This window comes from Canis lupus, chromosome 4 (assembly GCF_048164855.1).
Source record: "Canis lupus baileyi chromosome 4, mCanLup2.hap1, whole genome shotgun sequence".
Taxonomy (NCBI): Eukaryota; Metazoa; Chordata; class Mammalia; order Carnivora; family Canidae; genus Canis; species Canis lupus.
In genome coordinates this window covers 49,708,914-49,832,536 of record NC_132841.1, presented here as the reverse complement: position 1 = coordinate 49,832,536, position 123,623 = coordinate 49,708,914, and the positions used below count along the sequence as shown (strand labels likewise).

General features: G+C 35.9%; 1 protein-coding gene across 1 annotated transcript; it reads left to right on the top strand.

The window, feature by feature from the left end:
* The first annotated feature begins 43,067 nt into the window (after window positions 1-43,067).
* GABRA1 (gamma-aminobutyric acid type A receptor subunit alpha1) lies at window positions 43,068-101,747 on the top strand. The gene is made up of 10 exons (XM_072824257.1): window positions 43,068-43,521; window positions 45,836-45,924; window positions 49,255-49,367; window positions 63,813-63,880; window positions 70,815-71,035; window positions 73,380-73,462; window positions 80,699-80,842; window positions 89,581-89,733; window positions 93,041-93,243; window positions 98,881-101,747. Exons 2-10 carry the CDS (start codon window positions 45,851-45,853, stop codon window positions 99,190-99,192), a joined length of 1,371 nt encoding a protein of 456 aa, XP_072680358.1. The 5' UTR covers window positions 43,068-43,521; window positions 45,836-45,850; the 3' UTR covers window positions 99,193-101,747.
* Window positions 101,748-123,623: the final 21,876 nt, after the last annotated feature.

Here is a 123,623-nt window from a genome sequence, read left to right as displayed (position 1 = left end):
TTCAAGCAGGAACACTATCTTTGGAGCAATGTCAGGAAAAAACATACAGAATCACATGTGTTTTCTGTGGATCGGTTCTATTTTATATAGGTTAATGCAGACACATTATTTTACACTCTATAGACAGAGGGAGAGGAAAGTTGAGGCAAAAAAACTTCTTAGTCCTTGATCTGATTTATAAGCCTTTGTATTGAAGGTCTGCTCTATGGGCATAATCCCAGCTATGATTATGATTAGAAAGTACCTGTTTTCTGTTCCTGCAATATTCTGATATAAAATATAGGAATAGACACATGACTTATTTATTTTATATTTGGCCATGTGTGAGAACTTTAAGAGAAAGACTTTTTCCTTTTTTTTTAATTTGTTTTTATTGAAGTTCAATTTGCCAACATATAGTATAACACCCAGTGCTCATCCATCAAGTACCCTCCTCGGTGCCCATCACCCAGTTACTCCAACCCCCCAGTCCACCTCACCTTCCTCAAACCTTTATTCATTTCCCAGAGTTAGGAGTCTCTCATGGTTTGTCTCCCTCTCTAATTTCCCCCACTCAGTTCTCCTCCTTTGCCTTATAATGCCTTTTACTATTTCTTATATTCCTCATAAGAGTGAAACCATGTGATGATTGTCCTTCTCCGACTGACTTACTTCACTCAGTATAATACCCTCCAGTTCCATCCACGTCTAAGCAAATGGTGGGTATTCATCCTTTCTGAAGATTTTTTATTTGTAAATAATTCTTAAAATTATTTTTTAAGTCACTCATTTTTCATAAGGCACCTTAGCATCTTCAACACATGGGCATTGTGTGTTGTAACTTTGCCCCTGCTGTTCCTTCTGTCTGGAACATTTCTTCAAAGCACCACAGGACTTTCTCCCTCACTTACTTCAAGATGTTGCTCAGCTATCATCTGCTCAGTGAATCTTCTATGGTCCCTCTACTTAAAATGTCACCTTCATATCCATATTTCCTATACTCCTTTTTTGCTTTATTTTTCTCTTTAACTCTTAATACCTTTTAACCAAGTATAGAATTTTTATATTGTTTATGTGATCTCTTTCCACTAGGATGAAAGTGCTTTGGGCTACTTTTTTACTTTTACTAACCAGCACCTAGGACACTGTCTTACACATAATAGGAATATATACAGGGATGCCTGGGTGGCTCAGTGGTTGAGTGTCTGCCTTCAGCTCAAGGCATGATCCTGTGATCCAGATCAAGTCCTGCATCAGGCTCCCAGCAGAAAGCCTACTTCTCCCCCTGCCTATGTCTCTACCTCTCTCTATGCGTGTCTCTCATGAATAAATAAATACATAAAATTTTTAAAAAGGAATATATACAAATATGTTGAGTGAATGCTGTTAATGCAGAAAATTTTTCATGGATGAATTTAACTACATGCTTAGATTTAGTAAACTGCACATAAACAGAGACTCTAATAAAAGTGACAATGAGGATTTTTGTCTAAATACTTATATTATAATTACATATTTAGACAATGATTTAAAAATTAAATAGGCTGCATGAATTTTAAAATGAATAATTTATCATTGATTTGGGCATCAGTTCCTGAAATCTTTTAAAATTTCAGTTTTGCAAGTTATATTTTGGCTCTCAAAATATTTTCCCAATAACAAAAGAGGATTTTTCTTCTTTACATTTTAAAAAGATCCAAAAGAAAATATCAGAGTTTTACTTAGTTTCATTCACTAACTCAAAACACCTGAAACCGAAAAGAGAAAAACAAATTACATCCTGAAAAAAGTAACAACATTGTAGTTTCAGATTTCATGACTTTTTTTTTTCCTTTAGCCCCTTCCCTCCTACCTGTGTTTATACACCTGTATTCACTGGCAGAGAATCTAGCTTCATAGGATCTGTTTTCAAAGAGACACTAGCAATCAAACCTGATCGATGAGTTTGTTTTCCACGTTAAACCTAACTAGGAATTAATTGCTCAATAAAGGGTAACACATTTAATTCATCCTTCATTTATTCATTCAGTATGTACAAAACACCGAACTAGGCTTTATGTTTCACAAGAAGAATAAAACATGGTCTCAGTCCTCAAGCAACCTACAATCTATGGGAGATAACAATTTGACAATCCCGGTAGTGTGTGGTGATACCCTGACACTTGGGAGCTGGGTGGTGCTTCACATTATTGTCCTCTCTACTAGGACCCTATCACTGTGAGGTGCACAAGTGGTCATAAGTATCCATAAGTCTTGGCCATCATGGAAACAACTTATCACATAAGGGGACTATGTGTGCCTTTACACAGGGGTGATCCATGGGCTGTGCTAGCGAATTCTGACCCAAGGACTGCAGAGTGGGAAGGTGGGTGGCAAAAACTGCAAGTGATGGGAATTTTTTTTTCCAAAGTCGGGTAGATTATTTGGTTTAAGCAAAGTACTTGGACATGAAAGGTAGAAGAGATTTTATAGATCACTTCTATTTCTGTATCTTTGTTTTAATGATCAGGAAACAGGTTCGGAGAAAAGAAGGGGATGTGACCAAACTTACAGAGCTAGCTAAATGTAATGCAGAATTCTGACCTCATTTATTAACTGTTTCTTACTGTCAAATATTATTTTCATCCTAGAATCTTTTTTTACTTTTAAATGACACATCTTTCTATCAATCTCTTGATAATTAAAGTAGTCTTGGAATTGCTGTGTGATAAAATACGGAAAACTTAGATAAGATTGTATGTTAAAAATCTGCTTCAGGAAAGAAGACCGTTTAAACAATCTACAAGCAGTTTTCCTTAACTAAATGAATTTAAACTTATGATTCTGTATTTTCTTAGTTTCTTCTTATGCTTTAAAAAATGTGACCATCGGGGGGGAGGAGCAAGATGGCGGAAGAGTAGGGTCTCCAAATCACCTGTCTCCACCAAACTACCTAGAAAACCTTCAAATTATCCTGAAAATCTATGAATTCGGCCTGAGATTTAAAGAGAGACCAGCTGGAATGCTACAGTGAGAAGAGTTCGCGCTTCTATCAAGGTAGGAAGACGGGGAAAAAGAAATAAAGAAACAAAGGCCTCCAAGGGGGAGGGGCCCGCGAGGAGCCGGGCTGAGGCCGGGGCGAGTGTCCCCAGGACAGGAGAGCCCCGTCCCGGAGGAGCAGGAGCTGCACCGACCTTCCCGGGCGGAAAGGGGCTCGCGGGGAGGTGGAGCAGGACCCAGGAGGGCGGGGATGCCCTCGGGCTCCCCGGGACAGTAACAGCAACTGCGCGCCCAGGAGAGTGCGCCGAGCTCCCTAAGGGCTGCAGCGCGCACGGCGGGACCCGGCGGGACCCGGAGCAGCTGGGGGGGCTCGGGGGCGGCTCCGCGGAGGGGGCTGCGCGGCCCCGGGAGCAGCTCGGAGGGGCTCGGGCGGGCTCGGGCAGAGGAAGAGGCTCCGTGCGGAGGGAGCTGCGCGGTTCCAGGAGCAGCTCGGAGGGGCTCGGGCGGCAGCTCCGCGGAGGGGGCTGCGCGGCCCGGGAGCGCGAATCCACCAGCGCAGGCTCCGGAGCACAGGGCGCCGGGACACAGCCCAGGATCCCGCCTCCCCCGGGACAGGCAGAGGCCGGGAGGGCCCAGGACAGCAAGGACGCTCCTGCCCCAGCTGAGCAGATCAGCGGCCCCGCCCCGGAGCCTCCAGGCCCTGCAGACGGAGAGCTCCGGAGTTCCTGCGGGGGCTGAATCCAGGTTTCCAGAGCTGCCCCGCCACTGGGGCTGTTCCTCCTGCGGCCTCACGGGGTAAACAACCCCCACCGAGCCCTGCACCAGGCAGGGGCACAGCAGCTCCCCCAACTGCTAACACCTGAAAACCAGCACAACAGGCCCCTCCCCCAGAAGACCAGCTGGACGGACAACTTCCAGAGGAAGCCAAGGGACTTAAAGTACACAGAATCAGAAGATACTGCCCCGTGGTTCTTTTTTTGTTTGTTTGTTTTTGTTTTGCTTTTTGATTTGTTTCCTTCCCCCACCCCCTTTTTTTTCTCCTTTCTTTTTCTTTCTCTTTTTCTTTTTTTTTTTCTTTTTCTTCCCCTTTTTTTTTCTCTTTCTCTTTTCTTTCCTTCTTTCTCTCCTCTCTTTTTCTCTTTTTCCCAATACAACTTGCTTTTGGCCACTCTGCACTGAGCAAAATGACTAGAAGGAAAACCTCACCTCAAAAGAAAGAATCAGAAACAGTCCTCTCTCCCACAGAGTTACAAAATCTGGATTACAATTCAATGTCAGAAAGCCAATTCAGAAGCACTATTATACAGCTACTGGTGGCTCTAGAAAAAAGTATAAAGGACTCAAGAGACTTCATGACTGCAGAATTTAGAGCTAATCAGGCAGAAATTAAAAATCAATTGAATGAGATGCAATCCAAACTAGAAGTCCTAACGACGAGGGTTAACGACGTGGAAGAACGAGTGAGTGACCTAGAAGACAAGTTGATAGCAAAGAGGGAAACTGAGGAAAAAAGAGACAAACAATTAAAAGACCATGAAGATAGATTAAGGGAAATAAACGACAGCCTGAGGAAGAAAAACCTACGTTTAATTGGGGTTCCCGAGGGCGCCGAAAGGGACAGAGGGCCAGAATATGTATTTGAACAAATTCTAGCTGAAAACTTTCCTAATCTGGGAAGGGAAACAGGCATTCAGATCCAGGAAATAGAGAGATCCCCCCCCAAAATCAATAAAAACCGTTCAACACCTCGACATTTAATTGTGAAGCTTGCAAATTCCAAAGATAAGGAGAAGATCCTTAAAGCAGCAAGAGACAAGAAATCCCTGACTTTTATGGGGAGGAGTATTAGGGTAACAGCAGACCTCTCCACAGAGACCTGGCAGGCCAGAAAGGGCTGGCAGGATATATTCAGGGTCCTAAATGAGAAGAACATGCAACCAAGAATACTTTATCCAGCAAGGCTCTCATTCAAAATGGAAGGAGAGATAAAGAGCTTCCAAGACAGGCAGCAACTAAAAGAATATGTGACCTCCAAACCAGCTCTGCAAGAAATTTTAAGGGGGCCTCTTAAAATTCCCCTTTAAGAAGAAGTTCAGTGGAACAGTCCACAAAAACAAAGACTGAATAGATATCATGATGACACTAAACTCATATCTCTCAATAGTAACTCTGAATGTGAACGGGCTTAATGACCCCATCAAAAGGCGCAGGGTTTCAGACTGGATAAAAAAGCAGGACCCATCTCTTTGCTGTCTACAAGAGACTCATTTTAGACAGAAGGACACCTACAGCCTGAAAATAAAAGGTTGGAGAACCATTTACCATTCGAATGGTCCTCAAAAGAAAGCAGGGGTAGCCATCCTTATATCAGATAAACTAAAATTTACCCCAAAGACTGTAGTGAGAGATGAAGAGGGACACTATATCATACTTAAAGGATCTATTCAACAAGAGGACTTAACAATCCTCAATATATATGCTCCGAATGTGGGAGCTGCCAAATATATAAATCAATTATTAACCAAAGTGAAGAAATACTTAGATAATAATACACTTATACTTGGTGACTTCAATCTAGCTCTTTCTATACTCGATAGGTCTTCTAAGCAAAACATCTCCAAAGAAACGAGAGCTTTAAATGATACACTGGACCAGATGGATTTCACAGATATCTACAGAACTTTACATCCAAACTCAACTGAATACACATTCTTCTCAAGCGCACATGGAACTTTCTCCAGAATAGACCACATATTGGGTCACAAATCGGGTCTGAACCGATACCAAAAGATTGGGATTGTCCCCTGCATATTCTCGGACCATAATGCCTTGAAATTAGAACTAAATCACAACAAGAAGTTTGGAAGGACCTCAAACACATGGAGGTTAAGGACCATCCTGCTAAAAGATAAAAGGGTCAACCAGGAAATTAAGGAAGAATTAAAAAGATTCATGGAAACTAATGAGAATGAAGATACAACCGTTCAAAATCTTTGGGATGCAGCAAAAGCAGTCCTAAGGGGGAAATACATCGCAATACAAGCATCCATTCAAAAACTGGAAAGAACTCAAATACAAAAGCTAACCTTACACATAAAGGAGCTAGAGAAAAAACAGCAAATAGATCCTACACCCAAGAGAAGAAGGGAGTTAATAAAGATTCGAGCAGAACTTAACGAAATCGAGACCAGAAGAACTGTGGAACAGATCAACAGAACCAGGAGTTGGTTCTTTGAAAGAATTAATAAGATAGATAAACCATTAGCCAGCCTTATTAAAAAGAAGAGAGAGAAGACTCAAATTAATAAAATCATGAATGAGAAAGGAGAGATCACTACCAACACCAAGGAAATACAAACGATTTTAAAAACATATTATGAACAGCTATACGCCAATAAATTAGGCAATCTAGAAGAAATGGACGCATTCCTGGAAAGCCACAAACTACCAAAACTGGAACAGGAAGAAATAGAAAACCTGAACAGGCCAATAACCAGGGAGGAAATTGAAGCAGTCATCAAAAACCTCCCAAGACACAAGAGTCCAGGGCCAGATGGCTTCCCAGGGGAATTTTATCAAACGTTTAAAGAAGAAATCATACCTATTCTCCTAAAGCTGTTTGGAAAGATAGAAAGAGATGGAGTACTTCCAAATTCATTCTATGAAGCCAGCATCACCTTAATTCCAAAGCCAGACAAAGACCCCGCCAAAAAGGAGAATTACAGACCAATATCCCTGATGAACATGGATGCAAAAATTCTCAACAAGATACTGGCCAATAGGATCCAACAGTACATTAAGAAAATTATTCACCATGACCAAGTAGGATTTATCCCTGGGACACAAGGCTGGTTTGACACTCGTAAAGCAATCAATGTGATTGATCATATCAGCAAGAGAAAAACCAAGAACCATATGATCCTCTCATTGGATGCAGAGAAAGCATTTGACAAAATACAGCATCCATTCCTGATTAAAACTCTTCAGAGTGTAGGGATAGAGGGAACATTCCTCGACATCTTAAAAGCCATCTATGAAAAGCCCACAGCAAATATCATTCTCAATGGGGAAGCACTGGGAGCCTTTCCCCTAAGATCAGGAACAAGACAGGGATGTCCACTCTCACCACTGCTATTCAACATAGTACTGGAAGTCCTAGCCTCAGCAATCAGACAACAAAAAGACATTAAAGGCATTCAAATTGGCAAAGAAGAAGTCAAACTCTCTCTCTTCGCCGATGACATGATACTCTACATAGAAAACCCAAAAGTCTCCACCCCAAGATTGCTAGAACTCATACAGCAATTCGGTAGCGTGGCAGGATACAAAATCAATGCCCAGAAGTCAGTGGCATTTCTATACACTAACAATGAGACTGAAGAAAGAGAAATTAAGGAGTCAATCCCATTTACAATTGCACCCAAAAGCATAAGATACCTAGGAATAAACCTCACCAAAGATGTAAAGGATCTATACCCTCAAAACTATAGAACACTTCTGAAAGAAATTGAGGAAGACACAAAGAGATGGAAAAATATTCCATGCTCATGGATTGGCAGAATTAATATTGTGAAAATGTCAATGTTACCCAGGGCAATATACACGTTTAATGCAATCCCTATCAAAATACCATGGACTTTCTTCAGAGAGTTAGAACAAATTATTTTAAGATTTGTGTGGAATCAGAAAAGACCCCGAATAGCCAGGGGAATTTTAAAAAAGAAAACCATATCTGGGGGCATCACAATGCCAGATTTCAGGTTGTACTACAAAGCTGTGGTCATCAAGACAGTGTGGTACTGGCACAAAAACAGACACATAGATCAGTGGAACAGAATAGAGAATCCAGAAGTGGACCCTGAACTTTATGGGCAACTAATATTCGATAAAGGAGGAAAGACTATCCATTGGAAGAAAGACAGTCTCTTCAATAAATGGTGCTGGGAAAATTGGACATCCACATGCAGAAGAATGAAACTAGACCACGCTCTTTCACCATACACAAAGATAAACTCAAAATGGATGAAAGATCTAAATGTGAGACAAGATTCCATCAAAATCCTAGAGAAGAACACAGGCAACACCCTTTTTGAACTCGGCCATAGTAACTTCTTGCAAGATACATCCACAAAGGCAAAAGAAACAAAAGCAAAAATGAACTATTGGGACTTCATCAAGATAAGAAGCTTTTGCACAGCAAAGGATACAGTCAACAAAACTCAAAGACAACCTACAGAATGGGAGAAGATATTTGCAAATGACATATCAGATAAAGGGCTAGTTTCCAAGATCTATAAAGAACTTATTAAACTCAACACCAAAGAAACAAACAATCCAATCATGAAATGGGCAAAAGACATGAACAGAAATCTCACAGAGGAAGACATAGACATGGCCAACATGCATATGAGAAAATGCTCTGCATCACTTGCCATCAGGGAAATACAAATCAAAACTACAATGAGATACCACCTCACACCAGTGAGAATGGGGAAAATTAACAAGGCAGGAAACAACAAATGTTGGAGAGGATGCGGAGAAAAGGGAACCCTCCTACACTGTTGGTGGGAATGTGAACTGGTGCAGCCACTCTGGAAAACTGTGTGGAGGTTCCTCAAACAGTTAAAAATAGACCTGCCCTACGACCCAGCAATTGCACTGTTGGGGATTTACCCCAAAGATACAAATGCAATGAAACGCCGGGACACCTGCACCCCGATGTTTCTAGCAGCAATGGCCACTATAGCCAAACTGTGGAAGGAGCCTCGGTGTCCAACGAAAGATGAATGGATAAAGAAGATGTGGTTTATGTATACAATGGAATATTACTCAGCTATTAGAAATGACAAATACCCACCATTTGCTTCAACGTGGATGGAACTGGAGGGTATTATGCTGAGTGAAGTAAGTCAGTTGGAGAAGGACAAACATTATATGTTCTCATTCATTTGGGGAATATAAATAATAGTGAAAGGGAAAATAAGGGAAGGGAGAAGAAATGTGTGGGAAATATCAGAAAGGGAGACAGAACGTAAAGACTGCTAACTCTGGGAAACGAACTAGGGGTGGTAGAAGGGGAGGAGGGCGGGGGGTGGGAGTGAATGGGTGACGGGCACTGGGTGTTATTCTGTATGTTAGTAAATTGAACACCAATAAAAAAAAAAAACAAAAACAAAACAAAAAAAAAATAAATCTGTATTTCTAATCCAAAAAAAAAAAAAAATAAAAAAAAAAAATAAAAATAAAAAATAAAAAATAAAAAATGTGACCATCGCAGAAATAGCATATCTGAGCAATACTGAAGGGGACTAATTTATTTAGAGATTGTGAGAAACTATTTCCAACGAAATTAGGAATTTCTTTAAATCCTTTAAGTCTTCTGTGATAAGAATAAAGCTGAGAAAGTTTCCTCAGGAGGGCATAAGTTAGAATGTATACCTCCTTGATTTGGGTCCCATTTCTGATTTTATCCTCACTTTCCTCTCTGCATAGTAGCTTCATTAGGAAAAAAAACATGTCATTTAAGTATGATTTACTTAAAACTGGAAAAATAATCATAAAATTAAACATCATTTAAATCACCTTTTCAATTCAAAAGTCCACATTCAACAGCCTGCAGATAAATAGCCTTTGAATCTTGAATTTACATTTACCCATGTTACCAGGAGCTGAGAGTATTCATATTTTATAGGCACATGTATTTTAGAGTAAAACTTCATCAGCTCAATGTAAATAATATCCATTGATAATGCCAGCTTTTCTTCCTAGTCATCAAGAAAATGTTAAACCTGACTCATTAATCATTCAACAAATATTGTTGACCACATACACTGAAGAGAAGGTGCAGAGTGTGAGGCAGGACATATAGGGGGTGCTTTACTATATGCACCTGGCATTCTTCCTTCATTTTCATCAATTTCTCTCTAAATCCAGTTTCAGCTTGCTCTTTAAGTAATCAGTCTACATACTGCAAAATTACTTTTTCTGTCTCTCATTATTCCACATGAGTATACAATGTGAAGTATAGTACTTCAGGCCTGGAAACCATGTGGATAATGGCTCTTCTTTAGACATTATCACTGACTCCAGACAAGAAAATTCCCATTTCTGATCTCAGAAGCACATAGCATGTATTTCTATAGATGGAGGGAACAATCAGATTTCTGTTTGACTTATTTATTTTCACCAAGTCTAAGCAATGTCATATTATGTCACTACTTTGTATGTGCCTGTGTGTCTGTGTGTCTGTGTCTGTGTATCTTGCCTTATTCACAATGTAATAAGCATACAAAAAAGGACAATGTTCCATACTTAATAATGTGCATCTTCCTTGGCAAGCAGTTAAAACTTACCTGTTAAACTGAATTGAAAATGCCATTTGAAAAATATTAAAGGGCAGGGCTTACTAATCAAATCAATTTACATACCTGAAAAAAGTTATCAATCTGGAATATAAATGATAGTAACTAAATTTTTAAAAGATTCTAGTTCTGGTGAAAGCATGCTTGAAATCCAGAAGCATTATAAAAAGATTAAGTAAATAAAATCTTTTGTTAAATTGCTGCCTGCCTCACATGTAAATCCATCTCATTTAAGGGACATTGAATTAACTGTAGTGCCAGATTAACACACTGTTTATTACCTTGAATATGGATTTCCAAAAGTGTTCATTATTTTATGACATTAATGAAGAGGAAAACTATTAATTTCTATGTGTCATATTTATTTTTCTATTAAATACAAAGTTGAGAGAATGAGAAATAAAATATTAATGGCAGACATACTTGAACAGTAAGATTATCATTTTAATTTTTCCATGTTTCAATTACTTAAATTTTCACTATGTTAGGTTTAGTATGTGTTGCATCCATTTAGAAAAACAACCATAATTTTAAAATAGGCAAAACAACAATGAAACTTAAACAAGTGATTTCTGAAAACACTCCTTGGTAGATTTTTTTATTTCCCTCTATGTAATTTAGAACCAGATAGAAAGTTCCTGAGGATGCCTTGTAAAAAAAAAAAAAAAAAAAAAAAATTAAAAAAAGGCACAAAATAATTAAATAATTAAAAACTTACAATTTAATGAAACATTAATTAAAGATGACAAATTTAGTGACTTATTTGTACACTAAAATGTGCCAGCAACCCATTATGCCTTTGAGGCTTATGGGACCCTTAAGTATCACATGAAGTCTTCACATCTTAATCTAGGGGTTTGATGTCTTCACATCTTAACCTAGGGAAGATAGGAAAGGTGAGCAGTGATTCAGCAGATGGCACTCCTGTCCTTAGGTATAGATTAAAACAAAACCTAGGGATCCCTGGGTGGCGCAGCGGTTTGGCGCCTGCCTTTGGCCCAGGGCGCGATCCTGGAGACCCGGGATCGAGTCCCACATCGGGCTCTCGGTGCATGGAGCCTGCTTCTCCCTCTGCCTATGTCTCTGCCTCTCTCTCTTTCTCTCTCTGTGACTATCATAAATAAATAAAAAAAAAAAAAAAAAAAATTTAAAAAAAAAAAAAAAATAAAATAAAACAAAACCTAAAGATGTTTGTTTAACACTTCAGTATAGAAATAGTACTTAGAAAACTAAAAAAATTTATTAATCATAATAGTAGCATGGACCAATGCAATCCCAATGAAAATCTCAGTAAGTTATTTTGTAGATCTCGACAAACTTATTCTAAAGTTCATGAAAAGAGGCAAAAGACCTAGAATAGCCAACACAATATTAAAGAACAAAGTTGGAGAACTGACATTCCCCAACCTCATGACTTAACTATAAATCAGCAGTAATCAAGACAGCATAATATTGGCAAAAGAATAGATCAATAAAACAGAATATAGAACCCAGAAACAGATCTACATAAATATAGTTAACCGATCTTTGACAAAGGAACAAGCAAAACAGTGGAGAAAAGTTAATCTTTTCAAAAAATGGTGCTGAGATAACTTGGAACCTACATGAAAAAAAAAAAAAAGAACACAGACACGAACCTTACACTCTTTATGAAAATTACCTCAAAGTTGATAACAGATCTAATTTTTTTTGAAGATTTTACTTATTTATTCATAGAGACAGAGAGGCAGAGGGAGAAGCAGGCTCCATGCAGGGAACCTGATGTGGGACTCAATCCCACGTCCTCAGGATCACACCCCAGGCTGCAGGCGGCGCCAAACCGCTACGCCACCGGGGCTGCCGGATAACAGATAGAATTTGAAAGCACAAAAGTATAAAACTCCTAGAAGATAACATAGAAGAAAACATAGATGGCCTTGGGTATGGCAGTGACTTTTTAGATATCACACCAAAGGCATGATATATGAAAAAATAGTAAGTTGGACTTTATTAAAATTAAAATTTTCAGCTCTGCAAAAGACACTGTAAAGAGTGGGAATATAAAATGGCACAGCCACTTTGGAAGACAGTTTGATGGTAGGTTGCAAAACTAAATCTCTTATCATAGGATCCAGCAATCATGCTCCTGGGTACTTACCCAGAAGAGGTGAAAACTTACATCCACATAAAATTCTGCACATGAATGTTTACAGCAGCTTCATTCATAATTACCAAAACTTGGAAGCAACCAAGATGTCTCATAGCAAGTAAATGGATGAATAAACTTGGCGCATCCAGACAATGGAACATTATTCAGTGCTAAAGAGATATGAGCTATCAGCCATTAAAAGACTCGGAGGAAATTTAAATGCATACTATTAAGAGGGAAAAAAAGACCCATCTGAAAATGCTACATATGAACTTTGATTGATAATGATGTGTCAATGTAGGTTCAACAATTGTAACAAATGTACCACTCTGGTGGAGAATGTTGAAAATAGGGGAAGATTGTGCCTATGTGGGAGTAGGGGATATTTGAGAAATCTCTGTACCTTCCTCTCAAATCTGCTGTGAACCAAAAAAATAAAGTTCTTTTTAAGAAAACTACTATAATGCTAGCATGTGCACCAAGTGTTTCTAGGAAGAGTGGGATGGAATGGGTGAAGAAGCTCACGTGATCCTTAATAAGTAAATGGTATGGTTAAACTATATAAATATAAAAACTATAAAAATATAAAAACCTGGAGTGTAAGAATGTTCCTTACCACTTTCAAGAACAACCTTCCACTGACCTTTATGCAAAGACAACAATTATCATAATTGGAGAAACTTACAGTCGACTGTGGTTTAAAAAATTTTAAAGATGTTGACATATTCAGAGTGACGCTTATTCTTCTTTCTCTAAAATATTCTCAAATGCCCATTAAAGAAGGATCATGTGAAGAGACACTAGAAGGTACAACATGAGGGCAAACATTTTTCTCTTTTTAAATGTTTTTTGTGTAGTGACATGGGATGAAATACTGACAATACTTTTCAAGGCATTAATCCTATGATACTATGATACTAGTTTCAACAAGTGGTTGGAAGCTATAGGAAGACCCTAAGGGAGAAAATCAGAATTCAGACTATTTCTAAAATACATACTTTGTATTGTTATGTCACAGTGATATACTTATGAAAGCTAAAAATATATGTACATATAAATTGCAGAGAGTTTTGTATTATTTGGTCAGCATTATGCAAAATTTGAAGTTTTCTCACTCATGTGGTACCACGCTAATACACATAATTTGCCAATAGATAATGTTTTTAAAGCAATCCAATAACTCTGAACTTTCAAAGTAAGAAAGGTAAGAGACATTCACTTTCTGCACCTTAATGCAACATACATTTACAAATGCTAGTGAAATAATTTCAGGAACAAGACTTGAGAGCTATATTTAAATTATGACAAAAACATTAGGTAACATCATTTAAATTTTTAGTCATCCAAATGTTTTGACTACACAACACTTAAAAGAAGGAAGATAAAGATTATTGTTGAATAATAAGAAAAATACTACATGACATCCTTCTTATTCAAGGGAAGAATTAATAGCCTAACCAGCACCTACAAAGCTCATGGTAGTCCTCCAGATCTCAGACACTTTGTCTGAGATCCTTCTTTACTGAAGAGAACCATATTTCCAACATTCAGAAATTAGCCACATGAATTCTGCAAAGAATTAGTATAAGGTTTGTGGAGCATGCTATCAAATACATGAAAGTCATCATAGCACAGTGATCAGGAGCACATAATCAAGTTCCCTCATTTAAAAGCCTCTTCCAGGAAAAGACAAAAAAAATGAGTGGGAAATATCAGAAAGGGAGACAGAACCTGAAAGACTCCTAACTCTGGGAAACAAACAAGGGGTGGTAGAAAGGGAGGTGGGCAGGGGGGTGGGGGTAACTGGGTGATGGGCACTGAGGTGGGCACTTGATGGGATGAGCACTGGGTGTTATGCTATATGTTGGCAAATTGAACTCCAATAAAAAAAATAAAAATAAATTTTAAAAAAGCCTCTTCCACATCATAGCTATGTGAACTTGGGCAGGTTGATTGTTCTGTGACTTAGCTATTAAGTTCCCTTAGCTATTAAGTGGAAATATATTACATAGTACCATTGTCCATAAATACCATAGTAAGTGGTACTTTTCTCTTTGTGTTGACATGAGAATTAATTAATAATTATAAAGTTTCTGGAACATTGCCTATACATAGTAATTGTTACATTGAACATGTTAAATAAAATATGTTTGAGAATGCTTATACAGTAGCTCTCTAGAGTTATAACATACAAGTCTATTAAAACTTGACAGCACAACAGCTGTGTTATAATGAACAGTCACAAAATCTCAATAGCTTATAATGACAAGCATTAATATTTCACTCATCATATGTAGACTAGTTTCAAATATTCTTTTTCAAATATTCTTATACTCATGTGATGTGACTTTGGACAAGTTACTTATCTGTACCTCAGATTCCTCATCTGTACAGTGGTATTAGTAATCATGTGAATACATCAGGAAGTGGTTATGAAGAATATATGTTAGCACATGTAACATACTTAAGCAGGCTGTAACATTATAGGCACATGTTAACTTTATGATTGAAAGTCTATTATAGGTAAGAAAATTATACCTCAAAAAGATGAGGTGTTTTAAACAAAAATCACATAACTAGCAAATGATGGATCACAGACTCATACTAAAATTAATTAGAATTAAATCTGTCCTTTTTTTTTTTTACTTTATATTACTGGGAAATTCTTGTTGTTAGAAATACCTATCAATATCCTATTAGAAATATTATCAAGAATTTGGAAAGAAAGAACTTTTTTCTGAGAGGAAGCATATAAGTTTGCAAGAAATAACAGTGTTGGCCAACATCAGTGTAATTTTGTCTTTTTCTTAGTCCTCACTAATCCCAGGGAATACAAGGAGGGAAACTAACATTTATTGGTACTGATCAGGTTTCACACACTATGCTGCATATCTTACACTTCACTTAATTCCTAGAACAGCAACCTTGTAAAATGGTCTCATTATCTATAAATTTTAATCCTGAAGCACTCCAGTATTGTTTCTGGATTGGTGCTTGCTGACAGTCTGTCTAATTTAACTATATAACATTTGTCACTTTGTTAAAATCTTCCTAAGAAAGACTTTATTGGTCAAGTTGTAGAAAAAAGACACTGCTTGAGTCATATCATGTATCATTGTCTGCTCTGTCTGCAGTCTGTCTGTCTGTCCATCATCAGTGGAAGCTTAAAAAATGCAGAGGTATTATCTGTCTTGGTCGCTGCTTAATCTGCACCGTCTAGAACAGGGCCTGCATGAACAAATGAATGAATTTGTGAATGCAAAATTGAATGAATGAAGCTAGGAGATTGTTAAGGAATTTATCCAAACAGTTACAGCTCGTAAATTGTACAACTGGAATCTTAACTATGGATTTGGTTCCAAGCCCTGTGGACATCCAATTGTGCCAATTGTTTCCATCCTGTTTCCAACATTTAATGTCACCATGGCCATGAAAAGCAACATTATGTAATATCAGTTTGAAGCATATGGATTTGCCTTTCAGAGTCAAGTGGCTTTTAATCTCTAAAATGAAGCATAGAACAGTCACTAGAAGGGAGGACATCTTGTGCAAAAGAATCAGTAAATTCAAACCCCCATATTTTAGGGAAGAGCACGGTTTAGTCTACAGACTGAAAAACAGCCAGCATGGTCGGAAATTTGTGAATGACAAGGAGAGTGTTTGAGAAGTAGGCAAGATATAGATACTGCATGGTGCTATAGGTTATGTAAAGGAATTCACATTTTATTCCAAGTACAGTAGGAATCTACTGAAAGTTTTATACTAGAGGAGTAAGATGAACTGATTCGAGTTTTTAAATAGTTACTCTAGCTATTGTGCGAATGAACTAGGAATAGACAAAATATACATGCATGCACATATACTTTCACACCCCACATGCTGCCTTTGGATTTATAGGATGGGGAAAAAGGATTTTACACAGCACTAGGCACATAGTGCCACTGAAGTTAATGATTACATCCCAAGTCTCTCAACACCAAATATATCTCTGTTTTCCTGTCCAGCTGCTTGCCCTCTGAAGCAGCATGAGCAGCCTCACATGGAATGGGATCCTACCATTCAGATGGCAACTCTAATATGAATGGAATATTGAACTAGATATAATTTCATATGCAAAATATTCAGTGTGTAACAATGACATATAATTTCTATTGTTAATATGTATTTTATTCCTGTATATTATAAAATTGTTAAGTGTGATTTTCTTTAATTTTTTTTCTGGGACCATGTGATTCTTCCATCTAATGTTCTTTATTAGCTCCCCCATTTTCTTTTATTTTACATGATAAAATACAGGCATTTAAAGTTCTTCATGATCTGGCCCCTATATTCCTCTCCATTCTCAGATTTACAAGCAATCCTGATCAACCATTTTACAGGTATACGTATTCTGTGCTGAGGCAGTAGCAAATATATTCATCAGATTCTATTATTTGTCCTATACTTCTATGTCTTTGGTACTTTCAGTTTTTGGTCTAATAAACTTCTATTTATTTTTAAAACCTTGGTTTGTTCTCTTCCCCAGAAAGCTATCCCTGGTACTTCCTTAATTAGAGAGTCACACTTTTTTCTAAATTTTCTTGACCCCTTATTTATGAATATATTAATGAATTTCTTGACTAGATTTTTACTATTACCAAAATGAGTTTCCAGTTGAGGGATTACTTTTCATTTGTTTTATGCTTCATGTGTATAGTAGCATTGGGTTTGAGATAGTTCAGCCATTAAACAAATATGTTCTAGGTTGAAATCTACTTTTCATATATGCAGATGTTCTGAATAACTACTATTAACGTAGAAATAAAGTAAATTCACAATATGCAATAAGGAAACCAGGATAATTCTTATTAATCATTTGTCAAACTCCAGTGGCAAAAAGTATTGCCACTTAACCAAAGGGAAATAAAACATAGATCCTTAGTGAGATTGCAAACATTCTTAAGAATTTTAATAATTTTTGTGGTTTTGGAAGTCTATACTTAGATACAGAACAAAACAAAGAATAAATTAAAATCAATAGAAGTTTTATTGTCTAAAAAAATTGAATTTGGAAGAAATGTGTCAATATATTATAGTAATCACCTTCTTTATGGTTTTGATTTAAGCACTTTAAAAATAATGTTTCCACTGAGGGCCTCCACCACAATTTATAGGGGTTTTTGGTCTTTACTCTTTTATTCAGAATGCTGCTGACCTTTGAAGTGGAGAGATGGAAGGAAAGAAATACAGTATTTATTATTTGAGGAGGCAGCGTACTACTAGACTGCTTTCAACCCTGACAAACAAGATCATACTTGCAAAGGTCCTTGAAAAAATTAAAAAAAAAAAGCAATCTCTATTCATAACACTGGTAACAATAATGGAAATGACATACCTTCTAGATTCAAGATCCCAGAAATTAGTACATTTGTTAAAAAGTATAGGCTTCAGTGGATATATTTATTATTCTGTTGAATATTATAATTTTCTGCTCACATTTCCTCACCTCCTTCCACAAGGCCACTGGAATATCTAAAAATAGCATAAATGACAGACCTCCATGGTTATATGAATTCCTGGAGTCTGGATTGTTTTTCTTGTTCCCTCTGTAAATCTTGCACCCAAAATAATGGGGCAAACAATGCAGAATCCCAATATTTGTTAGACTAATAAATGATATATTCATACCCACCTTAATTTTAATGGAAATAATTCCATTTTTCCTAATAGTTATGTATGCTTCAATATTAGTATGTATGTATCTACTAGATCTTCCAGTTGTTAAATTTTGCCAAATTTGTTTTGTCTCTCAATTGATCTCTCTCTGTATATGAATTTGTAGCCATTATCTTTTATCTCTTTCTGAAGTTTCAAGAGTAAGATGTGGACATAGTGTCCCCTCACTCCAAATGATACAATGTTTCTGTTCTCCAAACAAGCATACTTTCTTGAATAACAATCATATAACCTTCCAAATCAGGAATTTAAAATTAGTACAATAAGACCATTTAAGCCCAAATTGCCATTCAGATTTTGTCAGTTGCCCCAACAGTAACAACTTTCCCATTCTGGTTCTGATTCTGGTTCCTATCCAGGACACCATGTGACTTTTAATTGTTAGGTCTTTTCTGATTCTTCCATCCTGATTCAGTCCCTCAGTGTTTTGCTGTCTTTTTTGTCTTTGACAAGTTTAAAGGGAGCAGGCCTTCCATTCTATATAGCATGACCTTCAACCTGGGTCCATGTGTTAATTTTCCTTCCTGACTAAGCTCATGCACTTTTGGCAAGAATTCCTGCCAAATGTTGCACCCTTCTAGGTGCATGACCTCATGAGACACTTGTGAAACAATCTTTTCTCTGGTGACTTTAACTGAAACAGTGGGTAATATTGGCCTTTGCCAGTTTTTCTACTTTACAGTCACCATTTCCCCAGTTTAACTTACTAGAGTAATGTAGGGAAATATTTCAAAATAATTCCTAAGTCCATTCCTCATCAAACCACCACCAAATACCTTTTGTATCTATTGACAGCATCTACTTTATTAACCATGGTCTCTGATAGTTGGCAAATGGCAATTCTCTATTTCCATTATTCCTTCAAAATTTTTTGGCATTCTGTTGTAAGGAACAATTGTATCTCTACATATATTTTTGTATATAACTCTAATAGAATATACATTTATATAAATAAAATCCATCTATAATAGAATATGTAATAGAACCCATAATTCTACTCATTTATTCACTCACTTATTATCAGTATAATATCATGGATTCTTAACTTATTCAATGGATTGCAACCCATTGTTATTGCTACTTATTTTGATACCAAAATCATCCCATTCAAACTGGCTCCTATGTGCTTTAGAGATGTCTTCAACATTCATTGAGCATTACCTTAATTTCAGGCACAATACGATATACAAAGCTCATCTCCTATTCTCCCTGTCCTAGTCCTAGGAAAAGTTAATACTTTAAGAAGCCCTGGTTCCTTTTAGTGAGGTCAGCATTTAGAAAACCATTATCTTAGAACTCACTGTACTTATTGTTACAAGAGTATATATGCCTTATTAGTGGGCAGAGCTGGAAGTATATGTATGTGAATACAACTACAACTACAACTACTGTACATATAATGGCGTATATATGTTACAAAATCATAAGTCTATACCAAAATCTTTAATTTTAGTACAACATCTCATGTTTCTTTCCATCATTTTACCTTTCTTTGATAATTAATACCTTCTCTTGCATCCAGAGGCTTCTTTCTCAATATGTTTACTTATTTGCTCAACGTAACTGAACTGTAGCCATGCCAGCCATCTTTTCTGTCATCTCATTACTCCCATTATTGGTTATCACATTTTCTAGTCTGCTCAGCATCCCTGACCATCCATTTGCCATATGTTCTCCTCTACAAAGGGAAGAGGAAGGAAAGAAAAACTGGTAAAGAATTTTTAACAACATCTCTGTCCACTGATAGGTACTTCACAAAAGATTCATTAAAGAAATCCTATACTGCACCCACATGAAAAGAGAAAGGAAAAGAAGGAAGAAACAACTCTTTCTGGTTGCTCCATGGGTTACATATTTAAAATTGAGTTATCTAAATGATTCTAGGGGCTCCTGGGTAGCTCAGTCAGTCAAGCATCTGACTCTTGGTTTTGGCTCAGTCATGATCTTGGGACTGTTGGACAGAGTGCCATGTTGGGCTCCATGCTCAGTGCATACTCTGCTTAAGATCCTCTCCCTCTGACGTTCCCCCAACTCATACTGTTTCTCTCTCTCTAAAATAAATAAATACATCTTTAAAAAAAAAAGAAATGATTCTATACTTGTGCCTGAAATATTTCTTTGCAGTTCTACACACCACCCCCAAATTATGTTAAAGGTGTTTATTATAGAATTTAAGACATCTGCCATTTATAAACCCTGGTGTTATAATAAAAATGTTGTATTGTGGTACTAATTATATCAACTGTTCTAGATTTGTATCTAGAGAATATGCATGTAAAATTGTATGATTTTTTAAAATTCAGTAAAAACAACTATATTTTCTAAAAAGCATGGTCCTTATATGAGAGCATATATGTAGGTAGCGCATATTTACTGTCACCATTTAACAAAAAAGGACACTTAGGCTAAAGGATCAAATAGTTTCCTATAATCTCAGAAGCATCCAGTTCTTCAAATTTCACCATATCACGCCACTGACTTTACGAGAATATGAAGCATATACCTAGAGAATATTTTGCTCTTCTCTTCCAAAAATATACAGTTTTGTGACAATATCTCAGTGGATGATTTTAGCCATAAATAGTAGAATATCCCATTAAAAGGAGATTAATTATGGGGATATATATTACCTCACATAATAGGAATTTTAGTGTCAATCACTGTGAATGGTCTGAAATATTACTTTACCTATGAGCTAAAATAATTAGCCTGTAACAGTTGCATGAGTGCGCATGAACACAAAACTCTGGGTCAGAAACAAAGGCTTTATTACTCACAACAGTAACAACAGCCAGAGTATCAATTTTTGCTGATTCCGTGAGTCCCATTTCCACATGGAAATTAAAAGAGCCAGGAAATCCCTGCCTATAAAGTTGGTTGCATTACCGGAGAAGAACTCTAAAGTTAATCTTTTTTTAATAGGCTTGCCTACTCTTTGTCTTGAAGGTAAACATTAACTTTATCATACCAAAAAGTAAACAAACTGGCTCTATTACTGGAGCAGACACTATCTCTATCTTACAAGCCTCTTCATTATACAAACATCCTTGAAAGTGTAGTCACAAGCAAAGGCAGTCAGTACCGCTGCTTGCAAGATGTGCTGAAATGCCAGAGACCCATGGAAAATTGGCTCTCAGTGCTTAGCTGAAGGTTGATTCCAGAAATGGTTTTGCAAGTCAGAAATATCATCATGGACCCAGGTGCTCAGTACATTAGTCCTCTGTTACCTTTGGTGAGTTGGAAATGTTTTACTTCTGATTATGAGATGTTTATAGCAGTTTTGTGTTATCATCTTGACATATGGCCGTAGCTAGTGAAAAAGATATTTCCAATCTTTCATCATTTCATTTGTTTGCTTTTTTGTAAAGCCACATTGATAGATTTACCTGTCTATCCCTTTGGTCAGGATTGGGTCACAAATTCATACCTAATCAATCACAACCAAGGGGTTTGAGACCTATCATAATTATTGTCCTCTTCTTTTTTTTCTGAACCACGTGAGAGTGAATATCCAAACAAATGGAGGTTCTGTAGCAAAGAAGGCAGTTGGGGCAACCAATGACACTACCAGGCTTCTAGATTCCAGGGACATTTCTGTTTCTCTGCTCTATAAATTTTAAGCTTCTCTTTTGCAGCACAGAGGTGGAAAATGGTCTTTCTCTTTCACATACAATAATGGAATATGAACAATTACAAAGTGTTTACATTTTGAGAAAACCTTAACTGTGAAGCTAAGTGAGACACGTGGCTTCATCCTATTATCTGACAGTTTGTCCTCTTACTCAACTTAAAAAAAGTTGTAATTTGGAGGTTTCCCTCCTTTTTACCCTGATGTTTAGAGACAATGAATTATCACCATTACTATCCCTTTCAGGAACCTTTCTCAAGCTTCCATTCTAAAGTGTTTCTTCCTATTTATAACTTGAAAAAAATTTAAGTGGGACTACTCTTAAAAATCAAACTTCCTTACATTCCCTTGAGAGCTCATCATTATTTTCTTCATCAGGAAGTCATCTCTTGAATTATCAGAGAGTCAATTAGCATGATTTTGAGAGCAATTTATATTTGAATAGCCTTTAAATGTGTATTTTATGGAAGGAAAGTGAAAAATATCTATTTGATTAATTTAATTACTAAAGGTAAAACTCCAAAAAAATAGAATACTTTTCCTCCACTTGATGGTTCTTCTTTTTCCCTAGTCTAAACTTTTATATCGAAGAGCTCTCAAACATGCATCCTGCTGTGGTGTGATGGGATCTTATGAAACTGGGTTAGTAAGTTATTTCCAGAAACCTAAGGAAGTTTCTTTAATCTTTTAACTGGTGGAGCCTCAACTGAATATAATAAAGACCTTTTTTATTATTTAAAATAAGGTGTTCTGTTTCCCTTCCTTAAGAGAATTACATAAAGTATTCTCCCTAGTTTTGAAAATCTGATTTGAATTATGTCTACATTTAGTTTCTAAACAAGGGACCTTTCAGTCTGTGATCTCTGACACTGGCTCAGATGCTGTTACTTTAGGTGTTTTTTGTTAGATTTTCAAAAATTAGGATTGTACCTTCTAACAAAAATTCAGGAAGTTGATGTGTCCTAAATCACACACACATTTATCTACTTTGTGGAAGGGAGAAAACCTGTGTCCTAGCCCAAGGCTTTCCCCATAGAATAAATTGCCTGGGAGCATACCACACAGTAATAATTTAGAAGTAGGTTTCAAAAAGCTCCAGATAGCCCCTATTACTACTATGTGACATTGCAAAAGTCACTTTAGTGCTCTGGAATGTTTGTTTCCTTATTGTGATGTTCAAGCATTGGATTAAATGCTCTTTAAGAATAATCATACTATAAACTGTTCTCAGGATCTGTGAGATTTCATGATTCTTACTAATTTTATAGGGCTGTAGTCAGGATGTTTTCTAGACATGAGGACATGCCTATAATTCTTGAAAAGATTTGCTCTGTAAGCACTTTAAAGTTTCACTACCATGATTTTTATTCAATGTTTTCCTCTCCATTTGTGAAAAACAAAGACTGAGCCACATGACTCTCTTCCTAATTCTCAAACTATACTGCCTTTTCATTTCATTGAATATATTGCTTTTACAGAAATAAAAAAGTTGAATTTAATTTGAGTAAAGGATGAAGTACTATGTGTAACAATGTCCTTTCCTTCAAATTTGTACTCAAGGACATCAGCAAAACTTTCAGTAGAACAATTAATAAAGCAAAAGTAGTGTATACCATTAGCTACTCCTACTTTTCTTTGGGAACTAGGTGAAGTCCAAATAAAAATTAACAAAAATATGCTTTTATACTTTTCTATAAGTAGGCTGCTTTCATGTAATGTATTTCTAGTTTATCTAATCATTGCTTTCTAAGTAAAATATTTATTAAGCATACTGGATATGCAACACAGTCACACAATTCCCCCCGCCCCTCAATCTGGATACTCAGCCTCTGACATTATCTGATGGGGTAGTGATGCTTTCTGTCAAAAATCCTTTTAAGTTTCTTGGATACATTCTTTTCATGAGATGATTGATTTCGGGATCCCTGGGTGGCGCAGCGGTTTGGCGCCTGCCTTTGGCCCAGGGCGCGATCCGGGAGACCCTGGGTCGAATCCCACGTCGGGCTCCCGGTGCATGGAGCCTGTTTCTCCCTCTGCCTGTGTCTCTGCCTCTCTCTCTCTCTCTCTGTGTGACTATCATAAAATAAATAAATAAATAAATAAATAAATAAATAAATAAATAAATAAATAAAAGATGATTGATTTCATGTGTTTGAAAGAAAAAAAAATTCCTAAAGGAATGAAATCAGAATCAGGAGTCTTTGTAAAGGAATATATATGGTGGGCAAAAGCAGCATGGAAGAACTTGAGTTCTAATTCTTCACACACTGACCAGTTCCTCCCTGAAATCTGGATAGCAGCATGGAAGTGATAAGAGTTGTGGATGAGATAGAAATGACAGCAAAGCCACAATAAAGAAGGTAACCAACCTCCAACATAGATTACAAAAGACGGTAATCTATGAATCTCATTCAGAAATATTTTACAGCTCTTCCACAAAGGACAAAGTAAATACTCTATACTTTAGACGTGGGATTGTTCAAAAGCTCAGAGTCTCTTCAGGATTTGGTGTGGTAGAGGTTGTTTACAAGAAATCATGAAGTTGGATATGCAGTGTTGTAATTTTTGTTCTGTTGGGTTTTTTAAAAAAGATTTTATTTATTTATTTATTTGAAAGAGAGAGCATAAGCAGGGGGACTAGGGAAGGGAGAAGCAGACTCCCTGCTGAGCAGGGAGCCCAATGTGGGGCTTAATCCCAGGACTCTGGCATCATGACCTGAACCAGAGATCGATGCTTAATTAACTGAGCCACCCAGGCATCCTCGTTGTAGTTGTTTTCATTTTAGGGATGCTAAAGAATCCTAAAGGTGTTATTGTCTCCCATAGAAATGACTCTGAAATCAGAACTATGCAGGTTTTTATTGATGGTGCAGTCATTGGCTCTTACTATTGTTACTAAGAGTGAAAATGATACTGGCTTTAGTCACAATGCTCCAAGCAAGTGTAGTGCTGAACAGCACAGTGGACAATTTCTCAGATCTTCTCAGAGCCAGAAATGGTGGGCCCTGGGAAAATGGAAACCTCCTTGACTACAGATATGAAGAGATGAGCGGACTGTGTTTTCTTACCCTGGGATAGTGAGATATCTGCAAAGTGGCAAAGAAATCAAAACCATATTCAGCATGGAGCTGAGTGTTAGTGGAAGAATCAGAGTAGATCAAAGACATATCTGCACTTTTGTGCTCTTTAAATAAAAGTTGTTCCTGGGGCACCTGGATGGCTCAGTTAGTTAAGTGTCCAGCTCTTCTTTTTTTTTTTTTTTTTTTCATTTTAATTTATTTTTTTGACAGAGAGAGAGAGAGTGAGAGAATGCAAGTAGGGGGAGCAGGGAACCCGATGTGGGATTTAATCCCAGGACCCTGGGATCATGACCTAAACCCAGAGCAGCTGCTTAACCAACTAAGCCACCCAGGCACCCCAAGTGCCCAACTCTTGACTTCAGCTCAGGTCATGATCTCGGGGTTGTGAGATCAAGCCTTGCATCAGGCTCCGCACTGGGTATGGAAAGAGAATCTTTCTCCCTCTCTCTGCCCCTCCTTCCCATGTGCTCTCTCTGTCTCTCTCAAAAAAAGTTATTCTTTTAATAAATTGGAAAATGGGACTTTTAAAAAAATTTAATTCATGGAATCCATTTTTTTAGACATAAGCTTTCTATTGGTGAGGAGTCAGGATTTCTTTATGAGATAAAGGAGTGATATGACTGTTGGTAGTTTTGTGGAATAGCATTGTTCCATGAATAAATACTAGTAGCCTTTTGCTAGTCAATCAGAAAGTTACTACTATGGTGGTTGATGTCCTCTTGAGTAGACTCCAATTTGGCTTTCTTATATCTGGTTTCATGCCCCACCTTGGCCACTTTCCAGTCAGCCTCCCTTATCCATTCTTCACAGTAAGGCCAGAGTGGACACTCAAGAACACAAAACTGATTTTGTTTCTCCTTGTCTAAAATTGCTTAATAGTGCCACATTGCCTGGGGTATAATGCTTAAGTGCCGTAGTAAAAAGCCTTGCATAGTTTGGCTTTTGCCTGCCTCTCCAAATATGTAATTCTGCCATAGAACCATGTAGCCACCCAAAAGACCAATGTACTTCTGTTTCTCAGTTGTTATCAAAGATGCTGAAGTTCTCGGGACATACTGAGGTCTCTTTTTATTTATCACATTTCCTACCAGTCTTGTATTTCCATTTCTTCTCTATTTAGAAAACTTCTTTTCACACTTCAAAACTTATGTGAGCTTCTTTTGAAAAGATTGCCATGACATACTCAGAGTCAATCACTCTGTCTTTTAGTTTCCCACATCCTCAGCATTTTGCAGTGTCTGGCACAATGGTAATTTCTTAATAGTTGTTTTATTTATGAATGTATTATCTATAACATTAATTTTCAGTCTCTAATGAGTAAATGTGCCTGTAAACCTGTAATGAGAAGTACAATATTTGTGTGTATCAAGAATTGTTCCCAAGTGCTGGTAAGTAACAGAGGTCTAGTCACAATTGTTTAAACACATGAGGGTTTATATTTTCACCCCCCAAAAAGACTTAAGATGTAGGTACACCAGGGTTGATGAGGCAGTGCCACAGAGTAAGTTTCATCTATAAAATTTTTGTAGTGTAAGCTTCGACAGTTGGCTTTTCTTTTTGTGATGCAACCTGACTTAAGCTTTGATTGCTGAGACATCCATTTCAAAGGAGAATCCACTTCAAAGACGGCTATCTCCAATAAACACATTGCCAGCCATGGGACTAGAGAAACAGCCAGGACACCTCTCCCGGTATTCCTTTGTTTTAGAGAGCTTGGTTGAGTTCAATAACTGACCATCTGGCAGCTTGTTTTTCTCTTTCTTTGCTTTAAATTTCCAGTCTCATGTTTTAAAATCACCAGTAGTGAGCTCACCAAACCATTGGCTTCTACCTTCAACCCCAAATAAAACTAAGAGCTCTTTCTGTTATGAAGAAAAATAAATTTGGATAAATTTTGCTAGAGGCTTTCCAAACAATGGAATCTTAATTTAATAAAATGTTGGTATTTCTAGAAACATGCATTCTTTGCAACAGTTTTGAAAACACTCATCTAGACAATCTGTTTCAGACATTTCCCCCTACTATAACATGTTATTAGTTACTAATTACCTAAGAAGTAAATTCCAGATATCTTTGGATTTATACTCTATTATTCTATTAGATCAAAACCTGTCTTTTTAGTTCAGATATTTTTTCCTGTTCCCTTACCTTTGACTTTATGCATTTATGAAACATTTTCTGTAGGATGATAATAATCCTTTCTCTTTAGAGATATATTCCAGAAACTCATCGTTTTTCTTCCAAAGGACCAAAGTCTAGAAGCACCTGGAATAAAGCATGGGTCAGCTATAGTCTCATGCTAGATGATCGATTTAGGCATTTTTGCTCATCTTATTGTATAGACTTTGCACATCTGTTGTCTGCTATGGCATCCACTGGAAAAAAAAAATGTTATGTGCTGTATTTCAGCCTCTGTATAAAGCCAGACTTTTCAAACAATGCAGATAAAAACAACCAATCATTTTGTTCCATCACTAAACCTAACAATCTCTGGGATACTACAATTCTCTATCAACTGATGACAAAGCTGCCTGCTTTATAAAGAAAGAACATCTTCAGCATAGAGATGCTACATTAGAATACAGGCTGCATATTTTGCAAAGTTCCTGGCTCTGGAGCCAGATAGTTCCAAGGTTCAAATCCTGGCCCAGGCATAGGCTAGCCGGAAAATCTCAGGCAAAGATTTCTTCCTTTCTGAGCTTGAATTTCCATTTTTGAAAGGAGCAGTAAAGCATTTTGCACCATAATTTTGAAGTTAAAAAAAAAAAGTTTGTAAAGCATTGAGCATAATTCTTAACAATGACTATCTTTAAAATTTGCTATTTTTCTTGTCTCCCTCATCCTTCTCCTTATCTTTATATTGTTATTTTTAGTAGTAATAGAAGTATTAGTTTTTTAATATTAATAATAGTAGTTAATTGAAACTATACTTTAGCTCTGTTCTCCAGAAGTTTTTAGGCAAAAGCCTTTATTTCCATTTTTTTCTGTAAATCCAAACACCTGCCTTACACAGCACAAATATATTCCTTTTTTTCTGAATACTCATAACATCAGTAACCTTTGTTATCTTTTTAAAACTAATGAAGAAAGTGAGCCAATTTAACTTCATAAAGGCAAAAAAACAGCATCTATCTCATCTGATTGCTTACTGCCGTCTATAATTTACAATATGATCTGGCTCCTGCAAATTGCTAAAATCATCCAGTATCACTTTTCCTCTCATTCATCACTCATGTTCCAGCAATGCTGCTTTTATTTCTCTTATTCAAGCTTCCTCATCTCTACTCATGCTCTCTGTCTCTCTTTCTCCTTTTTCTCTCCTCACTTTCTTTCTCTCCCTCCCCTTTTCTCTATCCTCTTGGACTGTTCTTTCTTCAAATTCTAAATGACAGACCATATACCAAATGTTATCACTTCAGGAAGGCCTTCCCTTCGGTGGGGGTAGGGGGGATGGGGTAGCATTACTTAATGTAATGAGCTCTGGGTGTTATATGCAACTGATGAATCACTAAACTCTAATCCTTAAAAGGATACCTCTATCCTTTTTACTTGGCTTTAGAACTTTTATGACCATCTGAAATTTTAAAATGTATTTGTTCACCTATTTTTATTTGTCTCTGGTAATTAGTCATGCAGCAAGAGAGAAGAGGCATTGTCAGTCATAGTCAGTACTGTATTCCTGGTCCTAGAATAATACCTGCCCATTGGAAGGTGCTCAATTTATGAATAAATGAATTAATGCTAAGTGAACCTTTATTAAACATGAAGGAAGGGAATTGCAGACTAGTGTTTGCTCTTTTACCCTTCTAGATTTCTTTTATATGCTGTATTCCTTTATTTCTCTATATTCTGTCAAGAACTATGACATGTCTAATACTTTACCCTACTTGCAAGCTAACACTTTATTCTGCTGCAGTTTTTTGGATGCATGCAGAAGACATAAGACACCTGGGTCAAAGACAAAGGGCTTTATTATTCAAAGCACAACCAGCAGCATAATGTTTGCATCAGTCCTCCATACCCCAGTTTCCACAGGACAACATGAAGAGGGCCAGATGGCACCTGCATACGGAGCGTGGCGCATCACAGGAGAGGAGCCTGGAACTTAGGGAACCCACATCTCTCTTTTTAAAAATATTTTATGTATTTACTTGAGAGAGAGCAAGTTGAGGGCCGAGGCAGAGGGAGAGGGAGAAGAGACTCCTCCCTGAGCAGGGAGCCCAATACTGGGCTCCATCCCAGGACCCTGGGATCATGACCTGAGCTGAAGGCAGACATTTAGCCAGCTGAGACACCCAAGTGTCGCCCACATTTCTCTTTCTCTTTCTCTAAGATTTGATTTGATTTGATTTCACTTATTCTGAATTGAGTCCATGCTCAACATGGACCTTGAACTCATGACCATGAGATCAAGAGTTGCATGCTCTAACAACTGAGCCAGTCAGGCACCTTAGGAGCCCACATCTCTTATTATGAGAAACACTCCCTGCCCTTTGCTCTAGGGCAATGTTACCTTTACCGTCTAGGACTGTTTGCTACAAAAACATCCTTGAAAAAATAATCTGGAACAAAGCAATCATTTTCTCTGCTTATAACATGCAGAAATGCTGGAAAACAATAGAGAATTGCCTCCCAATAAGTCCCTCTAACCATTATGCACAATTCAACCCAATGTCTATTTTGCTCTTCTAGATTCTACCTTATATATATCTTATCCAAACTATTTGTTTACTCTGAATATTCTTGGCTTTCAGGTAACCTATAGTCTAATGTTAGTGAATAAGGAAATCCAGATTTTCCAGCTCCAAAACCAGCATTCCCTATCCCATCTTACTCCCGTGAGGACAGCCTCCTTAATAGTTGAAGTGGTTGCCACTGCTTCTTGGAGCTATCTCACTAAGTATGTTAGACAAAGTAGTCAACTCACACTTTCCAATGAGAATGGAGGGTTGGATGTCTTCTGAAGCACTTAGAAATATTAAATTCAGTGGAGAAGTTAAAGCATGATTGCAGTGAGAGGAACTACATCACGTTCATCACTAATACTGGAATTTTAGTAACCAGACTATCCCTAATCAGCCTGGCTGCAATACTTTGGAGTTGTAAAAGTACCTATCATAGCTTGGAATACAGTCAGTCTATATTTGTAGGGTCAGGATTAGGGGAGGGAAGTTTTTAGTCCAGTAGAATCCTAGCCATCACTACCTGAGCTGTCAAGTTTTTGCAAATGTTTAGTAAGCTCTTTGCCTTATGCATAAGGGATATATGGGCTGATATAATGGGAAACAATTTTCTTGCTTAATTATTGCAGTAAGACACATAGAATTTCATATTCAAAAAGATACAGGGAAGAGGACTAGGGCTTATACAATTTGCAAACTGCAGCATCAACATATTTTTACCTATGCATAGAGTCATGGAACCAAGGAGAAGTAATTGTGCATTCTGATTGATTTAACATCAGTGTTCCTATAACCTGCATTTTTTAAACCTCTGTTATTCTAAAGTACAGTATTTAAGATAAGATTATCTAAAGATATGATTGCTCATGCTAATATACATTGGCATCACTTTTTCTAGGAATCTTGAATTCATCCATTATATCCTAATTGTACAGTGAATTAAGAGGGAATGTGTTCCCTGATGTGTGGCATTTACATGGCTATTTTGTGAATTCTCAATGATAGTGACATAGTAGTATTCCCTAAATAAAAACATTATAATGTCAGAGTTTCCAGTAATAGTATCTATAGTACAGTTTACTTTATTGATTTCTAACCTCACTGTGAAGAAGAAATATTAATCTCAATCCATAAATTTAGGAACTGAATATCAGAAAGGTGGTTTTATAGTGATGATATGTTAATGAGTACAAATAATGTCAGTCACATTAAAAAAGGTTCATTGAGCATTTCTCATGTTGAGCATTTCTCATGTTCCATGTACTATGCTAAGCCCTTTAAGTTACCTAATTTAGGACTCTTAGGGAAAAAAAAGGCCTCTTATTCCTAATTTTCAGGTGAAAAATCAGAAATACAAAAAAATTAAGTAACTTGTCTCAGTTCAGTAATTAGCTGAGCTGGGGCTTGACCCATGTTTCCCTGAAACTGCTCTGTTGTACTCCTCTTGGGCCTTTATTTCATTGAGTTTTGAACAGAACATCTCTGCCATCTTTATGTTCATCCAAGACTGGACACTTAGTTAGCTCCTACTGCCAACATCTAATATCATTTGATCTCAAGAGAAAAAAGGAAATCCTTCTGTTAACAACCAATCTGGAGACTGATGCATGCCCACCCTACAGGACTGTCAAATTTATCTTTGCTTATCTACTCTTCTGAAATGCACACTTATTTTAGCTAAGTGAGAAATAAATGCTAATCTCATCTACCACAGCTTAATAGTCAATGTAATGATAGGAGTTTTAAACTTAGAAATATTTTAATAACTGATCATCCTTTAGATAGAAAGTTAGGTTTTGGGGGTGTCTGGGTGGTTGAATGTCCCAACTCTTGGTTTCAGCTGAGTTCATGATCTCAGGGTCCTGGGACGAGACCCCACACCAGTCTCCATGCTCAGTGTGGAGTCTGCTTGAGGATTCTCTCCCTCTCCCTCTGCCCTTCCCTTCTGTGTATCTCTCTCTCTAATTAAATTAATAAATCTTTTTAAAAAAGAAAGAAAGATAGGTTTTCAATCCATAGAAAATAGATGCCCAAAGTCCAGTGCTATTCATATATGGGAGAATTGATTTTCTTTCTTTGTCCAAACATGCAAAGCAGAATTATACTTCTCTCTTGACCATGAGGCTGTTTCTTTAATGTTTCCATAAACACTAACTTATGATACTACTTTTTTTTAGGAGTGAAACAAAAAAAGTCATTTAAATTTACTATTTAAAACTTGCTCTTCTTGCTAAGGCTATGTGTGTGGCAGGGGGCAGGGGCAGGGAGTAGGGAGAGAATCTTTCAAATGAAAGAAAAGAGCATGCTTAACTAAGGGGTTTGGAGATATCTGCTTACATAACTGTTGTGCAAAACCACACAGCCAAACTTACACATGTTTCAACATAAGGGATAGGAAGTGATTCATTTAACAATAGAACTGTGAGAATTATGTGACTAGTGAAGAGTTCCAAGGTCTCTAGGCAGAGAGCTAGGTGAAGAGCTCTAGTTCCCAACAATGTGATGCTAACGTTTTTAAACATATGGTCCCTAGGGTATCCAGCAGGCACAAAATGAATTCTGCCTGAAACCAAACCAAAAAAAAAAAAAAAAAACCCAAGTGGCTGTAAATCTCCAAGTCTCCAAACTGGTAATATTGTAAAATGATCCGGGATTTATAGCATGCACCACGGAGTCTTTTATACTCAAGCATGTCTGTTTAGTTGATTGACAGCCTTTATCTTTTTTTATCATTTATTGTTGAGTTTACAGTAAGCCTATAAACATTTAATTTGGAGTAGTGCCTACGATTGTGAACTAAGTATCTTATTTCTGAAGGGAAGTTTTTCTCCTGGATCACTATATAATTAGGGAGATGAAGAAAGTGAGTGTGAATTTCTAGCACTGTGCTGCCACTTCCTCTTCAACCTCTAAGACAAGTGAATGAAACCTCAGCAATTTTGAGAATCCAGCTCTTTCTAGGTGATAATTACAACAACAAACCTAGAGTCAGACTTCTGGGGCTTTAAGTGAACAGTAGAGTCACTGCTTTATTTCTTCTGTGTCCAGGAAGCTAAATCATATACCTTTCTTTTTTTCATTTTGTTATTGTTTTATAAAAAATTTTACAAAAGGTATATCTACCAAAAAAAATTATATTATATGGAAAGGATAAAATAAAAAGGTATGATAGTTGTTGACAGCTCTATTATCTGAAATGTGTACCATTTCAGACCTTTATTTTATCTTCTTATTATATGTATTTTGCAAAACAATAATCATACTATTTATATGTTTGCTTTTTTGATGTAGCAATACACTGCAAGTATCATTTTATGTGATTGGGTCAAAATTTACTTCACTTTTTAAAGTACTACATATAATTTTGTGGTAAGAATATACTAAAATTTATTCAATTTCTCCCCTATTTTTGGACATTTAAGATGCCTCTAATTTTAGGGCCATTTACAGATAATCCTACATTAAGCTTCCATCTGCATCTGAGCCAGAACTATTTAGTTTATTTACTATAGTTTCTTCATGTACATTTTTATATCTGGTAGAACGATCCCTATGCCAAGATTTTTTTTTCCAAAAATTTTTTTTGATGATTTTGTACCTATTTACTCCTCAGAGGAACTTTTGAATTGATTTAAACAACCCTAAAACTAATCTGATTAGATTATTCAGTACATTTGTAAAGATTTTGTATGAAATAAATTCTGGAAATTCAAAGGCAGTAATAATAATGGACATGAATTTTGCAAATGGGTATGAGAAAGTGAAAGTAGTAGACCTGAGCAGGTGAGTCTAATATACTGTTCTGCTAAATGAGGAAATCTCAGATTTAGTTTTGAATTTGAAAACTAGATGAAAATAAGGATCTATACAAAGGATGGTTCCTGAGTCCTCTTTCAATAAAAATGGCACGAACAAATAACTACTTATTATTGCCCAGGAGTCTTTTTGTTAAGATTCTTTTTTTTTGTTGTTAAGATTCCTGTATAAAATTTCATTTTTGTGTGGTATTTGATGTGCTGACCTCTGAGAACTATACTTCTCTTTATGTCTTATTGTGCTTCAAAAGAGAAAGAAGTTTAGCAACTTTAGAGTTAGCATGATTTTCAAAGGGAAAGAATGATTAAATAGGGAGTTATAGTTTCAAATATTGCGAACACTTTCTCTACCTGTTCCCATACATTACAGGAGAGGAACTACTTGTACAGTTTAAACAGATTTAGTCCTAAAATACTTGGGTTTTCTTTTACATTTTTCTGGTGATTCACAAGCTCTTCTTATGGAAAATATTAGCCCTTCTTCTATTTGTTTTTTATTTACTTTTGTTCTTATATTTTACTCACAACTAAATCAAACAAAAAGTGTAAGGAGAGGTGGCCACATTTTGTAATGGATTTTTTTTTCTTTTTTGGTAATATAGGGCGTTCCATGAAAGTATAAATGGGAGATAGATGCTGTTCTGTCTGAGAACAGGCTTTGTATTTGCATCTTCCTTAAGCCTGTGACAAAGGCTTCTGAACCTTGACTGACCTTCCCCATGTTCTTCCAAAGCCAAAAGGCAATTCTCCTGAATTCCCTGACTTGCTTGGGAGCCTGACAAAAATTTCTCCAGGCACTGAAATCATGATTTAAACATATGGCTGTCAGACTAACTTAGGACAGTTCAATCCCTGAAATAGCTAGTTTTCCTAGAGGTATCAAGTATCTCAAGGTCACCCAAAGAGTAACTATAATATTTTAACATGGTTCACAGAACTAATAATGAAATTAAAGAACAGAATAGCAGGCTCCTGAAGCTGCTTTTCAAAAGCTTTTTCTAAGTTCTGCTTTTATTTCACTTTGGCAGTTTAAAAAAAACATACTTTTAACCGAAATTAGCTTATAGAAAGAATTGTAAAACAAACAAAATGCTCTGCATGATTTTCAATTCAATACTGGTTGAAAATTGTGTTTAATTTGAATTCTAAAACACTGTTATGACTCAAATGGTCTGTTACAGGAATGAACCTCCCCGATAAAATAAAATATTCCCATACAAATAAATAAAAACAAAAGCATGGTATAAAAAATGAATCTCTGCAACATTTTCCCTGATCCTTTCTTGGTCTAGTAAAATTTACTTTTTAATTTCAAAAGTTGCCAAATCCACAATAGATGACTTATCTTTCAGTGTTCCCTTCTAGAATTTCTGAACTGCTTGCTCCTTCAGGAGTATCTATCTACTCTAATTGTTAAAAAAAATGAGTAAGACATGATAAGAGTGGTAATTTTTCCCTAACTTCTAATTTGTTCACTAATTGTCATCCCATTTATTTCTTACTCCTTTTTATCTGATTTTAATATTAAGCCATCCTATATGTTGACTAAACCTACATCATCTTATTGGCAAAATAGTTGAGCAGAAGTTGGATAGAGAGAATTTTTCACCTCCTGTTGTGGGATCATGGTTGAGTCTTGCAGTTGCTTCTGCCTTAAGCATTTTATGTCTTATGTTCTACCACCTGCTGGGTCGAATTTCTCTGAAATAATGAATTCACTTTCCTTGTAAAAGCCATTGCTTTCTTGCTTCAGGCAATAACTATATGATGAAAAAAATCAAATGGTCAATCTGATATTTAACAAATTTTGGCTGAGTGAGTTGGTCCAACTGCAAAGCTTTAACTTAATTGGTTGTCATGTATAAAAACTTAATATCAATATTTGAGAAGCTAAGAAATGTTCTAGGGAAAGTTACATGTTATCACAGATTGTTACAGAATAAAGATTGTGTTAGTAATAACCATAGCTACCAAATTGTTGAAAATATCTTAATTTTTCAACAATTTAATAATTTGATTTAATATTACCTACTTTATAACTATTATGAATATTCCATGTAAAATGAAATTATTAATCCTCTACTACAAAAAAAGAAGCAAATTTAGAGAAGTGGCTGAACAGTAACTGACAGAGAAAGAAAAGGTCTGACTCCAAATTCCACTTTCTTTTTTTTTTTTCCAAATTCCACTTTCTTAAATATGTTATTCTGCTTCCCTGTACTAAACATTTTTAAAACTTTAATTCATATGATTACATTTCTTCACAAATTGCAAATCTGTGATCAGAAATATTTTCATCAGTCTCTCATGACAGTTTTACTCCCAGCCTACGAAGAAGGGACTTACCTTCAGTTACCTTATAATTATGAATTTTTGGAAGCCACAAAATCAATGTTTTCATCAATTTCAAATCAGGGCTCTGAATTATGAGCCAAGTGAGTCTAGGAAAGTCCACTCTTCTTTTGAACCTAGGTTTTCTGTCTATAAACAGCATTATTACAAGAATGCAATGGCAAAGATTATGTGAGGAAAAATAAACACAGTTTCTGGTATACTTTAAGCTACTAAATAGGAGATAATCTCTTTTGGGGAGGGTGGGGATTAGCATTTTAGAATTCATTCTCTCATCTTAAATGAAATTTAAGAATGGTCTATTTTATGTTGAAATTCTAACACTGAATGTGAGTAGTGACAAACGGTAAGCCCACTCCATTGCTTTCAGAATCACATTTTACATCTTTCAAAGGCAATTATGTGCTGTCATCTTAAAAGCTGATGAAGAGTAGAACAAGTAAATCTAACTTTAGTTGTCATCTTGATCCTTTATGTTGATAATGGTCTATATGGTTTTTGATATTGTATCTCTATCCAGAGCAATGCTTTCTGAGTTAAATCTCCAGTTCTCATGGGGGACAGTCTACATTCCTGAGATTTACATGGGCTGATTGTTTCATAAATGAAATTATTCAAAAGCAATTGTCATTCATCTTTAAAACTCTTTGTTCCCCCCCTACCCCTCCTCAAGATCATGTATAAAACTAAAATGGAAGTTGTAGAGTTTTCTCCAAGAGAAAGCATGGTGAATGTTATTATAAGCGAACTTGGAAAGGGGTTAGGTTAAGATTGTTTAGTTGTAGGTTATGGTAAGAAAAAAAATCTAATTGGTTCTATATTCTACATTTAACACAAGGACATTAGATAATTTGAGATATATTTATGAACAACCACAATAAAAAATGCACCCATATCTATAAACTCATTTTCATTTCACTCCACAGAACGCAATTATTGTAAACATCAAGAATTGGGAGCTACTGAACAGATGGGGCATTAGTGTTTTAATTCTTGATCTTTGTTATAGTAAATCCTTCCATTTCATATCCTTTCCATAAATCCTATGGCCATTCAGAATATGATGAATGATTTTTTAAATGCTGTTTTAATGTTTGTGTCACTTTTTGTGTTTTATGATTTCAAATATGTAAATGCAGCTGCCCAACAGGATGAGGCCACATTAAAATCTTCAAATATTCTAAACTAGGTGTATCCTCATCATGTCATTAGATTCTGCATAAGCTAAATGCAATTTCTTGGTACCAATATGCCTACTGTTTTTTTAGTATTTCTGGTAAGTAATCTTTCTAAATTGATTCCCTAACGCAGATCTTTATTTTTCCCTTCTGCATGCTAGACACTTAACTGATATTGACTGAATATCTATTCATTATATTCACCTTAACAAAGAAAAATAAGGGCAAATATACTCCTTATTAAAGGAGTTTACTCAGAGACTATGTATACATATACACACTTGAAGTTTACCAAAGAAAACACATCCTGAATGGCTTAATTTTGCCATAAAATTAGAGAATGCATGTTTCCTCAATTCAAGTCATATAGAATATATCATTTTTAAAAATCTGACTTAGAGTTGTGGCATTTTAATAGACTATGCTCAGTTTCTTACCTCCCTCCTGACTTGCATTGCGATCTTCACATTGCTAAAAGAATCTACAGAGTCTAAAATCTTCTGAAAGTTTCAAAAATTATTGATATTTGATATTTGAAAATAAATAATTTATTTCAACTATCAGCTTATTATCATTCCTCTGAACTCTGAATAAATCTGCATTTTCCTGCTTGGGTTGATAGATTTGACATCTGTGAAAAGACTAAAAGAAAATGACTGAATCTTGGGGCACCTGGGTGGCTCAATGTTTGAGTGTGTGCCTTTGGCTCAGATTGTGATCCTGGGGTCCTGGGATCGAGTCCCACATCGGGCTCCCTGCAGGAAGCCTGCTTCTCCCTCTGCCTATGTCCCTGTCTCTCTGTGTGTGTCTCTCATGAATAAATAAATAAAATTTAAAAAAAAAGAAAGAAAATGGATGAATCTGGGTTACATCTAAGTTGCTGGAAAACTGAAAACTGCCACAAAAGAAAATTGGACAATGTCCTCCTTGCGTGACAATTAAAAAGAGTCTGGCTCTCATATATATGTTTTATTCCTAAAGGGTATTGGTTGAGTTTTTCTTACAGGAAAATGCTGTAAAATATACATTGGGTGGGAGTGGGGTAGGGTGTCTGTGGCTGACTGCAGAAGCTGTGGTTGCTTCTATCTAGGAGCATTCTCTTCAAATCTTCCTGGTTTAGGGTCTATGCAAAATCCTCAATGCCTAAGGCAGGTATAGTGAGAAGTATTCTTTTTCTCAGAACACCTTCAAAATAAGCATATAGGGACACCTGGGTGGCTGAGCAGTTAAATTGCCTGCCTTCAGCTCAGAGTGTGATCCTGGAGTCCCAAGATCAAGTCCCGCATCAGGCTCGCTGCATGGAGCCTGCTTCTTCCTCTCCCTGTGCCTCTGCCTCTCTCTCTCTCTCTCTCTCTGTCTGTCATGAATAAATAAATGACTCTTTAAAAAAAAACAAAACAACAAAATAAGCATATGGGCCTAGGATTAAGCCCAGCATGTAAGCTAGCTTGCTGTGGCATCTTGTCTAATAACTGGGAATTCTATGTTTTGGTTAAATCTAATGTGTAATGTGGACAATAGAATAATAATTGTGAGTTACATGAATATGCTGTACAGAATGTACTATAGTGTTTGAAAAACAATGAATTTGTATTGAGATAAGAGAAAGAGAAGGAAAGTGGCATTCATTGGATACCTACTAGGTGTATGCTAGAGGACTATGGGATTCACAATTGTTTTCCTGTATCATGCGACAGTCAGCTAATGACGTAATATTACTTATTTTTTTAATTTATAATGTTATTTATTTTATTTATAATATTACTTTTTATTTTTTATATGTAATATTGCTTATTTATTTTTATTTATAATATCACTTGTTTATTTTTTATTTATAGTGTTATTTATTTTTTAAAAGATTTATTTGTTTGTTTGTTTGTTTATTTATTTATTTTAGAGAGAGAATAAGCATGAGCAGGAAGCACAGAACGAGAAGGAATGGGAATCTGAAGCAGACTCTGCGCTGAGCATGGGGTTCCATGCCAGGCTTGATCTCACAGCCCCGAGATCAGGACCTGAGCCAAAATCGAGAGTTGATCGCATTACCTACTGCACCATCCAGCTGCCCCTAATATTACTTTATTTTAAAACTTCAGAAAATGAGGTTCAGAAAAGTTCATCAATAAACCAGTGGTCATGAAGCTGTTAGATACCAATGGCTTCAGAAATATATCCATGTACAATAATCACTGTGCCATGCTAACCTGAGTTCTACTTCTACAAAGATCACTGGGAGAATTACATAATCTTTGTGATCTGTTAAATTGATTGGGGCAGACAATCGCTAAATCCCTTTAGAGTACCAAACATTTATGACTCAAATATGAGAAAATTTAGATTGTTTTTATTATACATAACCTGTCTCTCACTATGCTAAGATGTCAAACTAGCCTTCCAGCACGGGAAAAAGAATTGGTCTAAGTAACCCAGATGACAAAGGTGTCTAGGTGTACAAATAGTGTACAAAAAGTACACTATTACTTAAATAGCAGTTCTTTCTCCCACTGAGCTATTATTTTGATAACAATTATAATAGAAGGGATAGGCCTCTGGATGTGTTCATATAATTCATTAGCAAGATGGTCTGTATTATATATAAAGAAATTAGAAAAGGAGGACTAGTTTAGTGAGTGTACAAATTCCATATTAATATCTAAGTATATATACATAAATGTAGGTGGCATCATGTTTAACTAGAACTATATATTTATTATTGCAGATTGATAACCATGTTTCATACATGTTAAAATGCACTTTCAGTACATATCTAAACCATGCACAGACATTTAAAAAAAACACTTTATTTTAGATTTCAATTGAAGCTTATTGGATATTTCATTATTTTTATTTGCCTCTTCTCCCTCACCCTATATTTTGTAAATGATAAAAACCCACACTGAATCGATGAGAACATTCTTGCTATTTTTTTTCCTCATTTGGTTTACATTTAGTTGGAGAAAGTAAAAACATTTCTGTTGAAAAGAATCAGTACCACTTCTTCAATTAGGTCAGGGCTTCCTGCCATTTAAAATTGACAGAAAAAGCAAAATGTACCAGACTGCAACACTGGAAATAGAGCTATTAGGCCTCCCCAGGATCTGTGGTCCTAGGTTTGACCTCAAATCCCTTCTGCCCAGAACCAGTGATGGTTTGGAGGTCCTCTGAGGGAGTAGCCTCATAAGACAAGAGGGAAATTGCAGAAACCTCTGAAACACTAAAGTAAGCTTGATACTGCGTTGCAGTTTGATGCACTAGACCAGCAAAAGAAAGAATCTTGTCTTGAACAAATATTTTTAAAAATGTTCAGAGGTAAGTTTTATGTAACTGATATGAAGATTGTTCAACATGGATGTAAGATGAATAAAACAGATTTTAACATGAGCCTACAACTATATGGTAATTAAAGAATTAAAGTAATATAGAAGGGGGGTTAAAAAATTAAGCTTTGAAGTCAGAAGATCTGGGTTTGCATTCTAGCATGAACATTCACTGCCTATGTGACCTTTGGCAAATCTCTCACTCTTAATTCATAATTGAATGATGTGTAAAACAGGTATATTAAGACTATCTCTCAGACATGTTTTGTGAATTAAATTGAATGGCTTATACAAATTTATTAGCACATTACTTGGCACCAAGTAAACACTTTAAGAATATTAAATATCATGGTTACTACTATCTCAAGAACTTACTTCAATCAGATGCACACATACTCTGAAGGGATTTATTCCCCTAGGTGGAAGAAAAAAACAAGTCTGTCACCAATTATCTAAAAGATTCAATATAAAGAGAAAATATAAAGTAATTATTTCCTTACCATTAATCTCTTATATTATTTCTTATATTTATTCCTTGGTTAATGATACCTTGATGGAAAATAATAAACAAACTGATAATTTAGTTGCAGTTGCTGTTTTTGGAGTAGTCAAATTATCAGTGTTCTAAACGACCACAATTTATTTATTAAAATCATTTATTAAAAACATATATGTCCAAAAACCAATCATACAAATATCATCTAGTAAAAACTGCATTGTTTTCTTAAATGGAGAATCATAGCATAGACATTTCTATTTCCATATATGCACTCTAGTTTTAAAATAAACCCAGTGATTATTTGTAAATATTTATTGTTTTAAATGTATGGAAATGCCATGCAATTGTGTCCTGCTGGATAGTCACATAACACTTTTAATCTGAAGAAAGATGTGATTGGCATTGTTTTCAGAGATTATTGTGCAAATAATAACATTTCGGTAACTGTGATTGAAAAAAAAAACATAATCAGTAGAGTGGTTTGATTGTATAGCATTAGGTATAGGATATAAAGTTACTCCCATTGGCAGAGCAGAGTAGAAGAAGCTGTGACAATTTTATCAGGAGACAAAAAAAAAAAAAAAAAAAAGATGAAAAGATTACATTTCTAGAACTATCAGTCTTTGTTGAATGAAAACAAAATTATGGAATTGCATTTTATATTGTCAGGTAAGAAAACAATATTTTCTAATTGTTAAGCCAGGGTTATAAAACCTTAATAAAGTAAGTTTTGTTCTCAGAACTACTCAATAAATAAGTGAATTAATGGATAAGTACATAAATAAATAAAAATTGAGTAATGTCATATAGGGAAGCTATGATGATCCTCAGTGGGAATCATTGACCTTTGTCCTATCTGAGCAGAGTAGGCAACATAAGATGATCTTCAAATCTCTCTTCCTTGAATATTTACTCCTAAAATCATTTTCCCAGTAACATTTCCCTTCAAAACTCATGATAATCAAGCCCGATTCTGAAAGTGGTCTTCAATTTTATATTCCTGATCATCTCAATCACCTGTTATGTTTTAACCAAGTAAGCTGATTGCATTACAGCACAAGGTCAAGGAAGGCTTGTAGAATCAAACACCAGTGAGTGGTATAGACTGGCCATTTAGGTTTTTTTCTTCACTTTGCCAAGCTCCGCCCCTACCCACAACGTTTCCTCTGCTGGAAGTCTTCTAGAGCAAAATGACTAGGGAGCTCATCAAAGTTCAGACCTTACTCACCAGAAGCATTACATGGAGGCACCCTATCTTTTCAGCGCCTCCTACGTTGTCTGGCGCAAGTGCTGAAGGGACAGTTTCCAGGGCTTCAGGTCGTTTCAGAAGGCACCCATCTCCTCTGTGCTGCAAACACCCATTCACAAAATCCGAAGGGAGAACTACAGTCGCCCCTGGCTCCTTAGAAATTGAGTTAGATTGATGTTGAAACACACCCTCCTTCCCTAAGTGTATAATTATTCGTGGGTGGAGAGCCACTGGGGAGGGTAATGGAAGAGGGCGGGGGGTGGGGAGGGGCGGGGGGGGGGAGGCAGAGGATGGTTTGGGCCTGACTTCTAAAAATCTTTTTGTTAATCTTCTCTCCTCCCCCTCTCCCATTTTCCTAATCCGGAGGATGATGGAGTTGGAGTCAAGGGAATGATTCCGGAAATGGAGATATGACTCTCAAACCTAGAAATGATCTGGGTGATTTATTTAAAGTTAAATACTCCTCGTCCTGGGAACCCAGCACGATTCTGATTTAAAGGGGACCGTGTTTTCTCCTTTAATCACATAAACAGACAAACAGTTGCCTCCAGAGATTAAAAACCCGGCTCCGGAGCGCGCTTCTTGCTGTCCTCTAAGATACAGACGAAGGTGGGGTGGAAAGCGCTCACAACCTGCGAAAGTGCGAAAGCCTGGACACCTGGCGGCCAGTTCCCTACTGGCCAGAACTGTTGCCCGCCATCCCTCACCATTCGTGACTCTGCAAGACACAGGGACTCAGACATGTGTGTGGGAGTGCGTGCGAGGGAGGGAGGCAGGCGAGAGGACGTGGCTCTCCACATGTGCAACCTTGCAGCTCCCTGCATCCATTCATATGCATGCAGTGGTTGAATGTTTGATCAAAGCTGCACTAGTTATACTGATCAGTTATTTTGTTGTTGTTGTTGTTGTTGTTGTTGTTGTTGTTGTTTAATGGGGCACACCTTAAAATAGTGCTCATGAATTGAAAGTGTGAAAAGGGTCTGAGTGGAGTCCTTATGTCTCTAACCCTTTCTCCCCTTTCCTCCCCCATTTATACTCCCCACCAAAAAAAAAAAAGCAAAGCAAAGCTTGCAGCAGATTGTAGAAGGATTTGAGTCTGCAGCCAGAGAGAAGGGGATTAGGGCCAGAGCGGTGCAAGTTAAATTGTGCTGCATATAAAAAATGGGCGGATTGGTCTCCAGATCCAGAGGCTGGTACCACCTTCCTTTCTAAAATAAAATCTCTCTGGCATGAAGTCACCGCCTATTTCACATCCGGTTTGCCCTGGGACGTATTACTACTGTCTTGGTAAAGAGAAATCTTTTGTTGTATAGCTGCAGATCGGATACCGGGAAGCAAATTTGGGTGTGAGATCTTCAGCAGAGGAGCACGCAGAGTCCATGATGGCTCAGACCGAGTGAGCGAGGGGAGAGCGAGGCCGCCCCCGGCTCCGGCGCGCCCGCCCCGCGCCCCGCGCCCCGCGCCCCGCGCCCCGCGCTGCTCCCGGCTCTCCGCGGTCCGCGCTCGCTCGCACACTTTTCCCGGGTCTTGAGCGATCCTGTGCCCAGAGGGGGCCCGAGGTAAGTGCGGCTGCGGACCGCTGCACACACAGCTTGAACGTGGCTTTTCCCAGCCGGAGAGATGGGAAGGCTAGAGGGGAAAAAAGGGGGAAGAGGGAACAGGACAAGAGCCTGATCCCACAGCAGGTAGAAACAACGAATGTTTTTCTTTCAGGGTGAAAACCGCAGCGATATAGAAGCGTTATCCCCCCCCCCCCCCTTATCTCTTCCTTTCTTTCCCCCTTTCTTAGGCAGATATGAATTTATTCCGCGGGGTGGGTGGTGACATGTTGTTTTGATTTTTTTTTTTTTTTCCAAGAGGGAGCTGGGATGAGCTGGGGAGGGGCTTTGGGGGGCATCGTCTAAAGTTAAGATGCTGGGACGGAAGCCCCGTCTCTGTTCCCTTCGAGGGAAGGCGCTCTCACATTCTGGCTGCAGAAATGCCTCTTTTCTCATTTCCAGTGGACGCTGCTAAAATGCCCTCTGGTGTAGGGGTCTCTCTGATTCTGAACGTGAAAAACTCAACTTCTCATTTGATATGGGTGGCATGGGATACGGGTGTTTGGAGGGTGTGTGTCTGATGGGGGAAGGTTGAAGGTGGAAGAGGGTAAGGAGGCAGCTTAGCATTTCTTTTAAACTATTAGGTTTGTATTTGCAAGAAACTTTCTTACTCAACAACTCAAGTGCCATGATAGGTTTGTTTTCCTCTTTAAAATGCCAGAGGAGGACAAAAAGCTTTAGTACCTTGCCTCGGGGAATTTGTTTTATTCCATTTACCCCTCAAGAATCACCCCCTCTTTTTTTTTTTTTTTTATAAAGACCGATACTTATTAATAGGGTAAGAGAAGTTGTTTTTCCTTCATAACAGATGCTGAAGATTAATGCAAGGGTGAATTCTAACTGTGCGATTTAGATGCAATCTTTTAACATACTGATATTTGTCTGATATCTCTTGTCATTCATGCCAAAACCAGTGACTAAATTAAGTAAAAACTATGAAGCTCACAGCTCTTATCTCTAGATCTAGACCATTTCACTCTAAACACATTAATTATGTTTCATTGCTTACATGTCTGTCTGTAATGGTTTTTACTGATATAAATGATCCCCAGGAGTGTGGAAAGCATTTGTATAGATGTACTTAAAGGCATACCACATTAAACCATAGAGTGGATAATGAAAAACATGCTTTAAAAGACATGCAATCCATTAATCACTGTACTAAGGAGTATAGATTCAGAAAAGTCCTAATAAATAAATACCTTCAGCATTTCTCATGCTATGATTGCCATTAATCATAGCACATTTAAAAAGTGTTGCCATATCTTCTCCGTAACCAGGTAGTGCACCGATCTTTAAAAATTGTTCCCACAAATAGATGATAATTTTGTGAAATTCTCTAAGCTTTCCATACTCTTCCTTTCCTTCCTCATCCCACTATCAAGTCTAAAATTTGACAATCAGATGGTGATTGATTGCACTTTACCTAAGAGGGAAAAAAGATTCCCGTATTCATGCAAAGCAAAGCACTCCAGCTTCCATCTGTCTGAGATGAAACATCTTCCTTCTAGCAGCAACCTGGCAGAATTTAAGAGGGCTTAAAAGACATGTGTGGGCATGTTTGCATGCGTTTACGTGAGTGTGGCGTGTGTGTATGAGAGAGATCAGCACATGGCTTGACTATAAAGTGTGTCCTTTAGCCCCACAGAAGCATTAATGAGCACGTTTAACAAAGCAATCACAGAGAATATAAGCACGACTTCGGCATTCAACAGTGTGTTTCCTATGCCTTTTTTTTTTTTTAAGATAAATACAGTTGCTTCTGAAATCAAGGAAAATCCAGAATTCAAAAATGAATTTAGTCATCGAAGCATATTGACCTACCCCATCTCAGCTCCAAAACACGTTCACCCCATTATAGACACCGGCTTAAAAATTTCAATGCACAGTTCAGGCATGGAAACTCCAGTCAGAAAGGTCAAGATTTTCAGATGATAAACAAGAAGAGTGTAATTCAAACTATATTGGAAATATACAACCTAGAGGAAAAAAACTCACGGGTTTTTTGTTGCGCAATACTGTCACCTGAAAGCATTTCAACTTGTATTCTTTTACAGGAGAAATTAAGATACTGATATATTGCTGAATGGAGAAATGGAAGGGAAAGTGGAGAATGGATGGTCCAGGTTTCCATTGCTTCCAATGAGGTGTCATATCCCAGTGAGGTCATTTCCTGACTTCAAAGCATTCATCCGAACTGCCTCAGTCAGCCCTAGTGGTTATAACCTGATGTTTCTTGCAAGAGACATTGATCTCTACTTGTTCTACTTTTCAGCTGCACAAGCCCGCGATGAAGAAAAGTCTGGGTCTCTCTGACTATCTTTGGGCCTGGACCCTCCTTCTGAGCACATTGATTGGAAGAAGGTGGGGGCACTTTATTTTAAATCTGCATGAGAATTTCTGTAACTTTTCATTTATTCTTTCAGGGGGAAGAAAATTGTCTTTGGATGAATTCATGACTAAGGGAATTCAAAAAACTTAACAGCAATAAAATCCCAACTAAGAATAAAGAAGAGCAGTATGAAAAAAATAGCCGTCTTATTTGCATGATGATTAGAATACACTTAGCACGCTTTTGTTAAAGGAATATATTAATTCAACATTTAAGTCTTAAATTGAACTTTTCACTGTTCAGTTGTAACTGAACAAAATATGTGGTTTCCTAATTCATAGAGAAAGTTACCCCAATTAATGTCTGCGTACTGTGAGTTGATTTTCCAGCAAGAACATTTCTAGGCAACTGTAAAGATCATAGAGTAGCTTGTGACTGCGTAAAAGTGGAAAGTTTAAAATAATACTTATAGTCTGAAAGTCCTAAGTCTCTATAAACGCGTGTGCACATTGTGTTTTGAAACCATTATTTGTATAATCAATAGAGGTAGAATATACTGAAGAAATACTTAAGAACATTACATAAAATCAAACTTCTCTATTTAAGTGTGACTACTGTGGAGAGAAGTTATGAGAAAAATTTAATAAAATGCTTAAGCATATTAAAAAATGTGCTAATGGTCAAATCAAACATATAAACATATTATAGTAAAAATGGTATAAATAACCAAATATTTCAGATTCTTTTTTATCTGCTCTTATGCTTCTTGCATGATCTACTCCTATGGCCCTTAAGAAAGTCTTAGACATTATAAAAACTAAGGTTCTTCAAAATGTAATGGAAAGTGAACTCTTAACAAGTTAAGGTGGAAAGAAAGAATAGTCTAGAAAGAAATGAACTTAGGAGGATTTATTTTAATTGAGAAGTTGTCTTTTTAGTTTTTGCTATTGGGTGTGGTAAATAATGACTACCAGATGAAGAGGGGACTCACTATTGCCAGGTACTCTTAATCTGAGGAGTTAAATGTTCTCCATTGCTTTTGAAAAATTATATGAAGTGTTACTATTGTAATGACCTGTAGATGGAGTTAGTGCACAGTGTTTTATTATATAGTGGTTCATATGGAATCAAAATCAGGTACTGTAACTGACATTTCTTTTCAAATTATATATTCAGTTTAGGAAACCTTACACTGGCATAAGTGTTTAAGAGCAATAAACAACCTTGATCTTTATCCCGGGGTTATTCTCTGACAGTTACAACTGGACATAATAAATTAGAAGTGGAGATGAAGAATAACCTCATTAGAAAATCACAGGAAATAAAGATTACTATTCCAGTTGGGATAGCAGAACTAGTTTTCTGGGAGGGAGGGAGGGAAAAGTCTCTTTTGGCATTTATATTCCAATGCATGCAATTGGTGGAAATGACATTTAGAAGCTAAAAACAGGGATGAAAGCTTTTCCTGAATTTGGTATAAGCTTAAACACACGGAAAATGCAGGAAAAGGTAATTAGTAACTACATATTCTAAAAATCGTATCCACAATCGAATTGTGCTCTGTCACTCACCCCATCTCATCTTTACCCCTTCTTATTTTACTGCTTTCTTCCTTAGACTACTTGATCAGGCCGTCCTCACAACTTAAAGTGTACTAGCATTTCTTTTCCACCTTTATCAAGATGACCTTCCAATATCCTTGAAAGATGCAGGCATGGCAGTTTGTTTTGTGACTAGTTTTTATAAATAATTGCATTCAGACAACTATTTTTACTTTATTAGTATTGCTAATGAAACATCCTGGAAGACACAGAGCTCAGTGAAAATTTGATTTCAAAAACTAGTGAGATGTTTAGTTTTCCCAAAGGAGAGTAAGCTCTCAATCGGTATGGTATTAATGTCGAACTTAGGAGAATAGAAAATTGTTTCATAGAAGTGTATTTCATATGCTTAATATCATAAAGAGCTTTTAGTTATAATAACTTTAATTATTAAATGAAATTTTATCAGAAATATGGCCATTAAATTTTGCCAAGATAAAATTTAAAAATGGTGTTTGTTTTTGCAATGATACTTTCATTATATTTCTTGTTCCTGGCAAATAAGTGAATCCTGGTTTCAGATGTTATTATTTTTTTACATTGATCAGTAATATAAACACAAATGACTGAAGCCAAAAGCATATTAAGTAGAGAGTATAAAAGTGATATTTTTGTGGCGTTTCTTAGTTTACACTCTGTATTCATTTCTTTTTTATTCAAGGTCGGAGTTATCATTGAAATATATCAGTGAGTGTGATCCACTTAGAGATTAAAAAAACTCTTCTCTCAAAGGATTTTAGAAGTGTCATCCTAATCATTACATAAAATATGATTCAACGACCATAAATGATAATGTGATTGATTTAAGAAATATGCAATATTTGAACTGTGGTCACTATGTGGTTAAAACTCAAAGAATAGTAATGGTAAGGGTTAAAACTATACTTGCAAGTAGGAGGATTTAAGTAGACACAATTTACTCCATTATAGAAGAATAGAATTAAAGTCTTACTAAAAGTTGAAGAAAACGGCCTTGTAGTTCCAGCTCTGCTCACAAATTGCTATGTTTTCTTAAACAAAATACTAATCCTACACTACAATTTAGTAAACCATAAATTAAGAATACTGGAACATCTCTTTTTCAAGGTATCTTTTATTTCAAAGATAGGAATGACGAAAATTTGATTAATTAAAGGCTTGAATAGACACATTGTAAAAATCGGTTCATAAACCTTAAGGGGAATGGAAATTACACACTGATTTGAAACTATAATTATCCTAAGAAAAAAGTTTTAACTATTTTTCTCATCTAAACATCCTGAAAAAATATCAAAAGGGCAAATACATATAAAGTAGATGAAGGAAGAGTACATTGGTAGGTAAAAGCATGATGCTACATGTTAAATGAAAGCAAAACTATTAATTTGATAGCTCATAAACCCCTTTTTTTTTCTATTTGGGAAGAAGTTTACCAGGCTTTTTTTCCCTAGCATGCATTAACATTCTTGCTTGCTCAGAGGAAACATGCATTATAGCATTGTATACATGCTGAGATTTATACACATAAGGAGACAGAACTCATTTCCTGTAATTTTCCTTCCATAGTTAGAAATATTAGAATAGTTTATCACTTATGAGAACAAATAGGAGAAAATGGTAAAAATTAAAATATGACTTTTTTTTTTACTTTATCAGAAGGAATTTTCAAATTAAGATTCAATAGAAAAGAAAGTAGGAAAATCTAGGGAAGGCTTTATTTGGAAAATGATTTTAATAGAAATTTATAATTTAGATTATCACCTGCCATTATATTTTCTTTAGCTATGGACAACCCTCATTACAAGATGAACTTAAAGACAATACCACTGTCTTCACCAGGATTTTGGACCGACTCCTAGATGGTTATGACAATCGTCTAAGACCAGGATTGGGAGGTGAGTCGCATTATTGTGTTTTTATTTTAGAGAACAGTATCAAATCTTTACTAATGAAGCCTTGTTTTCCTTCTAAATGGTTAAGTAATAAGAATGGCAGCATGTAGTTTAAGGAACCAATCCTATTTTTAATAGATTGACCAATGTTAATTCAACTTATTATGGTATTTCTGTGCACATACCTACATGAAGTAAAAGGCAGATATAAACTTCTCATAATTACATTAAAAATGTTACATTTACTTGGCAGTCATAATGTTTTCTGTGCCATGATTTGGTTATCCAGAGAAAAAATGAAGTTAATATTTTTCCTTCCAGCCCAAAGACTACATCTACTTCATTTGGCATTGCTATGTTTGCATTGAATTCAAACAGATTATCTCTGAGCCGAATGTTCTAAACATTTATTTTAATGTTTAGAATATTACATATTGATGCACTATTTTGCATTAAATTAGCACCAACTCTGGGATAAAAGGTGAATGAGATATATGGTAATTTTTTTTAACAATGAACTTGAACTTAAACCCTAATTTTCTGTAGTAAAAATATATTTTTCTTTGTATACCAATTAATTAGTTACACTATGGGTTTCTACTTAGGAAGAAAAAAGCACTTACTAATACAGTATTTATAACAGTGAGAATAAATAGTGCTAGACATTACTCACTTATTTGAATAAAGTTTGAATAAGATAATCAACTGATCTTATTTAGTTAAACAGAGATTAATGAAGCCAAAACAGAATATTGATTTCAGACTAAAACAAGGGAAGCAAGGAAATAAATTATTGTTTAAAGTCTCACAGGAAACCAAGGTGAGAATCTATGATTCCCAGCTACAGCTAATGATGCATCTTCTCTGAAGCATTTGTTAGAAACTAAACTAAATAACTAAATAGCAATATTTAAATTGCAATTAAATTGCAAAATTAAGAAAGTCATCTCTTCTTCAATAGCAAATAAATACAAAAAATAAGAAGCTTAAGAAACAAGATTTTGTTTTTAAAACTGAATAGTAGCATGGATTTAGTCTTTTTTTGAAAAATATTTTGGGTAGTGTAATCACATGATGTGGATCATGGGTCTATTTTTTTTTTTTCCGTGGGTCTGTTTTGAGGCTGCCAAACACCATTAGCGTCTCAGAGGTTTAAGAGGAACTGCTTTGTCAAAGACACAACTCAAATATATGTCAGAGGCCTTACCAGGTGTCCTTTCTTGTCAATTTCAAACATTCATTCTTGGACATACTATACAAATTCCTTTGGGTTTGAATTCCACCTAGTGTTCCTTCACTACATTCTAAGAAAAAAAAAAAATCTTAAGAAACAGAATGTATTGGTCATAAAATGGAGTGCATAATTATGTATGTGATATATTGCAATAACGTTTGTGTACATCTAAACTTCTAAATTGGCTTAAGAAAAATTATTCTTAATTCATAGAATTCGAAATAAATTGCAAAGACTGCAAGTAAGGAAGGAATGTACAAAAAGAAGAAACAAGATAGTGATACAACTTTTTAAAAGTGAGACTTTCTAAAGTACTAATGGGCAATGCATTTAATTATTTTACATAGAGCTCTTTAAGCTCTATGCATAATTTTCATTTTGTTAAAGAATTTTAAACACACACACTCACACATGCACACACCTTTAATGATCAGCTATATGGTTGTATTGTTGTTTGGAGTATAAGTATTGGGTTTGACTGGTCCTTTACATTTACTTATATGTAATAATTCTTAAATACATATGTATGTTGACTTTTTAATCAAATATAGTGTAAACAGGAAGTATTTTACCTCCTTCTCATATACACACCTGGGTCCTGGAGAGCCACAGAACTTGAGGATATATAATTAGACTAAAAAGGAGTTGAAAGGCTAATTTTCAAGAATTGAGATAATGCTAGATCTGTTAACAGAATCAACATTGATTCAAACTGCAACATTACTATTTTGGTAGAATCTACTTTTCATATCTATTTAATCCCCCTAAGTAAGAGAAATAGGCATGTATCTAAAGAACAGAAATAGTAGTTGGCCAAATTTAGTCAGAGTGTATTCTTTTTAATTGAAATGGATATAGTGTGCTGTGATAATCAAGAATTCAAGTACTCAAGAAAATTTAAAAGAGTGGATGTGCTTTAATCTTTACTAAAGATGACTTTTCTGATATTCATGATTCCTGGAAACTGATTTTGAGGATATGATAGACAAAATAAATTAAAAAGTAGCTCAGGGATCCCTGGGTGGCGCAGCGGTCTGGCGCCTGCCTTTGGCCCAGGGCGCGATCCTGGAGACCCCGGATCGAATCCCACGTCGGGCTCCTGGTGCATGGAGCCTGCTTCTCCCTCTGCCTGTGTCTCTGCCTCTCTCTCTCCCTGTGTGACTATCATAAATAAATAAAAATTAAAAAAAAAAAGTAGCTCAAATATTTACGTCTGTTACTATTTTATGTGTCATCCTGGAATATGCTATGATTAAATCCGATAAATTTGAGAGTTCTGAGGAAGTTTTAATACTAACTTAATTTCGGTTAATTTTTTTGGAATGTATCTTTTAGCCCTAAAGGGCTAGCATGTGTTTATTACATGTATCTCCAGAGTCATCAATATTTTTACAAGCATTTTGAGAACATCTCTCCATCTTTAAAAAACTATACCTTAAAATATTAGTTTTTAGATATTTTCAAAAACACAGTCAGCTACAGAATTAGAAAAATATTACCACCATGCTTTCCAGATGTATAAACTGAAATTATTGAATAAATATCTCTCTGTAATTATTTCATTTCATTTCTTTACTATAGATTTCTGCTAAGTATGACATACATTTTAGTAGATCTCCATGGCAGAAATGCACCTTTGTTTTGTTGTTGTTACATGATCCATTTGTGTTTTTATCCATCCATTTTCTTTTTTTTTTTATTTTAAAGATTTTATTTATTTATTCATGAGAGACAGAGAGAGAGGCAGAGACACAGGCAGATGGACAAGCAGGCTCCATGCAGGGAGCCTGGCGTGGAACTCAATCCTGGGTCTTCAGGATCAGGCCCTGGGCTGAAGGCGGCGCTAAACCGCTGAGCCACCCAGGCTGCCCCCACCCATTTTCATAGATGAAAAGCCCATGTAGAGCAAACACTTGAAAGATTATCATTAGTTTATAAGAGGAAAAAGGTTCTTCTTAGTAGCTTCATAACCACTGATATAATCTTCTCTTGCAAGAGAAATGGGCTCACTCTCTTCTCTATTATGACAAATGTCTAATTTTATAAAAACAGTAACATTCTGAAGAATGCAGGGATATTTTATTCTGAATGTTCTCAGAAGGTATAGAAATGTGATAAACCGAGACAAATGGAAGAGACTATGTGCAAATTCATCATGACCTGTTTTTCAGAAAAACGCACTGCCACCTGAAGATATAGCAATACTCTTTGGAGATACACACCCTTGGTACAATAACTTAAGAAACAACATATATAACTTGGTTCATCTGGATGATAGAAACCAGTTTGCAGATATTGTTACACTATTTAAAAAGTGTACCTAACTTTTCAGAGCCTAGAGAGCAATCCTGAGAAGATAAAAATGAAAAGATAACATAAATTCGGGGAAGAGATTTTTTTCCTTTTTTTTTTTTTTTTTTCTTTTTTGAGATAGAAAAGATACGAAGGAATACAATGTGTGGAATTCTAATGATGTAATGTACTCTATTCAGGAACGAAAGAGAACAATGATTTGGCCATGTTCGTATTTTAAATACAAAGGTAATGAAGAAACCTTTAAATAGACTTGAATTGAAATAATCAGTGGCCAGAAAATACAAAACAAAATCATCAGAAATATTGTGGAATTCATTCTCATTTAAATTTTTTTTTTTTTTTTTTTTTTTTTTTTTTTTTTAGAGCAAGGTATAGAGCCCTCTTCTTCCTTGCAACCAGGTACTAAAGAATGTTTTCAGAAGGCTCGGCTCTTTTTTTTTTTTTTTTTTTTTTTTTTTTAAAAGGCTCGGCTCTTGTTTAAAACCTGGCCAGTACAGAAGAATAAAGTGGTTGGGGGATGGAAAAAGGTAAAAGCCAGAAAGAATGGCAGGATAGGAAAGAAAAAGTTAGAGAAGAAAGATGAGCAAAAGGGGAGCAGTGAAAATAAGGAGAGGGAAGTGAGAGGGATAGAAAAAGTGAAGGAGAGCAACACACAGAAAACGGTGAAGGGGCGGGATCTGTGGTCTAAAGATGAGTAGGCTCAGGTGTCTGTTCTTGATTAATCAGGATTCCTCTTCTCATTTTAAATCAGGACCAAACCAAGCACATTCTGAGACAATTCGTTTTCTGAAGGTTTCTGCATATTGACTGTGATTAAAATATACTAAAGAAGCCTAAATTTTCTCCAACTTACTGAAAAGTTAAATGATACAGCTCCTGAACTGCAACCATTGAGGTCAAATTTTGGCCACCATCAAACTGATAGCCCCTGCACTCTAGGTGGGCAAAAAAAGCAACCCGTAAACACAGATTCCAAACTTAATTCTGAAGGGAGATTTCAGGTTTTTAAGGATAAGTAATGCCCTTCCAGTGACATTCCTTTTTCTTAGCCTTATATACAGGCTACATTTTATTGATAATATGACGAAATCCCAGGGTAAGTCGGATTGATGTGTACAGTTTATTGTCTGGAACATACCATCAGGCTGAGGGCTTGCCATTCCTCCTGTTCACAGGCTTCTTCTTAAGCATCTTGCTTACAAAAGACATTTTCTTCTATAAACAATTTTATTTCACTCCTTGGAAAACTGATTACAGTAAAGCCATTCTTAAATGGAAACCAAATAGGATAGTGCCAAAGAAATGAGATCTTGGTTGAACCACATTTTCAGGGGACTACAGAACTTTTTACTCTCTCCCTCCCTGCTAATGGTACTTTCTGGAAATATTATTATAATTTCTAAATGTTGCCTTAGACTTAATCTCAATAAATAATAGATAGGATGATGAATGCTTCTCAAAGATTTTATCATCAAACCATAGAGATGAAGATGGTAAAGGAGAGTGAATGCATACTCATCATGTGACAAACCCAGGTGGATGGGAGGAGAAGTAGACAAGTAAATGAGTAGATAGGAATGTAGGTAGATAATGGACTTTGTTTATCCCTAATATATCTTTAATAGATATTTAGGTATGATTTTTTTCCTATAAGTTATATAGATTTAAGGTTTTTATTTGTTTGTGTCATATTTTACTTAAATGCACATATCAGGTGAATATTTGTAACTGGAGTATAATGGTGGTTTTCTCTCAAGGTATTTTAGCACTAACATAAAATGTTAACCAACAGTTTATACTTCAAAGCAAACTTTCTCCTTATCTTCCTGATTTTCCCAATTTTGGACTTTTTAAACTATATAACACTTTTTAGACCTCCCTTAGGCCAATTATTGCAAGAGATCTCAGCTTTAAGTTGTAAACATCTCCAGCTAAGCAAGGTGACTGGGTTGGATATGCATGAGACTGGCTAAGTGGTGTTGACTCCTTTGAGAGTTAGCTTGGGATTTTTGATTATGGGTTTTGTTTGTTTTTTTTAACGTCAAAATAAGTAAAGGTAGAAAACTGAGTGCTCTGGAAAAAAAGCAGATTAACTTTTGTAAAATTTTTTGTAACTTTGTAAAGTTTAGGTGACTAGGAAATAGAGTAAACAGTATCTTTTAATTATTTTTCAAAATAAAACTTTGTTCTATCTCAAGATTATAAAGTATTCGATATTCATGTAATTTTAAAAATTTTTATTAATTCATAATTAATTTATTTTTATTGTTTTATTATTTTTATTTGTATCCTGGGTGATGTTAAGATCAGAGGCAACCATTTTATTCATGTTCAACTGATTTGAACACACACATTTGATATTTCTATTAAACAGCTAGAATATTAAAAATTCAGAGGATAAGATATTGAGAGGACAATGTGATGGCTTTGAATAGAATAAAAAGATTCTAAATTACTAACAATGTCCAAAATTTTAAAAGGTTAGGTTCATCCAATATTTTTTGTTGGTGGGTGGTGGTGGTGTTATATTTACTTTACCAGATCATGGCTTTTAATATTAGCTTTTGAAATTTGTCTTGAGAATCCTTCTTTCTGAATTTGCTGTAACCTTATCTGGTGCTTTTGATACAAGGTGTGGAACATATACTCAGACTTTGGCATCATGTAATCCATTTCCACAGAAATATTATACTTAGACATTCCATAGTTCAGCTGGACTTTGGGAAAAAGCAGTTACCAAAGACCCAAGAGGAATTGTTAAAATAAACAGAGAACACCTTTTAATGTTTACTGGCTGAGATCTCCAGTCAGCCCCTGAAGCCAGCTTGCCTAATGAATCCAACCCAGATACCCAGAGGAATGTCGTAGCATGTTTAGAAACTTTCTACTCTCATTTTTTCCTGTTCTATATAAATCATCTACTGATCAGTGCCAAGAAGTTCCTGAAGTAAAATGTAGCCACAGAGACTATGCTCAAGTTATAAAGACCAAATTATCAGTAAACACTGCAGTTTATTTTCTGTGCAGTTACTTTTGAACTTTTTATAGTTTCCATTTCCCATCTTAAAAAAAAAAAAAAAGATCTTATTTATTTGAATGAGAGAGAGAGAAAGAGAGCACAAGTAGGCAGAGTGGTAAGCAGTGGGAGAGGGAGAATCAGGCTCCTGGCTGAGCAGGGAGCCCAATGTGGGGCTCAATCCCAGCACCCTGGGATCATGACCTGAGCAAAAGGAAGACACTTAACTGACTGAACCACCCAGGTGCCCCTCATTTCTTGTCTTGATTCTAGAACCAATGTAGAATATTTTTTAAAATGTTTTCTGTAGATGATTTTTGTTGTTGTTTTCCAGATAGAATCTGAACTCCTTACTTGAAAAATAATGTTGTAGTGTTTCTGAGATGAGAAACTCTACCATTTTGGAAAACTTAGGAGAAACACAATTCTAAGTCGATGCCATATTCCTCCTAAGATTGCTATAGTATTAGTCTCATGTAACTAAAATGCTATAATGGAAACAGGAAGTATGATGCCTTAAAGCTATTACAGGTTATACAGTTTTGATCAAGACTTACATAGACCACATTCCTCTAACACAGCCATTATATTCTTTTCTACAGGGTCCCCCTCCCAATAAAAAACTGGCTATAATATAAAGAGGGACGGATGGAAATTCTCAATGGAAATGAGATTAATCTCTGCCACAGTAAAATTTACCTTTTTTTTTTTTTCCTGGTAGATGCTTTTATCATTTGAGTACTTGGAATCTGAAAACACAAAAGAATCAGTGATTGATTAGATATCTCAAAAAGTGGGTTTTTACCCCATATCCAGATTTAGTAGCTGAACACTACCACAATTAAGTTGCTTTATATATCAGCTAGGGCAAATTGCCAACTACTTTAAAGAATTTGGGGAATGTAAGTGAAGGACAGGGAGCAAAAAATGTTGCCCCAGGCAGATTGGCAGGGAGCGGAAACATTGTCCAATTCAGAAGTACACACTGATGGTTATGTAGGGAACCCAGAACATTTTCAATTTCCAAGCAGGACCATTTCCAAGTGAGGTTTTAAGATATACTTTATTATGATGAGTAATGTTAGTCCGCTTAGTCTCTATATAGTGACTGCCTCTGTGAATTAATAGATACAAAGTAACTTAAAGGAGGCAATAAACCTCCTTTCTAAATTATAAATCCACAGAACAGGGCCTAGTGAATATCACTCTGAGTTCCTCAGTAGACAGCAATTCCAGTGAAGAAATGGTCAATACCATATTAAATAAATTGTTGTGATAGGCATTCCTAATAAAACACCACTTATAATTCTTCACTGTTGATTCCCTCTTCCATTTTTTTTATTACACTCTTATAATGCATTATTCACACAGCATCAGCTATCATCTTAAACTGCAAGTAACATCATTTCACTTCATTACCCAGAGGTTTCTTATTGCATTAGAATAAAGGTCAACTGCTTAGTGAAATGCACAAAGTTCTTTAGGTGTGGCCCCACTTGCATCCAGAGTGTCATCTTGTACCATGATTATCAGCATCACCAGACCCCAGATACATTATTGGGCTTTCCATTCCTTTATTTTTAAAAGATTTTATTTATTTGAGAGAGAGAGAGAGAGGAGAGAGAGGAGAGAGAGGAGAGAGAGAGAGAGAGAGAACATGCACAAGTGGGCAGAGGAGCAGAAGGAGAGGAAGAAACAGACTCTTGGCTCAGCAGGGAGCCTGATGCAGGGCTCCATCTGAGGACCCTGGGATCATGACCTGGGCCAGAGGCAGATGCTTCACTGACTGAGCCACCCAGGCGCCCCTGGACTTTCCGTTTCTTAAACATCACACATTTGTTCTTACCTCAGATCTTGTTCTTTCCTCTCCTCTTTTAAATTTTTTTTTAAATTTTTATTTATTTATGATAGTCACACACAGAGAGAGAGGCAGACATAGGTAGAGGGAGAAGCAGGCTCCATGCACCGGGAGCCCGACGTGGGATTCGATCCCGGGTCTCTAGGATCGTGCCCTGGGCCAAAGGCAGGCGCCAAACCGCTGCGCCACCCAGGGATCCCTCCTCTCCTCTTTTAATTATCTTTCCCTTTGAGGTCATCCCTGAATTTTTCTCATTGAGGTCTCAGTCAGAAAAAAAGACATTTTTCCAGAGCATTTATAGTGACCTGAAATTCATTAGTATAATTTGTGTATGTGTTGTAAATGACTATATATGTAATTATATCTGTCTTTCCTATCATTTACCAATCTGTTTCTAATTTATCATCTTTCTATTTATCTATCCTATTCATGTTTCTATTCTATCTAAAATAACTTTCCCTAAGACTATAAGATGTGCTACAGAATAAGAACATTTGCACTTTTGTTCACCAGTGTATTACTATTACTTAAAACAGTGCCTGTCTGGCACATAAAAAACACTCAATAATTAACATTTGTTGGTTAAATTAATATACCCAACAAATATATCTCAAAGTATTTTCGGCATCAAACCTTATTCCACCCTTACTCCAGTGTGATGTTGTCACTCTATGGGTATTATTTCTTCACTAAAAAGGCAAGAAAACAGGCTCAGGAAGATTAAAGGATTGTACCTAAAATCACACAGCTTGTTTTCTAGGAGAATCAGAGTTAAAATCTGAGTGTTTAGACTTTTAATCCAATATGCTTACTACTTACTATACTGTACTGCTTTTCTCATTTCTGCCTCAAGCACTAATCATCATTTTGAATTATCACTTCAAAACATCTGTTATTTCAATACTTATCAGCAGGATATCAACATTGTAAGAAATCTCTGATAAAAACAGATTTACTACTGTCTAGCAGCTATAGAGTATATAATATAGTATGTATACATATACATTTGTGTGTATATATAGAAAACATATAAATATATATAAATCATATAAAGCACATAAAGCATCTATATATGTATATAAAGTATATATTTGAAGGATATGCTTCTTTAAAGATTGATTTTAATTGGTTTATTTATCATCAAAAATTTTATTTACATTGATGTACTATTTTAAGATATCCCAAATCTTTATAACAATAATCATCACCATCATTATAATCTCACTTTACACAACTATTCCATGTTTATCCCTCTGGTACTCAAACATGTATATAAATTTATACAAATTTTAAAGACCGTTGATTTTTTTTACAATGGACAGGGAAGGATTATTGTGAAGAAAATACTTTAAAAATTACTTTCCAATTAATTTTCCCTTTGAACATTTCCTCCAACTGAGTTATTTTATTGATTTCCATTTTCAGACAATTTCCTAGTTACAGAAAGAGTTCATTCATGTTTAACTTTGGCTAGCTATAAAATCATTCCAGCTGAACTTCATTAAAAGTTCCTGACTCATGTTGTGTGCTCTTAAACAGAATATTTTGACATAAAAGTATCTTCACCTTTCATGTGATCCATAGAAAGGCCTTGAGTACTTTCTAGATATTTCTAATAACACCCTAATGTCCAGTGCTAGAGCACATGATTTAGATTTTAATGTTCTAATGTTCCTTAAATAACAAATAAGTTCCTAAAATTTGTATATGTATCCATAAACTTTTCTCCTTCATGAGGTTATGGGAATTTCAAATTAGAAAGGAGGGGGGAAAAGATGACTAAATTTTCCCAGAATTGTAAAAAGAAGATTCCTGAAGAATTCTCCTAGATATCAGCCAAAGTACATAGGTATGAGCACATCTTCTGCTTAAGCCTGGTCCTGGATCTAAAGAGGCCTTGATTTCAAATCATCATTTCTTTGCTGAAAGAGCAAGTTAACCATGTCACTTTTTACAATTTGACTAAAATACATTCATAACAGTACTCTGTCTTGAACCTTTGCATTCTGAGTTATAAATCTTCTGTCTAAAGCAGGATGACTTCACGTATCACTAAGGAAATTGCTGGTGAGCTGTAGTGAAAGACACGCTTTTGGCCAAAGGAACCTATTTCTTGTCACTGAAATTGTACTCAACTGAATGAGAATGTGGTTTGAGAATTATTTGAATAGAAAAAAATAAAAGAAGGAAAGGAATACATCAAGATATTAGCGGTGGATTTATGTGAATGATGGTATTCAACAGGGTTTAATTTTTTTTTCTTTTTTTTTTTTTTTGGAAATTTCCAAACATACTATGAAGTTAAAACAATTTTTTAATAAACATATATTACATTAATCTTATAATTACAATAAGCTGTTGTAATATTTTAGAGTGGCATTCCCAGGTAAGTTTGGGAAATTCAGGGGTAAACAGGGTTGATTACATTTATTTAAAATATGTTTTCTTAGAGACATTGGCATGCTAATTTTCATGATGAATCTTCCAAAGGCATACATAATAAGCAGAGTTTTTCAGCAATGGAAACTGGCCACTCACAAATAGCTGATGACAAATCAAAGAAAACTGTTTGGATATGTGGCAAGGAAAATATATTAGAGAGAAAAATACAGAAAGTGTTACTCCCTTTCTTTAATTTTCTTATCCCAAGTTCCAGATGTTTTCCTAAATCTCATTGCACTGCACTCCTTCCTCTTCTTGGTACCATGGCCCACCTCTTCCATTCAGTAGTTGAGTGGTCCCTTCAGTGCTCTTGCACCCTCGTATCCCCCACACCAGGCGATCTTTAGTTTAGGGACTTGGAAATTTTGCCACCTTAACCTTAGAGGAGAAACAGGGTGAACAGAGAACAAAAATCAGAAACTCTTTAAGGACATCTTGTATGATTAGAGTGCATGATGAGAAGGTCATCTGAAGGACTCGGGTGAGGTCCTTGGGATATTACAATGGTGACTTTTGGGAACTATTAGAGGGAGATACCTAGTAGAAAATAAGATGAAGCACTTGGAGATGATGAACTGGTACGGTAAATATACTTAGGGGCAAGGACAGATAAAGGATTCAAGAAATAGATTTTTAAAGTGTGATTACAGCCATTTGTGTGAACTGCTTTGCATTTATGCCTAATCTTTCTATATAGCACACTAACAATTATGTGTGGCAATAAATGTATATGAACTTAAGCATGTTTTACATTCTATTTTATTGGTACAGTCATCTTTATAAATAGGCTTTTTAGTCTTTATAATTTGTTAGTTATATAGCATCATCATTTACTAACAATCTTAAAACAGCAGAGGGAAATAGCCCATAAATTTGGAAAGTGGGTATCTCACTTCTTTGAGCACTTTATCATGCTAGAAAAACAGATTGATTGTTCCTAAAACATCTGGAAAGCCAATTTTTGTAAAGCTAGCTACCTTGGTGAATTACCTTGAAGGGCAGATGTTATGTCCTCCCCACACTCAAGAAATAGAAAATGGTGATAAAAGAGTTCAGGAAAGCTGTCCCACACTGCCAAGACTTACAAGTGTGCAGACAAGAACTTATACATATCTCCCAAATGAACATGCACTTAATAGTAGATCCCTGAACAAAAATAAAAATGATAGAATAATTCTAGTTCTGTAGATGTCACTCAGATCTATAGGCTATTCACCATAAGTCTGCCATAGTTATAATCTGCAGAGAATCAAACTTCAACCTTGGAAACAAGATTAGGTGAGTCAATGACTTCGAAAAGTGAATAAAATAACAGGAGGATCCAACTCTTTCAAGACTTATGTAGAAAGAAAATATAGATATTAATTCTCTCTGAACACATAATTTAGGGTGCTTTTAATTGCAATAAATTAATCTATATTATTGCAATAATTAATCTATATTATTTCTTATTAATCTATATTTATTTCTTAATAATAAGAAATAAAATTATTTCCAATAAGGAGCATACTTGGGACACTAGAAATTAGGATGGAAATATGCCCAATTCTCTATTATGTGATGTGTTTCTTCTTCTTCTTTTTTCATGGCAATAATCGCATATTTTATCATATCAAAGAAAGTCCAAGTGTGATGGCTCCTTTGCTTGAACTAGAAAGGAAAATACTGAAAGAGAAAGGATAAAAATAAGCTCAATTAATAAAAGAAATTCTAGCTTTTTGAAATAGATGGCATGCATTTTCTTTTTATTATTGTTTTAATTGAAAGTCCCGTCATTCTAATAAAATGTGAACTCTAGATTAAGTCTTAAGAAATAACAGATTTGTGTAACTAAGAAGAATTAGTCAAGTAAAGAATACATATGGAAAGAGAGTTCAGGAGAGAGGGAGAGAGAGAAATGTATGTACTGGGAAAATGACTCCCAAAGGGGAGAGGATGGGGATCGCCAGAAGAGGCCAATTGTTACTCCAGCTGAGACATTGCTAATGGCTCCTTTCAAGCTATACAGTTGCTGTAGAATATTAACACTGACTTTGGAAGGAAGTGAGTTTTAAAAACACAGCTCTATTTTCTTTGTCTTAAGCTATATCCTCCATTTTGAAGTTTTTAAAGAGTAAATCCCAGGTAATTATGTCAAGGGGCTCATTTAAGAATTGTTGGAGCCGGGATCCCTGGGTGGCGCAGTGGTTTGGCGCCTGCCTTTGGCCCAGGGCGCGATCCTGGAGACCCGGGATCGAATCCCACATCGGGCTCCCGGTGCATGGAGCCTGCTTCTCCCTCTGCCTCTCTCTCTCTCTCTCTGTGTGTGACTATCATAAATAAATAAAAATTAAAAAAAAAAAAAAAAGAATTGTTGGAGCCAAAGAAATTGTTGAAAGAAAGAAAGAAAGAAAAAAGGAGGAAGGAAGGAAAAAAAGAAAAGAAAGGGAAAATAAGCCAAAAAATGGTATATTGGTTATTGAATGGATTATCTCTACCACCAAATTCTATTAACATTTGTGTTACACATTATTATATATATATAATGTGTAACACAAATGTTAATATATATAACATGACCTTCTTGAGAGAAATTCATACCGAAGGTGTTAACTGTTTATAAGTGAATTCCCGAGAGATAAAATTCTTCATTTTCAAAAGAATTTATTATTGCATATATTACATCACCTTTTTAATGTCCTACCTCAGAGATATAAATGTCCCGATAAATAAAATGAATTGCTTAAGACACTGGACCGTTATTTCTCAGAGCTACAGTTTAAAATTACAGGGCCATTTTTTTTATTCTCACTTCTAAGCAGATTGTGTCCTTTTATGAGAGCAACATTTTTCTCTCTTTTTTTTTTGGGGGGGGGGATGACTGAATTTCCTTGAAAATGTCTGTGTTGAGTTGTCACCCAACTACAAGGAATATGTTTCATTGGTTGATATATATGCCTCAGAGACTAATAAAATAAAATCACATTGAACTTGAAATGGAATCTATTAAATGAACTCTTTCTGTGCCCTAATATATTTATTCTTGTCCTCAAAATTGAAAGTCTTTATATAGGTTGTCAGATTTTTCTCAGGGAGTAATTTAGATAATTCGGTTATGATTTAGTGCCAGAAAGCAATCATTTACCAAACATACCCTTGAGTCCTTAAAGAGTTAATAAAGCTTGTTTCAGTATACTATATACTTCCCAAGAGTATCCTAAATACCTGGAGGATCTGGTGAGCTCTGTAAGAATATTTAAGCTTAAATCACACTCATATGCTAACATTTTTTTATTACAATGTGAAATGGCTTGGTATCATTTAGGAAAGTGTGTTCATTCTTGAAGAATTCATTAAGCAGCAGCTGACTTCTCCATAAAGTCTGCCTCCCAAAGTGACATATTTGGGCTCCATTCTCCATTGAAAAATATTAACTGTGAAATTTCATGTGTAAGCAGTAAATTATCAGGACTACACAGTGGACCAATTTTAGAAATAGCTAATCAAAGCCAATAAATTTCCCATTTGGGTGTGAGTATGTGGTGTGAGATCTAATAAGGGCTGTTGATAGACATTCACTGTCCCAATTTCCTGCTTCATCAGAGCGTGTAACTGAAGTGAAGACTGACATCTTCGTCACCAGTTTCGGACCTGTTTCAGACCATGATATGGTAAGTGACACTGCATTTTTGGTTTTCTTGGTGTGTTTTCTCATTTTAACTTTTGAAAGAAAAATACAGACCCAGTATTTAGAGAGTAAGTTGAAATAGCATGGCAATATCTTTGTATCTTTCTGTGTGTATACTATGTAATATATACCAATATTAATATTTATATAATAGAAAATACCCACTTGCTTTCCAGACCAAACCTATTTATGATATCAACCACTGCAATCATCTTTTTTTCCATCTCTGAAATGATTGTTTTGCCTTGATTTATGTTCTGTAAGCCAAATAGTTGATTTGCCTTACATTTTTATTTAGGAGGCCATGTTGATTCAAAGATGTTAGGTCTCTAGATAGCCAGCACTTTTTATAGAATAGCCATGAGCATCATGATTTCTGAATTATTCTTGGCTAAACAGGGGGAGTGAGTATAAAAGATGAATGAATACTTGACCAGAACTAGACAGAGAAATGGTTAAAATAAAACACACCGGTGGGAAATGTTCAACTTCATTCCAAAAGACATTCATTAAATTATTACCAAGAATGAAAATAAAATTAATACATACCTATTCTTTCTTTTCCTAGTCCAATAAATTAACATGAATTTCTCTTCTATCTGATTGGAATTGGTAAAAGAGTAGAGCTCTGAAGATATTATGTAATATTTGTGAACTCATAACAGCCAAGCTCCTATATAATCAGAAAATCATAGAAGCCATGAAGACACATCATTATGAAATATTTCAAAGATATATTTATTGAATATTATTTTTGAAAGGTCTTTTTGTTGACACCATCTTTACATAAAAGTCCTCTGACATCATAATAGTTCAAGTGATTGACAATAAAAATTACAGAAAATATCAATTTGGACCAACATTGCCAAAGTGCGGAAATTCACAAGTGTACCCACTTCAGCAGAGTAAAAGCTCTGCCAAATTCTGAAATAAGGAAACCTGTTTAACTGCATTTAATCTAGTGTTTTCCAATCATATTTGTGCAAAACCTTTTATGTGATACCTATTGACATTCTGTAGAGCTAGTGCTCTGTGAGTCAAACACTGGGAAATACTGGCTGAGGATGATTAGATATTTTAAATCTTAACACAAGTTATGAAATGTACCGACTATGCAAATTAGAGTCAGCAGAGCATAAGAGAGTGGTAGGTAAGAATACAGATTTTTGAACCAGAACGCTGCCTGGGTTGATAATCCCAGCTTTTGAGCTCATAAGGGTGTATTGTTGGGGAAGTTCCTTAATATCTCTTTGCCTCAGTTTCTTCATGTGTAAGATGGGAGTGATGATAATACCCATGAGGTTATCACAAGTATTAAATGAATTCATACATGAAAATCATTTAAAAGTTCTTAGCATATAGGAAGATTCAATGAATGTTAACCATTATCATTATGCAAGAAATAGATATAAAAATTAGTCATAATTATGAATGTATTCCTTTGGCAATTTATTACAGCAGTTGATCTGTAGAACCCTTTCTTGAAATATTGTGTTATACATTATTTTTTGCTAAACTGATCACTCTCTGAGGACCTCTTGTGATTCTCCCATGTTGACACTCCATCTTACAAAATTATTCTCTCACACTACTTTTCTAATTAAGAACATTTAATAGATCCCAGTCAGATTTAAGTTCAAATTTAAACTCTTCTCCGTGTATTCCATACAGTCCCCAGATGATGTTACCACTCATCCTTACTTGTTCCTAATACTATTTATTTACTTTAGTCATTTGCTTAAGTACTGCTTTCTGTGAGGCCATACCACTTGGGGGTGAGCTGAAATTGTCTAGGATCCAGGCTGGCTGAATTCACATCTCAACACTACCAATAACATGACCTTGGGCAAATCACTTAAATGTAAGGATCAAAGTCTCTAAAACGGGTATAATATTGTAATAGGCTCTCCTTGTAAGATAGGAATTCTAAATGAGCTATGTAAATTAGGTGTCTCTAGATAGTGCTCAATAAATACTTTTTGCCTCCGAACCTCTGTCTCATGCTGTGTAATCTTCATGGAAAATTCCCTCTATTTCCCACCCATCTAAATCCTACATTTCCACAAAGGCCCAAATCAAGACCCAAAAGCTTAATGAAAACATTTTTTTTTATTAATCCAATAACAGATTAAGTTTTCCTTTCTGCATTCTAGTCACATTTAATGATTGTAAAATAACAACTCAGCTTTTGGCCTGATTGATAACACAACCTTGTAAACTTATTTATCTTATATAAATGTCTTATTTTCCTAAAGTGGTGCCAAAAAATGTAAAGACACACTTGTTTCACATCCTTCACAGTATCAGTGCATTGCTGGCTTACAGTAAATATTGAATTACCACTTATTTAGTGATAGGTTTAGGAGTCGATATTGTCTTTAAAAACAGAAAGTCATATGGGACTCAATAAATAATACCCTCTTTCTTGAGTTCCAAACCTTTTGAGAAATAAGACAGTAGAGTAAGGCATTTGGAAAGTAAGAATATCATTTTTATTACTACTAATAATGGTACTGCAGAAAGTGGTTTGTATCTGCAGACAAGTGAGTTTCCAGAGAGTAAACATCAGATCAGATTAACCCACCCAGTCAACAGGCCTCCCTCTGTTAGGGCAGGGCCTGTCCATATAAAACTTCTAGCATGGAGAGACAGCAGAATTTGTGTCTTTTGGGCAGCAGGAAGAGGCTGAGATAGGCAAGACTGGTTTCTGCTTCCAAATTTACCCATCAAATGAAATTATTCTTCCCTCCTCCCCTCCCTAAATAGAGGAGTATGAGGGGTTGGAGAGCATTCAGAAGTTTTGCACTGGTGAAGCTCTCTTCTCATCAATGGAAACATCGAGAGGGGATGAAGCATTACAGACATCACACACTGATAATGGTATTCCTCCTCATTATTATTATTATCATAATTTAAAATGAATATTCTCTATCTCTGGCATCCTTCATAATGCCTCACAAAGAGTAGATGCTCAATAGGAGTTGTTACAGGGCAGCACTCAAATAAAGGCATATTTTCTCTGGAAAATATTTGGCATACCTTTGAGTTATAGGTTTAGATTGTCATTTAAGGAACCACTGATTTTTTTTTTTTTTGTCTTGTACCAAAGGTGTATGTTAGGGTTTTTGATACACCACTAACCCTATTGTTATTGTGAATTATTTTTCATAAATGGCTTTTGATCAAATATCAGATAGGAAGAAGGAACAATACTCCCTATTGCCTAAAACTCTTGAATGAAATAATGCTTGAATTGTTCTGTCAGAGAACCAAATTAACTAGGTTTACAACGGACATGCCAAGTGGCTAGCATAAATTACACCTGGCCAATTCATTTGAGAAGATTACTCCTTTAAACCACATTGTGGGAGAATTATGCATACAGGGCAGTATGATTTGGAGTCTATCAAAATTAGAAGGCCAATGACAAAGCTGTTTTTCAAGACAAGAAAATATTTGTCATTTTTAAAGTGAGAACTAATAGAATATCTAATACAGATAACCATAAGAATGCTTCCAATATGTCAAGCACCATGCTAAGAGGTTTATAGATCATATTTCATCTAGTGCTCGTACTATGCATTTTACCTCGGCATTATTATCTTCCGCATTTTCCAGAGGAGGAAAGTGACCTAGCTAGGTAGCAACTTGAACTCAGGCTGTGTGTCCCTAGAGGTTCCATAGCTCCCAAGGCATCTGACTTCATCTGGAATAGAAAACAAAATTAGGACAACTCTTTAACTTTATTCTAAAAGCCATTAATTGGCAATCAAACAGCACATTCCCAGGGCACTAGGTTCTGACACAAATATCCAGGCAGCACAGTCACAGAGCCATGTTCTCCATGGTGCTTAAAATGTATAAAGTCAAAGCACACACAGATGGTAATAGATGGTGCAAGTGGGAACACTTCAATACAATATTTGCTTAGGAACATAATGGATGTTTTGTCCCAGTATTCAGAGTAAGACTCACATTCTCCAGCAACCTACTCTATTGAACAGGGTAACACGGAGAAACTTCTCACTAGAATGGTAGGGGCTGGAACGCTGAACCTTGAACAGTTTCTTCACTTCTGAACTTTATTCAGACAGTCTTCTGTAGAGACTTTTCTTTTTGCCTCTGATTTTGCTTTGCTTGGTTATGACCACCTCACTTTCCTGAGGTTTCCTATGCTGCTACCGTCCAAAGAACACATTTCTCATTCCCACCTACATCGAAATCTGATATAAATTGGTGTTGATAAAAAAAAAAAAATTGGGAGACAACTTCTAATGTTTACTGAGAACTGCCTATGTTTCAGACATTCTTGCAAGCTTTTCACTTGCATTGTTAACTCATTTCTCACAATAGAGAGATATGCAGTACAGATGAAATCAGTACTGCATGATCCCTGCTTTATAGATTGGAAACTGGAATTTAGAAAGATAAGAAAATGACCTAAAGTCACACATTTGGCAGACAGACAAAGTTAGCAGTTAGCAGGTTGAGAACTTATATCCCTAACCATTATGCTCCAGCTCTGCTATCCTCCTTCTTATTCCAGCTTTCTGTAGAAGCAGTTCTGGCCTATCTGGTCTAGTGAACTAGGACCCCGAGGGTGAGGTCATGCTGAGAGCTGCCTGCTGCTACCATGGCAGTGTTGCAGGGGCTGTTCTAATAAAATGGGAGACCAAATATTTACACTCTTGGTTAGACAGGATCTGATCACTATCAAGTGTTTTTATTTCAGTTTTCATTTCCACTTCTAGCTGAAGGGAACATGGATACGAAAGCTTATCCAGTTACTTTTGCAGTGTGTGTGTGCATGCTTGTGTGGCCAGTACAATATTTGAAGGGAGAATATCATAAGTGAATTTGGGGATTTCAATGTCTGCCATTAGCACAGGTAAGTAAAGCTGGTTGTAAACATGACAAATACGTAAACATGAGGAGTTTGGCAAGTGTTGACATAATTTTTGGAATCATTGACTTTGGATATATTGTATCACAGATTTGGTAATAAATCTATTTTAGGTTTTTAAAATATTTAACATTTATTTCATTTTCAAAAATCTTAGAGCAAGCAAACAAATGAACAAAATAAAATTTTTGGATTCATAAGAATATGGTCAGTTCGGCATACTTGGCATCTTGATTTATAAGTGACTGTTCCCGCTACTGTTTGACAAGCTAAAGTAGTTCAGTTGGACAGAAAATAGAGCTCATGTGGCTGATTCCTGAGTAATAGAAATATCCTTATTATCATATCCCTATCTCATAAGCCTGTCGTCCAGAGAAAAGAACATACACAGCTCAGGGTAAATCCATCCATTTGCTTCTCTGGCAAGCACTGCTCGTCTGTATCACTTCCCAGTGTAGTCCATAGGCTCCCTCTCCATCTCTCTCCTCATGGAAACAACCATTGTATGCCCATCCTACTCCATAAGTTTTCCTTACAGCATCCAAGTCTAAACAGTTTCTCCCTCTGCTAAATTAAAAGATGCTTAAAAACTGTTTCTTGGTGAGTAAATTCTTACGTCATGTATCTCAGTGCCATTTCACCTCACACTTCCAGATATGGAAAAACCTAAGCAACAGACAAGGTAGTTTCTCTTGCCCACAAAAATAAACTGGCCTCATGTTACACTTCCTTGTTGCTCTCTCAGTCAACATTTAGTGCTATGCCTGGTGCACTGTAAACTATCCAGTAATAACTATTAGTTACTTGATCAGAAGGGCTCAGTAATACCAAACTTGTGGCAGAAAGGATAAACTTTTCCTCAATCTTTACCCAATCTTACTTAAAGCCTGAGAAAAAGACAGGTAGTTAAATTCATGCACAAAATGCCTAGACACAGACATTATTTATTCCGCATGTTCAAGATGATATGTATAAGATTTAAAAAAAAAAAAAGAACAGCTTTCTAATGCATCAGGGTTTAGGGGATTAAGAAAATGTAGCATGATGTTTTCAAGTTAGTCTTCCTTCCAGTTTGGAGCATGCTAAGATTAATGGAGAATGTGGGAATCTTTATTTCAAACCATTAAGTTCCAAATTTAGTGTCAGTGTAGCAAGTGCTGCAAGGAAGATGGATATTACCCTTTTCAATTTTAGGAGCTGGTAAGTCACATTGCTTGTTTTCAGATTAGCAGATGTTTGTCTCTGGGTATTGCCATAAGGAATTCTGTGTTTATTCAAATAAATAGATTCCCTGGCTGTGAATGATGATGAGCTTCACACATTTCTCATGTGTCTTATATACACATATACTCAAACACACACACACACACACACTCGAATATTTTGAAATTTTTTTTTTTTTGGCAAAGATCCCAATTGACGGTGAAACAGATTATTTTCATAATCTTCTTTGTTGTGGAAAACTGAAAGTCCATATACATTATCTGTAAAATTTTTTTTTTACTTAGCCATAAAGGAGATGGGACTGTCATGCTAATATTAGAATCATGGATGATTTGAAACTGTGAGGTTTTCAGACTATGGAAGGGCCCCCCAAGATGCTATGATTTACCTTTGTAGCTGTCATTATGTAATTTAAACATCTTCCTATCTGTGGTAACCTCTAACATGAGTTTTGTTTTTATTTGTACTGTATCCTATTTTTTTGAGTGCTGGTGTAGTAGAGGTGTAGGGATTGGAGCATGATTTTATTTTCATATATCTGAAGAGATAATTGTGGAATTTTTCTGACCAAGAAATATTTCAGGCATTTTAGATATTTTAAAAAATGATTATGCCGACCAGTGATTCACCTGACACCAATACGTACAGACCACCACAGTTTACTTCTAAAAACATCACCTACCTCCTATTTTGCTTTTAAAATTACAAAAATTATGCATTGTCTGTGTAAGCCATTTGCATTGCAAAATACAGCTCAGTGAACTCTCTGCCATTTTCCAAAATTACCTAGGAATATACAATAGATGTATTTTTCCGTCAAAGCTGGAAGGATGAAAGATTAAAATTTAAAGGACCCATGACAGTTCTCCGGTTAAATAACCTAATGGCAAGTAAAATCTGGACTCCGGATACCTTCTTTCACAATGGAAAGAAGTCTGTGGCACACAACATGACCATGCCAAACAAACTCCTGAGGATCACAGAGGATGGTACCTTGTTGTACACCATGAGGTAAGGATGACTGTGTTTCCATTTGTGATTCTTTTTATACTTTTTTGTCACCATATATATGTGCTTATGAAGTTGATAGGGCATGGTGAAATATCTGGCTTTCTGTTTACCTTGTTTTTCAACCTTAATAATTGCTCCAGTATGAAAAATAAACTGACTGAAGTATTATAGAAGTATGAAAGCATTAAGTAAAATGATTAGACAAAATGGGAGGGGAATTTATAATGTATATTAAGTAATATATCTCAAGTATCTATCCAACCTGTGCTAGTTCAGTATGAGGAATTTCTTCCCCCTACTACTAACCTAAAATATTTCTGCATCCCAATAAGGTCTAGATTAAATTTCTAGACGCTGTCTCAAGATATATATCTGACAATGTTTCTACATAAAAAGGAGGAAAAAATCCCCCGAAATTAGAACAGTTCATCTTAAAAACCATAGATTCATGTGAAAGTATACATTTAGAGAAGTATACGAATTTATAATGATGTTATTAGTTAGATATTATTAGAGAATATAAATATTCTTAATTTTGCTTAAATTGAAGAAAAATATAATATATATACATATATATATCTGCTTTATAAACACTTCTTCCATTTTGAGATTATTGGAAAACCTAGCAGCTAGATATTTTCATTCATTTACAGTTCAATGAAGGAAACACAAATCAAAAATGTTGTGAATACTTTTAAAGAAAAAAATGTTTAAAATATTCCTAATTTGAAGAAATTTAAAATTGTACAGAACTTATTCTTAAGGGAAGCAGTTATTTCATACCCAAGTGACTTGTTAGAATGTTGTTTTTATAGATCTGGACAGTACTTGGTAATTCAGACTGTCCAATTATTCCTTTGGCATGAAAAGATAATGGAGGCAAAATCCTAGACTCGGTGGATTTTGTTTAGTGTGGGAATAGAGGGATGCTTTGCTTTTGAAGAGAGCTGCCAGAATTTCTACCTTTTTATACAAAAATATCCAAATGAAAAAGAAAGAAAAAGCGCTTCAGGAGCTACTTTAGGTGTTGGACTCAACTAGTAAACATCTAATAGAATTAAAAGAGTGACAAATCACATGCAAAAATAAAAAAGAGAGAGAAAAAAATAGAGGATCAGTGGACAGACATGTCCTCTGTGTTGAGTGTCTATGTCTAACATAGACACTCAACATGTCTATGTTGAGTGAGACCTTTCCAGATCATCCGGGTAAAATCTATTTATAATTGAAACCTGAAGTATTTGCCCCTTGTAAAACACCCTATGCCCATTTTTTTTTTTCCTTTCCTACGCCTGTTTTTGAGCCTAAGTTCAGTATTTATTCTTCTCAGCTATCAATTTTCTGGGGCAGGATTTGCATCTACTGTGAAGTTTAGCAATTCATACTTTCTGATATGCACAGTGTTCTTCGTCAATAACTAGCCTGTTATTGCCGATCTCCTAAACTTACCACCTCCTTTGCTAATATATCATCACTTTCCTTAAAATTTGAATTTTAAAATGTAAGTTTGGTCATTAATTTACACATGTCATATTTGCTTTAATCAGCATTGGAATCACTTAATGAGTTTACTGGCTATAAAGACATTCCTACCCCATTTCTTCAGCTACTTAATAATATGGATAAATATATTTTATAAAAACTGTATGATGAATTTGGTATAAATTCCTAAGTCCACCAAACAAAATCAAATGTATTTCAGCGAATTATTTTCTTTACCATTTTTCAAATGTAAATAGAAATGAAGATAGGGACTAGAAAGAAGCACAGCAAAATCCTGGCTTCAATTAGGCAGCAGGTTTCTATATAAAACAAAATGGTTGGATTATAGTGGGATCACCCACAAACTCTCCTTAACCTACTCCTTTTTTTTTGTTTTATGCTGTCTGGTGCTGTTTTAGAGAAGGGGATGGGGAGAGCTGCACTGAGGAGAGGAGACATTCTCCTCTCTTCCTAGCTGTCCATGTCTTCTTCTCTGCCAAGTCTTTATCCAAGTATTTGCTTATATCTAATTATAGTCTCAAAAGATTTTCTGAGTCTAGGTGAATTAGGTAATGATGCTTGTCTTGGAAAACATTAAACATGCTTGTCCATCATACAAAATCTGGTGTCACCTATTTTATCAAAACAAATAAATGGATAGAATCTAGTCATTGTTGTAAATAATTCCTTTTAGATCTTTTGGTTAACATTAACAGCTCAGTATCATGCTGAAGTTTGAGCCTGCCTCTCTTGCTTTTCTTAATGTATTTGTTAGAGTTAGTGACAACCTAGTCAGGTTTATCAGCCAAGTATTTTATCTATAGGGCTCTTGTTTATGTCCTCTGTCTTCTTAATTGGTAAGGCTGACGGTGAGAGCTGAGTGTCCAATGCATTTGGAGGACTTTCCTATGGATGCCCATGCCTGCCCACTAAAATTTGGAAGCTGTGAGTAAATTTGTAATTTTAATTTTTCTTTATTCTTATAAGAGACCTCTCTATTTAATAGTTTTAAAGATTTTATTTATTTATTTATTTATTTATTTATTTATTTATTTATGAGAGAGAAAGAGCGTGCACAGGGGGAGGAGCAGACAGAGAAGGACAAGCAGATTCTGTGCTGAGTGCAGAGCCCTATGTGGAGCTGAATCTCATGACCCTGAGATCATGACCTGAGGCACAATTAATAGTCGGATGCTTAACTGACTGAGCCACCCAGGCATCCCTGAGAGACCTAAGTATTTAAGCAAGAAACCTCCAATTATTAAAGTCTGTTGGGGGACAGATAAAAAGCATGAAGAAAGTTTAGTGATTTGCTGCAAACACTTTCTAGGAATGTCTGGATGGCTTAGTGTGTTAAGCATCTGCCTTCAGCTTAGGTTTTTTTTTTTTTTTAAGATTTTATTTATTTATTCATGAGGGACACAGAGAGAGAGAGGCAGAGACAGGCAGAGGGAGAAGCAGGCTCCATATAGGGAGCCTGATGGGAGACTCGATCCTGAGACTCCAGGATCATGTCCTGAGCTGAAGACAGACGCTCAGCCGTGAGTCCCCTAGGTGTCCCTCAGCTCAGGTTTTTATCTCTAGGTCCTGGGATAGAGCCTGGGCCAGGCTTCCTGCTCAGGAGGGATTCTGCTATTCCCTCTGCCCTTCCCCCCCAATGCTCTCTCTTCCCTTCTCTCTCAAATAAATAAATAAAATCTTTTAAAAAATACTTTGTATAAGTAATAATCTTTTATTCCATTTTAAAATGTTATTTCAGAATGAGATTATTCCCTATCTCCTCAATAAGAAAGAATGGATTTAATTAATTAGTGGAAAAATTCTACTTTTGTTAAAGCTTTATTCATAGAAAAACAAGCAGAGTACAGATGTTTTTACCCCATAGATAATATCTCCCTGCCAATAAATGGAGATCATTGTGCTTATTTCGTATCATTGCTGACATTTGTTTGACCTTAAGAATATTTCAGGTTGTTTATCAGATGGAAATATTGGTAGGTGGCAACAGTGGATGATAATTGTTTCTTAATAATGAAGCCTACACCTAAAAAAATATTCCCTGATGAGAATTTACCCTAATCACAATCTTTAGAAAAGTTCTCGACTTGTTAGGATATCCCATGAATTCCATGTGCATATTAATGCTTTTGCAGGTATCCTAGAAAACTTTGTGATAACCCTCTGGGCTTCTGCTGTTCGAAAATATGCAGATAGATACACATAAGAGGAGCCAAGAGAAGAGTGGCCAGCAGAGTCAGCTCTGGTCTTTCTCTACCCTTCTGCTTTTGACTAGTATGCATATATAAAGGGTGTGAGAGCAATGTATTACTGGTTTCCTGTAGAAGAGGTACTTATAAGGACTGAGTCAACTCCTGGACTACCTAACCAGCTCTCTGTTCCCACTAGACAGACAGTCTAAGTAACTATTTTGGTGAAGATATGATTCATAGAAAAAAATAGTGGTAGTGTAGGAAGATAGCAAGCAAAGAAAATAGCAAAGGGCCTTCAGGCTCCTAGCAGCACTAGTCATGGAGAGACAAGTTTATTTATAAATCTAATTCTATACTGAAACCCAAGGACAAACTACTTCAAAAATTGTCAGCCAAACAGGCCTTTGGTGATAACTCCCTCCTCCCCACTCTTTTCCCAACTGAACGTATATTCTATATTATGGACTACTATGTTTTCTCCTGATTACCACTTCCATTTTTAACAATAATATTATGTATTATGTGTTACTTATATGCGAGGCAGTATATTAAATATTTTATATGTATTAGTTCATCTCATCCACAAAATAATCTTATACTTGGGAAGATTGTGCGTTATACTTTGCCTGAGGCAGTACTTATTTATGCTGATTATCCTGGTGTAACTACTAATAGTGCCCCCTTTTATCTTCATTTATAACCTTGTTTTGGACAACGAATTACTTGTCTAACATACTAGTCAGGAATAGCTTTCAAGCAGTGAGTATAATTAGCTGAAAAGAAGCGTTTATATTTTCTATACAAGATGAATGATGGTGATTGTTGGTTGATTGTTGGTTAGTCAGCATCTTAACAAGGATGATGTTCTAAAACGCCCCTAGATCTTCCTGATCACAAAATGGCTGCTGCAACTCCAGCCGTTGCATCTGCTTTCAAAATAAAGAATTGTGGACAAAGAAGAAGGAACTAGCACCTGTATCAAAAAGATAAAAGCTTTCCCTAAAATCCTAGAAGGCATTTACTCACATCTCATTAATAATCAAAGATGTGTCCCATTGCCAATGCTGACTGCAAATGAAACTGGGAAGAAATATTCTTAACTAGGCACATTGTCAGTCTGAAGAAAATTGGAGGTATTTCAGGAAGGAGGAAATGGATAATGATTAGAAAGTAAATAGTGTCTCATATAAGAAAACTGAAGTTAAATAAAAATCTGTTTTCCACCTCAGAGCCTTTATACATGCTCTTTTCTCTACTTGGGTCACTCTTCCCTTCATTCTTCCTGTAATTGGCTTCTTTTACTTTTCCACTTCTCAGCATAAATGTCATCTCGTAGGCCTTCCCTAATGACCTTATCTAAATTTACATATAGTGCCTTGATTATAATACATGTTTAATTTAGATGTATCACACAATAATTACTAGTTTTATTTGTTGGTTGACTTTTTTATTGTCTGGAGACGGTAAACTCCATTTAGAGCACAACCTATTTTGTTCAGCATTTCCTAGCACAGAGCCTACTATAATGTACACTCAATAAATATTTATTAAATATACAATAATCAGGTTTTAAATGCCCTTTAATGTTTAAATCTCAGAGAAGCCTCAGAAAACAGGATTTAAGACCTGTGGGGAATTAAACAAACAGAGGAGGCTTGATATTAAAAAGTAAGCATCTGAGCTCAGTGGGAGAGCACCATGAATAATTACCATTGCCTGCCATTGGCTTGAGAGGAAGCAGTGGGGGTTGATTTATTGTATAGTTAGTTCTCTGACCTGGCCTAATTAGCACACTTCTTAAATTAAGAAACTGAGGCAAACGTGGGCTAAAAATGCTTTGACCCAGTTTTTGAGCAAACATCTTGCCAAAATATCACAGAAGAAAATAAACAAGAGAGAAGCTACAGGATTTTGTAATAATTTAGTAAAACACTGTAATAAATGTTTATGAGGCAACCTCATCCATATGTTGATAAGAACTAACCTAAGAAAAGCAGATGTTTTCCTTACTACTTTCCATTAGACCCTGATTGTCAGTGTTATATCACACTTTTTGCTTATTGGTGATAGAGCCCTCTTCATAAGGCCAGATAACCAGAAGACAACATACATGATTCAATTGACATCTTTTAATTGCTTTTTGAAGAAAATACAAATAAGACTTTGATTCTAAGAGATTCAAATGATATTCTGACAATAAGATCTAGGAGAGTGTTAGACCTTGTAAGGACTGATAAGTGATGGTTTCCCTACTGATTATCAAGCATAGTGCCTTATAAATAAGGAGAGAGTGATAAGTAGAAATTTAAATGAATTTTGAGTAATAAATAACTTTAGAAATTATTTAGTGCGCCTGCTTCATACAAATGGAAAGATAAAGGCCCATAAAAGTGAAGTGATAGTCTGTATTAACAGATACTCTTCTGATACCAAGTCTATGTTCCCAGAGTTATTTCACCACAAATTCTTTCATAAGCCCAACCAAAACTTTCTGTCTTCTTGTTAATTTTTTTCTTTGGTAATCTGCTGATTTATTTGAAATCTGAGCTCAACATTTTGACTAAGTACCTGAAGACTCTTTTTAACCTTATTTTCTTTATGCTGAATAGTCTCAGATGAAGGAGGTTTTCATAAAAAGTACTTTCTAGATACTGAAATGAAGAAATAAGGTATATCACCTATTGTGATATACCTTAGATATGTCTTCTACATCTTAAAACACCAACTTTTTTTTTAAGTTTTTGTTTAAGTTCCAGTTAGGTAGTTGGGGCACTTGGGTGGCTCAGTCCATTAAGCTTGTGCCTTCAGCTCAGGTCATAATCTCAGGGTCCTGGAATTGAGCCCCAAGTTGGACTCTCTGCTCAGCAGGGAGTCTGCTTCTCCCTCTCCCTTTGCTCCTCTCTAGCTCAAGTGCGCCGTATGCATGCTGTGTCTCAAATAAATAAATAAATTCTTTAAAATAAATAAATAAATTCTAGTTAGCATACAGTGTAATATGATTTTCAGGTGTACAATGTAGTCATCCATAAAACACCTGGTGCTCTTCACAAGTGCACTTCTTAATCCCCTTACCTATTTAATCATGTAGATCTGCTCTGCATTTTGGGAGATTTCCACTAAGAGACGTGAACAATGAGTAATCTCCCCTTTCACAATAGTTTCGTGTTTATTGTAGATTTTATACCCGATGGAGTTTCTAAGACATTACAAGTATGAGACATTGAATTATATGTAGTGAAAAGTGGATGGTAACAAGTTTTTTCCTCTAAAACTGTATTAGCAGCCCTTTGGCAACACATGATGAGGCAGGAAAAGGTAGAGTCCAGGCACTGTTGTTAATGATAGTGCAATACAATAGCAAGAGTGTTTTAATTGTTACAAAATGACACAAAGTCTAGAATTGGTTTCATCCCTAAATACTTGACCATTAAGTATCCCTGCTTGGATTTTGAGAATATAATATACAGTTTTTGCCTAGAAAATCCTTATTAATAGCAGTAGAGTAGAATGAATATCATTCTATGCTCTTACCTCAGTTTCCCCACTAAATAGCTATCTAAATATTTAAACCCTTAAATATGTCTCGTTTCTGTGGTTCAGTTTATCATCTGTAAAATGAGACAAATTATATGACCTCTGAAATCCTTCCATGTTAATAATCAGTGATTCTATGTTACCATAAACTTTGGCTGTCTTCTTAGGCAAGACCCTTCCATTAAAAAAGAAAAATTTATAATGATTGGAAAAATATTTTACTGAATATGGTACCTGCAAATTGTAAGCAATATGGTTCTTCTCAAGCTACTATGCTCTGCACTTCTTTGGGGGATTTTTAAAAATAAATCATGTTTTAGATGCTAATAAATGCATTTCTTCTCCTTAACAAATGCAATGCTGAAATGATTCAAAATTTTAAGTCAATGAGATGTGTTAACTTGACACATAACTTAACAAATAATAGGAATTATTTCACTATATATGTGTATCAAATTATGTTGTACACTTTAAATGTCTTATAATTTTATTTGTCAATTATACCTTAATAAAGCTATAAATACATACATACATACATACATACATACATAAAAGATTATTGCCATGAAAAAAAGTCAATGAGGGCAGCCATGATTAAAAAGTAAAATTCAATAAGAACAAATTCTAAAACCATTCATTTATCAATCTTACATGTTTATGAAAGAAGTAATAACCACTAAGTTAATTCCTAGTATATTCTCTCAAACTTCTGGAGAAATTTGATTACAAAAATAACCTGATTGTATGTTGGTCCAAAAGTGATGCTGGAATAGACCAGACACTGTAAAATCAGGAGAAGACTGGCTACACTTTTCTGCAAAATTCATCCCAGAGGCAAGAAGAAGCTTTGGTTCAGAGAATGAGAGGCATGGCTCTCATCTTTCTTATGGAAGCTTCACATGGGTGTAAAAATGCAACCATAACTTCACATCTCATAATATTTCAGCTTGGATAAAGAATTAAACAAAACTCTCAAGTTTGGTTACGTTGGGGCAAGTGTTGGGTGAAACAGGGACACATTATGATATTAACAAGCTCTAGGAACTTCCGTTTGTGAACAATTCCTTAAAAAAATGTATATTAAAATATATATTTTAGTTTCTAATTTTATATTTTTAACTTTTATATTTTATGACTATGTTGGTATAAAGATGAATAGAATTCAAGTTGGGTTATGCTCACTTTTTTTTATTTTAAATGAAATTAAAACATTGTTTGGTCACCTAGAAGTATTGCAGACCCTGGACACTATCTACTGTGCCTAATGCAGAAGTTGGCCAAGGAGTAAAGCTTTCACAGTAAAGGAAGCTTTTGCTATCATATCTGCCTGATATAACCCTGGAAACTTTCTGCTTTTACTAATGTGCTGTTCTCTTTATTTTTAATATCACTCTACATCTAAACAAAGGAGAGTATATACTATCATTCCACCCCATGTATAATGGTATTCTGTGACTAGAAACCAGAAAAGCTATAGAATCCCTTCTTCCTCACCTTCTCACTCATTCTCTACACCTCTTCTCCCAACCTTTCAGAATTACAGATCAGGATTATGACCTCACTTCTCATGTAGAAAGATGGCTGGGTGAAAAGTGACATGGTAAATGAAAATGATTGAGAAGTGTAATGAGCTAAATGGTGTATCTCATCAGCATATTGTCACAATAGTAAATACCATAGAAAGGAGAATTAATTTAAAAGGAAGTAAAGTCAGACTTCTTTTAAAAATGGATGCTCAGTAAAATTTCCAGTGTTACTTTTCACATTTATCATGACCTTCCCCTGACCCAACATAATCTGAACCCATGCTACTGCCTCTAACCTTATTTCATTTCTCATGTAGTTCAGATTTAGTCATATCAGTATTCCTGTTCTTCCTATAACATATAAAGCTTTTATCAGGGCCAGAGGAAAAAAAAATTTTGTTCACCTATCCAGCAGATTCTTCCCCAAGACTTATATAGCCTACTCTCATTTCTGTCATGCATAAAATGGTCATTTCCTCAGTGACCCTCTCTGAGTCTTTTCCTAAAATACGTCCATGTCTTTCATTCTCTACCCCCTCACCTATTGTGTACGGCATTGTTTCATTTAACGCTACTTGAAATTATATGTTTATTAGCTTGTCTATTTCTGTCCCCATTACTGCCATGCATGTTCCACAACATCAGGGAAACTTGTTTGTTATGTATTTTTTCAGCAAGGTACTTTGTCTTTTGTAGATGCTTAATAACCATTTGTTGTAAGAGTGAACAGATGACAGAACAAATCAGGAAAATGTGTTTCAGTTTTCCTAAATTAAGGGATATGGGCTCTGCTTTTGGTCCTGCCTGTCCTGGCCATGCAATTGAAAATATGAAACTGGTAGGACTCATCAGCTAATTAGGAGACTTGCAGTAGCATGACCCATGGACCATTTTCCTTTCTTTCCTTTCAGATGCGTATACTAGAGCAGAAGTTGTTTATGAGTGGACCAGAGAGCCAGCACGCTCAGTTGTTGTAGCAGAAGATGGGTCACGCCTAAATCAGTATGATCTTCTTGGACAAACAGTAGACTCTGGAATTGTTCAGTCTAGTACAGGTTAGTGCCACTTGATTATTCCAGATATGTCAGAAGAAATATAAACAGTTTTTGTGACAATGTGAGAATTCAGTAAGTTCTTCAATAACACAGATAGAGAGAAAATTTCACTAACCTTGAAACCAGATAAGCTAGGAATTAGTGTAAACTCTATAGATTTATGCCCTTGGATTCATCATTTAATGTCTTTTGGCCTCTGTTTCTTTGTTTGCAAAATAAGGTACCAGTTCTATGAGATCAGGGTAGCTGAGTATTTATAAATGTGAACTTTTGGAGGAGAATGTATGTATTAAATTCTTACACTTCCACCTTACTTGTTGATTGCGGTCACCTTGCAGGGTTGTTGGAAGAAATAAATTAAATCCGTGAAGAATACTTATGATAGTTTCTGGCACATATAAAAAATTCTTAATAAATGTTAGCTATTAATATCATCTAGGCCTGACTTATTGCAATGATTCAGTGAATCTTGGTGAATTTGTAGCAGTGATCATTATACATAAGATACCAAACACTAATTCCTTCTACAAATCCATTTGTATCTCAGCTATGGATCTTCCACAGTTAAATCCTACAGAAACATCATTACATTACTGACCATTCATTCCACTTTGGCATTAGAAAAAAGTGGGGTGCCATTCTTCTTAGTATTATAACTGTTTTACCAATGTAATACTAAGAACTGGAGCAAGTGCTATTAAGCAGCTGGACCCCAAATTTTAGACTTTTGAAGTTGTTTCAAGAAATAAGAGTTTAGTTATGTAAATATCCATTTTGCAACCAAATGGAATGTGATCATTGGGCTAGAAAATTATAAAAAGTTGAATTTTAACCCTTCTGCAATCTCAATAATTTTAATTATGTTCAATCATTAAAGCCTTAACAGAAGTCAGCAGTTTTTATAGCTGTCTTAAAAAATTTAGGTTAGGGATGCCTGCGTGGCTCGGCAGTTGGGCATCTGTCTTCAGCTCAGGGTGTAGGCCTGGGATCCCAGGATCGAGTCCTGAGTCTCACATTGGGCTCCCTGCATAGAACCTGCTTCTCCTTCTGCCTGTGTCTCTGCCTCTTTCTCTGTCTCTCATGAATTAAAAAAATAATAATAATAAATTAGTTCACTAACTTTGGTAATTTCTAAAAAAAATACAATTTGGTAATAAATAAGGGTAGAAGTGCTATTTTTTTCAGAAAATTCTCTTCCTTAGATTTCAGGTTTTATGTCAGAACCCCAATAATTCTAAAAAGTCCAAGTAATAGGTCAATATATCTTATTCTGATTATTGGAAAATCCTTGCTTAATGGGCTCTGCCTTTTGCTTATTTTATCACAACTATGGCTACTCTGAAAGTTCAAATATTTATGTTTCTTGTTTTGAAAAATGGAGAAGATTTTTCCTCAGCTTTGTCCACATTAAAAATGTATGTGGAATAGTGGGAAGATTTTAGGCTCTGTAGTGAGAAAGATGTGCAATCAAGTCCTGGTCCTGCCACATAGAAGTCTAGTGACTTTGGGAAAGTCATTTTTTCTGATTACAATTGGAAACTGTCTCTTCTAAAAAGTGGAGATTTTATACTTTTTCACTAAAGATAATATAATACACTAAGTAGAATATTACATATAGTAAGCATGCAAAATGGCATGTAGTAGTTATTGCTATAGTCTTAAAGATATCCCAGAACATGGAAAATCTGAAAAATTTTCTACCTCACAAGTTTTATGGGAAAACATAGGAAAATGAGAAGCGTTCACTTTCAAAAATAAATGCTATTATATGCTGGATATTGTGGTAGGCACTGTACAGTCAATGACAGACAAGGCAGAGAGCTTGCTGTCGTGGAATCTGAAGTCTAAGGGAAGACAAACACATGAACTATATTTATCAAAATGGGTGTTAAGTGCTGTGATTAACATTTTTGTGAGGCCAGAGACCATATCTGTCTTCTGTATCCCTATTATTTACTATAGTAGCTGAAACAGAAGAGGCACTAAATAAATATTGTGAATTAATGAATAAAACAATAAACGTATCCAGCCTAGGATAATCAAGGAGGGATTGCTTCAGGGGTTGCCTCTCATGTTGTTAATCTGTACTTGTTGGGAACCAAATAATCACTGTTTTAGGTCCAGAAGATTGAAAATAATCTTTCCCTCAAGAAATTCTCCATTACCATTAGAACGACAGTAACACAAGCACAGTGGCATACATTCAATACTAGAACTATATACAAATCCCAAGGGTTACTCAGAGGAAGAAGTGGCTCTACTCTAGTTCTAGTGCTAGTGACCTTGGCATGTCACTGCATCCCTCTTTATGACCAGTTTCCATGTCTGCAAGGTGAGTGGCTAAGTCTGATGAACTTGGAGACTTCTCTGGTTTCATCAGGATGTAGCCTACATAAATTCTAGTTATTCATAAATGATATACAGGCATAAATGGGGCTACGGGATGAGAGGCAGTGGCCTAACCCACTATCATCAAACTGTCTGGACCTCATAAGTTGGATCTGTTGAAAGTACTCATTCTGTGCTAAAGCAGCAAGCATTACCTGTACAAATAAGAGCTTTCTCTTATCATTCCCATAAATGAATATTGGTGGGGGGAAAGGGAGGTAAGGAAAATAGTGAGCAAATTCTCAGATGTAGGAGCTCAGGTTGGTGTACATTTTCAATATCAAAATAAAACACTGAACTATACTCCCTCTGGGTCTACTTTAGCTCATCAAAAATCCACTTTGGTAGATTGCTATGGGAAGAAACAAAGATCTTTTTAAGGTCTTCAATCCCATGTTTCACATATCCATGTGGAACCCTGAAAATATTAAGGTAAATAAGCATCAAGTACTTTACCTCCTTGTTTCTGTCAGAACAGTAGGACTGATAGCAGGAAAGACCACCACATGAAGAATGATTAGATAAAAACCATCTACTTCTACCTGAAAATTCTCTGTGGGGAGAGAAGCGATTCAGATCACCTCTTAGAAGGGGTTGCCCTACTTGCCTAAGCCAACTCACATGTAAACACACATTCATATGTACTACCTACCAGTGATCTCCTTCAAGTCAAATACCTCTAGATCACTTCGGTGACATAGCAGGAGGGAATATGAGATTTAATCCAATGCTTGGATTTTTAAATTCAGTGTAAACACATTAGAACCCCAGTATCCTTCCTGGTGTCTACCATAGATTTGGAGGAAAACAATAAGTTAGAGATTTAGTTTGAATACACCTACTCACCTGGCAGAGAAAAACCTTTACAGGCACATAGAAGGATGAGTCCAGTCAGTTGGCAAATCCAGAATGAAGTTATTCATTCATTTATTCACTAATTCTCTCAACCATTTGCTCACTTACTGTGTTTGACATTGCAATTGGGCCTAGGAAAGATAGATGAAGGACACATAATTTCTGCCTTCAATAAGCTCATAGTTGATTGATATAAGTAGCTAACATACACTTGGCATTGTTCTAATAATACAACAATCCCAGGATATAGGTATTAATGTTATTATATCCATTTTACAGGTGGAACATAATTGAAGCCAGAGAGATTTAACTGTTTTTCCTAGATCATACAGATAGGCAGAGGCAGAGCTAGAATTTGAACCTGGGTAATCTAGCTGCCGAGTGTTCTCAACCATATAACTAGTAACAGGCTACATAGACATGTGTGAAATGCAATAATGTGGTATAGCATGGATTTAAAAGTGTGGACTCTGGAATTATACTGTGAAGGTTTAAATGCTGGTTTTACTACTTATTAACTCTCTGACCTTTGGCAAGACATCTCTCTGTTCATCTTTCTCTTGTACTATTTGGGGATGATAAAAGAATTTATTTCATGAGCCACTGTGAGATTTAAATAAGAAACATGCATGCAACCTGCTTATTAGCAGAGTGTCTAACATGTACAAATTATGTAATAAATATTAGATATTACTATTAATAATAATAACAGAGCTAGTGCAAGGGAGCCACATGGCATAAAGAAGAAGTCATTTCTGCTTGAAGTATCAGGAAAGGCAGTTTGGAACTGCACACCAGAAATGGCCACCTATCTCATTCTACTACACCACATTATGTTTCCTAAGTAATTCTTTAAGGAGTGCCCAGCAAAAATTACAATGGTGATGAAAGAGCATGTAAATATGACTTCTACAAAAATTATAATAATTAAATTAGTCATCAGGCATAATAATAATAATATGGCCAGAAAACAATAAGAATATAATAATATGTAATGCCTTTTTAAAGTACATGGTGATGACTATAAAACCTTCATATTTACCTAAATCAATAGACAGATTTGATCTAAGGAAATTTAGGTTAGCTTTGCTGAATAAGAATGTTTCTTCTTTATGAATGACTTTTATCCTTAGACAAATAACCAAGAGAAATTGTAAGATCCTCTTTCTTAAAGATAGTCTTCTCTGGATGAGTTGATTTAAGGATGACACTGCAGGGTCAAAATGAATGAGGAAAGCACCCATTTTCCCTGAGTAGAGACAAGAGTGGTGATTAACATTCATCCAAGGAGCCTCAAGGCTCCCATTTATGAAGCTTAGCACATGATCTTCAGAGAAATCATTGTAGCCATGAAATATAAAAACTGGGGGTTGGAAGTAGGGCAAAAAGATCTCTATGGTCACCTGATCAAACTATTCATATTTCAGATGAAGGGATGGGTCTAAAGAGTCTAAGTGGACTAGAACTCTAATCATATTTTTAATTTTTTATTCCATAACTCTTTGATGCAGATATTAAAATACCAATTCCTCCCTCAATGATAATTTTTGATTCCTTATTCCTATTTAAAAAGTAGCATAGAAACTTAGGAAACATATAGCCTTAGAAAACACAAAGCCTAGAAGCACACTTGAAAGTAAAGTGACAGGTTTACAGAGGCCTAATTCACTACAACTTTGTTGAAGTGAATGGTTGCTTTTTAGAGCTGAAGAAAATATACTTCTATTGTTTCTGTCTTCACACTGTCAATCTCCATGTGACTCAATTTTTAAAAATAACTTTCATATCTATCATTTCATTTTATCCTCCCAGCATCCTAGGAAATAGTTAAATAAAGCACTATCATTTTAATTGAACAAATGAGGAAACTGAAGTCAAATAAAGTTAAACAAAGTATTTACTCTTCAAGTAAATGGAAGCCAGTTCTAAACAAATCCTTGAAGCTGCTTTATACAATTATATCCCTGCTTCTTTTCTTTCTCTCTCCTTAATTTTGTATGGTAATGTATCAGAAATATTGTCACATCTAATTTACAAGCTTCCCTGAGGGTTACATGATATGCAAGGATATTTGAATTACAATTCTAGACTGTTGAATTAGAGAAAAAGAATTTGACATGCTTAGTGCATGAGCACTTGATGTCTAGAGATACTCTTTCTATTCAATAGGAGATTGATTTTGTTGTTGTTGTTTTTTTCTTTTATCTTTAATCTATTACAACATGATTCCGATTTTGCTGTCTTTTCTTTTCCTTACTTAAATGTTTTGTGCCAAAACTTCTTAGATTTTGTTTAATTTAGGAAAATGATTTCAATAGATTTGAAGTCCTCTTATTCTCTCTCTAATTTGTTAGTGAGGAAGTGGTTTATATAACAAACAAAATGTCGAATAATAGCTCCTCCAAAATCATATTCTTTGCAGAATCTTCCTCAAATGTCACATTGTGAACAACAAAAGATGATAATGGAATATGTATAGACACTCATCTTTCTGACATTATATGAAAGATGGAATTTTTTCTTTGAGCTGATGACATTTTGTAAACCACAGTTGAATGAATGGTTAGAAATAATAATGCATACTCCTGAGAGGGTGAAATGTAACATGGCCATGTCCCCACAGGAGTATCTTTTCATAATGCTGGGAAAATTGGCTTTCTACATTTTTCTCAAATTTAAATCACTTATTTCTTTCAGATGACCTTGGAGTCATCACCCAAGGTATCTATAGAAACTGAAAAGAAATTAGTAAACATTGTATATACCCTCCCAAAGACAGAGTCTCATGGATGTTAATTTGTGTGAGTGTCCTTAAACCTCAGTGCCTCCCTTTTCACCACACACAGATGTTGAATACTTAAAATATGTAAAACACATGCTATATTCAAAGAACTATCCCTCTTCTCAATTAGCTTTCAGTTTGATGAGACGGATAAAGCATGTAAATTAGCTAAGATAAGAAGTATGAGATTGTATTATAACTGTAAACAGAAGGTATAAATAAATTTGAAGTTACTTACCAGCGATCAATAAATGACAGTTGTTATCATTATTAACAATTAGCAATGAAAACACACTTGGGAGTGTGAATGATTTCCTCTTATAAAGAGTCAATGCATTTTCTTTTACCAATACTTTTACCAGTTCTGAATGGAGGGAAAAGAGAAGAAAATGGAGAAAGGAACTAAAATTTATTTTAAAACTCCTATACAGCATGATCTTAAATAGAGCCCTTATTCTTTATTCTCCCCACAATATACTTCTCACTATTTTACAGATTAGGAAACTGAGGATCAGAGACTATAAAGTGAATTACCCAAGGCTATCCAGAAAGAAAATAGCACATATAAGTTTTAAACCCAAATCCATTTGTTTCCAAGGCTAATAAACTTGCTTCTATGTGACATTTCTTCCTATTCCACCATGGACTGAGCCCAATTCATAGATGAACAAAATAGTCACTAATAATAGATTTCAAGTAGAGAATTTTGTAGGTCAAGATACTGAGATGTGAAAATGTGTGGTGAGACATGAGACATGATACTGAAATGCATATTACAGCTATGACATGGAGAGTCTTAAATCCAGGTAACAGAGTTTACTTGTCAGTAGGTAACACTGAAGACATTGTGGTCACACTGGGGAAGGACAGAGTGTTTGTTAGTGGCATCTGATGGATAGAGGTCAAGTAAAAAATCCAACAATATGTGGGACAGCCCCCACAACAAACAATTAACTGGCCTGAAATGTCAATAGTGCTGAGGTTTGAAACTTTAATGCAGATAATGGGAATGCATTAAGGTATTTTAAGATTTTATGTATGCTTTAAAAAGATTACTCTGACATCGAAATTTAGGGAAACTGGAGTGAGGAAGTGACTGGAAATAAACAAGGCAGTTAATAGATCTACAAAGGAGATAAGAGCAGTGACCATGAGATAAGGCATAGCCAGAGATACTGCAAAGGAGAAATTAAAATTGTGATGATCAACTGATTCCTTTCTCTCTCCCTCAGAAGCCCGACTTAACATGCAAGGTTTGATTCTAAGATTTTAGCCTGAGTGAGCAGACAGATGAGAGGACCATGAATTTAGAGATGGACTCTTAAGTGGAAAAGCAGCACAGCTCTACACTATTCATTATTTTTTTATGAGAAAGGTTAATGAATGTCAGTTTTTGAACATACTTAGTTGGTGATGTCAATGAGAAATCAGTATCTCTGAGATGTCTAGTAGATATTTGGGAGTACAGGTTTGAAATCAGTGTCACTTAGAGCTGTTGATTTGGCAGCCCTCTAGATACAAATAGGGCAAGGAGTGAGAAGGGAAATTCCTGGTTAGAGTCAAGAAAAAATGAGGAAGAAAGCTGAAAGCAGAACTACACCAGGAACCTCTACAATTACTTTGCAGAAAAGTGAAGGTTGGGATATTTAGAGATCATGGACAGTTTTATCCATATGTAGCTAAAAGTAGATGGCCAGGCCATGGGCTGAGATATAAATCACAGGTTGTGTGGGGAAATTTTTTAGATGAAGGGAAGGAAAAAGTTTGGTGAATACCAAAGAAAGTGATGTTTTCTTAGTATGAATACACATTTCTCTCCTGCCCACCCACAGATGGCTAAATATATATTGAGAATGGATAAAGCTAAAAGTTTCTACGATTTACAATTGAGGAAATATAACATCAATTTAAAAAAGAAAACTCCTATAATTCGGGTTGTATATCTATCACTTTGGATCTCCAAATGAAATCAGACTTTGATGTATACAAAGATCATGAAGTGTGCCCAGGTAGTCCACTGTTTCCTAACCCAAGCTAGGAATTGGGACAGGTTCAAAAGCTATATTGAAGTGGATTTTCCTTGGCCTCTCTTAGAGAGTGGTTTGTGTATCTAGGTGGGACCTGAAGAACCTTCCCAAGTGATTCTGATGAAGGTATTCCTCAAAATAAATTTTGAGAAACCCTAGGTTCTAACCCACTCTCCTCATTCCAAAGATCAGGCTAAATTAAATAACTTACCCAGGGCCACAGAGCTGCTAAAAGGAAGTGTGGTGTGAGAACTGGAATTCCCCTAACTTGGACATCAAAGCTACTTCATTAGATAGCCTGAATGTCTTCCGCTGTGGTAAACTGGGGATTTGGTCTGTTCTAATCCATTAGTATGTGTCATCAGGATCTTGCACATTGCCTTCTTGGTCATTAAAGCCAATCTGTAAATAGATGCTCAGCTATGTCTCATAAATGTGTGATGTACCAGGATAAGGATGCAGCAATATCCATGAGATCTCTGGCACCTCAGTCTCATCCTCGAACCCTTTTTGGTATTTTTATAATGTCTCCGTTCTTTCCTGGATAAATGTTTTCTCTTCAGGAACCAAATGCCACATAGAGAAAGGATGTCTTAAGTCTAGGTTTTTGCTGCTGTTTGAAAAATCTGGAGATAACTTCTTTTCAAGGTCAAATTGCTCACCTTACTGTCTGTTTCACCCTCTAGGAGAATATGTTGTTATGACCACTCATTTCCACTTGAAGAGAAAGATTGGCTATTTTGTTATTCAAACATATCTGCCATGCATAATGACAGTCATTCTCTCCCAAGTCTCGTTCTGGCTCAACAGAGAGTCTGTACCAGCGAGGACTGTCTTTGGTAAGTGACAATCAGGACATGCAGGCAAGGGTCTGGAGGACAAGTTATATTGGTGATGTTGTAAATTGAATGAAACAATAATCATGGGTTAAAATCTGAAGTTAGCCCAGTAGAAAGAAGGTTCAAAGAATTACCATTTCATTTTCATTATGGTGTGATTTTTAAAAACTCTTTCTTTAAATAGCAAGCTGTTTTTAATGCATGTAAATAGATGCATGTAAATATCAACTAGGCCCACGCTATGTTTAAGACTCTTTACTACCGAATAAAAAGCTTAAGTTTATAATCTAAACTGAGGATTATCATGTGCAGAGATCCCTATGGTATCATTCTTTAATAACAGCCAAGGTCTGAAAAATCAGTTATCTCAGGGAAAAAAGCAAGACTTTGCTGCAAATGCCCAGAAAATAGTTTTTTCTTCTGAACTTAGCAAAGTGCTTCCAGGTTGGAAACCACATCTTTGCTCTCACAAGTAGTCTAGGAACACAGGTATATGAAGATCCAGAATGATCCCAGTTGCAGAGCAAAAAAAGTAGTTCATTTCAAACTCTTTTTTTTTATTACCATTTGTTAGTATTTACTAGTGTTGAAGACACTTACTAGAACTGAAGATTGAACTCTTGTCAAGATACGTGTTTCTGTATGCATATTCAGTGTGAACATTTTATTCACTGGAAATTGAAAAAAATAGCACATTTTATGTTTTATGTTTATTTTTGTGGAATGAATAATAGCACTATAGTGAAAAGGATTTTTTTTTTTTTAATGCTAACTCTTCCTCTCTTCTTACCCTAAAAAATCCTACCTTTCCTTTTTGGAAATTATCTAAAGCATTTTGAAATGTTTTATAAGTTAAAAATCTTGCTCTTAACATTTTCAACAATCGGATATCTCAGCCAACTCATGCCCTTTTGGTGAACATAAACTACATATCTGTAAACTCAATTGTGGCAAATATTTCCTTGTTTCAAGTTATATATTTCTAATGTTTTTCGTTCAGTACAATCACAAATACAGTTTCTCAAGGCCTTTGGCCTTTTAACATTTACTTAGTGCACATGTTTCTATTGTTTTTAGTCTCAACTCAGCACATTCTTCTGTGCTACGTTAGATGCCTGAGAGGGTCATATATACTTAAAGAAAAAATACACAAGGGAAAAAGAAAAAAAAAGTTGTACAGAGTAACAGCTTATTATAAGGCATCCAGAATGCAACAAAGCTGAAGTCTCTTATGTCTTCAAACATCATCTTCTTGATGGTCATGCTCTGTCATTTAGAGGCAATGTGATTATGTAATTTTGCTGCCAGGTAGATACAAGTTTTAGGTTCAATCTTCACTTTTCTAAGATTCAATTGAGAAGGCAATTAAAGTAAAATAGTACTGTTTAAAAGATTAAGTGAGAAGAATAAAATATGTAAATTGTCAGGTTGAGTTCTTGGAACTCAGTTGATGAGCTCAACACATTTTTGTTCTTTTCCCTGTACTTATAGCAGGAATTGTAAGATATCACACACACACACACACTCTCTCTCTCTCTTCCCTTTATGCTATTCTTACTTTTAATTTATGGATATATTTAGTTTAAGAACACTCATTCCCAAATTACTTCTGACAGTTGCCTACATGAACCAAAATTTGAAAAAAAAAAAAAAAAAAGGAATTCATCGTAGCAGAGATTTATTAACAAGGACTGAAGTTGTCAATAATAATAGCCATTAACTTTGTTCTTGGTATCAGGCTCAATGCTAAACACTTTATTACAGCATTTTATTTAATACTCAGCCCTCTGAGTTAGACTTATTAAAATTAATTTACAAAGAAATAATTTTTTGAAAAACCAACAGAAGTTCAGAATTGTGAGGCAATTTTCCCAAGGTCATTCAGCAATTACAGAGCTGGGATTTGAAACTGGGTTGTTCTGTTCCCCAAATACCAACATTAATTACCTTTGCTCTTTGCTCAAGTTAATATTGATATGTAAATTTAAGGGCTGTTTACCAGCCAATATTTCTTTAAACCATTTGTTGGTTGTATAATACAGATAATGCCCCAGACCTTTCTGTAACACCGCCAAAGTTTAAGTCTATTCCCTACATCTGTGACCATGTTTCCAAAATATGATTTAACAAAAGTCTTTGTGTTTCTTCTTAATCTTATCACTTCCTAACATAGTTACAAAGATCATCTACCTTAAAAATTCATGGGAAACTAGGGACTATTAGATGGTTTAAAGCAGCTTAGAAAAATCAACCACCTACCAGCTGTGTAACACTGCTGATTCTCTAAAAATTAATCAAAAAGGGTAGTTATAGATAAGAGTTTTAGATACATCAGATGACGGTATCTTCCACAGCAATAATTTATCATCTTTAAAATGCTTTTACCTATTAGTGCTAGGAGATGGTGAGGTTGGGACTAGTCACTGGAAGAGGTTAGAAGTTCTTCCATACTATGCAGCCTATTGGGTGAATTAATTAATATATTTTCAAATGGCTTACAAGGTATATTACAATATTCTATTATAATGCACACATATACTAATAATCTAAATAATCTAAAAGCAACTGACTTGAAAACTGCTTTGAATATTGATAACTTTAATCACTGGGGATGGATTCGCAGAATAGGGCCAGATGAGGCAGCATTAACAGAGAAAGGGAAAGCTTATGGACATTTGAATCAGAGAAGCTTGTGCTCAAATTTTTGTTTTGCCATTTCTGTGCCATGTGGCCTCAAGCAAGTGACATGCAACACATTTCAGGAGTTCTTTCAAAAAAGGAGCTGTGTCAGAATTAGGGGGAAAAGATAGTATAAAAGCAGAAGAATATATAACAAAATATTATCCTAAAATAATTCAATTACCTATCAATTATTGATTAACAAGAAGCTATGGGCTTCTTGGTTTATACATTTAGTATATACAGATAGAATATTAAACAGAGCTGAGGACCCAGCAATTTCTTGTGTTATCAGAGACAGTAAAGATCTACGCTTTCTGTTTAAATAGTTGGGGACAATGAGATAGTATAATTTCCTTTCCTGCTCAGGATACCCTATTCAATGTGCCCATTTAAAGGAACTCACAACATTCACAGCTTCTCAATAGCAGAGCAATCTATCCCTCCAAGAGGTCCCCCTCAATCCCACCACACTGTGAAATGCAAACGCATCCATCCCAAACCAAAATGGGATGAACTAAAAAACACAGTGTATCTGTGGTCCTGCTGGTTTCCCTTTGCACAAGTAGGCTGACCTCCAGTGATCAAATTTTATAGTGTGAACCTTACTTCATTTCTTTCTTTACAGGAGTAACAACTGTGCTCACCATGACAACTTTGAGTATCAGTGCCAGAAATTCCCTCCCTAAGGTGGCTTATGCCACTGCTATGGATTGGTTCATTGCAGTGTGCTATGCCTTTGTCTTCTCGGCTCTGATTGAGTTTGCCACAGTCAATTATTTCACCAAGAGAGGTTATGCATGGGATGGCAAAAGCGTGGTTCCAGAAAAGGTAAGTACTTTAATATCCCCTGTGGTATGTATCACCGGTATGTCTTACTAAACCTGTGAGATGGCATGTTTGGACCTCAAGGGATGGATGAAGAATGCAGAGACTAGGTAATGAGGATTCTATGTTTCTTAAATCGTAAGTGACTGTATGCTATGGTAATTTTGGCAGTGCTCAAGAGAGAGGTTGTTTAAGTGGGCCAGTATACAGAGTAGAGTGAAAGAGATAAAGGAGAGATGAAGGTAAACAGTCCTACTCAAAACTGCTTTCCTATGGTCTCTGAGAACAATTTTAATCAACTTGACATTGGGAGCAAATAAAGTTATGCCATTATAATTTGAACTTGAAAATCATTGTCTTTTGGTTGATTTCTGAGCCTAATCACTTTGGTCATAAATATTATTAATCTAATGTCTCAATTGAATTGAGTTTACAAAATGCATTTTCACCAATTTTCAGTTAAGTAAAGGACAAGGAATATATTTCCTTTCCAAATTAGAGGTTTGCTTTAAGGATCATACAAGGAAGTCACAGAAAAATTCTTCATTGTAGAAAATTATTAAGTCAAGCTCATTACTGCTTGCCTAAATTAGAACCTATTTTAGAGTGTATTTTAAAGCACATGTGTGGAGGATATTTCTACTCCTGTGGCTTGAAGGAAAAATATGTCAAAATGTAAGCGAGCCTTGGGATGATGGAAAGAAGGTCAAAGTCAGAGACACAGAGATTGTAAAACATCTAGAAATAATCTAGGAGGAATCACTCTGTAGCAGCTTTTTCCCAAATTCTATTCCTGGGAGTACTAGTCTTATGAAATAGTCTCAAAGAATAAAGTTCTGTGGTTGAATACACTTGAATAATGCTGCATATCACAGAGTCACAGGGTATTTAAGAATCTGAAAGTCTATAGTAAAGAAATTAATTTAATGGTGTTTTCCTCATAGCTCTACAGACATACTAAAAAAGAGAATCTTTTGCAGTGGAAACATCTACCATATTTAAACTAATTTATAGTGTGTTACTGACTATAAGATGAGCCATTAATATATGCAAAAGTAAGAAAGAAAATATGCTGCCAAGTAAAAGCTCCTTTAGATATACCCTTCAGGCACGGATGAATCAGCTAACACCCTGATAATCTCCTACACAAGTAAAAAGCAAAAGAAAGTTCTGTGTAGAACGCACTATGGCAGCCAACAGGAACCAAGCTCTCAAAATTCACTTGCCTTGAAACATACTTGCCAAGTATTTAAAAAAAAAAATCTGAATTTGCAAACCAGGACCTTGGCTCAGGTTCCATAGAGAGAAGAGACAAGACAAAGGGATTGCACATACCAGTTGGAGAGAGGAGTAAGAGAGTGAGGACAGAATGATTATCAGATGCTTACTTTAGCCATTGATGGTCTCCATTTGTCCTAGAGTAGAAGGACAGCCCAAAGGGGAGAGAACCATACATGGAGAATGGTTAATCATAGGACCAATTATAAGACATCATATAAAACTACCAATTATAAGACATAGCCCAGAGTCATAGATGTGAACATTTTTTATTATTTATTTATTTATTTATTTATTTATTTATTTATTTATTTATTTTAAAGATTTTATTTATTTATTCATAGACACAGAGAGAGAGAGGCAGAGAGGTAGAGACACAGGCAAGGGGAGAAGCAGGCTCCCTGCGGGGAGCCCGATGTGGGATTCGATCCCGGGTCTCCAGGGTCACACCCCAGGCTGCAGGCAGCGCCAAACCGCTGCACCACCGGGGCTGCCCCAGATGTGAACATTTTTAAATGCATATCTTAGAATCACTGAAATAGTCTGCTAAAGTGCTTCAGAATTGGTGATATCTAAACATGGTTGATATTTAGGTGGAAAGTGATGTGCCAACATTGGGGAAAATTGCTTTTCTATCTTAATATTTTCTTTGTTGCCAGAGGCCAGTGTCTTTCTGATTCTTTCTCATCAGTATCAGTTATTAGTAACTCGTTAGATGAATTTGGTCTGGAAAGCATAGAATTTAGGTTGAGGTATGATTGAACTCACCGTTCAATTTATATTTATCTCTGGAGTATTTACATCTAATGAAGGTGATACAGGTCAGACCCTGTATTCATGTCTCAAAGAAAATACTCTGATCTCTATTAATCTACAGTCCATGTTATTCAGTATAAAAATATAGATGTTAGGTAGAGTTGTATCATATATTATTTATCATTATCATTATCATACACATATATTATTTATCAATAATTCATCTATATCTCTCATCCTAATGAGAAAGATAATATTTTCTGTAAATTATGCCTCTAAAAACCTTCCCCAGGGCTTTACTGGTTTGATTTACTTATTATAGGGAGTGTGAGCACAGTGTGATCCAGGTCTCATGTTGACATTCAGAGAGTATGAATAAAATATGCTTTCTATGACCAGGTGAGTGTTTTCAGGAGAGTTAAATTTTCAATCTCTGACATGGTGTAACTTGAAAAAAAAATTTTTTTGTAAGGCATCACATTAACAAGTGAGCCTTCAGGAGCCTGCTTAAGATGCATTCTCGTATGGTAAATTGCTGAAAGAAATATCAGTTTTTTTAAAGAATATGGAGGAGCTCAACATTCTCAAAGATTAAAGAAGATTATTAAGTATTCTTTCCCAAATAAGCCAACCAGATATTTCTCAATATTTTATTCAACATATTTTGCAAATAAAGGCACTTAACTTGAGAAACTTTAGTACTGGAATATTATCATAATTTGGCACTGGGAGAAATGAAATTTATTAATAATACAAACTCTTCTCCAAGAATTATCCCTGCTGCAGATTATTCATTTCAATTTATCTAACAGGATGTCTGTCACTCAACAAGTTTTGGTTAGATTGGAACCTACTGCCTCTCTTCAGCAACGGAGTACATACCATTTTATCTAAAGGACATGTATGCTTTTTCATGTAGTCTGTAATGTTAGAAGTCTTATTTGTTAAAGGAAAATGGACTAATACAAGTTCAATTTGGCAGTTTAATTGCATTGAAATAAATCCTATCTATTTTTTTTATTCCAGTATAGTTGAGACAAAATGTTACATTCGTTTCAGGTGTACAACATAGTGATTCCACAACTCTATGCATTAATGCTGTGCTCACCACATGTGTCACCATACAGTGCTATTACAATATCATTGACTCTGTTCCACATGCTATGCCTTTTACTCCCATGATGTGCTAATTCCATAACCAGAAGCCTGCCTGTATTTCTCACTCCCCTTCACCCGTTTTGCCCATCCACCTCCATGCCCTCCCCTCTGGCAGCCAGCAATTTGCTGTCTGTATTTATGGATCTGTTTCTGCTTTGTGTTTATTTATTCATTTGTTTTGTTTTTTAGTTCCACATATAAGTGAAATCATATGGTATTAGTCTTTGTGTGACTTAGTAAACCATATCTATTTTTGACCTGTATAATTTTGACATTTGAAAGAATCATTTTTTCTTGCTTTATTTTTTACAAATAATTATGCAAATTTCTGTCAACTTCATAAAACTTAACCAAATCTGTCTTCACTATAAGATAGGAGTACACTTCGAATAAGTGGCCTTACTTTTAAAAATGTAATACCAGAAAGAAAAAATTCTGGGCTTTTTTTTTGTTGTCCTAATGTAATTCTTAAGGATTCAGAGAGGGGGAAAAAGGTAGCAGATAGATCACAGGGCTGGATAATAAAGAAATTAACCTGTTAAAATTCCTGACTAGTGTGCTTTGTGAAAAGCACAGATCTGGTAGTAATATTTTATTCTAATTCAATAATAAAAATACAAATTATTCAGAGAGCATTGAGCCTGGTTGGTCAAGTTTAGCTGCTCATAAGTATTTCTGTATACCCTTTTGCAGTAATCAGTAGCAAGGCTCTACTTCCGAGGAATTCCAATTCAAAATATAGCTGTGCCCAAGACATATTTGTTCTTAAAAATTTTAACTAGTGGTGTAGTGTGCACAAAAGAATGAGAACTACCCTCCTGGGATCCCTGGGTGGCGCAGCGGTTTGGCGCCTGCCTTCGGCCCAGGGCGCGATCCTGGAGACCCGGGATCGAATCCCACATCGGGCTCCCGGTGCATGGAGCCTGCTTCTCCCTCTGCCTGTGTCTCTGCCTCTCTCTCTCTCTCTCTCTCTCTCTGTGACTATCATAAATAAATAAAAATTAAAAAAAAAAAAGAAAAAAAAAAAAAAAGAGAACTACCCTCCTAGGCTAGTGCTGTCCAGCAGAAATATGTGAGCAATATGTAATCTAAAATTTTCTAATAACTTTGTTTTAAAGGTACAAACCAGTGAAGCTGATTTTTTCTTTTTTTCTTTCTCAGGTTTTTATTTAATTTCTAGTTAGTAAACATACAGTATGATATTAATTTCAGGTATAGAATTTAGTGATAATAATATGCTTTTAACCAACATATCAAAAATACTATACTTACAATATGTAAACAATAAAAAACACTATTAAGGAGATATATTACTTTTTTCTCTTTTTTTATAGTAGGCCTTCAGAATCCTATACATATTTTATACTTATACACATCTCAGACTAGCCACATTTGAAGTCCTCAGTAGTTGCAAATGACTGGTGGCAATTGTATCAGACCACATAGTTGTAAACAATGATTCACTTCATTTTTTAGAAATTTCCATATGACAGAAACCCCAAGAAATGCTGCAGTTGTGACTCATTGCACAGATAACACTGACAAGCAGCTGACATTGAACAAAAATTGACTTCAGGAAACCCTGAAAAACTCTGCTTTATCAATCCACTTGCAACATGAGGAGAAGGAGCAAATAACAGTTGACTCAGCAACTTATTGCTGCAAAACAAACCACTCCAAAACTTAGTGCCCTAACGTAACCACCAGGCCTTTGGGTCTGGGAACAACCTGGTGGTACTTCCATGAGTAGGATATGGCTCACTAACATGCTTGCAGAAAACTAGAGGCTCCACCAGGGGGAAGCATCCACAATGGCCTCTCACTCATCTGGGGCCTGATACTGGCTGGTCTCTGGTCTCCCAGTTCTCTAGTCCAGGCTTCTTCATGTGGCAGTAACATGTTTCTAGAGGGTAAAGGCTGAGGCTACAAAGCTTCTTGAGGATAGACTCCTAAACTGACATCACATTACCTCTTGATGGGAAATCCTGGAAAATACTGTGCCCTTCTTTTCCAGCTTTATTGAAATATGTGACACATGACATTGTGTGAGTTTGAGATATACAATGTGGTTGATATGATATTTATATGTTGTGAAGAGATTACTACCATAGCATCCATTACCATCTCTATCCTGTCACATAGTTACCATTTCTTTTTTGTGGTGAGAACATTTAAGATTTGGTCTTAGCAAGATTCAAGTCCAGGATACATATTTATTGTTAGCTATAATCACTGTATGGTTAGATGCCCTAACTTGTCAAATTTATAACTGGGCATTTGTGTCTGCATTTTTAATTTGTCTCAATAATACAGCCATACATTATATTTCTTACAATTTAAATAAAGCATAGATTTGGATTTCAAAGTAAAGGTCACTTTACTTAGCAACGTATAAACTTCCTTACCACAGTCTACTGAACGAAATGCTTTTACTCTTTCCTTCTACAGCCAAAGAAAGTGAAAGATCCTCTCATTAAGAAAAACAACACTTATGCTCCAACAGCAACCAGCTACACCCCTAATTTGGCCAGGGGTGACCCTGGCTTAGCCACGATTGCTAAAAGTGCAACCATAGAACCAAAAGAAGTCAAGCCGGAAACAAAACCACCAGAACCCAAGAAAACCTTTAACAGTGTCAGCAAAATTGACCGACTGTCAAGAATAGCTTTCCCGCTGCTATTTGGAATCTTTAACTTGGTCTATTGGGCTACATATTTAAACAGAGAGCCTCAGCTAAAAGCCCCCACCCCACATCAATAGGTCCTTTTATTCACATCCTGTTGTTCAGTCCTCTGCACTGGGAATTGCTTTCTGTTCTCAACGCAGTGATTCCCACCTGCTTTATTGCCTCTGTCTTAAAGAATTTGAAGGTTTCCTTATTTCCATAATTCATAGAAGAACAACAGACCCCTGTCCAGCAGTCCAGAGCAAAGCAGAACATATAGCTGAGAGACAGGATTCTGAGAGGAAGCAAAAGAGAAAAAGCACGACAGAAGGAGACAGAATGAGAGAGGAAAGGTATGTGAGTAGGTCCAGACTGTAGGGAAAAGTAGAAGGAAAATAAAACTTAACTCTATAACTCCAGGTCATTTGTAGATATATATTTCCAAATGTTCTAAAAAAAGATACTGTATATGTCAAAAATATTTTTATGTGGAGGTGTTTCAAAGAATAAATTATAAATGTTTAATGAAAGAAATTTTAAAAATCTATTGTCTTTATTGCACAAACTTCAGTGTGCTTTACATTTTGTTTTGTTTTTTAAACTGATGTATAGCTTTAACACTTTGTTTCCAAAGCTGAAGACCCCCAATTTTTCTCCTTTTAAAAATAGCTAATGCATTACTCTGTTGTTAAAGGCTATTTTAAAATTCATGGAAATGGCATACGCAAACGTGCAGTTCCTTACCGTTAAGCACATTTAGTCCAAAAGAGACAAATGCTTTAAATAGGCTACTTCACCATCATCTGACCTTTTATCACTAGATTCAATGAGGAATCATTTTAACAGAGACATACACTCAATAAAAACTAAAAACTAAAAAAAAATTAAATAAAACAATTAAAAAATACTTTCTTTGCTGCCCTGTCTATATCCAGATAGCACATGGGTCCAATAATCACTTGATTCTCATTATAAAAAGATGTTCTTAGAGGGGCAAACATATTTTGCAAGCTCTAGAATTGTTGAATGTATTATTTTATATAACAGTACATTAAAAGCTTTAGATTGAAATTTATGACTAGTAAACAAATATAGAATATATAAATTATATATGTAAATATACAGCATGAGATTGTACATTTTTTACTTTTTTAAAGTTATGTTCTTAAAATATTGTGTAGGACTCACCGCTCTTAGCTGTTAGAATGTTGTAAAGTGCTATGGAAATACCTTTAGAGCCTGAATTAAAAACAGAACAGCCTGTGGGAATCAGATGGAAATTAAACAGATGGGTATAAAGTCCGCTTATGTAGAGAAAGCTTATAATTTCAAACTATCGCCCGGTGTACAGTAGTAAATCCGTTGCTCTCTGCTCAAGTCATGCCACATTTCCCTATCTGAGGCTCTTGTAAAATAGAAAGAAAATGGAAAAGCATTAGTTGGAGCTAGAATATATTATTGCTATAATTGCTGATACCAACTATCTCAATAAGTGTTGTACCATATGTAGCATTAAATATAAAAACACATGAAAGAATGTACAGGAAATAGCTTTTATTGAGTAACATTATTATATTTCATTTATACTGTAGCAATATATTTGTAGGTATACTATGTAAGGGCTTTAACTACAAGAGGTCCATTAATACTCCCTATAAAAATTCTGGTCTGTTTCATTACTTCCCAGATGTTTTAGAGATGAATATGTATTCAGAAGGTATTTTTGAAGTCTCCTTTTGTCTGACAGAATTTCAGAGATGTTTAAAATTAGCATCCAGAATCCACAGGTCATAGTCTAACCACATTTAGAATACTACAGCATAAACCTATCAGCATAATTGCCAAATAAGTCTGTTGGGATCCGTACCCAAGTTTTGAGCAATGTTTCTTTCAAAAAGCTGCTATCCAATGATGTAGGAAAAAACACAGTTTGTGTTTTCCTAAGCAAACTCTGGTTTTCTTTTTAAATGTGCTTTATTGTTTGATTTGGTCCTGCCTAAATTCAATGAGCTAGGCCAATAAAGACTGAACCAAGGACATTTCATCCTCTGGTATCATGTGTAGATATCATGTATAGAAAATAAAATAAAATATGGCTCTAACTTCTGTGTTGCTGTTTATATCTGTTATTTTTCGGCGTTAACCTAATGTGTTTATAAAGAGCATTTTATCTTCCAGGCTCCTCATGGATAACATTTGGTCTGTATTTTGCTCACTAGATGTGAATATTTCTTATTAGTCTGCTTTTTGCTATGCAATGATTGCATTTCTATCATTTCTTAGTTTGTTAGTATGTGTGATAGTATTCTATTGTATAAATTGATTGCACAGTTTATCAAAGACCAATTATTCTATGTAGCTTTTCTACAGTGCTTTGCTAAACCATGTAATACTAGTTAAGTCTTCCTTGAAAATAAAGATACACTCTTATAGAGGACAGTTCCTGTTTACTCCCAGGAACATTTTTTAAAAGATGACACTGAATGTTTATTGCACCTTAGTGCAGTGAAGTGGCAATAAAACCTAACATGAATCGAGGTTGTTTATGGCAGATGCATGTATTGCTTTACAGAGTTTAGCAAAAGCTCTTAATTTTATGTCATACTGTATTCTATTATAATAATAAAGCTAACATTATTCAATAACCAAATGGAATGCTTGACTCTCTTTTCATATTATCAATAGGACCTACCATTGACCTGTTTTAAACATTTTCACGTAGGAGCACCATAAGGTGCCAAGTGCTAGCAAGGATCTAAAGTACCAAGAATATTTTTGAAGCTGTATCAAAAGTATGACTAAGCTATGATTTTTAAATTAATCACTTTTAAAAAGAGGAATTATTAAACACCCAGTATCTGGTAACTTCAGCTCAAAATTTATAAAACATAAATAGAACAGAATCAAAATGCTGAAATGATAGTAGAGTATCTTGTCAACAGCAAATTTGCTTTCTGATCTACTGTGCAGAGACCTCATTTGTTTTGAGGGAGGAGTCTGAGCATAGTCATTTTAAAAGCTTCTCTGGAGCTATTATATTCCTCAGTGTTTCTATCTGAGGAATATAATCTGTCTCGTCTGTAGAAACTGACCACAAAGTCAGATTAAAGTACAAAATACTTGTAATCATTTGAAAGACAATAAAAAAATGATTTCTATGACAGACATTAAACTGTACCTGGTTTCTACAGACGAGACTATATGAGGCAAAATCTTTCCGTGTCAGATGGTGGCCAGGCAAAAACAAAACAAATTATGTCTCTACAAATAATCTTCAAAAAATTTTTAAAAGATTCAGGATTTAGCAAAATTAATCGTTTTAAAATCCTCCAACCAAATTTCATATTCAATCCAAATAAAATGGTTCATATAAACTAGCTGGATCCACGTTCATTGATTTCTTGGCTCTCACAAAAAACGAATGTAGTGAACGATGGTAATTTTGGCTATCAAAATATATCCATGTCGGGGCTCACCACAGTAATTAGCTTAGGAATCAAAATCAGAATGGAGTTGGCATAATTGCTGACCATCTGTTTGAATTTCATTATACCTGTTTGTTAAGACCTTCTGTTGGAGTTTTTTAAAATATCTCCAACTCTAGTGACCAACAAGAACAAGCATCTGACTCCATTACATTATAGCCACACTTCAGTCAAATAAACTCCAAATGTTAATTTAATTAAACTAAATTCTTATAACATTCACTAAGTCTCTATTGTGTGTTAAGTATTGTGCTCTATGATAGGGATGTAGACATAAATATTTCATGGCTTTTTTTCCTTAAGGAAATTGCAATTATGATAGAGGAGGAAGAGAATCAGGAAAAGATAATAATATAAATACTGTAGGTAGAGGATGCTAAGGGCTAACTTGGCACTCTTCATAAGTTACATAGTTATATCTGTAGAAACTAATCCTGTCCAAGATAAAACTTGTACTGTAAGAAGAATTGAAGTGGTCCTGGACTATTTGTCAATGGCCCAGGGTTATAATGCCGGCCCTATGTATTGTGAACCATTGAACTACCATCTAACACGAGACCTCTTAGAATCCCTCAGCTACTGTGGTAGGTACTGAGATTATAGAAATGAAGATGACAAGATGATCTTGGAAAGCTGTAATTCACAAAGAATCCAAGTGAACATGAAGTTACAACACTTTAAACAAGATGTACATCTATCAATAAATGCACAAGGTATGGGGCATTTATAACCTGGAAAGTGGTGTAAGGGTAAGCTTCAAATGAAAGTGTTAGCTGAGCGAGTTTTTAAAAGATGACTCACTTAGGAGGCATCCGATTGTTGGGAATGGCTGATGATGATAAGGGACAGGTCTTTCATTGAAAGATGATAGTAATGTATTAGCACTTAACTCAGAGAGTCACAAAGTCTATTGCTAGAGAAATAACATATGTGTATGATGTAGACCAAATATGACACGAAAGCAAGAGCTAAGGCCTGTGAGAAACTGTCTCCTGAGCCTCAGCTGCAGCTATTTCGTGCCCTGTGGAGAAAGAGGCCATGTATTATTGCATGTATTCCAGTGTTAAAAACAAACAAACAAAAAAACTAAAAATGCTTTTTAACTCTACTTTTGAAACTATTGTATTCGTTAAATATATGAGCCAGCTGACTTCGGCTAACTCAACTGATGAGAAAGTCTTTTTCAGAAAATCTATACAGATTAATATATTTATTTGATAATCATTAATTAATCAGCTGTATTGTGTTTGGTGCAAGAATTATTTCACAGAGAAAGAGAAGGTGTTCCTCATTATTTAGTGAGAAAACTTTAAAACTGTATTTGAAACAATTCTGTTTTTCTACATGTTCTAAAGTCACATTATTTTTCAACAAAACATTTGTGGTCTAAAGAGAAGTTCAAGGGGCACCTGGGTGGCTCAGTGGTTGAGCATCTGCCTTTGACTCAGGTCGTGATCCCTGGGTCCTGGGAGTCCCACATCGGGCTCACTGCAGGGCTCATGCTTCGCATCTGCCTATGTCTCTGCCTCTCTCTCTGTGTCTCTCATGAATAAAGAAATAAAATCTTAAAAAAAAAGTTCGATATCTGCATGGGGCTGTAAAGTATTAAGATTCTTTCTGGTTTGGGTTGGTAATTTATCTGTATTTCTCTAACTGTAACATGTGGCACATTTATTATGGAATGATTTCATCAACAGTCCATCAAAATATAATTGTGGATAATATTTTTTTTGGTTCTTACCTTAAGCAGTGTAGTTATAAAGAAATTTATATAAGACTGTTGATTTGCCTAAAACACTATGTAAGTAATATTGCCTTCATTATAACACTGATGCTTTCAAAACTCATCTTTTAAAAAAATTTACACTGGATTTCCTTGACTAATGGTCTATGCTTATTTGAAAAAATAATAATCTTATAAAACATTACAAACAACGCAATTAGTCATTTCATATCAAAAGGAAAGTTCATCTGAAAGAAGCTAGAGATGACTAGGGTGTTCATATGGGCAGTTTGGTATCCACCTTAGCATAAAGAGCCCCTGAAGTCAGAGATCTCACTTTAAATATTGACAGGGACCATTGGGCAGCTCCTGCTGAGCCTTATTTATGCAGGAAACAGGAATTATAATAATTAATGTGAACAATGCTAGAATGGCAGAGTAAAGACCTGAACAAATACACCTACCCAAGATAAAATAAAACTTGACAGTTTCTCTAAAACAACAATTTCAGGGCTCTAGAAATCAATGAAAGCTATGCAACAAAGTAAGGAGTCTTTATTCAAAACAAAATAGGAATGAAACTTTTGCAAGAATGTTTGTATGCTATATTTTCATGGGGAATTACACTCATGAATCTTTTTATCCACAGTTTTGCAATAATGCTACCAGTGAAGGACAAGCTGTGTTAACAAACACTTTCCCTCCTGAAGAGATCCTTACTTAATTTAGGGCAAGGTATGCAGAAGTTCCATACCTGTGGATACTATTAGAAAGTACAGTAGCAATCTTATAAGCAAATGAATGGGAAGACTAATACTGAAGGTAATCATAAATTACAATCCCCCTAAAAGCAAACAGAAGACCAGAAGAACCAGAAATGGAAATTTAACAGGAAGGTGAGGAAAATAAAGCATTCAGAGTGGGCTGACTTCAAAGCAGTATAATCAGTGTGTTTGAAGAATCAAAAAGCTATATTCAAGTCATAAGAGTATTATGACACCAATACATTAAATAGAGAATCTCAATAAAGAGATAGAAATTATTAAAAAAGTAAATCTAAAGGGCAAATCTAGACTTGGAAATAAACTGAAGTGAGGGGCACTTGGGTGGCTCAATTGGTTAAGCGTCTGCCTTCAGCTCAGGTTTTAAGCCTGGGGTCCTGGGATCAAGTACCACATCAGGCTCCCCACTCAGCAGGGAGTCTGCTTCTCTCTCCCTCTGACCCTACCCCTATTCATGCTGTCTCTCTCTCTCTCTCTCTCTCTCAGATAAATAAACAAAAAGTCTTTTAACGGGATCCCTGGGTGGCGCAGCGGTTTGGCGCCTGCCTTTGGCCCAGGGCGCGATCCTGGAGACCCAGGATCGAATCCCACATCGGGCTCCCAGTGCATGGAGCCTGCTTCTCCCTCTGCCTATGTCTCTGCCTCTCTCTCTCTCTCTGTGACTATCATAAATAAATAAAAATTAAAAAAAAATATTTGAGGTGGTATAGTTACTAGAGGAGCTCAAAAGCAAATTTGGATTATTATTTTATTATTTGCATGTGATATCCACATTACTCACAGCCTATGTTTGTGGGTTCAACAATTTTATTTAAAAAACTAAAGTAACAATATTTGGGGGTAAGGAGGAGGGAAAAGAGGATTTAAACAACAAAGGATGGCCTTACTACGGAAAGTATATACATTTTACTGTAAATGACAAGGAATTCAAAATTTTATTGAAATAAATCTTAGAGATTTTGTTTCATTCAATGTAAAACTAGTAACTATAATAAATTCCACCCACAAATGGAAAAGTGAGTACAAGTAAAATGAAGAAATAAAATTCAATGAACATGTTAAAACAGAGGATTTTTTTCTTACATAATAAAATTCAAATATTTTTGAAAATTAAATTGCATTTTCCTTTAAAGAGAAAACTCAATTTCAGACATTACAAACGAGACTATATTCCTCTCTATATATTCTAGTACAGCTGTTTTTAAGTCATTCAGTGCCATTTGCTCCTGCTGTTTTCAGCTCTCTTCACTTGACCATGAGCTGCAGTTTGCAACTGATCTGAGAGCAGAAAAATGTCTGTGGATATTATAATTATTATAAAAGGGTATAATCTTGAAAGATGAAGTACAATCTATGTTCAAAATGATCTAGTTATAGAAGGTAGCAAATATGTACACAATAATGAAAGACTGCCTAGATCTTCCCCACATTGAAGGTTATGAAATGACACTGTTGAATAGAATTAGAATTTCAGGCATCACAATGAGTGCAGGGTGAGGGGTGCAATAAAGGGTCTCTTCAAAATACTATTGAGCACTTCTCTTTAATGAAGTTATTCAGAAAAAAAAACAAAAACAAAAAAGTTATTCAGGTACTAAAAGGTTAAACATTTAAATTTGGTTTTATTAATATTGGTGATTCTCTGTTCCTCAGCAGTCCTATTTCTGCACAGATTACCATTGGGAGTTGATTAGTTGACATGTGGAAACTGAATCCACATATTTGGAGGTCAGCTGTCCACATTAAATTCTGCTTCTTCCCTTCATGGCCACTGTAAAAATAGAAGAAACAGAAATAATGTGCCAAAACTGTTTTTTAAATTCAAGCCTTAGGTAGTACCCAGTAAAGAAGTATTCTCAGGAACACTTTTCATTCAAAAACAATCTTGAGTAAGAGATTATTCAGATAAGATTAAAATGATATGTGACCCAAAGAAAAGAGACTTTTTCTTTTCTTTTTTAAAAAAAAAGAATTCATTTATTTATTCATGAGAGACACACACAATGAGAGAGAGAGAGAGAGAGAGGCAGAGACACAGGCAGAGGGAGAAGCAGGCTCCATGCAGGGAGCCCGATGTAGGACTTGATCCAGGGTCGCCAGGATCAGGCTGAAGGCGGCGCTAAACCGCTGAGCCACCTGGGCTGCCAGAGACTTTTTCTTTTCAACAAATTTTGGCCAGTGCCCCAGGATAAAGTTAAATCTTGATGTTCGATCATATCTGTGTATTCCATGGATCCTAAACAAAACTCCCATAGAAAAATAAGCCATTGTATTATATAACAGGAATAGTCATCACTAATTACTAGTTCCCAATAATGAATTGCTTTCTTAGTGTCAGGGATTACACTATATTATTTTGATACACCATTTCTTTTAATTTTCATATTGCTGTGATGCACTAATAACAATTCTCATTTTACGGATGTGAAAACGGAGGCTTAGAAAGATTATAGAACTCACCAGTTGTTTTATAGCTGTAAAATGCCAAACCAGGATTAGAAACAAAATCAGAAGTAGGTCACTTTTAATGAGTTTAAGTGGACTTATCATCTAAATTAGCTCCTTTATTTTATAAATAAAAAATATTTTGGAAACCATAATGGGTAAGTTCCCTGCTAACAGTGGATTCAAGACTATAGTATACATTTCTTGAATCTTAATAAGAAATAAAAATATAAACTTGTTCTTTTATGTTGAACTTCCCACTGTACTGTCTTAATCTTTAGTCATTAAACTTTACAGAGAAGAGAGATATTTAACTGAAATGATACCAAAAGAATGTTTAATCCAATCAAGGTGTTGAAAGCTATGGGTATTCAAGAAATCCATTCATTAAGCAGGTATGTGTTATGAGTCGACATGTAACAGGAACTGTGCTTGACACTGGTGTTGCCCTAGGAACAACTCTGATTTAAGAACACAAACATGGCATGCAGGGTAATAGAATAAAGAAGATTTTTTATAAGATTTCATTTATTTATTTGAGAGAGAATGGGAGAGAGCAAGCACAGGTGGGGGTGTGGATTAGGAAAGGAAGGGCAGGAGTGGGAGAGAGAGGCATGTTCCCCGCTGAGCAGAGTTCACATGGGCCTCATTCCCAGGACCAATAAAGAAGATTTTCTACGAACATACATATGGGGAAATGTAATCGGTTGAATGATGACCTACAAAAAGATATGTCCACATCCTAACCTCTAGAACCTGTGAATATGACCTGATTTGGAAAAACAGTCTTTGCAGACATAATTAAAGATCTCAAAATGAGGTCATTCTAGATTATCTGGTCTTAGATTCAGTGACAAGTCTTTTTATGTCATTATAAGAAAAGCATGAGGAGGGGGATTTGACACAGACAGAAGATATAGCATATACAGAAGAGAAGGCCGTGTGAAGACAGAGGCAGAGAACAGAATGATGCAGCCACAGGGAATTCTTGAAGTTACCAGAAGCTTGAAGAGACAAGAAAGACTTCTCTCTCTAAAGCCTTCAGAGGGTATGTGGCTCTGCTGATTACCTTAATCTTTTAACTTTGGCCTCTAAAACTTTGAGAAAATAAATTTCTGTTGTTTTAAGCCATCCGCTTTGTGGAAATTAGTTACAGTTGCCCTAGGAAAGTAATACCCGGAACATAAATGGATTTTCCTAGACCTAGAAGAAGACATGTTTTCTCTAAGCAACATTTTTTAAGTAGATTCGTCATTAAGCTCCTCCTCATGTGTCAGTGATCTAGATAGTGAACAGATATATCAAAACAAGGAAGAGTTAAAGCTTCCAATTTAAGAAACTTACTAATTACCTATTACACAAGGGATTCTGAGTCTTGAAGTATTGACAACTGTTGACTATGAACCATAGTATATTTATAAGATTTTATCACAGTAATATATAATTGTATAGTAACCTATTTAATGGTATAAATAGCTCTTCCATATGCCACCATTTGAAATCAAATAATTCTCCTAAATCCAAAAGCATACAAGCTTTATTTACGATAAATTTAAAAACCTAATAAAGGTACAATATAAATAAAAGCATTGTTTTCTCTTTAAACTGTGTCTCACTGAGAGGGAGATAGTATCATTTGACCAAACTAACATTCACACCATCTCCTTTTTTAAAAAAATCAAATCATTTTAGTCATCATCCAAAAATCCTTCATTTAAAAAAAAAATCCTTCACTTACTGAAATCCTATGTCATGGATGGTACTGAATAAGAATGTCAACATATAGAAGTAACACTAACTTGTAAGAAAAAGAAGAAGAAACTCTCCCCCCAAAGTATTACATATAAACTTTAATGGGTTATTTTTAAACATTTGAATACCAGGAATTAGATCCACTTACTTTAAGAATGAAAATGCAAGACGTGAAACTTGAAAGCTACATTCTGGCCAATAGCCTCATTTCATAGACAATGTCACTAAAACACAGAGACATGAATTACCCAATTTGCAGTTTATGGTAGAGATGGTATCTGAAGTATGATTCCAACTTCCCAGTCAATGCTATTTCTAAAATGTCCTATTTGCATGTTATTATCTAAACAATTGTAGTATCAGTGTTACTGAGACAACTAAAGCTTTATTGCAGGCATTTGTTTAGGGAGAAGATCCTTCTATTGTAAATGTCAACAAGTTTCATGTAACTACAACAAAATTAATATGCAAATAGTGGCCCAAATTATATTTAGCAATCATGGATATCTGGAAATGATTTTGATGGCTTAAAAAATAATATGATATCTCAATAAGCAGTATTTTCTATTAGATGGCATTAGGATATTACTAAATTCTTTTACTGCCCCATTGAAAGCACATAGAAAAGGGTTTCTAGTCAAAACACAGGTCTTATCTCCTAAAGCCCGCCAAGCTATTAAAAGATTATTTATTTGAATTACACTTCCTTGTCAAGTCGTATAGAGGTTGATGATTCTTTTATACGTTCTGTCAAAAGTAAGAATCACAATGCTAGCAATAGTCTTAGCAAGAAAATAATTACTCAAACTGTACTTGTAAGAATATAAATATTACACTCATCAGTACAAACTACTGTGTCATTCTCCTCATGAAAACTCAGTTTACAGAGGGCAGAGGCAGAGGGCACGATGGCCAAGAAAAATATAGTGTACTTTTTTTTCTTTCAGAAAGGGAAAGGTCTTAGTAAACATTTGAAATAGTCTTGCAAATAGTTAAGTTTTATGTAACTAACACAAACCTTCCTCTCTCCTTTACAAAAAAACCCTAACTGGATATTTACACACAGAATAATGAAATTGCTTACGGCATTGAGTGTGACAATGATTTAACAGGTACATACTTATCACCAAACTCATCAGGTTGTATACATTAAATATGTACAGCTTTTTGTATATCAGTCATACCTCAATAAAGTAGCTTTTAAGGGACACCTGGGTGGCTCAGTGGTTGGGCGCCTGCCTTTGGCTCAGGTCATGATCCCGGGATTGGGGATCAAGTCCTTCATCAGGCTCCCTGCAAGGAGCCTGCTTCTCCCTCTGCCTACGTCTCTGCCTCTCTCTATCTCTCTCTCTCTCTCTCTCTGTCTGTGTCTTTCATGAATAAATAAATAAACCTTTAATAAAAAGAAAGTAGCTTTTAAAAGTGAAATCACTGGGGCATCTGGCTGGCTTAGTCAGTTAAGCATCTGCCTTCGGCTCAGGTTATGATCCCAGGGGTCCCGGGATTAAGCCCTATGTCTCAGGCTCCCTGCTCAGTGGGGAGTCTGCTTCTCCCTCTCCCTCTGCCCCACCCATCCCCACTCATGCATGGGCACGTATGTGCACTTTCTCTCTCTCTCTTTCTCTCTCCCATCTTGCTCTCTCTCTCTCTCTCTCTCTCTCTCAAATAAATAAATAAATAAATGTTTTAAAAAGTGAAATCATTAAGATAATAAGTACAACGAACATTCACCAGTGTACATAATGCCTATAGTTGGTCTCTGTGGGAGATCAACACATGTTCTCAGACATGAATGACAAGGAAAAGCCAGAAATTGTTAATCTATGCCAGACAGAAGGTTGTATGGCTAGGAAAAGCTGGTAAAAATTTTAGAGGATAAATAAAAAATATATTCTGAAGTGTTGTGGGTAGGAGTTGTAGGAGATGGTGGATAGGTATGCGGGGATCATACCTTGGTGGGTATTGCAGACTATAAATAAGAGGCCAGAATTAATTTTAAGTTTATGAGACGCTGTTGCAGTTACTCAAATGCTACTGGTTAGGCTTCTTTGTCTGAATTAAAAATTCAGGTCCTTTCAATTCTACCAATATATCCCACATTGGTTTTCATAAGACAGCCAGCATGGGTGGGGAACATGTAGGGTTGACAAATAGATATCAATTGCTTCAGGGAAAAAAATAATTATCACACACCACATATTTTAGGAAAAGAAAAAAAGACAAAAAGGAAAGAAAGAAAAGAAAGCATATTTCTTCCAAAGGGAAGGACAGTTAGAAAACCTAGCCATGAGATTATTAGGTCTTTAAATAATTTACAGATTTAAACAATATATCTCTTGCTTGGATGTATATTGATATTCTAGTTTTATTCATTTTTTATTAAACAAGTAATATATGGAAAGAATGGACATATGAAAAATAGTAGGTACAGGTTGGAGTTTATTGTAAAATTAGACATGTAAAGAAAGACTGCCAATATAAATGAAAAAGGGCCAGTTGAATAATGAGTAAGGATGAGGTTGAGATGGGAGAAATACACATTCACAATTTAAGAATTTAAAAATTTGGGCGCCAGGGTGGCTCAGCGGTTTAGCGCTGCCTTCGGCCCAGGGTGTGATCCTGGAGACCGAAGATCGAGTCCCACATCGGGCTCCCTGCATGGAGCCTGCTTCTCCCTCTACCTGTGTCTCTGCCTCTCTCTCTCTCTCTCTCTCTCTCTCTCTCTCTCTCTGTGTGTGTGTATTTGTGTGTATCTCATGAATAAATAAAATAAAATCTTTAAAAAAAAGAATTTAAAAATTTTACATACACTTTTTTTTCCGGTTTTATTAGATATGAAAATCTGCCAACAATAAACCTGCATCCTGCAAGGCAACAGTGAACTAAAAGTGAGTGTCTGATGCCCCTTCCAGATTAGACAGAGAACTTCCAGTTCTTCACAATCCCACCACCCTCTTGTATGCTCTGTACCACCCAGCACAGATGCCTGGCTTCATTCACTGATGTCATTCTCGACTTTGTGGGCATTTAGAGGCCGCTAGCCTATAACACTGCACATCTCAATGGAAACTGAGCGTCAGACTCTCTGATATAGTACCTTCTTCATAAATCTAGGTATTTAACTTTTTCTCTCTTTTTTGGGGGGAAAATAATAACTATGTATATATGTGAATGATATGCAATGTAAGTATCTCTCTCTTGATACATATATAAATAAATAGAAAAAAGATGCACACCGAGGTGCAGGTGTCCCGGTGTTTCATTGCATTTGTATCTTTGGGGTAAATCCCCAACAGTGCAATTGCTGGGTCGTAGGGCAGGTATATTTTTAACTGTTTGAGGAACCTCCACACAGTTTTCCAGAGTGGCTGCACCAGTTCACATTCCCACCAACAGTGTATGAGGGTTCCCTTTTCTCCGCATCCTCTCCAACATTTGTTGGAGCCTCGGTGTCCAACGAAAGATGAATGGATAAAGAAGATGTGGTTTATGTATACAATGGAATATTACTCAGCTATTAGAAATGACAAATACCCACCATTTGCTTCGACGTGGATGGAACTGGAGGGTATTATGCTGAGTGAAGTGAGCCAGTCGGAGAAGGACAAACATTATATGTTCTCATTCATTTGGGGAATATAAATAATAGTGAAAGGGAATATAAGGGAAGGGAGAAGAAATGTGTGGGAAATATCAGAAAGGGAGACAGAACGTAAAGACTGCTGACTCTGGGAAACGAACTAGGGGTGGTGGAAGGGGAGGAGGGCGGGGGGTGGGAGGGAATGGGTGACGGGCACTGGGGGTTATTCTGTATGTTAGTAAATTGAACACCAATAAAAAATAAATTAAAAAAAAAAGAAAAAAGATGCAAACAGACACACACTCATACATACATACATTCTGAGTTATTATCTCCTCACATATTTCCTCCAATTTGCAGAACCTGGTAAAAAGAGGGTAAAATGCAAAACAACGATGGTGGCCACATGGTTTTTTTGGTCTAGAATTATAACAAGCCCATAGGTGATCTTGATTCTAAATGAACCTTCTCGACAGCTAATGACTTCTTGCGGTGCCAATGACACCTGCATTTTTTAAAGTAAAGGTCTGAGCAAATTCACTATATCAGCATCCCTGACTTTCAGGTACCTTTTTGTTTTGTTGTTGCCAAAGGTTATTGGGACAAAGCAGAAATGACAGATTGTGTGGAGACCATAAGGCTGGTAGCAGCCCACGGCAGTCCAGACAGCACCAGGGAACAAAACTTCCAAGACTGCCAGGCCCTGTGCTCTTTCATCAAGACTGCTAAAGGATGCAGGTGGCCTGGAGATCAGGGCACCCTCACATAACACAGGAGAAAGAGTGAATATTTCGTCCCACCTGTTCAATTTGGCTATTCTTCATTTGATACAAATATCCTCAGGAGCAAGGAGGCCTACTTTTAAGGAGAGGTCAAATGTCCTCTTTTTTTTTATCCATAAGATTAAAAAACAAATGCAAACTTATGGAAAAGCAAAACAAAATTATAACAACAAATAAACATGTTTGTAAGAAGCAGAAAAGGGCAGAGAAAACCAGAAGGTCAAAGATTTCTATAGATATTATAGATAGGGTGTGTGGTTTTAACCTTTTCCTGCCATGGAGAGGATTATCTCCTGCATTTGTTTGAACAATTCCCAGAACCAAAAATGTAACTTCCCTGGGAATATTTGCTTTACAGGGTATACCTCAATTGCTCCAAAGTCCTCTCCAACCTCTATGGTGGAACTTTTGATTTAGATCAATTTCTAAGTCTTATTTCCTTCCATTGAATGGTAGGTTTTCCCTTTCTTATTCTCCTTATTCTCTTCACCAGGAACCCAGGCTCCATTTGACATGCCCAGTTTTCACAGCCCCACTCTCTCTGCCTATCCCTGGATCCTGAGACTTAACTGGCCAACTGACCCACAGTGGAGGCATCTAACATCTAAAGTCAGCATTACCCCAAAGGCAAAGCTGTTATGCTGTTGAATTACCCACAACCTCAACCCTGATTGACTTCAGAGACTGTACTCCTAACCTCAGCAGAATTTCATTGAAACACAAGAAAAAGAATGAATGAAAGGGGTAAAATGCACTGTCCATTCAGAGGCAGGTGTATCAGCTGGAGTTCAGAAAATTAGGAAAGAATGTGACTTCAGCCACCCCAAACAGATAGTGTCCGTATAAACAGACCAAAAGGTCTACCAAAAGTAGACCAAAAGAGCCATCACCAGAGGGAGAACACAAGACAAAGGTGCCAATTCAGGGACATCTGCAGTGTGTTGTGAGAACAATGAAAAACGGGCTGTTTAAGCTATTTTATTTTTAACTAGGAGAGCAATAATGGAAACTTGCATTGTAAGATCATGTTCTAAAATCATGTGCTTGATGTTTGATTTATTTTCATTCATGAAGGGATCTAATAAAGTGCAGTGCTTATGAGTATAGATTCTACTTTAGAAAGATCAAAACTCAAATTTCCTCTGGCACTATCTGTGTGAACAAGGATAAATTCCATATCCTCTCTAGGTCTTGTTTTCCTAATTTAGAGTGAGAATAATATGACTTAGATGTCAGATTGACTAGAAAAATCGAATGAGGTAATGCAGGGAAAAAAATAAGTACAATGCTTAGCATATAGAATTTTTCAGGAATTATATTAATATATAGTATGCTAATAATTAATACATATTATATTATTAAATCATCCAATTCTCTTTTTGGAGCATCTATTAGGTTCCATTTGCTGTGCTAGGCACTAAGCATAGAAGGATGAGTGAAATTGATTTCCTGTTCTCACCTCATTATCTATTTGAAGAAAGTGGAAATTTAGCCAATGGTTTCAATACTATATCAGGCATAATGTGATTAAGGTAAGTACAAAAGCCCTGGATTTGCTGCAGTGGACTGAGCAGCCACAGGGGTTGAGGCGTTGAAGAACTTCCCTGATTCATTCACTCAGAGCTTGTGAGGTCAAAGCAAGGTTTCCAAGATTTAGAAGTGATGAGCTAACAAGATCCAGGAAAGTCTTCCAAGCTGAGGCAACAGCAGGTGCAGAGGCTTCACAGAGTTCAGAGTAGGCCCCGCCAAACAGTTCACCTGGAGCACACCCAGCTAGGACAGATGGGACTGGAGGATTTCCCAAGGATCTGCCTTTTGTTCATACTGATGTGAGTGGGGATGGTGGAGGATGTGATCTATTGTGTGAAAATCACAAAGAGAAAAAGGAGAGAGGTGAGTGCTTCATTTAGTTTGCTAGAACAGCTAAATGCATGGACTTGAGAAACACTCATGTTTTGTGTTTTTGTAGTTGGTTGTTACTTTTGTGACTTTGGGCACCTTAATAGTTATAAACCTCATTTTCCTTATCCATAAAATATGGACAGCTCTTGGGGTACCTAGGTGGCTCAGTGGTTGAGCATCTGCATTTGGCTCAGGCCAAGGTCCTGGGGTCCCTCATTGGGCTCCCCATGGGGAGCCTGCTTCTCCTTCTGCCTATGTCTCTGCCTCTCTCTGTGTGTCTCATGAATAGATAAATAAAATCTTAAAAAAAAAAGATGAAGACAGTTCTCATAGAAGTATGCGATTAACTGAGATAATGTGAATAAGCAATCAGCTCAGTGCATAGATTGTATTTTCTAGCTCTGCTTATCACTCATTATTTTATTAATGATAATAACTTTGAGTTAAGAGTGTTGGGCAGAGTTCCAAAGCTATGCTTGCTGCTGTCACCACCTTTGCTTGTGTCAATAAAATGTAATAATTCATAAAATTTATATGGAGAAAAGGAAAACTTAACCTTGAAAATGAAACACCAGATTACAAAGAAGAAAGAATTAGAGAAAACCTTGCTTAAATACCATGCATGATACCTTGGTTTATCTTCCATGTTTCTTCCTTCTCTAGACTTCCCTCCGTTCCCTAGTTCTCCTCTTCACTTTCTTCCATGATCCCCATCTTGCCCACAGTTTTCTAGACTGTCTTTATCCCTGTAACTATATGAAGTAGGGGGAAAGGTCTTATAAAAAAAGTCACAATGAAATGGGTTGTCATTTATGACATGGGAGCCTACTCCCTTATACAGCTAATTTTATCAAGGCTTGAAAACTGACACAAAATTTCTTTAAGAGATTTGGAAGTTGAGTCATTTGAATGTTATGTTAGAACTAAAATGTCACAATAGGAATATCCAATAGCACTTAATTTTTTATCATGTGACAAGTACTGGCTAATACCTGCATATAGGATAGTGTGATCCAATGGTTAACTATATCTTTCTTATTTAAAAATGGAGGGACTAAAGTAATTTGGTAAAGTCACCACAAGTAATAAGTGACTTTTATTAATTCAGAGTCTTTGACAACAAACAAACAAACAAACAAACAAACCCAACCATGCGTATTTGTGATGGGAGAAACCACCCTCCCATTTCACAGTATTCTGTTCACGGAACTGCTAACTACAGTGTCTCTTTAAGGAGTAAGTACACGACCGAAGCTAGATCAATCATAACCTTTCAAGAATTGAATCCACGTTGTGGCCAAAAGGACCTAAGGTAGTTGAAGCTGAGTTAAAGCAGTGACTGTGCTTTAAAGAAAATGCCATGATTTCCTGCTACTGAGTTTCCTGGGAATCTCCTAATTCCTGTATTTCTTGGGATTTGGCTACATAGCTCCCCCATCAATTATGTGATTTACCCAGTTCAATAAGTTCCCTTATTTCAATTATGTAGCCTGAAAAGTCCAAACCAGAAAATAGAAAAAGTAAGTTTCTTGCTAACCAGTTGGTGGGCATTTACGGGCAAGACCTCTTCTCTCCAGCCATTGACTTCTAAACCTATAATATGAATAGATGTTTGACACATCTTAAAAATTTTATGTTTCTATCATTTTATATGAGTCTTTAATACATTTCTCAAACTGACATTTTCTACATCTCGCTGGGAAATTCCTGGAACCATTTAATTCAAAAAGGCACCTGGAAGATAATGGATAACACCAGCATGTGAATGGAAAATACCTATCACTCCTGTTCAAACTTTCTTATTCCTCTTCCAAGGCAGATATTACTAATCAATCACAATATTCATTCATGCCAAGCAAGAATGGATGAGGCCTCATTATCCTACTAAAAACCAAACTTACATGCGAGATAAAACTTATTTGTCAACATATCTACATGGTGCTGAAATGCTACCTCACAAAAAGCGACAGATTTCACAAGTACCTTTTTTTTTCTTTTTTCTTTTTTTTTTTTTTTTTTAGGATTTACTTATTTATTCATGAGAGACACACAGAGCAGAGACATAGGCAGAGGGAGAAGTAGGCTCCTCACAGGGAGTCCGATGTGGGACTCCATTATGGATGCTGGGATCACGTCCTGAGCCAAAGACAGACACTCAAATGCTGAGCCACCCACACATCCCACATGTACCATTTTGAATGCAAAGGTTGCAATGCTAGGGCCAAAATGTTCTTATGTCCTTCTTGCATCCATCCCTGGTAACCTACCTATCACAGATCTCTCTCACTCTCTCTCTCTCTCAATCCCTTTCTCTTTTTTTAATAGCCAGAAAACTCATTGTCCGGACCTTGTTTATATTCATTGGGAAACATGATTATACAATGTCTTGTAGAATTAAATAAGTTTTCTTATGTTCATTCTTTTGCTCATTATTCAACAAATACTTGCTAATTTGCTTTTATGTGGTAGGCACTGACCTAGGCACCATGAATAAAACATGAAGAAGATAGACACAGATTCTCCATTTATGGAACTTCCTCTTTCACAGCAGATAAGCAATAACTGAAAAGAGTGATAAATGGAGTATAGGAGCATATAGTAGAAGCATCTGTGATATAAATGTTTCTGGAGAAAATGCAAATTGAATTCTAGAAGATATGTAGGAACTAGAGTAGTACAGATAAGCATTTCCACAAAAAAAAGGGGGGAGGGAGGCATGGGGAGTAAATATCTAGTCAGATAAAAAACAACTGGGGCACTTTGTGAGAACAATGGGAAAAACAAGCTGATGAATTAATGGAGGATGGAGAATTCAGTCTCAGATGTAAGGTGGAGCATTGCAAGAAATGGTGTTGAATGTCCATGAAGGGGGTCTATTAATAAATGCTCTTGAAAGCAATCTAAACCATATGTGGATAATGTTTTAGAAAATAAGGGAACTTATTGAACTGGGTAAATCACATAATTGATGGGGGAGCTAAGTAGCCAAATCCCAAGAAATACAGGAATTAGGAGATTCTCAGGAAACTCAGTAGCAGGAATTCATAGTATTTTCTTTAAAGCACAGTCACTGCTTTAACTCAGCTTCAACTACCTTAGGTCCTTTTGGCCACAACGTGGATTCAATTCTTGGAAGGTTATGATTGATCTAGCTTTGGTCATGTATTTATCCTTAAAGAGACACTGTAGTTGGCAGTTCTGTGAACAGAATACTGTGAAATGGGAGGGTAGTTTCTTCCATCATAAATATGCATGGTTGGGGGGTGCTATGCTGGCAAAAGGAGTTATAAAGAATAGAAGGCAAAAAAACTCAAGACATGCCTACTACATCATGATGGGAAATGTGAATGCTAAACTGAGGACAGTGCAGTGATACAGAAGAGTTAATACAGGAGAATAATAAACAGGTCTGTATTCAAGGAAACTTGTAAGAACGGATAGGGGTGGACCATCCTGGGGACTGCAGGTAAGCAGGTCTGAGGATGGATGGAGATTTGTACAAAGGAAGAGTAGGAGGTATAGAGAGAAAAGAATTGGTTCAAGAGACATTAATCCTGTAGAATGAAAAGGGCAAGAGGATGCTATATGTATCATAGCAGCTAGCACATTTCCAGGAACAAAGCAGGAGCCCAGCAAATATCTACTGATGTGACTTATATGCAAACCCTCTGGCTTAGGAGGTGCTTAGTAAATTTTGGCATTTGTATACATTCTGTGCATCACAATATCTACATTTTTTCCAATTTGTTCTTCATTTTACATATCATTTACAATAATTATTTTTAATCCCACCATTTATAGTTTGTTGCCCAATTATAAGTAAACGCACACTTGTTCATAAGGAGAATATAACCATTCCATTTAAATGAGAATCTTTGTCTGAGGGCAGCCCTGATGGCACAGTGGTTTAGCGCCACCTGCAACCCAGGGTGTGATCCTGGAGACCCGGGATCAAATCCCACATCGGGCTCCCTGCATGGAGCCTGCTTCTCCCTCTGCCTGTGTCTCTGGCTTTCTCTCTCTCTCTCTCTCTTTCTCTGTGTGTGTGTGTGTCTCATCAATATATAAATAAAATCTTAAAAAAAAACAAAAAAAAAGAAAGAAAAATTGAGATAAATATTCTAAAAATTTACATTTGTTAATGGTGGTGGCTTGTAAAAAGATCAAATTTCAGCTTCTCTCTCTTCCATAACTACAATAAACACAGCAATGTTCTTTTCCCATTTTTCTTTCTTCTTTTTTTTTAAAATTTTTTTATATTTATTTATGATAGTCACACAGAGAGAGCGAGAGGCAGAGACATGGGCATAGGGAGAAGCAGGCTCCATGCACCAGGAGCCCGACATGGGATTCGATCCCAGGTCTCCAGGATCGCGCCCTGAGCCAAAGACAGGCGCTGAGCCGCTGCGCCACCCAGGGATCCCTCTTTCTTTCTTTTCTTTTTTTTTTTTTCTTTTTTTTTCTTTCTTTCTTTCTTTCTTTCTTTCTTTCTTTCTTTCTTTCTTTCTTTCTTTCTTTCTTTCTTTCTGAGAGAGCACAGGTGTGCACATGCACGGGATTGAGGGGCTTGGAGGGAGGGGCAGAGGGAAAGAGAGCCTTATGCATGCTCCTCATCCAGCATAGAGCCCAACACACAGCTGGCAGCTAGTCTCATGACCCTGAGATCATAACCCAAACAGAAATCAAGAGTTGGACGCTTAACTGTCTGAGCCACCCAGGCACCCCTACCCATTTCTGAGAGGAAGAAATAATTGACTCTGCACATGGACTTTGACAGCAATTAATTAGAAGATACAGATGTTAATGTTTTAATAGAATCTGATATTAATTAATGAATTATTTGTTACGTTAGTGTAACAGCAGCCCAAATTACAGATAATTTTATGTTTCTGGAACAGAGAGAGGTGACCAAAAGAAAAAGAAAATCAACAAAGTTCCAAAACAAAACAAAGGAAAACATTCTAGAGAGAAAGTTGCTGTAGCATACTGACTCCAGTAGGGATTTGGGAGTTACTGATGAAAATCTGTAGTCATCACCCTATGCATGACTGTCACGAAAAGAGGAAAATGAGAAAGCAGAGCTAGGGCTCAAGAGAGTCAGAATTGAAATATAAATTAAATGTAATCATGCCATGTATTACCACCTCAGCTCCTGCACAGCTCAAAAACCCATTTCACTATAAACACAGTACCATGCTGTTCCATCTGTAACAAGTTGACCTCAAAGGGGGAAAAATGATCTATTCTCACAACCTAAGCTTACTCTTGATTAAAGGAATATGATTGTAAGGGCAGTTTTGGCACCCCGTTGCAATTCAAATGAACTCCTCAAATTTAAAAGAATCTCATTGATCAAGCTGGTAGTAAACCTCTCCTTTTCTCCCCCTCTTAGTCTCTACTATCTTTTTTTTTAATGTTGAGATATATGTTATAATATATATTATAAAAAGTTGCCATTCTACTCTCTGCTATCAATCGACTGATTATTGAGGCTAACAAAACTATTAAAACCTAAGAAGATAAGACAAATAAGATAACAGAAGAAATAAATACAAGAAGACAGAGAACAACTATTATCTTCAAAACGCTGAAAAAAACACCCCAACAAACTAGAATTTAGCACGTATTTAATTATCATTTTAAAGTGAGAGAAAAAATAGACATTTTCAGACTTATAAAGAATGTGGGAGTTTACCACCAAATTAACTTTACTAAAGTAGTTATTAATCAATGTAATCCAGAATCCAGAAGGAAAGAAAACAATATAAAATAATGAAAAAACCTAGTAACTCCTAAACTCTATATAGTTTAATTAAATCTACTTTCATTAGCAAAACTAAGTTCCATTAACTCCTAATTGTTTAAAAATAATATTTATAAAATTTATTTTGTAAAAGAACAATAGCTTCTGGCTATAATGGAATAACTAAGATCAAACATACTTTCTTATTGCAAACAATTAGAAAACTGGAATAACACAAAACTCCACAGTATTCAAACATTAAAAAACAAGAAGGATCATGATCACAGAGAAAAAGAGAAGCAAATGAGGTGAGCCCTGTGATTACACCAGCTTTCTGTCTAGGTTCAATATCTTAATGTTTCAGCAAGATCCTGTTAAGTGGAGTATGGTAGTCTCCCTGAGTTGAAATGATGCTCGACATCATTAGTCATCAGGGAAATGCATATTGAAACCACAACAGGTGTGCTCAGTCAGTTAAGTGTGTGACTCTTGATTTCCTCGCAGGTCCTGATCTCAGGGTTGAGAGATCCGGCCGCACGTTGGGCTCTGCACTCAGCAGGGAGTCTGCTGGAGACTCCCTCTGCCTCCCTGCCCATGTGTGCTCTAACTCAATCAATCAATCAATCAGTCAATCAAATCTTTTTTTAAAAAATCAAGCCAAAACAAATACCAACCCCTACAAACCCACCAAAGACGCTAAAATTAAAAATACTGAAGGATGTGGACTCACCATATGATCTTGCACTTGCTGTCCCAGGCATTTGCCAAGAGAAATGAAAACATGTCCATGTGAAAATTTGCACATGACATTTATAGAAACTGTATTTGTAATGATAACAAAAGAGAGAGAAACAACCCGAATGTCCAACAAGTGAATATGGATAAGTAGTCTGTAATTTCTAGAAAAAAAAATCTAATTGAGAGTGACAGAAAGAAGGTTAGTATTTGCCTAGGTCCAAGAAAGTGAGAGATTAATGGCAAATGAGCTTTATTGAGATTAAACAGGCAAATTATTGCATAATTTGTAGAAACTGCACACTTTCATTGTTTTTAAGCTATACTTTAATATAGTTCATTAAAATGTAATGATGAAAAAACTAGAGAAGCATTATATAGCTAATACACATATGAGAAGATGTTCAACTTTACCAGGATTTGGGGAAATGTAATAATACACTAGAATCAGATTTACAAAAATTAAAATGTCTGAAAATACCAGCTGTAGACAAAGATGTGGAGAATCATGGGATCTCTATACTTGGGATGTGAGAGTGTTCATTGATAAAACCGCTGTGGACAATCTCTTATATATTTGGGGGTATGCTAACCCCAGAGAGCTATGTGAACAATGACCTATAGTCAAATAGCCTGGGTTCAAATCCTTCTGATCTAATTATCATTAACTTTTGATTCCTTATCTGTAAAGTGAGGATAATGAGTAAAGCTACTTCATAAAAATGTTAACATTAGATAAGTTGATATATGTAATATATGTAAAGTCTTAGAACAATGCCTGATTTGATCTGGGAAAGTTACACAGGGAATTTTAATTCTTTCAACATTTATCTTCACTTTTTTCTTTGAAAAACATTTGAAGCAAATTGGATAATGTCACATTTTGTAAATCATGTGTTGAGTCACAGATGTTTATGTTACTCTAGTTGAACAAGTTCAAGATACTGGAGTTTTATCTTAAAATCATATTTCTTCATGTCTTTATAAAAAGTAAGAAAACAGGGGGATCCCTGGGTGGCACAGCGGTTTAGCGCCTGCCTTTGGCCCAAGGTGCGATCCTGGAGACCCGGGATCGAGTCCCACATCAGGCTCCCGGTGCATGGAGCCTGCTTCTCCCTCTGCCTGTGTCTCTGCCTCTCTCTCTCTCTCTCTCTCTGTGTGACTATCATAAATAAATAAAAATTAAAAAAAAAAAGTAAGAAAACAGAGGACAGGCCTATGAAATTAACAGTTTTTCTTACACTGGGGCTAATTCATTTGCTCATCATATTTGTGAGCCCCAGCAGCAAGTATGTTTATAGTCCCACCTCTAAAATAACAAGTCTTATTTTCAGCATTGTTTTCAAACATATTTCACATTTACAGACTTATTTTTCATCCACGTATACATATCCTTGTAGTTTTACCAGATATGGATACAAAAACTGAATTTATATTATTAAACATTAATGTAAATGTTTAGTTCTTTCACCATATTTAATATAATTTCTTTTACTAAGATTTTGCTTTCATTATTTTTTGATAACTTTCTGATTTTGCTTAATTCCTCTATACTCTGGTCTGGTTTAAAGATGATGAGCCTATCCTCAAGCATCTA

What these genes read in the sequence shown, in the direction of transcription:
- GABRA1 (XM_072824257.1), top strand. Translation starts at nt 45,851, where the DNA reads ATGAAGAAAAGTCTGGGTCTCTCTGACTATCTTTGGGCCTGGACCCTC. An exon ending in TCTAAGACCAGGATTGGGAG is followed by an intron (nt 49,368 to 63,812) that starts GTGAGTCGCATT and finishes CTGCTTCATCAG; the next exon opens with AGCGTGTAACTGAAGTGAAG. An exon ending in CTGTTTCAGACCATGATATG is followed by an intron (nt 63,881 to 70,814) that starts GTAAGTGACACT and finishes AAAATTACCTAG; the next exon opens with GAATATACAATAGATGTATT.